The sequence below is a fragment of the Gopherus evgoodei genome, chromosome 8 (genome assembly GCF_007399415.2).
Source record: "Gopherus evgoodei ecotype Sinaloan lineage chromosome 8, rGopEvg1_v1.p, whole genome shotgun sequence".
In the NCBI taxonomy this organism is placed as follows: domain Eukaryota; kingdom Metazoa; phylum Chordata; order Testudines; family Testudinidae; genus Gopherus; species Gopherus evgoodei.
Genome location: NC_044329.1, coordinates 39,400,072 through 39,513,403, shown reverse-complemented (window position 1 = coordinate 39,513,403; position 113,332 = coordinate 39,400,072). Strand labels below are relative to the sequence as shown.

Here is a 113,332-nt window from a genome sequence, read left to right as displayed (position 1 = left end):
AAGCCAAGCGGGCGGCAAAGAGGGCCGGGTCTGTGTGACCGGCATGGCGCAGAGGCTGGCGCAGTCAGCTGGGGGGGAGCAAGGAGAGCAGGTGTGGAGGCCAGGAAAGAGGACGCAGCACCAGGACATACACAGCACATGGGGAGGGAGAGGTGGGGGGAGAGGGGTCAGTGTGAAATGGGACAGCAGCACCCCCCAAGGAGATGGCAGAGAAAGAGTGGGGTATTAGAGGGGGGAGGCAGGGGAAGATGGTGTATGGGGGGCAGGGATGGCACAGAACCCCAAGGCATGGGACCGGGAGGGAGGAGATGCTGGCGGGGCTCAGCCCCTGCTCTCGGCAGCTCACAGCGGGGTCTCCCCAGTCTTGGCCATGCTGGTGAGGCCGGGAGCACACAGAGTGCTGGAAGCACAGGGGAAGAAGGGAGCCACTGCAGGGACCCTGTGGACTGAGCGAGGGGGACCCCATTTGCGAGCGGGCTGGGGTGTGCAGAGGGCAGACCCAGGCAATGCTCCATCTTGGAAGCACTCCCCGAAGGACACACTGTCTCCCCTGTGTTATGACTTCCTCCGGCAGGGGGCACTGTGCAGGGCAGCCATGGCAGAGCCATAGAGCATCCCGCCCCTGCTCGTGGCCCAGGCGGGGGAGGAATGAGTGGCATTGATGTGCTCTCCAGGCACAGCCATGAGCCCTGCTGTACAGGCACTGCAGACACATGGCCCTGCCTTCGAATCCCAGGCTCCCAGAGGCTGTCACTGAAGCTCCGAAGTGAATGTGCAAGCAGTGACCAGGAGGGGGCACTGATAGCTCCTGCTGCCCCCTCCCCCCCCCCCATCCCTCCCACCCTGGTGAGCTGATCCCTGCACACTGGGGCCCAAAGAATTCATCATCTACTCCCCGTCATCACTGGAGCAAGGAGCCGGTTACAGGCAGAGAACAGCGGGACCAGGGATTCCTCCAAGGACTCCTGGCATCAGGTCAGGGTCAGATGGACTGGCCCAGCATGGCCTCCATCCCCAGGGCTGGACCGGCCAGGCTCCAGATTAGGTGTCAGAAACCATATTCAAAAAGAAGGAAGGACCCAAGCCCCCAACAGCCCTTCCCCTGGGCCCAGCCTGCTGAGAGCTGCCAGAGCTGTGGGGAGAAGCCCAAGGACTCAGTCGAAAATCTCCTAGATCAAAGGATGCTGCCAGCAGCAGCAGCAGCCCGGACACGCTGCAAAGTGGCAGATGCACCACAGGCGTGCTGTGAGCTTCCACTACTCACTATGGTTTTCACAGTGTCTTAACTTGCTGGCCCCCCACCCTCCCAAAACACACAGCCAGACACACACAGCCTGTGCTCCCCAGAGGTTGTGATGTCGGGATGCACCGTGCCTGGGAGACTGAGGTTGCTGTGGTCCAGGGGCAGTTAGTCTGAGCCCTGTTCTGAGGAAGAGCCTGGCGCTCTGCTGTGCGTTACAGGTGGCTGCGTGGAGTTTATGCTTTAAAGCGTTCGAGAGCAGCCAATGTTTAACCAAAGTATGGTTCACTTCAAAGTACCAGACAGACGCTGTTACAGGAAATTAGCAGCAGTTTGTTGGTATTCTGTGTGGTAAGCCAGGCCTTGACCGCTGGGAACAGAGCACTTTAACCACAGGGCTCGTGGTAGTAGGCTACTGAGTCGCCACGTTAAACTGTGTTTGAGACAATTCCATCTGAGCCCTGCTCCAGACAGACCCTGAATCTCTTGCTGCTCTGATTGCAGGTGTTCGTTCCAGCAGGACAGAGCAAGAATCCTGTGCCCACAGAGCCCACTATCGGAGTTTGACGTGTTACAGCAGCACGCCCTCTGCCCCTACCCCGGGGTATGTGCAACGCAGCTCAGCCTTACCTGGTAAGGAAAGAAGAAAGCCTAGCTTGGCTAAGAAGCAATGGCTAAGCAGGGTCACACTCCCCAGCCCCAGGGATCTGAGTGGGAGCACACCAAGGGCAGAGCAGGCAGAAGGGGGGCCAACTAGGAGCAATGGGGTGAAGTTAAGGGGAAATGTACACAGGAAAATAGCAGTGGACTTTTCACAGGGTGGACCGGGCTGGTAGCACCACTTGTTATTAAGGTTGCCCAGCGCTTCCTGTTTTGGGGTCCTGTTTTCAGTTCTCTACAGCTTTACCAAACTTATCCACTTGGGCTGAAATTGTCCACGCAGGGTGCCTGCCTCAGGTTGAACTTTTGGGGGTGAGGTGGGGGGAGGGGCAGGAGTTGCAGCCAAAATACTTCAGTCATTTGCAAGGAACTAGGGCTGGAGACCAAGATTGGACTGGCTGACGTTTCCACATCACCACCAGGAGGCCATGCTGAGCACCACAGGAAGATTGGGCACCACAGGAAGTACTGCCCAAAGGGTCCAGAGTAATAGCACCCTTCAGGCTTCTGTTTGGCCCATGCTCACTGTTTAAGCCTGGAGGGTGGCCCAGGAAGTTGTCTGGATAGAAACACAGACATCTGGCTCCAGACTGTGCCTGGCTTCCTGATCTCTGTCTCTGACCCCAGCCTGGCTACCTCAGCTCTCCACCCCTGCATGACCCTGACATTTGCCTATTGATCATGGCTCTAGTGATTAATCCAGTCCCTGCTTGCTGAGTGCTGCCTCATGGCCATCCTTGATATGTGGCCACCATCCCAGGTGTGACTGCTGGCCAGATTGCCTTCATCCCAGGCCCTTACACCTGGGTTGTTAAAGCCTTGAAAAAGCAAGCCAGGCCCAAAGAGACCAGGAACTGTAAGCCCTTCATCTAGGGCATCTGGCCTCCTAACGTTGTGGACTCTTTACCATCCTGAAAGGGGAAAGAACTAGCAACAACCTGGCCAGAGGGCTGAGGTGACATCAAAGACCCAACAAGCAACCTAGATGGCAATTGGTACATCAAAGGAATAGGGAAACTGAGTTGCTGTGTTGCCTGGTTTTGCCACAAGGGGGTGCTGAGGATTGACAGTGACCTCTGCCAGTCTGCCTACCAATGTGTGCCATTCCCAGACAGCGTCTTAGGCCTTGGCTACACTGGCGCTTTACAACGCTGCAACTTTCTCGCTCAGGGTTGTGAAAAAAACACACACCCCGAGTGCTGCAAGATACAGCGCTGTAAAGCGTCAGTGTAAACAGTGCCACAGCGCTGGGAGCACAGCTCCCAGCGCTGCAAGCTACACTCGATGAGGAGGTGGTTTACGTGCAGCACTGGGAGAACTCTCTCCCAGTGCTGGCGCTGCGACCACACTCGCACTTCAAGTTTGAAGTATAGTCATAGCCTTGGTCTGCAAAGCACATGCCAAACCTATCAAACAGAGACAAGTACTCACCACCCAGCCCTGATGCCAATGCAGAAACTACAAATCACTGAGATGCAAAGGACTCAAACCAAATTGGAAACCATTTTTGTTGTTGTTTTTCAGTTTCCAAACATCAAAATGAAACAGAAAATACTGAAATGTTTTGTCTGGAAAGTGGCATCATTTTTCCACTGAAAACTTCTAGCCAAATGGTCTCTTGGAGTTCCGATAGAATCCAGCCAGGATTTTTTTGTTCAAAACCATGTTGACCTGCTCTACTTGCTCTAGTGTTGCAGTGATTTTGGAGACCAACCTGTACAACTTAATCAGGAATGTCCCCTGGGCTCTGTGTATCCACCATGAGCTGCTGTCACCTCCTTCTCCGACAGCAGAGGTGCATTAAATCTTGATGGGCCTCCATTGTAAAAGGAAGCCCCTTGGACAAAAGGCTGGATTTTACCTTGGAGAACTGGTCTGCAGGGGAGCAGTTCTCTTGCAACAAAGTCACCTGCTGGGGCTCACCTGACTGCAGGTATAAAAAGGCAGAAGCTGGTGGGTGGGTGTGGGTGTGTGTGTGCACGCGCTCCCGGTCTCTCTCTCTGGTCATTTTTCACCAGTTTAAAAATGTGGGGGGACCCATCTACCTGAAGATGGCCTCCAAGCTGAATGGGGGGAAATGTAGATAGGGTTTATTTTGTATGGGTCTGTGTTAGGGCTGTCAAGCAATTAAAAAAATTAATCGTGATTAATTGCACAGTTAAAAAAATTAATTGCGCGATTAAACAATAATAGAACAACATTTATTTAAATATATTTTGGATGTTTTCTACATTTTCAAATATACTGATTTCAATTAAAATACAGAATACAAAATGTACAGTGCTCCCTTTATTTTTTATTACAAATATTTGCACTGTAAAAAACAAAAGACATAGTATTTTCAATTCACCTAACACAAGCACTGTAATGCAATCTCTTTATCATGAAAGTTGAACTTACAAATGTAGAATTATGTGCAAAAAATAACTGCATTCAAAAATAAAACAATGTAAAACTTTAAAGTCTACAAGTCCACTCAGTCCTATTTCTTGTTCAGCCAATCACTCAGACAAACAAGTTTGTTTACATTTGCAGGAGATGATGCTCCCTGCTTCTTGTTCACGTCACTTGAAAATGAGAACAGGTGTTTGCATGGCTCTGTTACAGACGGCGTCCCAAGATATTTATGTTCCAGGTGAGCTAAAGATTCCTATGTTCCTTCATGCTTCATCCACCATTCCAGAAGACATGCGTCCATGCTGATGACAGGTTCTGCTCGATAACAATCCCAAGCAAGGCGGACTGACGCATGTTCATTTTCATAATCTGAGTCAGATGCCACCAGCAGAAGGTTGATTTTCTTTTTTGGTGGTTCAGGTTATATAGTTTCTGCATCAGAGTGTTGATCTTTTAAGACTTCTGACAGCATGCTCCACACCTCATCCCTCTCAGATTTTGGCAGGCACTTCAGATTCTTAAACCTTGGGTTGAGGGCTGTAGCTGTCTTTAGAAATCTCATATTGGTACCTGCTTTTTGTTTTGTCAAATCTGCAGCAAAAGTGTTCTTAAAATGAACATGTGTTGAGTAATCTGAGACTACTACAACATGAAATATATGGCAGAATGTGGGTAAAACAGAGCTGGAGACATACAGTTCTCCCCCAAAGAGTTTGGTCACAAATATAATTAACGCATTATTTTTTTAATGAGCATCAGCAGCATGGAAGCATGTCCTCTGGAATGGTGGACGAAGTATGAGGGGGCATACGAATGTTTAGCATATCTGGCACATAAATACCTTGCAATGCTGGCTACAAAAGTCTCATGCGAACACCTGTTCTCACTTTCTGGTGACACTGTAAAAAAAGAAGAGGGCAGCATTCTCTCCTGTAAATGTAAACAAACTTGTTTGTCTTAGCAATTGGCTGAACAAGAAGTAGGACTGAGTGGACTTGTAGGCTCTAAAGTTTTGCACTGATTTGTTTTTGAGTGCAGTTATGTAACAAAAAAATCTACATTTGTAAAGTGCATTTTCATGATAAAGAGATTGCACTACAGTTCTTGTATGAGGTGAACTGAAAAAATACTATTTCTTTTGTTTATCATTTTAATAGTGCAAATATTTATCAAAAATAATAATATAAAGTAGTTTATACTTTGTATTCTGTGTTGTAACTGAAATCAATATATTTGAAAACATAGAAAAGCATCCAAAATATTAAATGAATTTCAATGGTATTCTATTCATTAACAGTGTGATTAAAATTGCAATTAATCACAATGAATGTTTTTTATCGCGATGAAATTTTTTTACTGTACCACGTGATTTAACGGCAATTAATCAACAACCCTAATCTGTATTTCTTGTGTGTGATTTAGTAAAAAGCATCAGTGTTATGGAGCTCTGTGCAAAGTGTCTGCGTGTTCCGCGCTACCCCGAGACAGTTAACCAAAACCCAGAAGGTTTTGCTGAGGTTCTGGGAGAGCACATGTTTATGCTCCAGGGTGAGTCCAAGGGCCAGTACTAGTTTATGGGCACCATGCCCTTCTAGAAAATATCTTCAGAATGCCTCGTGTAATGGATGGGCATTGGACAGTGAGTCTCCCGGTCCTTGATTGCAGTAGCCACCAGATCTTAACAGAGCAACAGTGCATGTATATATCGCTAGGCCTGCTTTGCATGTGGTTACTAAAACCAGTCACCAACAATGCCCATGCAGCTTCCTCTTTCTTAATGTTGTGCAGACAGCAAAGACTCAAATCTGCTGTCAGCCTAACGCTTCGTTGCTGCTGCTGCACCACACAGCCTGGAAGTGCCCTACAAGATGGGCCTGAACTCCTGCCTTAGCAACCTTCAGTGCAGAACCTGAGCAAAGTGGCTCTGCTGAATTCCTGTGTATCAGAGCCATGCCTGAGACAGATTCAACAGCATCAGTACCAAAATGAAGCCCCATGGCCCTGAAGCTCCAGCAGGATGGCTAGATGGGAAAGCCCCTGGTGCTGACAGCAGTAGGGATCGGGGAGGAAATGTGTGTGTAGCATGGGGCCACATCCAAAGGGGCAAGATTCAGCAGATGCAGAGTTCTGAGGCCTGACACTTTGGCAGGGATCCCTGCTAGCAACTGAGCCACAGACACGAGTGTCCACAATGCTTGAGAGGCGCCACCAGCGGGTGGGGGGTGGAATGGGAGCCCCTGTGAAAGGCCAAGCAAAGGCGCCACATATAACACGTGACGTGGCAACCCAAGCTTGGACCAAGTGAGAATGGCCTGAGCTGTAGCAAAATGGCCAGAACACTTGGTAAGAGCTGATGGCTGGGCTTTTGGGAGCTGAATCCTCTCGCAGACACTAACAAAGCCCCAGCTGCAAGTGACAACTGGTAATGGCACCCAAGTCACTAGTGCTGATTCTGAGCAAAGGCGTGACCTCAGGAGTGCATGACCTCAGCCACACAGCGCACAGCCTGAGTCAGCAGCCTGACCACGGCTGCTCAGAGCTTGGCGAGGAGCTGCACTGGCCAGGCAGAATACCCCAGCGGACAGCACTGACAGCAGCCCGTGTGATGGGAAACATCCAAGGGAACAGCTGACAAGGAACTGAGTGAGGAAAGAGGAACTGAGCACACAATTCACTGATTGCCAAGCCAAGATGTGACCAGAGCGTTATCTGGGCTGACACAGCGAGGAAAGCTATGTCCAATGGCCCCACTGGAAAGGGGGACCTGCACTGCGCCGACAGCCCCGGGGAGGCAGATATAGCAACATCAGAAATACAGCCACATTTCCCATGGCACTTGAGCCAACCGAGATAGCAACCTGTGTGCAGAGCAGGGAGGTGCCTGCAGCTCCCCTCATGCACAGGGGTGATTGCAACACCACCAGGATTGCAGGGCTCAGGAGAGAGAGGGAGACTCTGCAGACAGCGGTTGGGACCGTGATCTCTGTTTGCTCTTGCTAAACACAGTTTTGCCAGGATGCAGGCACTAGTGCTGACTGGATGTCTGGCAGAGAGTGCAGGTTGGATGGTTAATGCATTTGTGCATTCTTTATGCCTGTGCCAGAGGGGACGTTACAAGTTGATACATTAAGCTCAGCTGCGTGGAGCCAGCTACTTGTCTCCATGCAGCTGAGCTTAATGCATCGACTTGTAACATCCCCTCTGGCACATGGGCATAAAGAACGCATGGCATTGCAAGGTATGCACATGAGCACAACGCTGCTCACACTGTGCTCCATAAAGCTGAGCTGTCTCTCCCCCTCCAGCCTCCTTTACAGCCACTGGATTCCATGACAGCTGGCCAAGTGGCTGAGAGCACTGGACGCTGCCGCATCCAGGAAGTAGTCATGCAGGGAGCGGGAGGCCATTCATCGATCTGCTGTGGTTGTGATACTCACAATACCCTTCTGGAATATGATACTGTGGGCCCAGGGCACCAGTCCCATTTATGTCTGTAAAGCACTGTGCATCCAGCCTTGCCATTGTCCACAGCAGGGAGGATTTTACAAGTGCACAGAACAGCTGAACCCAGGAATTCAGGTGTGTCGGGCAGGAGCGGTTCCCAGGGATGGAGGTCAAGAGCTCACCTGAGTTGCAGACAGGAGGGCATAAAGCACCAGGGGAAACCAAAAACCTTCAGGCAAGATTGTCAACATGGGTGGCTTAAGGTCAGGTTCCTGGGTCCATATTTAGGTACCTAAGTGGATGGCCTGATTTTCAAAGGCAGTCAGTCCTCAGCAGCTCCTGTTGACTCCAGTGGGAGCTCAGCACCTTTGAAAATCAAACCACTCCTTTAGGTGCCTGAAGATGGACATAGGAGCCGAACAGCAGCCCCCAATGTTCCTGTCATGTTTAAGACCCAGCTGGATGGATTTCCTGCAGCCTGCGCCCAAGCCTGCCCCTTGGCTCTTGGACCAGGCAGGGAGCATTGCAGATCAGCAGGGGCATTTGGTGTTATTTCTACCCAGCTGAGGTGGAGGAAGGGTGCCCGGCCAACAAGCCCATGGCCTTTTCATTTGGAAAGTCTACCAGTTGAGAAGAAGGAAGTGCACAGCCCTCATCCCTCCTCCCTCAACCCCAGCGAAGTCTCAATCTGACTGTCTCTAAGACATGCCCTCCTGGGGGTATGCAGAGATTTTCCAGGAAGTACATCAACTCATCTAGATATTTGCCTAGTTTTACAACAGGCTACAGAAAAAGCACTAGTGAAGTCAGTACAAATTAAAATTTCATACAGACAATGACTTGTTTACACTGCTCTATATACTGTACACTGAAACGTAAGGACAATATGTATATCCCAATTGATTTATTTTATAATTATATGGTAAAAATGAGAAAGTTGTTCAGTAACAGTGTGCTGAGTCACTTTTGCATTTTTATGTCTGATTTTATAAGCAAGTAGTTTTTAAGTGAGGTGAAACTTGGGGTACACAAGATAAATCAGACTCCTGAAAGGGGTCCAGTTGTCCAGAAATTTTGAGAGCCACTGCTCTGAGATGAACAAACAGCTGCCCCAAACGCTCCCAGCTCCAGACGGGCAGGCACATCCCTGCTCCACCGCCTCAGCAATAGCAGCCCTCAGTGATAACAGAGCTCACGGGCCCGGTCCCTGACATCCTGACAGCAAACAGCGGCTGGGCCAGCTGGTCAGAGTGGGGACAGGAGGACTCAGTCCAAATGCACTACGAGCCCTGGGCTATGGGTGAGAATTCCATCACCCCATGGGGCCTTGGCCTCACTCGCCAGGCAGCTCGGCACCTAGGCAGGGAGAAGAAAGAACCCATTTGCCTTATGCAGCCTTAGGAGCAGCATGTCCAATTCTCCCCAGCCAGGGCTGAGAGAGTACCCCCCGGAATTGCTCTCTGCCCCTTGCTGCAGTGAGCCCAAGAGGGGAGACCCCCATGTGCGCTGGGATGGCTTGAGGGGGAGGGCAAACCTCCTCACTGTGTGGATCAAAGGAGCCTCACAGGACGCTTACCTGTGGTGCATTGCTCAGCCCAGCCCAGCCAGATGCAGGTGAGCAGGAGTGAAGTGCAGAGAGCTGCAGAGCATGGCCCAGACTGCAGGGACATCATGTTTGCAGCTCAGGCGGGCTTGGCTTCCTCTGAACCGGAGCGGCGAGTGAGCACATGCATGGTGCCTTGCCAGGCTCTGTAGAGTTCTGGATGACGGGACAGACTCTGAGGGAAAGTCACAGTGATGACACAGGCACTAGACGTCTCCCTCTGGTTCCTTTTCTGTCGCTTTCTCTTCCTCTTTCCTTGCAGGTGAAGGAAGCAGGTGCCTGGGGTGGCCAATAGAAAGGGGCGGCACATCCAGATCTTTGGTGGCAGGTCCTTCACTCACTCTCTTCATCTTCGGCAGCAGCTCAATCAGGTTTTTTTTTTTCTTCACCACTTGGGGTGGCAAAAAAGCTGGAGATGGCCCTGGTCTCTGTGATTCTGCATTTGAACGCCCAGGGCAGGCGCTCACACATGAGGGGCTGACAGCAGGCCTAAAACGCTCCCAGCCACAGCATGTCTCTGGGGGCATACAGCCAGGGCGGCGTAATGGCAACCAGACAGGGGGTCCGGATTTTCCTCCCCACCCCGTGCCCTTGTGGGACAGACCAACAGATTGGAATAAGGATTAAACCACTGGGTTCTCTAGCCATTTAACAGGGGCCTGTAGAAATTACTCTAGACATCTGGAGTATTTCATAGAGAACCGGGTCCTCTTCCAAGGGGAAGCCTCTGGAAACTCCTCGCTCTCCTTTACACCCGGGAGGACTTTTCCCCAAGGTGCACACACTGTAAGGTCGAGCAACACAGTGACAGATGGGTGATTCCCAGAGAGCTGTGAATTGTGGAATGACTAGGCTGGGCAGAGATCGGGCACATGGCAGGGTAGGAAAGCGTGTTGCAGGCTCCCAGAAATGCTGTGGCTGCTTGCTAAGATGTCCAGCTCTCACTGAGGCTTGCACCAAGCCAGCTGCCACTCACTCAGGCCACTACTGCGGCGTGGGAGCACCCATCATTGCTTTAGCTGCAGCAGCTGCTGCAAGGGGAACTCCCCTCCGGCATCCCACCCCAGCACCATGGTGCAGGGATGGACCAACTCATCTCCACTTGCCCCATTGCTGGATGTACTAGTGATGCACGGAGAGGAGCCAATAGAGTAGGGCCAAGCTGCAGCACTGTGTGTGAATCTTGCAGCCACTACAGCCCACCTCTACATGCAGCTTCCTGGTCTGCTCTCCAGCCCCCACCCACCTCCTGCTGCCTTTAGCTTTCTCCTGAGCTGGCCAGTGCAGGCACCGTCTTAGCAGCTGGTTGTCAAAGCAGCACAGCCACCAGCAGCCCCTGTGGCTCTCATGCTCCACTGGGGGCTGAGCACTTTGAAAAATTTGGCCATGACTCCCTTCTCTTGCCCATCCTTCTCTGGCCAGCCAATCAGGCAGCTTCCTGCAGTGAGATACTGGGGGCAGGGTGAACGAGCAATGGGAAGAAGGGAGAAGGAGCCACTGGCCCAACTCCCTGTGCACTCTTTGTCGGTCCCCTAGAGAAAGGCCAGCAGGGGTGACCGTGCACTGTGGCTCCTATCTCACTCCCATATTCCAAGCCATAACTAACAGCCCAGGCTGCTGCACTGTTGCACAGGGCCTCTCTCGCCTGCAGCCACTTACACCAATAAAGCACAAGCAAAGAGAGCAGAAATCCTGCTGCCTCCCAGCAGGACTGGGGCAGACGGGGAAGTTCAGCGTTCCTGCAGCGTGGAGCCTTCTGAACAGCAAAAAGCCCTGAGCCAGGTTCTAGCCCTCTGCAGCTGGCTGAATAATGGAGCTGGTGAATACTACTGTTATTCCGTGAATAAATTATTCAGGAATTTTCTGCATTATTCAACCAATTCTATTTTCAGAGTGTTCCGAAGAGCTGTGCTGGTGGAACAGGGCGCCGCAGGAACACTGCAGGAACCAGGCCTAGCAACATCAGAGCTAGCACCAGGCTTCAGAGAATTGGCCTGGGGTAGAGAACATGGCAGAGCTCAGAAGCACTGAAGCCTCATGACACCTTTTCCTGGAGGTCAGGCTAGGCCTGGGGCAAGACTGATAATGAGCCTGGAGCAGGGGGCCCCAGCCTCTGTCATTTAAACCACCAATAAACTCACTCAGGCCTGGTCAGATCTGTGCAGCAGGACACCACAGTAGGGCTGCCCCCTGTCCAGGTTTTCTCAGGAGCATCCATTTTTTGAGATAGCTGTCCCAGGAAAACTGGATGGGTGCTCAGTGCCCACTGCCAGCTGGCCAGTGTTATAGGCTCAGGATCAGCCCATGCGGCCCATATTTTGCACCTCAGAGTTGGGAGCCCTACCTGTGTCCTTGAGAGCCCCATTTGGCTCACCACTCTGGATCTGACTACAGGATCAGGTCCTAGCATGTCTGCTGACATGCTGGGTGTGATCATCATGGTTAATGTTACAAAACAGTTCTAATGCTAGAGCTAACTGCAAATCCCTGTTTGCCCAGCCAGAGAAGCAGCCAAAACCTGCCCCTGCAGGGAGACTAGCTAGTCTCGGATGAATTGAGATGATAAATCAGGCTATGTTTCTGGGCTAGGAGTCAGAAGTGGGATTTGCCCAGCTACAAAGTTCTGACCTTGTTTAGGTGAGAAGAGCCTGGAAGTGCCTGAGTGCTGAGGTCACTAGAGCACAGTGGGAAGAGCAGTGTTGACCCATGGATTGGTTTAAAGCAGGGGCAGGCAAACTTTTTGCCCTGAGGGCCACAGTGGGTTTCAGAAATTGTATGGAGGGCCAATTACAGGAGGGGATTGTCGCCCAGCTCCCACCTGCTATTTGCCCCTGGACTCCTGCCCCATCCAACCCCATGTTCCCTGACGGCTCCACACTGGGACCCCTGCCCCATACAGACACACCCATTCCCTGTCCCCTGACCACCCCCAGACTCCCACCACCCCATCCAACCCCTCCTCTCATTCCTGAGGGCCCCCCCGGAACCCCTGCCCTATCCAACCACCCCTTCTCCCTGTCCCCTGACTACCCCTGGAACTCCTGTCCCTGACTGCCTCCTGCCGCCCCATCCAACCCGTTCCTTCCTGACTGCCCCCTCGGGACCCCTGCCCCCATTAAACCCCCTATTCCCCCCCCAACTGCCCCAACCCCTATCCACACCCACACCCTCTGACCACCATCCCGAACTCCTCTGTCCTCTATCCAACCTCTCCTGCTCTGTGCCCCCTTACCACGCTGTCTGGAGCACCAGTGCCACCCAGCTAGGCCTCGCCGCTGCCACCATCTCCGCCACCACACATCACAGAGACCGAGTCAGGCTGGGCTCTGCAGCTGTGCTGCCCCAGGAGCTCACAACCCCATTGCCCAGAGCATTGTACCAGCAGCAGAGCAAGCGAGCTGAGGCTGTAGGGGAGGAGGGACAGCAGAGGAGGGGTCAGGGGCTAGCCTTCTGGGTCAGGGGCTGGGCAGGACGGTTCTGCGGGCCGTAGTTTGCCCACCCCTGGTTTAAAGTAACAGCAGAAAATGCTGGGGATTTAACTAATACTCACTACTAGTCACTGACCTGTGTAGCTCAGCACTATGGGCCAGATTACACTGGAGCAGCAGGTGAGGGCACAATGCTAGGGGCTGACACAGCCCAGCTCAGCCAGGGTTCCCAGGCCTTGTAACTGTGTATGGAGCAGGGACAGGCAGAAACAGCACTCAGGCCATGGGTGCTGCATGGAGCGAGTGAGCCACAACTACTCTTCAAAGCTGGCAAGGAGCCTCCCAGCCCTGGACATGCCTCAGTGACAGGTCCCCCAAAACTCCCCGACTGTGGGCTTGGAATGTTTCAGTCCCAGGACTGAGAACTGCCCTGCTCCCCAACCCTCTCCCCCAGGGCCAGGCTTACCAATAGCTCCTCGTGCCCAGTGCCCCCCAGGACATCCCCGCTCTGGAACAGACCCAAAATGGCTTTTTCAATTCACTAACAATCCCAAACCAGTTCAGATTCAGCTGGACCTGAACCCAGTATTTTTCTTCTATTTTTCAGAATTGCCACCAAAACAAAACCCTTGCTCCAGGGTTTATCTGGGTGTCTCTATGTACCACACACCTCTTCTCCAAACCCCAGACTGCCCTGTCCCATGAAGCACCCTCAGCCCCATCCCCAGTCAGATCCCTGGGAGCGAGGAAGCTCCTTGTGGGGAGAAGGTGGAGCAAAGGGAAGGGGCAGGGAGGCTTGGGCAATATTGAGTCACAGGAAATTAGGCTAACTGAGAAAGTTTTGTCCAGACTCCCGGCCCAAGGAGCCTCCCAGGAATTGGAACCACACCAGGAGCTGCAGCTCTTACCCACCCCGCAATTGGAGGGATGTCCTCTGTGTTGGTCATGCTGCCCCTCCCTTGTAACTGTATTGGCACAGATGTGCCAACCCTCACTTTTCTATGGAGTATCACAACATCAGAAGAGAGCCAGAGCCAGTCACCCCAAGGGCCCAGCTCCTGCAGGACTCAGGTATGTCTGAGTCCCACACTGTGCCCACCTCTGGGCCAGGGCAGGGTGAGGGGCTTACCTGGGGCAGAGCTCTAGCTCCAGGCAAGCACATGTTGTAGCCAAACTGGCTTTGATGGGGAGGGAAGGGTTGCTGGGGGCCCCACTGTACATTTTCCAGATGAGATCCCTCCCAACCAGGCAGAGGCCTGTCCCACCAGGTGGTCCCCAGAGCCCTTGGTGTGGGGGATCCAGTGGGATGAGATGGACAGAGAACAGATGGGTTCTGCCAGGCAGAGGCAGGAGTGGGCCAGGCAACCAGACAGGGCCGTGAGCACCTTGCATGGATATTGGGCATGCAGCTGCCCCAGGGAGACCTGGGGCTGCTTTGGCACCGAGAACTGCAACAGGGAGAGTAGAGCCACGGGCACAGAGCCCCAGGCAGAACAGACACAGGTGTAAAAGTAACACCAAGCAGTATTTCCAGGGCACCCATCTCTGGCTGGCATCCCCTCCCTGCTGGTCTGTGCCCAGGGCTCTGCCTGTGCCCAGCCCAGTGCCCCCTCCCTGCTAGTCTGTGCCCAGGGCTCCCTCTTTGCCCAGTCCAGCGCCTCCTCCCTGCCGGTCTGTACCCAGGCCTCCCTCTGTGCGCAGCCCAGCGCCCCGTCCCTGCTAGTCTGTGCCAAGGGCTCCCTCTGTGCCAAGCTCGGCGGCACCCCCTCGCCGCCGGTCCGGGCCGAGCCCCCGCCTGGGATCACTGCCCTCCATACGCTACGGCCCAGAGGCGCTGGCTGAGCCCGCAGAGCTACGCCCGGCGCCTGGGAGGAACCCGGGCCCGGCGGGGGCGGAGCCGGCAGGCGGGGGCGGATCCTAGCAGTTCCGGGCTCCCCCCAACCCCGGCCGCAGCAGGACGCGGCGCGGCGCAGCGCGTTCGGGACGATGCAGCCGCCTCCCCGCAAGGTGGGTTAGGACGCGGCTGGGGAGCGGGGCGGAGGAGTCCGGTGCCCAGACCGGCACTGTCCGGGGCGGGCTGTGGATCCAGGCGGTGGGCAGTGGCCGCGCTCGGCCCTGGCCCTGCAGCACCCTGCCCTGTCCCCTCGGCTCTCCTCGGCTCCTGTTTTTCCAGGCTAGTCCTGGGTTTCTGCTTTGCGGTGTCTGCAAGTCAGGCCACACCGTGCTCGGGTAGCGGTCTGTGGTGTGGACAGCGCCGAGCTGATCTGGGGAGGTCGCTGTTGCTGCAGAGGGTGTGAGGCCCGGGGTGCAGAGCACAAGTCCGGGCCCTGATCTAAGAACTCCTTCCTTGGCAGGTGAAATTGACCCAGGAGGTGAAAGTGCGCTTCATAGAACAGCTGTCCAGCCTGCAGAGTAAGCAGCAGCGGGAGACAGAGCTGTTGGAAGACATCAGGTACCAGAGGCCAAAACTGTCCTGGATCAGAGACTAGCAGAGAGTGGCTGTGGCTGTCCTGTGCCTTATGCCTTGCTATCAGGCCCCCAGGCTGATCCTTCTGGCTGAGACTTGCAAACTCAGGCTGTACCCCTTCCCCTGGGACATCCCTCGTTTGGGCAATGAGCTAGGTGGAGTCTTTTTCCTTCTTAACAGTAGGGGAAGGAGACGAAGCTGAGAAGCAGGAAATCTCTGGGCAGCCTGTGCTGTTCACCAGCAGCTCCTGGTTATGGTGCTGGAAGAGACCCATGGGAATGCAGGGTGGGGGACAGCAGCAGTAGTGGGGATATGTTAAAGCGACGGTGATCTAAAATGTATTTAGCAGCTACTAAGAGATCACTGACTGCCAAGGCTGGAGACAGAACCCTCAGCCCTGTATGGTGTAGGCAGTGGCAATATGCTTCCGGTGCCCCACCTTCACGCGGTGTGTCATCTGCGGGGCCCATTAGTCTCCCCTCCCCCTGGTCCACCCCGAGGTTAGCCCATTCATTTGATGCCTGTGCTGGCTGGTGCCGGTTGTGATGGTGCTTTACATGGTGAGGACATGTACCAACCAGGGACTGAGCTGGGACTCAGTCACTTGTTCCACCTGTGGGCCATTGAGTGGCCCTCACGTGGGAACAGCTTCCATTGGCTGATCACCTGGAGTGTGTTGGGATGGGCACTGTGGAGGCAAAAGGCTCCATGCCCTTCTACCAGCTCTGATGCAGTCAGTCCCCAGGACACATGGGTGTGGTGTCCCAGGGGCCGTGCAGGGTGCATGAAGAGCTGCAACGAGGCCGTGCTGACAGATGAAGGGTGAGGTGCTCTGAGCATGTCCTGGGCCGTGTGCCTGCTGCCACTTACCACTACGTGCTCTCCCTGCAGGTCCTACAGCAAGCAGAGATCTGCCATCGAGCGGGAGTATGGGCAGGTAAGGAGAGGCCACGTCTCGGCCTCTGTTCAGAGACATCACTGAGCGCATTCCGGTGCCAGTGTAAGTAATCTGAATCCCAAGGGGCTAATCACAGGCCATGGAAGGGGTGACTCAAAGGCAATTAGGGCAAGAAATCAAAACAGTTTGGCAACCAGCCTTAGCCATGGTCTGTTCATCATGGCTCGGAGCTCACAGTAACATCACGCCAAGCTGGAGGAATGGGTCTGGCCGTTTGAAGCCAGTGTTCTTCTGACGGGTGGAATGATCTCCAGAGCTGCTGCGGGGGTCTGGTGAAGGATAAGATGTGCAGCTGTCATCATCTTGTCTCCCAGGCTTTGGTTATTTGGGCACATGGGTGCCATGGAACCATCAGAATGCATGCAAGGGAGGCCCGAAGCCCAGGGACGAGTCAGGTCTGTTAGCAGGAGCTCAGTGTTTGGGTCACATGTCATAACATCTATTCCTTGGGCTGAAGTTTGGGGAAAGCCAGGCTGGGCCCTGTCCAGCAAGGAGCTGGGTCCCTCCGTCCCCATGGAACTCTGCAGGCTTGGACCCTTCCACTAGAGTCCAAAAGGGTCTATTAGCATTGGACATGGTGTTGCTGAGCGGGCGGCTCTCGCCATTCCTCCGCTGGACCGGCTGTGAGTCAGCCCTCCTTTGCCAGTGGTACCTGAGCTGGGACAATGCAGTGTCCAGGTTCCATCGCTACTTTGCCCACCAGTGATGCCTCCTCTGGTGTCAGCTGGCACCAGCACGGAGCTGTCACTGGGGAGACCATCTGGGTGATGTGTAGAGCTCTGGGCATAACAGCCACGTGGAGCAGGGATGCTCAGCACCTGGTCTCTGGTCTCTGCCAGGCTGACACGGCACACTTCTGCTCTCTCCATCCTGCTGCCTGCAGTGCTGGGTAGGAGACTGCCGGAGGGGGTGGGGGCATAGGTTTAACCCTCACGGCTCTGGTGAGTCCCACCAGCAGTGGGTGTTGCTGTCCCTCCTCTCCTCCTGCTCCCACCTGGCCCACCAGCTTCTCCTTGGGCGTAGGTCACACATGAGAACGCATCCAGGATAAATAACTCTGCACCCACCCCTAGGCAGGGGCATCCGATCCCTTCTGCTGGGCTGTTTTCTTCCGGCACTAGAGAGAGACCATGGCGGTGAGTGCGATCGAAATATCTAGAGAGGGCTTGATCCTGCAGTAATTTGCCCACATGGCCACATTGGAGCCAGCCAAGCCGTGACTGAGGCTAAGTGTTTGTAGAACTGGGCCCAAGGAGGAGTCTGTGTTCGTTCAGCAAAACCCTTATGCCTCCTGCACTCTCACAGCTCCGCCAGCTGGCTCCCCATCCCCCTTACTCTGGATTTCCTCCTTCTGATTTCCCCCACCCTGATAGCTCCCTCCCATCTGCAATAGAAACAAAGGCACTGTAATTTCTAAGCAGGTCACTGGTCTGATGTAAAATGTGAAATGCCCATCATGCTGTGTGTTGTGTGCACAGTGTTACCCCTTGGAAGCAAATTCCTCTCTGAGCCTGGCTGAGCTTCACTTTGTGCCCTGATGCTGGGGAATCCTTTTGTAAAGTTCCAGTCCAATCTCCCTCTTGCTGAGAGAGGATATGGAATGGCTAGAATCTTTCAAGGACTTGGTAATGGGGCCCACTTTTCCTGTTCTCCTTGCTAGGGCCATGGTGTGTGCTGCTCTTTTAAGTGGCGGGTTCTTCTTAAGCATTTTGCCTCAAATGTCCTGCTGCAGTGAGTTCCATAGGTTAGCAGAGAATCCTTTCCTTTGATTCATTCAGAACGTTAGCCTTTTTACTTCATGTGCCACCTGGTCCTTGGGCAATGAAAGCCTCCAACTGGCCTTCTCAGGAGTGTTTGTTATCCAGTATTACATTGTGTTTTCTTGGTACAGAGCTTCTGCTACAAAGGGCAATAAGTAAAACCAGCCCATCCAAACTGCAGCCCCCAAGGGAGAACTAAATGCTGAGACTGCAAGAGGAGGAAGGGAAGAGACCTGAAGGCACCAGGAGAGGGTTTGAAAGAGTGGAAAGAGAATGAGTGCCGCAAAGAGCTGGGGGTATTAGTGAAAGTGCGATAGACTCAGCAAGAGAAGGATTCGTGGAGACAGGAGGAGTGAAGGGAGCATCCGGCAGGCATGAAGGAATGAGGGGAGGAGTACTGGGTCAGCCTGTGGCGTTAAAGGTCGGGGTTCCCGAGTGCTCATTGCCCTTGGTGGGCCAGACTTCCCAGAGGGGCTTGAGCGTTAGCTCTCTTGAAAGAGCGCAGAGGTGGCTACGTGGGTGGCTGAGGACTGTGCCGTGAGCGGAAGGAAGACAAGATATGTTACCCACCAGCAAGTGGCAGTCCTGCTGCCGGGGCTGGTGGAGGCTCTGGCCCCATTGGCTCTGAGGTGGGGCTGTGAGATGCCTGCGAGGTTAGACACGTGGCTGCATTGAGGAGGGGCTGACTAACAAGGAAGCTGGGGCTCCTAAGGGTGACACCATGAGGCTATGGGGCCTGCCCGCGTGATGGAGGGTAGGATTGCTGCCAGGCCCTGTTCAAATTGCCTTCACTCAAGAGGAAATGAAGAAGGGCAGGTGGAGGGAGAGGAGGCTACACAGAGACTGGGAGGCCCTCTGTGTGTGCTGATGGCACCACTGGCCAGGAGCCGAGGCAGTATCCCCAAGTGGGTGAGTGCAGTGAGCAAAGCTTGAGTAGGGCACCTGGGAACACCGTAGAGAGATGCACATGCGGGCTTCTTCCAGGGAATCAGGACTAAGGGACACCCCCGAGAGGTTAGCCCGTGAAAGGGCAGGAGGTGCTGGGGACATCCCCGAGAGGGGGCTGTGTGCCCCTGTGACAGGGCAGAAGGTGCTGGGGACACCCCCGAGAGGGGGCTGGGTGCCCCTCTGACAAGGCATAGGGTGCTGGTCACATCCTCGAGAGGGGGCTGGGTGCCCCTGTGACAGGGCAGGAGGTGCTGGGGACACCCACGAGAGGGGGCTGGGTGCCCCTGTGACAAGGCATAGGGTGCTGGGGACACCCCCGAGAGGGGGCTGGGTGCCCCTGTGACAAGGCATAGGGTGCTGGGGACACCCCCGAGAGGGGGCTGTGTGCCCTGTGACAGGGCAGGAGGTGCTGGGGACACCGCCAAGAGGGGGCTGGGTGCCCCTCTGACAGGGCAGGAGGTGCTGGGGACACCGCCAAGAGGGGGCTGGGTGCCCCTCTGATAGGGCAGGAGGTGCTGGGGACACCCCCTAGAGGGGGCGGCCTCCCCCCGTGACAGGGCAGAAGGTGCTGGGTACACCCTGGAGAAGGGAGCTGCATGCCCCCGTGACAGGGCAGGAGATGCTGTGGACACCCTGGGGAGGGAGTTGTGTGTCCCTGTGACAGGGGACAGGGTGATGGGGACACCCCGGAGAGGGGGGCTGCGTGCCCGTGTGACAGGGCAGGAGGTGCTGGGGACACCCTGGAGAGGGGGGCTGCATGCCCCCATGACAGGGGGTGGGATGATGGGGACACCCCAAAGAGGGGGGCTGCGTGCCCCTTTGACTGTGGGCTGGGGCCTGTCTGTGGCCTCTTTCTTTTCCCATCTCCAAAGTGAAAGGGCCCTGATCTGTGTTGCTTCCTCTCACGGCTGCTCCGGCCGCCTGCCTCCTTGTCTTGCCTGCTCCTCTGGTGAGGTGGGTAGGCAAGCGAGTGCAGATGTGTCTTCTGTGCACACAACATCCTTCCTGTGTTATTTCCAGCCTGCCCCTGCTCCGACCTAACTTCTTCTTCTCTCTCCTGGCTGCTGCTGGGCGCTGAGCAGACGTCATCACTGCCCACGTTGATTCCTAGGCCTAGCTCGAGAGATTACTGCTAACTCCCCGCCCAGCAGTGTGTGAGTACTTGATGTGGCCCCGCTGTGTGTTGCGTTCCACCTGTCTGTGTTGATTCCATCTGCTGCCATGTCCCATTTCCTAGGTTGAATCTGTCAGCCTTGATTACCACAGAATAGATCGTTCTGTGTTGTCAGCAAGCCCCCATTTGCCAGGCTGCTACACAGTCTTCTGAACTGGCCCCTGGGGCAGCCTGGCTGGGCACCTTTTCCCATGCTACGAGCTGGTCACGACTCTCAGCCGAGCTTGAGAGATGGGGCAGAGAAGGGAACTCGCTGTCGCTCCTCAAACCCCCTAGACTCTCCTCCAGCTCTGACATGTCTTGGGTTTAGTCTGGGGTTGGAGGAAAATATTTTGGAAGGTGCAAGTGAATTGGCTGACTGGTTGAGCTGTTTCATAGCCTTGAACTCTGGCACGCCGCTGGCTCTCCAGCTTACCCAGAGGGCCCTGACCTTACTCCTTTATCTCTAGCTGCTTTCACTCTCGAAAACTGCCACTATTTGTTATTTGCTTTAATCCCAGTGCTTGTTTCCCCCCACGGTGGGTGAGCAGGCCCAGGAGCAGCAGGACCGTTCTGTTTCCAGATCACGTTATTCAGAGGCTTATTGTCCAGGTTGACATCTCGCTGTGGTCCTCTGGCAGCAGCTCTATAGTGTCCTGTTGCTAGGAGGCTCCTGAGAGCTGCTGACTCTGCCAGCTGAGCCAGCACATTCTAACGTCTAAGATCTGGGACCCTGTGGGCACTGGGGCTCACCAGGTCAGTCACCTTAGCCAAAGAGACTGTGCGATCAGCATCAGCCAGAGCTGGATTCTTCCACTCCCACCTCCTCCCTGAGGCTCTGTGCTCTCGAGCTCACTGGGAGAATGGGGCCCCTCCTGGAGGTGACATGCAGGCCGCCTAGTAGCTACAGGTGTCACTTGTGTGACGTCCATGTTCCTTGGGCTGTGACCACACAGGAAGGACATCCTGGGTTCACTTGAACTGGTTGTGAAAGTGGTGTACTTAAAGTGGTGCAGACCCTGCTGTAGACAATTTCTCTTTCCGAGCGGCTCACTTCCATGCAGGAGTGGCGCCAGGGTTTCTGGCACCCTAGGCAGAATTTGGGGGGGTGGCATTTTGTGTGCTCCCCACAGGGTGCGCGGGAGCTTCCGGTTCCACTCCCATCGCGCTGCCGAAGAAGGATCCTCCGCCGAAATGCCGCAGGCAACAGCAGCAGTCATTGAGCTGCTCAGTTGCCTGGCACTGTTTTCCGCGGCACGTCGGCAGAAGGTCCTTCTTCGGCGGCGCGACGGGAGCAGAACCGGAAGCTCCCATGCACCCCATGGGGAGTGCACAAAATGCTGCCTCCCGAATCCTGGCGCCCTAGGCGACTGCCTAGGGTCGCCCAATGGAAGCGCCAGCCCTGTTTCCATGTAGCCTGAATCTGTCCCCACTCAAGTGAACTGAAACAGACAAAGGCTGGTTAAACCAGAATAAGAGCATCCACACGAGGGTTCATGTCTTGGGTTAAACTAGTGCAACACCCCTGCATGGACAGCCCTTAGTGGATGCCACAGAAGGGATGAGCTGCGCCTGCTGCATCGGAAGGGAATGGCATTGTCTTGCCAACCAATTGCGTAATGATGCCACAGCCTCAGCAGAGTTTGCCAAGCTCCCTGCCTCGAGCAGACCTGTGTTTCTGCGTGGTGCTCAGGAGGGAGATGTGCCACCTGCTTTCTCTGAGAGTGCTCACAATGTGTAAGGTGGCTGTGCAGTCAGGCCAGTAACCCTGGGCTGGAGGGGGCTGTGCCAGGTCCTGAGCCCCCTCAGGAGCCTGTGCCAGCTGCCCACATACTTCTCCGTGCTGGAAGCAGGGCCACTGTTGGCCTCTTGCCCTCCATTGGATTCCTCGTCTCAGTGGCTGGTGCCCCTCCCTGCCCCCACCCAGTCCTGCCTCGAGGACGCAGCTGATTGTGCCATTGGCCCGTCTCTACAACAGACTTCACCGGCCTAGCCATGTCAGTCAGTAGGATTTTTATAGCCCAAATGGTGCCAGCCAGGCCCCTAGTGCAGACACAGCTGCACTGCGATGATAACACAAATCCTTGTCATACCAGCAGACTGCATCTTTGCCGGAGTGGCTTATTTCGCTGAGGGGGCTGGATTAAGCTGGGCTAGTCCAAATGCAGTTTGCCAGGCTGAGCTGCGTCTGCATGAGAAGCACGTTGCCAGTGTAGGACAGTGCTATAACCACCCTGGTGAAGCCTTCTGAGCGTAGGCCTGCTCTTGGTTTGTGACTTCATCACCCCTGCTCCGCTCAGCTGCCTTGTTTTCTGCCTCCCTTGCAGACCAGGGTTCCCTTGTAATAGATACTTGTTCTCTCGCTCTCCATCTGCCTCGTTCTGTTGCTGGCCTCCTGCCCCACTCATTCTGTCCCCTCACTTGCACTGCCCCTCCATTTCTCACTCCCATCTCATTGTTGTCGCAGGCAGCAAAGGGCCCAAAAGGGCAGAGTCCCTGGCAGAGAGCAGTGGCCAAACTTTGGCCATGGGGAGCTCTCGGCTTCTCCCAGCAGGAGGCGCTGGAAGGAGAGGTGCGTTAGTGCCAGCTCCTCGCTGCTCCATTGCTGGTCTTACCCACAGGGAGACGCCGGAGGGGGGAGGGATCATGGTTAGAGACAATGCACTTGACTCTGTATACGGCTGAATGACTGCACAGCCCTAGTCAGTGCCGTGCTCATTCCCCTGACTGTCCTGGTGTGGGAAGTTGCCCTGGGGGCATTGCTGGGACCTGTGCAGTGTGCATAGGAACAGCTGTGGTTTTGTTCTCTGAGTGGGGCATTGCTGGGAACAAACCAGCAGGCAGAGAAGCTTGGTGCCCTGGGTGCGAGCCCTGTCAGGGAGAAGCCCCCTCCCCTCATTGGCTGGGAGCCCCAGGTGCGGCCGGGAGAGGAGGCGCAGTGGTGGCTGATCTAGGGTTTGTTTGCAGGCACTGCAGAGGCTGGCGAGTCAGTTCCTGAAGAGAGACTGGCAGCGGAGCCGAAGTGAGACCAACGACTCCAGGTGGGACAGCTCGCTGGGGCCTGAGCCTGCTAGCCATGTGCTGTTTGTGCTGGGCTGGTCTGCCCTGCAGTCAGCATCTGGGGCTATGAGGGAGCTCCAGCCAGGGGCAGCTCTCTGCTACATTAGTCCTGGACTTGCCAGCAGGAGGCACTATAAAGAACAGCATAGGAACACCAGCTCTAGGGAGCTCAGAGTCCCTCCAGTCTCAGCCTTTCCCAGCAGGGGGCGCTGTAGGGAGCAGGACAGCTCTGTTCTGTTAACTTAGGTGGAATATATGAGCCCAAAGAATCAGAGTTGTTAACGTGACCCACTCACTGTCCAGCACTAACCAGGGTTACACGGGTCAGAGTTTGCTACCCAGAGACCCCAGCCTGCATCTTACCCTGGCAACACCTCTTTAAACAGCCTGTTATTGGAGATTCAGCAAAGGAGGGTAAACCGTTCAAGTGTTTGAAATGTGAAGTATTAAGTCATGCTGTCAGTGTAACCACATCCCCGGGTCCCTTCCGCTTAGCTGGAGAGTCTTTAGAAGGAAAAGCCCCTTGCTGGAGTCTCTTAGGTGGTATCAGAGACAGTAATAACTGGCCTTTTGGGGAAAAGAGAAGTTAGCGGAGCTGTGGTTAAAGCCTGATCCTGTTTTCTAAAAAACAAAACAAGCCAAACACACACCGAAGGGGAGAGATGAGAACAGCGAGGGCAGAAAATGCAGCTTCTAGCTCTGGTGTTGACTTTCACTCGCAGCCTCGCTGCTGGAACAAAACTGCTGCCTGAGACCTGGCAAATGAATACCAGTATCAGGCTGTTTAGGGCATTGCTCTGAGCTGCCTCTTTGGTGCCAGGCTCACAGAAGTGTTGCAAAATATGCTGTCTTGTCCAGTTAAGCCAGACTCGTATTAGACAGAAGGAAAAAGGAGAATGGGGAGAAAAATAGAGGATAGAGTAGAAATCAGATAGGGAAGAAAAGGACACATGGAGGGGGGAGAAGAGCAGTCTCCCATCCAGGTGTGGTTGGGATTCAGCCAGAGCTGGTGGAGGCAGCGAGGCCATGTGGGTCCCTCTCTCTGGTCTGATCTGGTCAGGACAGCTCTCAGGGTTAGGACTGAGAAGGTTGGGTCCAGGAGACAGCTGGGTAGCAGCCATGATGGCAAAGCTCACTCTTCCCTTTTCTCAGCAGTTAGTGTCTCAGTAGCCAGCTTTCCCCCTGTGCCAACTCCCCAACCCCAGACATTTCTTCTGAGACACAAGAAGCAATGATGGTGCAGACTAGCCCATCCTCTCAGTATGTTGGTCGCCAATTAGGTCTAATTGCCAGTTAGGGTTGCCAATCTTCCTGGATTGGCCGGGAGTCACCTGGAATCAGCCTCAATCTCCCAGTGGCTTTTAAATGCAATCTAGGAGATTTTAATAGGCCAAAGTCTAGGCAGCAGTGTAGCAGGGCTAAGGCAGGCTCCTTGCCTGCCCTGGCTCCGTGCAGCTCCCAGAAGCAACTGGCATATCCGGCTCCTAGGCACAGAGGTGGCAAGGGGTCTCTGTGCACTGCCCCCAGCCCGAGTGTCAGCTCTACAGCTCCCATTGGCCAGGAACCGAGGCCAATGGAAGCTGCAGGGGTGGAGCCTGCAGGCAGGGGCAGCACACAGAGCCTTCTGGCCACCCCTGAGCCTAGGAGCCAGACATGCCGGCCACTTCCAGGAGCTGCCCGAGGTAAACACACCCCAAACCCCTACCACAGGTCGGAACCGCCCCCTCACCCAAACTCCCTCCCAGAGCCTGCACACACACCCCAATACCCTGCCCCAGCCCTTAGCCCCCTTCTGCACCCAAACTCCCAGAGCCTGCACCCTGAACCCCCAGCCCAGAGCCCCCTCCTGTACCCCAGAGCCCTCACCCTCTCCTGCACCCCAACCTGCTGCCCTGGCCTGGAGCCTTCTCCCACACCCTGAACCCCTCATTTCTGGCCCCACTCCGGAGCCCACACCCCCAGCTGGAGCCCTCACCTCCTCCCGCACCCTAACGCTCTGTCCCAGTCTGGTAAAAGTGAGTGAGGGTAGGGAAGAGCGAGAGATGGAGGGACGGGGGATGGAGTGAGCAGGGGTGGGGCCATGGAGAAGGAGCGGAGCAGGGGGAGGGCCAAAGGAAGGGAAGGGACGGACGGGACCGGGCAGGGGGTGGGACAAGAGTGTTAAAGTTGGTGTGATTAGAAAGTTGGCAACCCTATTGCCAACACACCGATTTTGGTCCGTTGATTTCCAGTCCCACACTTCTCTTGTTCTCCAGGCCTGATCCTAGCCCAATCTTTGAGTTATAGCAGGAGGCCTTTTTATTTGGACTCATTCATTTTCCCTGTCTCCCTTTTGCACCTTTTCCCAATCAATCTTCATTGTTATCGGAACATTTCATAAATCTTCAGTCTCTTCCCGCAATTAGGTTCACAAACAGGATATGTTTGTAGGCCTAATTATCACAACTGCTCCCCACCTTTGCCAGCAGGGGGTGCTGTGAGGAATGGGGCAGGAACGCTGGCCGTGGGGAGCTCCCAGGTACTCCAGCCCCAGCCTCTCCCAGCAGGGGGCGTTGTGAGGAATAGGGCAGGAGCGCTGGCCGTGGGGAGCTCCCAGGTACTCCAGCCCCTGCCTCTCCCAGCAGGGGGCACTGTAAGGAATGGGGCAGGAGCACTGGCTGTGGGGAGCTCTCAGGTACACCAGCCCCTGCCTCTCCCAGCAGGGGGCGCTGTGAGAAATGGGGCAGGAGCACTGGCTGTGGGGAGCTCCCAGGTACTCCAGCCCCTGCCTCTCCCAGCAGGGGGCACTGTAAGGAATGGGGCAGGAGCGCTGGCTGTGGGGAGCTCCCAGGTACTCCGGCTCCAGCCTCTCCCAGCAGGGGGCGCTGTGAGAAATGGGGCAGGAGCGCTGGCTGTTGGGAGATCAGAGCTATTTCAAGGCAAGAATATAAACAATGGGGTCTGCAGTGAGGTTCCTGAAATCTTTGTCAGGTGCCTCCCTGCATGGCTTGGCACGTGCAAGTGCTGAACCAGCTGGAGGTTCCTGAGCTCAACACTGACAGTCTGGCTGGTTCTGTACATGGACTTGGCAGCCTCACTCTCGGGCCCCATTTTGAACGTCCCAGAGTTTCAGCCAGCAGGGAATTGTGCTGGGGGGCTCTCAGGGGGATGGAGCAGCACTCAAGCAGCGGTGGTGCTGCATCCCAGCTGCACCGGGGCAGAGACCCCCTGCCCTTCTGCGGAGACTGGCCTTGCAGTGGCAGCTGATCAGCGAGGAGTACCGAGAGTGCATGTGGGTGGGTGCAGGGGGCTAGATCCCAGTGGAACAACGCATGGGAGAGAGGCTAGATTCTTGGGGTGTCTGTTTTGGAGTGTACATCCCCCAGGATGTCAGGGCAGGGGGACATGGGGATGTCTGGGGTTCAGGGGTGTCTGTCATGGTGTAGATCCCAGAGGGGGTGTGGCTCGGTCTTGTGGGCAGGGTGGTCTCTGTATCAGGGTGTAGATCTACAGGGATGTTGGGGAAGGAGAACGGTGTAGCTGGGCCTTGGTGCGGGAGACACCTGCTAGCGAATGCTGCTAGAGTAGAACCTCAGCATTTTCCGTGCTGTTCCACACATCCTGGTTCCCCTCCCCTGGTGGGAGCAGTTGTGTAGAGTTGCCTGTGGCCATTTCATGCTTGTATAGCCATCATGGGTCCTTCTACCATTGCTAGCTGAGGCAGAGCTGGAGCAGTGCCAGGCCAACCTTGGGGAGAGAGCTGTGAATGCTTGGTGCAGACAGTCTTTGTGCCTTGGCGGTTGGAATTTCTTGGTACTGAAAGTGGGCAATTATCTTTCTGCCCCTTTGAACTGGAGAAGGGTGTCTGGAGGCTCACAACACTGAGTGCCAACTGAGGGCAGACTGTCAGAAACAGGGCAGACGCTCCAAGCTGGTGGTTTGTTCTATAATTAGATTTCACCAACTCCATAACAACTGTGAACTCCTGGATCACTGTACCAGTCTCACCATGGAGTCACAGACAGTCCCCTCAGACTCTCTAGTCTGCATTGCTACCCAGACAAAGTGGACTTAGTGATAAATGGTCACTTAAATAAAAAATCACAAAATATTCAGATTGCTTCCAGTCCCAAGAGATCAGTCACTTACCCCCAGATCAACTGGTACTGTAGGTCTTACACCAAAGACAACGCCGGTAGCCAATCCTGTAATAAACTTTCCTAGTTAATAAACCTTTAGATAAAGAAATGGGTTATTTACAGGTTGAAGCAAGCAAATGTACACACAAGTGAGTTACCATATATGATTCCTAAAGATGACAGAGATGTAGCAATCTGTCCATTCAAAATGTCTTTCTGGGCAAGCCCAGGAATAACCCTGGAGGATCTCTCACTTCAGTATAGAGTCTCTGGCCCTGGGACTGTTTGCTTCAAGAAGCAAAGAGATGGTCATTTTTCCTCATGAAGCACTTTTATATCTTTCCTCAGAAATCAAACCGATCACAGCAGTTCCCATGCAGGTCCCTTTTTCAGGGATGAGGGGAAGGAAAGCACTTGGTCTTTGAGCCTTGATCTCACACAATGGCTCCTTTGCATTTAAGGAACAGGATTTAACATTTTGTTAGAGCCTATCATTTGCATTACACAAGGCTTTTTCCCTGTGTGGTGAGTTACGCAGTCACAGAGGTTTACAATGCAGATGCTTGCTATCACTTTATAACAGGGGGCATAGCTGAGTGAGGACAATACATGCAGCATCCTACAAGTATTTTATAAAACATTAAACACATTCTTATCAACTTCACATCTAACATCTATTTTGATGATGCCAACATCCAGGGAAGCAAGACTGGTTTCTAGCTATGCAGCAAGTGTTCAGCAAGGCCTAGGACTCTGGCACAAGCTGCCTGCATCACAATGGAATTTTTCTTCGCTTCTCGTTCCCCAAACAGGCTGTGTGGCATTGCAGTGCATTGTTAAACTTTGCCATGTTTCACCCCAGAGGTGACTACATTTAGAGAACGAGTGATACTTGTGTGAGAGTCCCTTATCTGCCATGAAAATTTAGCTACTTCTGGGGTGAAACGCGGCAGAGTTTAACCATGCACTGCAGTGGCACACGTGTGTATATCGGAGTGCATGTGTGTGGTGTTCTTGAGAATTCTGGTATTCCAGGGGGAAGGTGCTCCCACTAAACACTGTCCAGAGCTATTTATTTTCTGGTATACGAGAGGGGCAGTGGAGAGCAGAGAGGTTTTCACCTGGGAGACATGAGGGCAAGAGTCAATGACATAGAGAGATGCAGGAAGCCCAGTACAGGCAGTAGGAGTTGCAGAGAGGAGAGGCGTGGAAGCCACCCCTAAACGCGTGGTGGCTGAAGCATAAAGAAAAGGGAGAGAAGACCTGTTGGCTCATGGGAGCAACCCACCAAGCAGTGACGAATTAGCTACTGAGCCAGTTGAGCCCATGCCAGTTGGGGGGCCCTGGAAAAATGGGTGCCCCCATGCCCTGCTCTGCCTGCCCACCCAGTGCTCCTGCTGGTGAATGGGGTTGGGGTGTAGGGGCCTCCCCTGCTCCCCAGCAAGAGCACCCCGGCGAGCCCCAACCTCATTTCCCCAGCAGGAATGCTGAGGGGGGATGGGGGGACTGCAGGCAAAAGAGGGGGGAGTGGCCCCCACTTGCTCTGGCCCACGGCCCCTCAAAATGCTAATCTGCCCCCGAGGGCTTTAAAATGGGAGCTCTTGTCCCCTGCATTGTGATGCCTGCTGGGAGCCCAAGTTTGAGGATTGCCTGGGTCTGAAGTGCTGGGGCTTGGGTGGGGATGAGGAGGAAAAGGTACAGGAGAGGAAGGCTCGGAGAGGGTCTCAGCACAGGGGAGGGCAGGGGTGGTGCTTCAGAGGTGGAGGTGTCCTGCCTTGCTGATGGGGAGAGGAGAAAAGTCCAGGGCCAGAGAGAAATCCAAAGCTATTGAGTGGAGGCCAGTGGGACGGGAGAGCCAGGAGCTGGAGTGGGCATGGGGGGAAGGCAGCTGGGGAGGGAGCTGTCATAGGCCATGCAGCATTAGGCTATGTCATGTTCTGCTGGGGCTGTGGAGAAGCACGTGGGGGGTACTTCGTGCTGTAATGACAGAGTTTTTCTGGGTCAGACTTTCTGGGAAGCAGTGTGAGATCCTGAGGGACAGGGCTTCCCGACCCAGCTGGACAGCAGCGATTCTGCCAAGGCCTGCGAGCATGACCAGTCGTTAGCGGGGCTGATGCAGGATGTGGCTGGGGCTCAGGCAACTCAGGCGGGTGGACAAAAGCTCAGGAAATGGGTTTGCCACTTCCAGAGGTAGGGCTGGATAATGGCCCTGAGATAGATCTGGGACTGCACATCGGCAGAAACCCAGGGAAGATCCAGCTGTGCCAGGCTGTGAACAGCACCCAGAGCTCTCCATTCAGGGTCTGGGAGCCATGGGGTCCCTGGAGCAGGTTGGCCATCCAGGTGCAATGGAACTCCTGTGGAGATGGGGGGGTGAGAGACAGGGTGCATGTACAGGGCCAGTGTGTGGGAGAGGGGCTGCTCTGCTCCATGGGTGCAGCAAGGCTTCCTCTGGTGTCCGTTCCCTGCAGGAGTGCCTTTGCTGTCTGGAAGGGGGCGATTGAAAGCACAGTGTGCGCCGGGCAGGCCCGGGTGGCAGCCTCAGAGAACTACCGCAGCCTGAGTCTGGAGGTGGCTAAAACCACCCGACTGTCTAAGGAGCACCTGCTCAAGAAGGTACAGTCTGGGTGGGGAGAGAGAGATGGGGGTACAGGCCCCAACCTTCTGCTCTTCAAAGGGGGCTTCCCAAAGCAGGGAGCAGGTGCCGGGAGGGCTGGCTGTGGAGCTCACACCGTCTCTCTGTCGCAGAGCACGGAGCAGCTGCAGAGGGTGCAGGCAGAGCTCCTGGAGACGGTAAAGGAAGTGGGCAAAGCAAAGAAGCACTACATGCATCTGCAGCGGGTCAGCGAGGTGGCCAAGGAGAAAGCAGCTGATGTGGAGGCCCGGTGAGCGAGCAGCACTTGCCCTGTGGGTAGGGGGCAGGGGGCTGTAAGGGCATCTGGTAGAGGGCACCATGGTGCCTGGGGTGTTGTTCAGAGGGTCCCAGAGTGCATGATCCCACTGTGTTCTGGGGAGGGGATCTCCTGACCACCCACTTCTGCCTTTGGCTGCAACCCAAAAGAGCAGGGTGCTCTCTGGGGCCTAGAGAGAGCTCCCACTGCAGGGTGGCTCCCTCAGTGTGGGGCCGGTGTGCCTGTCTTGGAGGGGCCTGTGGGAAGGGGAAACGACCAGAGCACTGATGGCTATGTCCCTTCTGTAGGCTCCGGAAGAGCGACCATGGCATATTCCACACAAAGGCCAGTTTGCAGAAGCTTAGCACCAAGGTCAGAGTTGTTGCAGAGCCTCTAGCTGAGGGGGCCTGGTGGGCACAGTGGGGAAAGCCTGGCTCTTCCTGTAGGTGGGTGGTGCTTTGGGTACAGGGCATGCTGGGAGGCCCCAGAACCATATGAGGGGAGGGCAGAGCCCTTTAGGGGAGGGACTGATTGTGGGGAGAGGGGAATGTCTGTGCTAATCGGGGGAAGCCCTGCAGAGGGCACTGAGCAGCCGGCCGTGCCCTGCCCTGTTATCCAGGCCATGCTCTGCCCCCTACCTGCAGTTTTCTGTGCAACTGGCCGAGTACTCGCAGCAGCTGGTGATGGCACGGAACGAATACCTGCTGACACTGGGAGCTGCCAATGCCCACCTGGGGCACTACTACCACGTCGAGCTGCCTGCCGTCATGAAGGTAGAAGAGCCTCGCACTGCAGCCAGCTAGCCAGCCCCTCTTCCAGCTGGGGCACTCATGCTCCTGCCTGCCCTAAGGAGCCAGTCTAGGGGCGGGAGGTGGGGTCCAGTGACTAGAGGGGAAACTAATAACCCCGAATCCTGAGGCTGTTCCCAGCTGTGTTGCTGTCTCGCTGGGTGTCCCGGCCCCTCTTTCTGCCAGATTCCCTAGTAGGGCAACAGCATCCTGGGGCCAGTGGAGGTTCCCTATGTAGGCCACTGAGGAGGCAGGAGCCTGTTAGGCCTGGCCCAGGAGGGTGGCAGAGCTGGGAACAGAGGCTTTGGGTGGTGGTGGTGGGCTTGAGGCCCTGGAGTTCCAGGTTTGCTTTAGAAAGCATCTGCTGTGCAGCTGGGTCTGGAGCTGGGCGAAGGCCCCTTCCTCCTGTCGGGGTTCCCCCGAGACCTGAAGCCAGGCCATATCTGCCTCGGCCCCCCAGTGTCTGGGGCAACGTGTGGTTTTTCTCCCACGTAGCTGCCCCCTGGGCTCTCTGCCTTTGAACACCAGGGGGTGGTTCTTGGCGCAGAGGGTTTGGTGCACGTACCCACCTGCTCCCAGGCTGGGGATGCAGCGCCCACTCCTCTCTTGCATGTCAGGCATGGCGGAACCGCTGTGATTCTGGGAGGGGAGGAGTCCAAGGTTGCTGCCAATGGGCAGCCCCAGCCCTGTGTCCCATAGGCAGGGAGGAACATGTTCGTCATTTGGTGCGAGACTGCAGGTGGGCTGAAAGAGATTCCCCAGCACTACAGAAGCCTCACTGGCAGAGGCTGGGATGGTGAGCTCCCCTCAGCCAGCACTCCTGCCCTGCTTCCCACAGTGCGCCCTGGGGAGTCAGGCTGGGGCTGGAGTAGCCTGGAACTCCCCCTGCAGCCAGAACGCCTGCCCTGCTTCCCACAGCGACCCCTTCTGGGGAAGAGCAGGGGCTGGGAAATCCACACAGGCTCATGCTGTGTTGGGACAGTAGCGTAGAGGCAAGCCCTGTGTTCCCCAAGTGCAGCCCTGTCCAGATAGCCAAGTAGCCGTCCCTTCAGTTCTTTCCAGAATGTCCCTCAGGGCTGGCTCAGGAGCTGCAAACCACAGATCAGCCTGAACCCACCCGAACCCCCGAGCACCTCTGACCCGTTTCTCCCCAGCTCCAGCTGGCCTGCTTGCCCCTTCCCTGAGCAGACCTCACTCCAGCTGATCCCATTGCCACTCACTGGCTGCCTTCTCCACTAGCAGTAGGGAGCTCTCTTGTCCTTTGAGGAGCCGTCCGTTTTCCTCTGGTCTGTGTGATGAGGGCAGCAGAGCTCAGAGGAGGACTCTTTTCTCCCGGGGGCGGACAAGGGCATTCTGGGGAGTCCCGCCAACCCTGTCCTTCCCCCAATAACTGGCCTGATTGTGCTTTTCCAGACCCTGGATGGTGACCTGTACAAGCGGCTCCGGGACCACCTGACCCTAGTCAGCCAGACAGAACTAGAGGCCTGTCACGCCACGCAGGAGCAGTTTCGGGGGATCCTGGAGGCTTCCACACAGGTAACGGGATCTACCCTGCTTTTCAAGGAGGGGCCAGTCCCATCCCATATCCACACCTTGTGTAGTGCTGGCTGTGCCCACACACCCACCTCTTGCCATGGTGCCATCCCTCAGGCATGCCTGTGCCCCTGCACCCAGCTTGGATTTGGCTGCTATGGGTCATGGGTTCCTAGTGACCAAGCAGTGCTTGGCCCTGGCTGCCCCTACCCCAATCCCCTCCCAGGGCCCGTGTGCCGGCCTGCTCACCCTTCCCCTGTTGCTCCTGCAGGTGTGCAGGGAGCAGAGTCTCCTCCTGTTCCTGCAGGATAACACTGCCTTCACCCAGACTCCTGAGCAGCAGTTCCAGCCATCAGGCGCTGACCAGGTAAGGCAGGAGGCCGGGCTCGTGCAGCACTGGGGACAAGGGATTCCCTGTGCGGAGCTCCCCTAGGGTGGCACCAGGCAGCCAGAGAAGCACACCAGAGCCCTGTCTGAGGGCGGGCAGCAGGGTGCGCTCTGACTTGTGATACTCTGTCCTAGGTGCGCCTCCTGGAGGCAAGGAGTGGCAGCGCTGGGGAGAGCGGGCTGGAGAAGGAGGCACGGCGCTGGGCCACCCGGGCAGCCAGAGACTACAAAATAAAGACTCATGGCAAGCAGGTGAGTGCCCAGGGCTGCCCAGCTCAGCCCCAGCCCCGGGTTCATCCCAGAGCAGAAGGAGTATCTTCACTGCAAGGCTTGTCCTGTGCTTCCGGGGGGGATGCATCCACTTCTCCCTGCCCCCAAACATGGGGCATGGACAGGGTGTCTCTGGCCTCGTTGGGGGGAGGTGAGGACAGGCCCCAACCCAGTGGCTCTGGTCTCTCTCTGGGGTGGGGGTCTGAGGCCAGCGGAGTCGTAGTGGAGCTGCAGCTCCTGGTGGCAGTGGGGCTCAGTCTGGCCTGGGCTTGTGTAGGTTCTGCAGAGGATGGAAGCCAGGAGGCAGCAGGCCCCTGAAGCGGAGACACCTGGCATGGAGAGGAGGATGGAAGAAGTCAGCGAGAACATCCGGAAAGCAGAGGTGGGTCTGGCAGGTGGGGGACAGGTCGGTAGGGCTGCACGTCCCACTGGCTTTGTTCTGTGTGCACCCTGTGTGCACCCCCCGTATTGTGTTCACCAATTACCCACTCTCCACTCCTGTGCTGCTGGCCAGTGCGCCCAGCACTGCTGCTGCTGTATGCAGCTTGTTCTGCCAGGATTTGTGCCAGCAGAGCCCTCCCTGCAGATGGAGTGGGAAGGACTGGCAGGAAGTGAATCCCAGCAGCAAGGAGGGGCAAGCAGGCTGGGTAACACAAGTTCCCAACACGTCATACCCCTATGGCAGAAACATCAAGGCCCTACAATGCACAGACAACTCTGTTGATAATGCTGCAGCATAAAAACGCCATGGACAGAATGTGCTGCTCGCCACATGTGTTGCTCAGAATCAGCAAGGTTGCCCTGGCCTTCCCTCTGCCCCTTAGCAGATGCGCTGGTCTGGGATTACCCGTCCGTGAGCTGTTCTCAAGCCAACAGAGCAGCCGTGGGCTCTATCCTCCAGTCTCTGCTCCACATGCAGCATTGCACAGTATTTGAATTGCTTTTTCTTACTCATGAGTAGGACCTTACCAAATTCACACCCATGAAAAACGCATCATGGACCGTGAAATCTCGTCTCCCCCCATGAAATCTGGTCTTGTGTGTGCTTTTACTCTATACTATACAGATTTCACGGGGAAAACCAGCGTTTCTCAAATTGGGAGTCCCGACCCAAAAGGGAGTTGCAGGGGGGTCACAAGGTTATTTTACAGGGGTCTTGGTATTGCCACCCTTACTTCTGCACTGCTGCCTTCAGAGCTGGGTGGCCAGAGTGGTGGCTGCTGACAGGGTCCAGCACTGCAGGCAGCAGCACTGAAGTAAGGGTGGCAATACCATACCATAACATCCTTAGCTCTGCGCTGCTGCTGGCTCTGCCTTCAGAGCTGGGCTCCCTGCCAGCAGCCGCTGCTCTCCAGCTGCCCAGCTCTGAAGGCAGCACCACTGCCAGCAGTAGCGCAGAATTAAGGGTAGCAGTACCACAATAACCTTGCAACTCCCCCACATAGGTGCAGGAACTAGGAGTGCATGGGGTGCTGCAACTCAGGGCTCCGGTGGCCGGTCCCGCACCCGGGGCTTTGCTCCCAGCCTCAGGTGGGCGGGTGGACAGGGGTAAGTGGCGGCTGGCTTTCAGCACCTCCACTTTTTAAAATGTTCCAGCGCCACTGCTCCCCCACAACTCCTTTTTGGGTCAAGACCCCTACAATTACAACACTGAAGTTTCAGATTTAAATAGCTGAAATTATGAAATTTACTCTTTTTAAAATCCTATGACCGTGAAATTGACCAACATGGATTGTGAATTTGGTAGGGCCCTACTCATGTCACTAGCAACAGCCTGGCCCGGCGTCTCTAGCTCCTGCTGTGTATGCAGCATGCATCTGAATGACTGCCAGCACCTGCGTGTTCTGCAGACTCTTAGCCCTCTGCGCAGCCTGCTCTGGCCACAGTGAACGATGATGCTCATGTAGAGGCAAATCTGGTACGCCTAGTCCCCTATTATTCTGTTATACTTCTAGTCTGGGTCAAATAGGGTCCAGGGTGTATTCCACCCGCACGCATAGATTCCAAGGCCAGACGGGATCATTGGAATCATCCACCCTAGCCTCCTGTATAGCACAGGCCAGAGACCTGCCCCTCAAATCGTTCGTAGAGCAGAACTCTTGGAAAATACATCCAAGAGGGTTTGGAGGGGCAGGGAGGGGGACTGGATGCGGGGGGCTGGAGGGGCAGGGATCTGGTGGGATGGGGGACTCGAGGGGAGGGGGGAGGAGCAGAGACAGGACTATTCCTTGGAGACACAAGTAGAGTTGAATAAAAACGTGATTCCAACTTGAACAAGACTAAAGCCCTCCCTACCCCTACCCCATTAGGGTTGCCAACCCTCGTGGATTGGCCGGGAGTCTACTGGAATAGGCCTCGATCTCCTGATGGCTATTGAAAGCAATCCAGGAGATTTTAATAAGCCACTAAAAGTCCAGTCGGTTTGTTGTGATTAGAAAGTTGGCAACCCTATGCCCTGTGGCTCTGGCACCAGCTAATAGCCCCTGGCCCAGCCCCGCTGCTGGGGCAGGAGGGATTCCTCATACTGGCTGGCTGGGTGCCCAGGCCCATGGAAGGTGCTGAGGCCTGGGCTGACTTGGGGCTTGCTCTCCCTGTGTCCCTAAGGTCAGCAGAGTGAAGGCCGATGCCCGGCTGGTATTGCTGCGCCAGGCTGGGCTAGACGTGGACACTTGGCTGGCGGGGGCCATGGGGCAAGTCCTGGAGGAGCTGGAGCAGGAGCGACGGCTGAGTGAGGCCCGCAAGTCGGACAAGGAGTCGACCCCCACGGTGAGAGTTGCCCCTCCGCTCTTGGCTTCCCATCCGCCCCTGAGAGCCCAGAGCACCCCTCCTGTGGGGCGGAGCCCTCTGTGCAGGTGACGGGGGTGTGGGGGCATCTGCCGCTGGGGTGGCCTGGGCCAGGAGTGTCGCCTTGGTCCTATGGTGGCCCCTTGTGCCCAGAGAGTGGCAGGGCGACTGGGTGCGGGGTGCTCTCTCATGCTGGGTTTGTCCCCAGGCAGAAGAGTTCGATCTGGCAGAGTTTGATGATTATGACGACAATGAGGAGCTCTTTGAGGATGCCAGTCCCTGCCCTGGCACTGCCCGCATCTACCCATCCACTTGCAGGGTGTTCTTCGGGTATCAGGTAAGGCCCCCACCCCAGGGACACAAGCCCATCACCCAGGAGCCCTCTGAACCATGCAATGCTCTTTCGGGGTGCTCTCGGTGCTGAGTGAAGGGCCCTGTGACCCAGGCTGGGGCAGTGCCTGCTGGCAGCAAGTTCTATGCTCCCTCCCTCCCCCCTTAGGCTGGGGCACTATATTCGTCCAGGGGCTTGGCAGCCGGGGCTGGCTGCAGGGAGCACTGCTTCCAACTTGTCCCATGGCTTTTGTCTCTTGTGCAGGCCTGCCAGTCTGACGAGCTGTCAATCCACCAGGGCGAAGAGCTGGAGGTCATTGAAGATGGCGATGTGGAAGAATGGGTCAAGGTGGGTGTGGGGCAGTGGGGATGTGTCTATGATGAGGAAGGGGAAGAAATGAAGTGGGAACGTCCCCTTCCAGCACAGCAGCTGGCTAGTCTCCTCCCTCGCTGGAGGCAGCGCCGGAGAGGGCTGGGGAATGGGCTGTGGATGCTGGCTCCCTCGGGCCTCCCTCTCTCCCAGGCACTGGCTCCCTGAGGCCTCCATCCCACTCAGGAGCTGGCCCATGGCCTGGGCCGGGTTGAGGGAGCCTGGGGGTGGCTGCCCTGGGTTCTCGTGCAGGAGTTCAGTTGGCTCAGGGCTGAGTCCTTGCTGCCTGGCCCCGGGAGCTGGCTGGGTTCTTCTAACTTGGCTTCTCCTTCCCTCGGCGGCTGTCTGCAGGCTCGGAACCAGACGGGGCAGGTGGGTTATGTCCCTGAGAAGTACCTGCTGTTCCTGGATGCTGTGGGGAGTGAGCGCAGGGCGCTGACCGGGAGCTGCCAGGAAGGCCCCTCTGAGACCGCCTTGGAAAGGGAGCTCACTAGCATTATGACCATGGACTTGGTGCTGGAGCCAGGAAGTATGTGGCAAGCCCTGGGGCTGCATGTGGTGCACTGGGACAATGGGGCTGTGTCCACATGTGGGAAGAGGGGTGCCCTGGGCACATATGCCTGGGGAAGGAATTCAGTTCCCAGGGACCGTCCCTGGGTGACTGGGGACCAGCAGGTCTGCCTGCAGCATGGCTGAGGGGGGCTGGCTGCTGGCTTGGCCACAGGACTGGGACCATGAGCTCGCTCCTGCCTGACTCCCCTGGGACCTTTGCCAGCGCGCTTCCAAGAGTGGCCCCTGGCATAACAGGCCTGCCATGGGGCATGCCCAGGGCCTGGTTCACGGGGTGATCCGTACCCACAGCTCCCTCTGACCTGCAGAGCCAATGGGGGCTCCCAGCACCTCTGAAAACCCCAGTGCCTCCAGCTGGGATCGGCATTTGCCTAGTGTACTGAGCCTTGGCACCTCTGCCTCAGTGTCCCTCAGTGTCAGCAGAATGGGCTCAGCCCCTCCCATGCCGGGTAGAGGCTCTCAATGTCTGTATGTGGTGAGCAGCTGTGTGCTCTCTCTGGCTGCCTGCAGCATGGCTGGTGCGAGCCCTCTACGATTACGAGGGGCAGAGTGTGGAGGAGCTGACCTTCCCTGAGGGAGCCATAATCCGAGTGCTCCCCAGAGAGGAGGGGGAAGTGGACGATGGCTTCTGGAAAGGTGACTTCAACGGGCGTGTTGGGGTCTTCCCTTCACTGGTGGTGGAAGAAATAACTGGAGTCATAGGAGTGGCTGGGCAGGTTGGTTTCCACTTCCCCCTTCGCCGTGCTCGGGCTTGACTGTCTGTCCCCCCTTCTCCAGGATAGATTGACAGAGACACGGGCCCCAATTCCCAGCATCGTGCCAGTGGCCTAGAGCAGTTGTAAGGGCAAACAAGGGCTCCCTGTCCCCAGCCCTCCTCAGCTAACATGGCTGCGGGCAGCTGGCTTCAGAAGTACTGAAGTTCCCTAGTGTAGACACACCTGTGTTCCCTGTTCTTCCCAGGACCAAACCAGGGTGTGGATTGAGTTCCCCTGTACACCTAGGAGGGGGCACTGCCTTGAATAAAGATTCCTTTCCAGGCTCTGCTCCAGGCTCATGGTCACTGAATTCCCATGGGGATACTCTTCCCCTAGCCCGGGGACTCTGTCTGCGCGATGCTGTGGGTGTGGGGGGCAAGTGATGAAAGAGCCACTCTAGCCTGAGATGGGAATGGATTGCTGAGCCAGTGGGGGGGGGGGGAAGAGGACCAGTAAATGGCCAGGAAGGTCCTGGGAGAAGTAGGTGTGGACAAGTTGTTGGTGGGCTATGGGGAGTGTGGAGGGAACTGTGGAGTGAGGTTGGGGGCTGCGGCGATTGGGACGTATGGCTGGGATGTTGGGGGTCTGGTGGAGGCTTCGTGGGGCACACCGGGGCACTGGAAGTAAGGGTGCTGAGTGTGCAGCAGCTTGAAGTAATAGCAAGTGAATGCCTGGCTTCCGTCATGTACAGCGTTACAGTTCCATGGCTTTCAGCACCTCCTCTCAAGAAATTGTCACAGCGCCCCAGGTGGGTGGGAGGGGTCTCTGTGAGTGGGGGCACTCTAAGGAAGGTGTGTGTGTGAGGGGCAATTTCTGTAGTGTGAAAGCCCCAAAATTCTTCAATCGCAGCCTGCCTGTGCTTATATTTCCAGGAGCTCCCATCACCATCTCCTCCGGCCTTCTCCCCTCCAGTCCTTGCGCCCGGTGCTGGGCTGGGTTCCCACCCCCTTCCAGAAGTGCTGCTGGGAGGTGAGTGCTTCATGGGGTGCTGGTCTCCCAGATGGCTCCAGGGCATTGGCATAAACAGGATGCTCAGAAGGGGGCAAGACTAGAGTTGCCAGCTCTCCCGAATTGTCCTGGAATCTCCCAAAATTAAAGATTGTCATGTGATGAAATCTCCAGGAGTATGTCCCCTCAGCGAGACAGCAGGCGTTTCCTCTGTGCAGGAGCCCCCGATGGCAGCCATGGATGGAAAGAGGGTTCCTGGTGGGACGGGTATTGCTAGGGCAGCTTGGGGTGTCTGTGTTGTGGGAGGGAACTGGTGAGGGTGGAAAGAGGCTGGGCCAAGCATCTGGGGAGTCCCTGCTGGGCTGGTGTGGAGAGCAGCCCGGTGTCCTGCCATTAACGCCGGTCTGTGTTCCCAGCCTGCAGGCAGGATGGCGGAGTCAGTGGCCCCAGCTCTCCAGACCTGGGAGCAGCACGCATCCGCCCGGTAAGCGTTTGCAGGCACAGGATGAATCACGTCTGCCCCAGGCTGGTGCTCACAAAGTGGTGTGTGAGGACAAAGGCTTCCTCGGGAGGGGTCATGAGCCTACCTCAGCTCACAGCAGTGTCCACCCCGTTACCTCCCCCTCAATGTCCAACTCTCCTCACCCTGCTCTATGCTAGCACCATAGCCATCATCCATCCCTAGTCACCCCAGCCTGTCCTCTCTCCCCTAGTCTCCCCCTGCGAGTCCCCCCTTGCCCCCTGCCTCTCCATTGTGGCTGCGTGGTTTGAGGGCCTGCAACCAGGGATCTCTGCTGAGCTTGGAACGTAACACCCAGCCCTCCCGCAGGGACCACAGACGTTGCTGTCCCTCGGCCTGGAAGCTGGGGAGGGGCCCCCGTAATTACACCTTTGCCTGAAGCAGCTTCTCCTCTCTGAAGGGTGTGTTCCTGCTCCCCATGTGCCTCATGCATGGGGAGGGAGGGTGGGGAGATGGCACGGAGCAGAAATGCCTGGGTGCAGAGTAGGGGCCTTGGCCCCTTGTAATCAGTCTCTCTTTCGCTCTCTCTCTGCAGCTGCGAGCACCACCTCCACCCCCTGCCAAAGCCCCAGAACCCGAGCCTGAACCCCGGATCAGCTGAAGCTACCCAGCTGGGAGCGCAGTGTGTCACCCAAGCAAAACTGCTGCCACTGACTTCGCCACCCAGTGGGTGCACTGGTTTCCTGCTTCTTCAGAGCCTTCCCACTCCTTCCCGGCCAGCAGCAGAAATCCAGGGACAGTCCCACGGCGGGGGTGGGGGTGCTGGAGCTCACCTCTAGTGTGGCAGAGAACCTGATCAGCAGCCCAAGCTGCCTCTCTGCACCCAAAAGCTGATCATTCTTTTGGGGGTTCCTGGGGGAGCATAGTCCCAGGGGAGTGCAGAGCGCTACCGAATGCATGTTCCTCACTCCCCTAGCACTGAGGGGACTGGACAGTGGGTCCCCCATCCCAGGAGACCTGCAGCAGAGGGATGGAGAAGCACATCTGCAGCCACTTCCCCTCCAGGCAGCTGCCAGCAGGGTGAGAGCACCCCTAGGCTTGAAGTGGGAAACGCATCTGCCAGGACGCTGGAGGCCTGTAGCCAGCGCTGTCTCCCTCCTCCTTTCACTGCCCACTTTCAGCTGCCAGACCCCCTGCCCCTGTCAAGTGCTGAGCCCAGGGGCCCCTCCCAGCTGTGGGCATGTGAGAGTTAATTTGGCTCTCACACCCATCCTGCCCCTCCCTGGCTCACTTGCTGCTAGCTGGCATTTCTGCACATTCCCCGTGAAAGGTACAGAGAGACCTGCCCCGTCCTCAGAGCAGGGCTGCCGGTGAGCATGGGGCAGGGCGGGAAGAACTGCACTGGGTGCCAGCGCACTGTGCCCCTCTTACTGCTGGGCCCAGCAGCGGCTGGTTCTGCTGAGACGCTGTGTGTGTTCAGGCTGGTCCCTGGCTGCCTCAGCTGCCCTCGGCTTCTGGGGATGGCCTGGTCACTGGGCCCCAATAAACAGATTTCATTCTGCACATGTGCTCAGCAGCTTTAATGGTTTCAGCTTGTCTATTTGCAGTGGGGTTAAACACCAAAGCCAGCCCCCAGCAGCTGGGCCACGTGCTGCTCTGGTCACCACTAACACACTAGGCTACAATACACACCAATGTAGCTACAGGGAAGCTGCTTCCATCCTGCTCTGGCCCTTCTTTCTAGCTAGTCTCCTGCCCCTCTGCTACAGGGCTGGGTGAAAGCCACTTCCACATGGTCTGCCCCAGGCCATGGCCCATGTCCCCTGCCATGGGATCACAGAGCAGAGCTGGCCCAGGCAGCTCCCATCTGTTCATTGGGCAGCAGCTGTGCAAGGAGCTGCGCAGAACAGGAGATGGTGCTGTTTGTGGCTCTGTCCTCGCAGAGAGACTGCAGTACCAGCTCTGCCAGTCCTTGGCTGGTAGTGGGCTGGGCAGTGCCCGCTGCTGGAGGTGGTGATGACTGTCTCAGCTTGCTCTGGTGGGGCCACACACAGACAGACCCTGCCTGAGCTGCACCATATGCCGTGCTCTGCATGACACTTAGCTCTCCATGCAGCGGCTGGTGCAGACATACTGCTGCTGCCACGCTGGGCTTGGCTTGTTGGGGCTGCTCACAGCAGCCGGTGCTGGTCAGTGTGTGAATCCTTGCCCTGTGCTTGGCATAGGCTGCGCTGTCCCAGCTCTGGCCCCTTTGCACTCACTAGAATGGCGATTTCTAGGGGGGCACCCGGCCCTGAGCTGCTGGAGACAAGAAGGGTTATGCTTGGAATGGCAGAAGCTAGGAGAGGGCAGAGCGGTCCTCCAGGGGGTGAGCTCAGAACTCAGCACCACAAATGACAGAAGCACTGGGCCCCGGGTCACCCCTTGGGAGGGCATCGCTGAAGCACCACAGCTGCGATGTGGAGCTGGGACTGGAGCCCAGTGTCTATGGCTCTGATTGTCCCTCAAGCCCCAGGGTGAAGCGCAGGGCTGAGCCACTCTAAGTGCCCCAGCCAGGCAGGCTCACAGAGCGGGAGTCCTGCCCAGTCAGCTGGTGGAGCTGGGAAGATCTGTATAGCAGCAGGGTGCACGTTGTGGAGCTGGGCCTGCCCAGTGCACCAATGCCAGGCCCATGGGCCTGGTGGTTTCCTACCAGTGCCAGTCTGGCTGGGGAAGTGAAAGGGTTCCCCAGAGGGCCAAATGTGGGGTGTCCCAGCGCACGGGGCAGCCTGTACTCTGAGGGAGAGCTGATGGGGGCTGGGAGCTGATGGGTATGAGTCGGTTACCAAGTAGAGTCATTTGTTTAATGAAGCCACGCATCCATGCGTCACTCTGGCCATGCCAAGCGCAGTTTAGCTCTTCTAGGCCAGGGCTCGCCTCTACTGTCCCCACTAGGGCCCTGCTGGCTCCTCGCGCTGAGCCCGCCTTGGGGTGGTTGTGTCTGCGTGGAAGCAGAGAAAGCTGCGAGAGGAAAGAATGAACAGAAACATGTCAGATGTTGGCTTCAGATGGACCCCTCTCCTCCCCAGGGCTGCCAGCTTGGCACTGCCACTGGCCCTTCACAAGCTGGAGTCTCACGTGCTGCTGCTCTGGCTGGTGCTGGTTAAAGCTGGCACCTGAGAAACCCCCGGAGAGGCAGGATGGTCCTGGGCCATGTCTTGCAAGTCAGTAGGGAATTCCCAGCTGTAAACCTGGATTCAAGCCCCCTCCTATCCTGGCCATCGCTCCCACCTATCCTGCTGCCTCTTGCTACTGGCACTGGGCCACCCATGCCAGCCTTCATCTGGCTCCTGTCTTGCCCTGTGGTTGGCAGGGCCCCTGCTCTATCAAAGAGAACAGGGGTGAGCAAAGCTGGGCTAGTGTCTGGCCCTTGCTGACCCAGGTCCGGGTACTTCTCCCCCAGGCAACACCCTTCAGGAGCATTGACTCTTTCCCAAGAAGGCCTAGAGCCAACTGAACCCTCGCCTTGCAAATCACAGCAAGTTTCTGTAGGCCAGGATGTGGGGAGGAGGAATTCAATGCCCCCACCCCTCGTAGTTCTCCGGCCTACCTTTCTCAGTGCCGCAAACACCAGTACCTCTGCTGGTTCCACAGGCGCCCATGGGCAGGGTTGGGGGAAAAGGCCTAAGGGCATGGCATGCCATGCACAGCAGAGTTAGGAATCTGTGAGCACAGAGTGCCTGCAATAGGAGGAAATCTGTGGAGACAGGGATCTAGGAGAACAGGGCCCCTACAAGAGGAAGGGCCGGCAGGCACAGGGGCCCAGAGCTTGAGAGGTATTTAGGCTCCTAACTTCTATGGATTTCTCCATAAAGTTGTGTCTCCTGGCAACAGAGGTTCCTGTCTGCTAAGTATTTTCTTTTAGCTTTGACCGTCCCACTCGCCATGCTGGTATGCCCAGTGCCTGTGCTCTGCCTGGGCCCTGCCATGCACAGGCCTATGCTGGGTTTCTAAGCCAACACAGCTGTAAGGCTGCTCTGGGGAAGGCACATGGGAATGGTGAGGTCGGGGATTGATAGTGTGAAGGCAGAGAAGCCCCTTGTCTGCCTTGGCAATCTCAGCCCAACAAACACGCTCCCCCGCTATCACCACCCCACCCCCCTGTGACGTAGCTCGGGTTTCTTGTTCAGGACACCCCGCCCCAGCTAGGCCTGGCCTGAGCCACTGAGATGGTTCCTGCTGCCTTTATGTCATGGTTCAGCTGCCTCAACAGCAAAGAGAACACAGGGATGTTAGAGGGACAGAGACATGCAGCCCACTGCTGGCACCTCGCCTGCATCCAGCCTGCACTAAGCCTCTGTCTCTACAGTGCGCAGCTCTGATGGCTTCCAGCCAGAGGGATCCCAGGAACTTTGGTTATGGCTTCCTCCTGTCCCCAACACTTCACTTGCCACTGAACTGCAGCTGCTTCTGCAATGGCAGACAGCAGCCTTGCACGGGCATGGAGAATGTTGTGTCTGGCTGAAAATGCAGTGGCAGGTCTAGAGAAACAGAATGTAACTACACAAGCTGGAATTGGGCCAGGAGGATGCAGCTGATTTTCCTACTCCTTAGAAAAGTACAAGGACATCTTGAACCACCACAAGAGCGTTACACCACCCCACTTCAGCTATCCGAGGACACTGGGGGTCAGTGCTGCCTGAGGGAGGTGTGTACCTACTGCATCAGCAGTTCCATGTCTTGCCGCACCCGGGAAACAGGTGTTTGCAAGGCCAGCGCCTGCTCAGCATGTGACAGTAGTGAGACTCACATCCTGAGAGAGTGTGGCTGCCCATCAGAGTTACATCCTGCCTCATTGACACATGTCCATACACAAACATGCGCGCGCACACACACGGACATACGCACACACTCTGCTCTGGTCCCTGCTGCCAGTAGCTAGAAGGTGGCACTTACGTCACACAGTCACTCCTGGGTCCTGCGCTGCAAAGTTCTGCTCCTGAGGGAAAGGCAGACAGAAACGTGAGAGACCAGAGAGTATTTTGTAGCTCATGCTACACAAAGGAGATGGGGACTGCTGCAGGTTAGGATGGGGGACACTAACAGAGCTGTGCAGAGGACCCCTTGCAGTGAACAAGCTGTGTCGAGTCAGGTGCAGTGGTGGCACTGCGTGAGGACTGGTGTGATAAATTTGCCAACCAATGTACATGTAAGCAGGGTCTGAATGAATGCTTCTCTGACAGCTAGCTGGGAGGGGAAGAGAATTGGGTGTGTTTATGTAAATACAGTTTGCTCCGACTCTGTTTATGTATTCAGAAGAATACTGTGCTGTCAAATTGGTGTTGAGTACACATCACCTTAGTACTGAATGCAGGGGTAGTGAAATATGGTTACCAATGTTGTAATTGTTGTAGGAATACAGGAAAGCAGGACTGTGCATAACCTGTCCCAAAGTGGGGGGGGGTACCCTCACTTGAAATAACCTTGTGAAAGCAGGAGTTTGAATGTCTGAGGCTTGGGACAGGGGTGGGGGCTGTACAATAAGAATGGCTGCACTGGGTCAGACTAAAGATCCATCTAGCCCAATATCTGTCTACTGACAGTGGCCAATACCAGGTGCCACTCGTCCTCCCTGTTAGCTGTCAGGGAAACATTCATTCAGACCCTGCTTATGTACAAGGTCACCTGTGACCAGTGAGTGAAAGTGTGTAAAGTGTAACACTAACCTATTATCAGAAGGGTAGCCATGTTAGTCTGTATCCACTAAAACAACAACTAACATTTATTTGGACATAAGCTTTTGTGGGTAAAACCCCACTTCTTCAGATGCAATTAACCTCTAACAATCACTGTTGTTGGGGAAAAGGCACAAACGTGAGACATAAAAAAACTGAAGTCCAAACAAAATGTCCTCCTAGCACTAGTGCTGTGCAAGGGTCAGGCCTGGTGAACAAGCCAAGCATGGGACCAGAAATCAATAAATCAGAACTGGTGTCTTGGCACTTAGGCCTAATTGATGAACAAAATACTGAGAGGATGGGCTATTCCTCCCACCCCTCCTCTTTGGGGGGTCTCACAAGGAAGGCCGTCTGTGGGGGGGAAAGGCAGAAGAAGCTATCTGACAACAACTGCTGGCTGTGAGGAAGGAAAGGCGTGAACTTTATCCTCATGGTTGCCACCCCCACACACACACACCCCATCTCCTGGGACCCTGGAATCGACCCTAACACTGCTGGGCCTTTGTCCTGCCTAGACTGGGCCAGTAAGAGGGACCCAGATTAAGTCATCCACCCACACATCCTTTTCCTTCCCCAACTTCATGGGTGGCAGGCAGCGGCATAGTCAGGTTCTAAGTGCAGGGGGAGCAAACATAAAAACGGCACCCCCCTTGGCTCCTCCTCTGGCCACGCCCCCCCTTGGCTCCTCCTCTGGCCGCTCCACGCCCCCCCCAGCTCCTCCGGCTGCGCCGCGTCCCCCCCACTTGGCTCCTCCAGCCACGCTGTGGCCATGCTGTGCCCCCACCCAGACACCCCGCTCATTGGGTCCGTGCTTACCTGGCTGCCCAGGTGCCTCTGATGAGCTACCTCCTCCTCCCCCACAGCACCAGGGTGCCCAGCTCCTGCTGGTTCCCGCTGAGTCCGGTGCGACCTAGGAGCCACGGGGAATGGAGACCAAGCCCCACCCACTTGCCAGGGGCAGAATGCAGCGCCCCGCTGTCACGGAGTCACCGGGCGATGCTCTGGAACTGCTCCCCACCAAGCCAGTCAAGACTTTGGGGAACCTCCTCTCCCTTGGAGCAGACTTGTTCAGGGCAAGAAGCTCACACAGCTTCACCTCCTGGGTCTCTCCTTGGAGCATTCAGCATCCTCTGCCCCTCCGTGCACTTCCCACAGCAAGTCCACCCCAGCGGGGTCCTGGGGAAGCCACCGGGTTCTGCACCCCCACTTTGCAGTCAGACGTGACTCTCAGCCAGCCAGTAAAACAGAGGTTTATTCGATGACAGGAACAGGGTCTAAAACAGAGCTTGTAGATACAGCGAACCGGACCCCTCGGCTGGGTCCATTCTGGGGGGCAGTGAACCAGACCCCCCAGGTCTGCACTTCACTCGACCCCAGGCAGCTCCAGACTAACAACCCCTCCCTCAGCCCCTCCTCTCTGCTCAGCCCCTTTCCCGGGCCAGGAGGTCACCTGATCCCTTTGTCTCCAACACCTTCAGCTGGCACCTTTGCAGGGGAGGGGCCCAGGCCATCAGTTGCTAGGAGACAGAGTGTCAGGCATTTAGGTGCACTGGCCCTTTGCTCTGCCAGATACTTAAGAACTGCCATGGGGACACTGAGGCACCAATACAGTATTCAGAGAAAACATTAAGAACTTTCCCAGTTCGTCACACGCATGCCGCCCATTTACAAGGGCGGCAAACAACACCAAAGCACATCTTTACCTTGAGGTGCCCACGCTCTGGCCATCCAGCGCTGGTGGGAGAGCGGGAACGGGGAGGAGAGGGAGGCAGCGGCAGCTAATCCCCTGTTTGTGGCCAGGCTTCCCGCAGCAGCCGTGCGGGGCACGTGTGCCCCGCATGGCAGCGCGCAGCGCTCCTGGCCAGGCATGGGCGGCTGCACTGGAGTCCTGCAACGTGCGGCTCTGGCTGCGCCCGTGAAGAGGAGCTTGGAGGGAGACTCGCTGCTCGCACACCTCCACCTGTGTGTGCACATTAGTGCTGCTGGAGAGAGGGGGAGGAGGCTGGAGCCCTGCACTCCCTCGCCCACCCACCACAGTGGTTGCTGCAGCCCTCACTGCTGCTGGCCCCTGCACCCGCAAAGCAGCCAGTATATCCCCCTGCGGGCGGCGCTGCTCGGGGGCACTTTGCACCCCACCGCCCGGAGAGCTGGAGTAGCAGCAGCTCCTGTGCCCGGGCAGCGTCAGCGCCTCCTCCCATCCCTCACTTTCTTCTCCCATGCTCTGAGCCGGGCACCCTGCTGCAGCTCCTTCACGCCGCGAAGTCGCTGGCACTCTGCGTAGTGCCGGAATGTCTTGAGCTGCCGCCACAGCAGCTTCCCCGCTCCCGCCACCGAGCCGAGACGCACCGCGCTGTACTGTGCAGGGACCCAGAGCTCCAGCAGCTCCCAGACACCCCGCTCAGGCACCGCTTTTGAAAAATGTGCTGAGAGGAAGCGGCTACTTCCCCTGAACCCCGCTAGCTACGCTACTGGCAGGTGACACCCCCCTCTTCATGGAGGCTAGCCCTGCGACCCTGCCTGTTCCGCGCAAGACCCCCCCGTGACCAGAGCCCTGAGACACTCCCCACACACACAACTTCTGTGACCAGAGAAGCCCTGGGACAGCCAAAACCCTGAGCCCCTTCACTCCCCCTCACCCTCCACCAGAGTTCTGGGCCAGCCCTAGCCAGCCAACCAACCCGAGCCCTGGCCCGAGCAGCATGGGCCGGCCTGGGGCCAAAGCAGCCTCAGCAGCGTGGGCCAGCCCAGGGCCAGAGCAGCCCCAGCTGCGTCAGTGGGCCTGGGGCTGGAGCAGCCTCAGCCCAGCATCCTGCAGCAGCAGCTACAGCCAGGGAAGGCAGAGCCTCCCCTGGCCTATTATGCCCACTGCCTATATGCAGCTTATTGCTTCACTTTCCTCTCTCTCTCTCTCTCTCTCTCTCTCTCTCTCTCTCTCCTTTTGCCTTCTGTTTAATCAAAGCCAGCCAAGGCTGTATATTTTGCAATGCTGCTGAGAGGCTGTGACCAGAAAGAAGCAGCTCAAAGCAATGCCATAAACAGCCTGATGCTGGTACAAGTTTGGCAGGTCTCAGAGGTGCTGATCACGGCCTGTGTTTTTCTAGCAGTAAGTTTGCAAGTGAAAGTAAACTCCAGAGCCAGAAACTGCATTTTTCAGTCTTTGCTGGTCTTGTCTCTCCCCTTTTGTGTGTGTTTGTGTGACAGAATACACCCTTGCGTTCACACACTAGGGTACTAGGCTTTGTACAAGGTGCCTTGTATCCTTTGAAAACTCATAATTTGCTGGTCAATACAGTCCTGGTAAAATATGTGTGGCAACACTGTATGAGAAGTTACAAGATTCCCCTGTGTGATGTTATGAACACCTGTTCCAAACCACACAGCTCTGCGCAAATGGAAGCTGGCAAACAGCGCTGTCCTAAACAAAGGAATGTGTGCTTTGCTTAATTTGCATGTGAGCAGTAAACAGAGTCATCAAGCAGGGAGGGGAAACAAAGGAAGTACAAACAGGTGAAAAAACCAGCAGGGAACACCCTTCCACATGGACTCTTTGGCTCCTGGATCTCAGCTGGAAATGTTTGCAAGAGGGGGACTGAAGCTATAAAAAGGAGGGAAAAACACCTCAAGGCACCTTCCTCCCGCCTCCTCCAATTGTATTCTCTGCACCTGAAGGGAAGGAAAAAAAACAAAAAAAAAGGAAGCAGCTGATAAACTCTGGGGGAAAGCTTGTGACCTACGGCGTTTGATCAGTAACACAGTTGACAACATGGAGTGAGAAAATTTGCTTTGAATCTAAAGCAGCTTGTTAAGTTGGGCATCAGGAAGTATTTTATCTTTATTTGTCTTGAAAGCATATCTGACTTTTATGCCTCATGACATGTATGCACTTAAATCTCTCTCTTTGTAGTTAGTAAACTTGTTTTATTGTCTGATCTAATCCAGTGTGCTCAAGCTACAGTGCTTGGGTACCAAAATTTGGGGTAACAAGTTGTGTGTACTTTGGTTTCTCTTCAGATTGTATAAATCTTTTGCCTTGTCCTTTCATGGAATAGTGGACTGGCTATATTTGCATTTGCAGGAGTGGATGGGGTAGTACAGGACATGTTTCTGGGGGAGGAATTTGAGACTGCGAGTGTGCTGGGCTCACTCTGTGGAGTCTTTAAGGCTGGTTGGCTGCAGCACACAGAAACATGGCTGGGAGTGACTAGCAGGCTGGAGTCAGTTTGTGAGCAAGCAGGCTGTGTAAAGCGCAGGCCAGGTTAGAGGGTGGGGTGACCCAGTTGCTCATTGGGCTGGATTGTGCCCAGGGAGGTCACAGTTTGGCTTGTCTTGTCTTCTAGACTTTACCAATGCCAGCTCCAGCCCCAGAGATTTCCCTATACTGCCCCTAGATGGGGGTGTACACCCCCTTGAATTTCCCCAACCCCTTCTCCCACCCCACCCCACCCCAGTTTTGTGAACTAGTTTCATGCAATGTTGCCAATTTAGTGATTGTTTGGAAATCTGAATTGAAATTGAAACATTAATACACACTTTAAAAGCATATACACATTTTATCATACACCGTATCTGAAAAAAGTATAATAGATTTGAAAAGTAAGAACATGGACTAGCTTCCTTATACAGCTATTGTTTTATGACAATGTCAGTGCATTCATTTCGGTGGCGTTGGCCAACCTAATAATTTGAAATTATGTTTTTTGTAAGCCAAGTCTAAATGAGCGCTCCCTGACAGCTAGTGATGAGCTGGGAATCGGGGGAAAGGCTTCAGGACAAGATTGTATTTACATTCACACCTAATTTACCTAGGTATCCAGCAAACAGAGCTGCATTGCCAAAGTGATAGATTTTGGCTGGGGTTGGGTTCCAAATCACTTGAACGTGGGGAGAAGGTAATGAAATGCTGTTGTTGTTTTTATTGTATGACTAAAGGGCAGTAGAACTGAATTTAGCTTGTGCTGATTGAGGGCATCAAGAGAGAGGGTGGGGACAGGTGTTTTGCTTGATAGTCTGCCTGAGTCACAAGTGCTATCTGACCTGCCCCTCTCCACCGTTTAAAGACAGAGCTGATGTTAAGTGATCACTACAGCTGAAATCACTGATAAGCAGGTCTAAGTGCTTAGTCCTGCTGTGGGGCCAGTGTTTCTGTGGAAGAGACGGCCCAGACTGCACCAGCAGCAAGGTTCCCCCACTGAGAGCTCAGCTGAAATCACTGAGAGCTGGGTGGAACCTCAAGAGACCAACTCACAGAGGTCACAGTGGCAGGTGGCAGCAGAAGGTGAGTGCGCAGGGCCACTGGCAACAGAGTAATGGAGTGAATGGTGGCACAATGAACAACAGTGGCCAGAGTTAACAGTGAACAGCTGAAGGAACGATCAAGGTGCCTTCTTGCTCCTCACCTGGGAGGTGAACTCCTGTGAAAGCAGGTCTGAACTGAGTCTCTCCTGACCAAGGACAACACCAATGAGTGTTTAATGAGGCTGTTAAGAATACTGGAGACACAATACAGTTCATGTGAACACACATGGCTGTGGCATCATACTTTCTATTTAAGCAAGAAATACCACACACTACAAACTGGAGGCCAATGTAAAGTGCATTGTCACTTGCTCATCCTGAAGTTGAACAGTGGTTCCAAACAAGACCAGCAAATGCTCACTATCTTTCTGCAAGAAACTCAACTGACTGGCTAAAAGCATGTGGTGCAACAGTGAAAGACTCAACAGTTGAAAAAATGAAGAATTCTCTCACCACATTCAAAAAAATTGCATACATGGCTGATGAATGGGCAAGTATTAAGTCATTGTGTATATTATCTTGATGTCAGTGGTAGGCCAATAGATGCAGCTGATGTGTCTTCTATAACTTGAACATCTAGAAATACATTTGTGACAACCCACATCTTAGAAGAGTTAAATGCTTGTCAATTGGACCCCAAACAGATGGCTGCTTGTGCATTTGATGGAGCTGCAAACTTCTCTGGAAGACATGATGGAGTACAAGCTTTGCTCAGAGAAAAGTGTAACCCTAATCTCTCCTATACACACTGCAGAGGCCATCTACTCCAACTAGTACGAGCTGCAGACTCTTCAAAAGACATTAAAAAGCTATGCATTTAATGTCTTCATTATGTTCTTTTTTCAGCAAGAATCCAAAAAGACTGAATATCTTGGAAAATATAGACGATACACTGGGACTGAAGTTCAAATTAGTCCAACCTGGGAAAACTCTCTGGCTTTCTCATGAGTGATCCTTGGCTTTTGTCTTGAAATTACTCCAGCCGTTATTACTGGCTTTGGAAAGTATCTATCTACCAAAATGGGATGAATATAAGTAGTGAGGCTGATGGATTACGTTTGCTACTAAGTTCGGAGAAGACTATTGCCATTCTCTTTCTTGAAAGTCTACAGTTGAAACCACTTGGGTCATTAAACAATGCTACAACAGTAGTAGATCTTTGTCCAGCAATAGAAGCTACATTTGGACCAATCAGAGAGCTATCCATTGAAAAAGTACTGGAAGAAGCAAAGACTTCAGTCCAGAAGTTGACTAATCATAGAATATTAGGGTTGGAAGAGACCTCAGGAGGTCATCTAGTCCAACCCCCTGCTCAAAGCAGGACCAATTCCCAACTAAATCACCCCAGCCAGGGCTTTGTTAAGCCTGACCTTAAAAACCTCTAAGGAAGGAGATTCCACCGCCTCCCGAGGTAACCCATTCCAGTGCTTCACCACTCTCTGAGTGAAAAAGTTTTCCTAATATCTAACCTAAACCTCCCCCACAGCAACTTGAGACCATTACTCCTTGTTCTGTCATCTGCTACCACTGAGAACAGTCTAGATCCATCCTGCTTAGAACCACCTTTCCGGTAGTTGAGAGCAGCTATCAAATCCCCCCTCATTCTTCTCTTCTGCAGACTAAACAATCCCAGTTCCCTCAGCCTCTCCTCATAATTCATGTGTTCCAGTCCCCTAATCATTTTTGTTGCCCTCCACTGGACTCTTTCCAATTTTTCCACATCCTTCTTGTAGTGTGGGGCCCAAAACTGGACACAATACTCTAGATGAGGCCGCACCAATGTCGAACAGAGGGGAATGATCATATCCCTCAATCTGCTGGCAATGCCCCTACTTATACAGCCCAAAATGCCGTTAGCCTTCTTGGCAACAAGGGCACACTGTTGACTCATATCCAGCTTCTCGTCCACTGTAACCCCTAAGTCCTTTTCTGCAGAACTGCTTCCTAGCCATTCGGTCCCTAGTCTGTAACAGTATATGAGATTCTTCTATCCGAAGTGCAGGACTCTGCACTTGTCCTTGTTGAACTTCATCAGGTTTCTTTTGGCCCAGTCCTCTAATTTGTCTAGGTCCCTCTGTATCCTATCCCTACCCTCCAGCGTATCTACCACTCCTCCCAGTTTAGTGTCATCTACAAACTTGCTGAGGGTGTAGTCCATGCCAGCCTCCAGATCATTAATGAAGATATTGAACAAAACCGATCCCAGGACCGACCCTTGGGGCACTCCACTTGAAACTGGCTGCCAACTAGACATGGAGCCGTTGATCACTACCCATTGAGCCTGATGATCTAGTCAGCTTTCTATCCACCTTAGAGTCCAATCATCCAGCCCATACTTCTTTAACTTGCTGGCAAGAATACTGTGGGAGTCCGTATCAAAAGCTTTGCTAAAGTCAAGGAATAACACATCCATTGCTTTCCCCTCATCCACAGAGCCAGTTATCCCGTCATAGAAGGCAATTAGGTTAGTCAGACATGACTTGCCCTTGGTGAACCCATGCTGAGAAGGCATTTATATTGAATTCTTAAGTGAAGATGATAAGAAGAGTTTAAGACAACTGAAAGTACACAGACTTGATTCTTAAAAATCTATAACAGCGACTTCTAGATTCTACTCAACCTCTATGTAGCTTTTACAGATCCCTGTCCTATAGAACACTGACAGTTGAGTGGAGTGAGGCACTCCCAGCAATGGGGCTGCCATGTGCTCAGCACAGAATAGAGAATTTGAACACAGAAAGAAGTAGGAATTCATCTCTTGCTACTCCTAGTCACAACAGCTACAGTTGAGTGTTCTTTTTTCATCACTGAATAGAATTTTGTGTTCTGAAAGAAGTTGGCTTCTGCCTGATCCCGTGAATGAACTAATGAGTGTATCAATCAAAGGAATGGAAGTACCGGACACACGAGAAGCCACCAAAGATGAATGCATTGCATTCAAGAAGCTCATTAACAGAGTTGCAACATTATAACAAGAAACCAAGAAAGTTGTAGACGTAGTGTTTCATAGAAGGCTTGAGTAGCCAACTTTAATTTGTGTGATTTTTAAAAACCATGAATTAAATCTAATTAAATGGTCATGAAGCATCTTTCAGTTTTTACTATGGTGCCATACAGCCCACCTTCACCCTCACGCTCTCAGCCCTTATCGGCCCTGACCCCACCCTCTGTAAATTCGAACGCCTCCCCCAGTTTCAATTCCTGGGGAAAACACTGTCCAGCCCATTTCCATGTCCTTTTCGGGGGACAAGAAAAAGGACACATCACTTTAAAAGGCTGTCACATGGGGGGAGTCAACACCAGAGCCAGAAGCTGCATTTTCTGCCCTTGGCGTTCTCGTATCTCGTCTTTGGTGTGTGTTCAGCTTGTTTTGTTTTCTAGAAAGCAGGATCAGGCTTTAACAAAAGCTCTAGCTAACTTCTCTTTTCTCTGAAAGGCCAGTTATTACCATCTCTGATACCACCTAAGAGACTCCAGCAAGGGGCTTTTCCTTCTAAAGACTCTCCAGCTAAGCGGAAGGGACCCAGGGATGTGGTTACACTGACAGCCTGACTTAATACTTCACATTTCAAACACTTGAACTGTTTTCTCCTCCTTTGCTGAATCTTCAATAACAGGCTGTTTAAAGGAGTGTTGCCAGGGTAAGATGCAGGCTGGGGTCTCTGGGTAGCAGACCCCGACCCCTGTGTAACCCTGGTTAGTGTTGGACAGTGACTGGGTCAAATTAACACCTCTCACTCTTTGGGCCCATGAATTAACATGAGCACTGCCCTAGTTGCGAGGGCTATCGGTTGCGATGAGGAGCACTGGAAAAGCTGGAGGGGCAGGCCTGGGATAACAAATAAACAATAGAGCTTTAACCTTCCATCAGAAAATCTCAGTGTTTACCAAACAGCATCTAATTAATCCTCCCAGCACCCCGGTGAGGTAGGTAAGGGACTGGGGAGTCACAGCAGCGCCTTAACCGTCTGTTTGGAGAGAGCATCTAGGCTTGACTCAAGCTCTGGCTCCTTCCCAGTGTCCCTGGAGCCTGAGGTTGTGGGCGCTTATCCACAGCAAAGCACAAGGGGAATGTGACAAAAGGGTGGGAGCCATGTGATTGAAAACTCTCACCAGGCATTGAACAGCCATTCAGATATGGGTGCCCTCTATTTGAAAACTGGTTTGGGCTAACATTGGCAAATTCATCTCACACGCCCCGGGGGGCCTAGCACAGAGGTCAAGCTGAATAGTTTCATCCAGTGCCTAATTTGTATAGGGCCATATTCCCCTCTCTGCAGGGAATGTTGCATGTTTGCACCCACGGATTTTCCTTTGCTCTTCCTTGAGGTCTGTGGGAGCTCCAGGCCATCTGCACAGCAGCACTGTGCCTCTCTTCCCACCTCCCTGGGCACCTCCTGCTGGAGCCCCTGCACCCAGCATTCCCCCTGTGGGACAGCGGGTGAGCTAAGGCTGATGGAGGTCAGCACATTAGGCCTCCTTTTAAAATCCCAGATTCCCCAAAGACATTTAGGCTCTTAACTTCCACTGACAGCGACAGGGCCGGCTTTAGGAAGTGCGGGGCCCAATTCGAACATTTTCAGAGGGGCCCTGGCAGGGATGACTTGAAAAAAAAAAGTTTAAAAAAAAAAAAAAAGCCTTTCATTTCTTCCATGTATTATTTACTTTCCATAACTATATAAATAATACAATTATATATTATGTACATTGCATTATATATGCTGTTGACTGGTTATTAATGACCGCCATTTCACATGTGTGGGTCCTCGCCACTCCCTGAGGATATGCACATGTGTGGGTCCCAGCTGCTCCCTGCCCCCCCTTATTGAATCAGGTGTGCAGGGTTACTGCCCTGGGAACTGCAGGGCAGCAGTCGACATTGGGCTGGTTGAAGGCAGGGCAGGGGCTGACTGGAGGTAGGGTCTGGCTGCAGGCAGGGCAAGGGGTGCGGGGCTGGCTGGAGACATGGGGGTCTGGGGCGGGCTGGCATCAGGCAGGGCTGCAGGGGGGTGCAGCAGGGGTTGGCAGGGCTGGAGACAGAGGAGTTCAGGACTGGCTGGCTTCAGGCAGGGGTTGGCTGGAGACAGGGCAGCGGGTGCAGGGCTGGGTGCGGGCAGGGCAGGGTGTACAGGGCTGGTGAGGGCAGGGATGTGTGTGCGGCTGGCTTTGGGCAGGGCCATAGGGGGGTGTGGCAGAGGTTGACTGAAGACAGGACAGGGGGTTTGGCAGGGGCTGGCTGTGGGAACAGGGTGCAGAGCTGGCTGCAGGCAGGGGGGGCGGGGCTGGTAGGGGGTGCAGCAGAGGCAGCTGGAGCCCCGGCCTTTTAAGTAGCCCCCAAGCCCCCCGCTGCCCCAGGGCTCTGGGAGCTATTTAAAAGGCCCAGAGCTCCAGCCGGGAGAACGGGGCTGCAGGGTAGGGCTTGCCACGCTCCGGCCGGAGCTCCAGCTGGGAGAGTGGGGCTGTGGCGCAACTGCACTCCCGCCGACGCTTTGGTCAGGGGAGCGGGACCATGGAAGACCCCGGAGCAGCCGGCAGCCGGGGTAAGTAAAAAAAAAAAAAAAAAAAAAGGCGTCAAAGGCGTGGGGCCCGATTCCTGGGAATTGGGCGAATTGGCCTAAAGCTGGCCCTGGACAGCAAAGGAAGCTAGAAGCCAAAATACCTTTGGGGATCTGGCCCTAAGTTACTACACCTGCTTGGAGTTGTCACGGAGTCCCCTGGCAATGCTCTGGAACTGCTCCCCACCAAGCCAATCAGGACTCTGGGGACCTCCTCTCCCTCGGAGCAGACTGTCTCCAGGGCATAAAGCTCACACGGCTTCACCTCCTGGGTCTCTCTTTGGAGCATTCAGCATCCTCTGCCCCTCCGTGCACTTCTCACAGTGAGTCCACCCAGGAGAGGTCCTGGGGAAGCCACTGGGTCCTGCACCCCCACTTTGCAGTCAGATGTGACTCTCAGCCAGCCAGTAAAACAGAGGTTTATTTGCTGACAGGAACCTGGTCTAAAACAGAGTTTGTAACTACAGACAACAGGACCCCCTTTAGTTAGGTCCATCTGGGGGGCAGTGAGCCAGACACCCACGTCTGCACTTCACTCCTCGTCCCCAGCCAGCTCCAGATTGAAACTCTCCAGCCCCTCCTTCCTGGCCTTTGTCTCTTTCCTGGGCCAGGAGGTCACCTGATCTTTGTCTCCAACACCTTCAGTTGGCATCTTTGCAGAGGAGGAGCCCAGGCTATCAGCTGCTAGGAGACAGAGTGTCAGGCATTTATGTACACTGGCCCTTTGCTCTGCAGCAACCATACACCTTATCCCACCACCTAGATACTTAAGATCTGCATAGGGGACACTGAGGCACCAACACGGTATTCAGAGAAAACATTAAGAACATTCCCAGTTCATCACAGGAGTCCTCCCCAGTATTTCAGGGCATGGAAGGAAAGCTCAAGTCTCAAGTCCCTCACTCCTGAGCCTTTCCAGCTCAGAAATCCTTGCACAGCAAATGTCTAGCCAGTGTTCTTGTGTGTGGAGAGCTGTCTATGGAAGACTGTTTGTGGATGCTGTTCTAGGCATTACTACAAAACTTTGGGTATAGAAATCCTTTGCAGAGAAACATTTCCCCATGGAAATCTAGCAGGTGGGACAATTCCTCACAAACCAATTGCTCTGAGAGGGATTAATAGACCCTATGCTTGCAGCACATGAGGAAGGAAGCAGAGTCTTGTTGCTGCCACCCTGAGAGCGAAAAAGAGCCACTGTCTCCTCCTACAGTGTCTCCTCAGGGAGTGACATCACCAGTGCTTCTGCTCCTTAAGTCTCCTAACAAGTGAAATGGAGCCCTGTTGCTGCCATGTCCCAGATCTCCTGGGAGGCGACAAGCAGCCCCCACTAATTCTGGTTCAATGCCTTCCAGGGTTTGATACACAGGGAAATTCTCTACGAGTTGTCTGTATTCTTCACTATGCGTTTTCCAGGACAGTTACTGCATTAAAACAGTGTCAGAAAGAACCACACACAACTCTGGGAAATGTTTAGAATCTAAATCAACTCCCTTAAAAATAAAATCAGGAAATTCTTAGACCCTTGTTGAGTCAGTAAGATGGTGGACAAGGCTGATCAGAAAAAGGCAAAAACTAGAAAACCAAACATGAAATTCCCAAAAATATTCAAGGCTGGGGTTAGGTCATTAGTTGACCTTTGGTCCTGCCCATCACCAGCCAGTGGGGACACCAGGATGTTGCAGACAGTGCTGACTGACTAGCAAGAACAATATCACATTGTCTGTGGTTATGTGGGTTCTTTCTCCCTCTCTGAGGAAGATCTCACAGCCCAGGGCAGTGAGCAGCGTAGAGGCCAGAGGGGGCCTGTCTCTGCATGCAGGAGTGAGGCTGAGGAGCCCTCCCTTCATTCAGCCCTGCTCAGAGGTCAGCTGCAATGTGTCTCAGGAGCACAGCCATGCTAGCAGCACTGCTAGCTCGGGGTGATACATGCTGCATTTGCTAAAGAGAGGTGGAGCTGCCACGTCAGCCAGCATTTCTCTCAGCACACCCCTGCAACAGGGCACATCCTGTTATCCTCCCACACTAAAATGGGGCTGTGCCTACAGGGCACAAGGTAGTTCTACAGGAGGTGGGTGCCCATAGATCCCCACCTGCATGTGACAGGTGGGGCCGGGAATGAGATGGGTTTTTTGCTACTTCCAGTCTGCATAAGAAAAGCACCAGAGATAGGGTAATAAGTTGTTGGGCTCCTAGGGGACAGTAGGGGAAGGAGGGTGATGTCTGAAGAGTGCACATAGAGGGTAAGGTGAGAGAAACTCTGATTCTGAGACTGCAGTTGGAAGCAGAGTTGTGGGAGAGTGAGGCTGTCTATGTCCTTTGTGTGCACCCAAGAGGTAAGATTCAGGTTCTTTAGAGCCTACCGAGGGAGATGAGTAGAGGCCAAATCTGGCCAGGATTGGCTGGGCCCAGCTCCTTAGAGATACATAAGCACCAGACTCCCATTGGAATCAGTGGAAGCTATGATCCTAAATACCTTCACAGAGCTGGGCTGTGGCCACTGACTAGATGTGTGAGAAGACCACAGCACTGAGAGGGCTCTCCTGGAAACCAAAGTGCAGTAAAGAGCGATCCCAGGCAGATGTAGACAGCGGGTGGGGACATGCAGGCAGCATTAAAGAAGGAACCAGGTTTTCCCATGGAGGGACCAAGACTAGCCAGCCCGGGAAGATCATCCTGCTGAATCCTGCCTGTGATTTCCAGATCCCAGGTATATGCAGCACAGAGAGGAGGAGGCGGGTGTGTGCATGTGCCCGGGCACCCATAGGATGCAGACTCGAGTGAGAGCTGCAGAAAGAGGAAGAGGAGGCTAGAATGGCTCTACCATGACAGTGGAGGAGAAGGGGGCATGAGTGAGCTCTCCTGCCTCCTCTTAGAAAGCCTAGAGCAAGCGGTGACGTCCCCAGGGCACATGGCCCAGGTGCATCCCCTGCACTGGATCCACATGGGGCAGGAGCCCCAGGTCACACTCCGAGAGCCACAGCCTGAACCTTGAGAGAGAGTGAGAGACTGGCCACTGCTGGAGCTGCAATGTCTGCAGGGGAGCTGGATGGGCAGAGCTCCTTGTAATGAGCAGCGGGGCAGCAGCCTCTCAGTCTCTGATCGATCCAGGCCAAACCCCCTACAATATTGCCAAGGCAAGAGTTCCCTTCAGGATTGATTGGTGGCTGGAGAGTTGGGGGAGGAATTTACTGCAAAAAAGAGTTAAAAACAAACTGAAAATGAAATGACCTGCACATAAACAATCATACAATGTTATATGTACCCATTTACTCCTGGCCCTGTTCTCCTGCCTCTGTCTGTAGTTATCACTCATTGCAGTTTGTCCATCTAGATTGGAAGCTCTTTGGAAAAGTGCTGCTGTTCTCCTATGCATTTGTGCAGGACCCAGCACAACGCGGCCCCAGCAAATATTAATAAGAATAACAAGAGCAACAACAGCTTTAAATTTCCAGACAATGGCTTCGTGGGGGAGGGTCATATCTATGTCCTGGGATTGAGATGGTTCTGGAGCAGGAGGAAACGCATGAAATCAGAACATTATCTCTGTAATTGACAGAACATGGCAGAAGGCTGAAATCCTACCTTGAGCAAGAGGCCAGATTACTTGGAGGTGAAGCAGATAGTGCTAAATGAAGGGAAAAGAGGATCTGATGGAAAACCTCTCCCACCTCATAGAGCAAAGACTTTGGGTAGGCAACCTCAGCCCAGGCTGGTCAACCAGCCAGCAGCCAGGCTCAGACTCAGGGATTTGGGACTGGGTGCAGAGTCCAGCTTCACCTCTGGGACAGGAAATCCAGCAGATTAGGTAGTGGGGACTATAAAGCAGGGCAAAGAGCAGCACTTTGGCTCTGTCCTGCCCAGCCGTTGCCAGGACCCTGGGAATGAAAGGAATTAGAGGAAAGTCCTAGAGAAGCAACAGGCTCCAGTCCTGAAGCAGTGAATGCGTTGCAGACCCTGGGCTCTTGGAGCAGAAATGGCCTGGTATTTGGTATGGTATTCTATGGCTGGCTCTCTGCCTCAGGAACAGTGCTGGTTACTGACTCCTCCTCCTTGTGATGGGCAGCTTCCTGTCAAGGCTGTTCTGTCTCTGGAGGAAGGAGAGCTGTGGGTGCAATGTGATTAACACACCAGCACCAAAACATGGCAGCCCTCTGAGCCAGAGGTCACAGATAGGCTTCACCCTGCTGGCCGCTATAGCACAAAGCAATATTATATTTTTCTCTAGCTGCTAGAAACAGATGCCTTTTGGGCAAGGCAGGGATGACTGGCAGCCTCGATAGACTGTTCTCAGTTCCAGGTTATTAGGTGAAGTTTGGTCATGTGTGTCCAGAGGCACTGGATTGTGACTTTACTTTGGTGATCTAGTCTAATCCTGAAGTATTGTCGCCAGCACAGCAGATGGTAGAGATGGATTGACAGGGCACTTTTGCAAACATGATCTCCCTTGATCTTCAGAGATCACAGCTTTAACCACATTCACAGCCTGTTCAGACAGTTGGTCTAATATTAGAGCCCTGAAGCCCTATTTTAGCTAGTTTAAAGTCTGCATTTGCAAAATGTTGCCAAATATGTCCTCCTAGGAGATTTTCCCACACTGTTTCTCTATCTCTTGGAGTCATCTGGGGAGGACTGGATTATCTTGACCTCTCCTGAGCTGCAGATACACCTAGAGGACTAGAGACTGAATGGGTCTGGAAGTAGTTAAGACCCAATAACAGCAATCGGCAACCTTAGTTGTAGGGGGCATGGAGGCTGCCAGGCTGCTATGTCTGAAGAAAGTCTACAAGAGAGTGCGACGACCCCAGATCCAGGGCTTCAACCAGGGTGTGAGAGCTCTTGGAAATTGATGATGTAATCTGATGGGATGGCTGATGGTTTACGTGTTTGTTTAGATTTATCAGACCACAAGAGCAGCCTGTTTCACCCTCCAGGTGCTCCTGACAACTGATTTAATAGATTATAGATTTTCAGAAAGCCTTTGACAAGGTCCCTCACCAAAGGCTCTTATGCAAAGTAAGCTGCCATGGGATAAGTGGGAAGGTTCTCTCATAGATCGGTAACTGGTTAAAAGATAGGAAACAAAGGGTAGGTATAAATGGTCAGTTTTCTGAATGGAGAGAGGTAAATAGTGGTCCCCCCAGGTGTCTGTTCTAGGACCACTCCTATTCAATATATTCATAAATGATCCAGAAAAAGGGGTAAACAGTGAGATGGCAAAATTTGCAGATGAAACAAAATTACTAAAGATAATTAAGACCCAGGCAGACTGTGTAGAGCTACAAAAGAATCTCTCAAAACTGGGTGATGGGGCAACAAAATGGCAGATTAAATTTAATGTCGATAAACGCAAAGTAATGCACATTGGAAAGCATAATCCCAGCTATACCTATAAAATCTAAATTAGCTGTTACCACTCAAAGATATCTTGGAGTCGTTATGGATAGTTCTCTGAAAACATCCACTCAGTGTGCAGTGGCAGTCAAAAAAGCAAACAGAATGCTGAGAATAATTAAGAAAGAGATAGGTAATAGGACAGAAAATATCATGTTGCCTCTATAAATCTATAGTATGCCCACATCTTGAATACTGTTTGCAGATGTGGTCACCCCATCTCAAAAAAGTTATACTGGAAATGGAAAAGGTTCAGAAAATGGCAACAAAAATGTTGGGGTATGGAACGGCTTCTGTATGAGGAGAGAGTAATAAGACTGGGACTTTTCAGCTTGGAAAAGAGATGGCTACGGGGAGATATGATTGAGGTCTATATAATCATGACTGGTGTAGAGAAAGTAGATAAGGAAGTGTTGTTTACTACTTCTCACAACACAAGAATTAGGGGTCACCAAATGAAATTAATAGGCAGCTAGTTTAAAACAAATAAAAGGAAGTATTTCTTCACACAATGCACAGTCAACCTGTGGAACTCCTTGCCAGAGGATGTTGTGAAGGCCAAGACCATAATAGTCAGGATGGGCAGGAATGGAGTCCCTAGCCTCTGTTTTCCAAAAGCTGGGAATGAGCGACAGGGGATGGATCACTTGATCATATCCTGTTCTGTTCATTCCCTCTGGGGCACCTGGTACTGGCCACTATCGGAAGACAGGATACAGGGCTAGATGGACCTTTGGTCTGACCCAGTAGGGCCATTTTTATATTCACAATCATTATACACAGGGAGACAGCAATGAAATATAATGGCTAAAGAAACGGCATAGTACTAATGAAAAAGAGCTACCTGCCCCCACCTGAGCAGCACCCTTGACAGCTAATGAGAGGAATCCAGCAGCATGCCCTGAAGATCAACAGAGTGAGGCCAGCATGGACCAGCGGGGGAAATACTTCCCCAAGGAAAGGGCCCTTACCAGAACATCTTGTCCCGTAAACACCTGAAGATCAGAAGGCAGTCATGAGCCCTCTGGAGCAGGGCACTGGGGGTCTCTTTGCTTCCCAGTCGTCCCAAGACAATGAAGGCCAAGGAGAAGACAAATGTTGGGAATACTGATAGAAGGCATCTTGTAAAAGGAGATGACGTGGGACTCCCTAGCCCTTCTTGCAGAGCAGCGGCTGGCTTCCTAGGTCTCGGGCGACTGAGCCCACATACTCCAAAAGGACCAAGTGCTAGTGTCCCCTAAGGGCAAGGTGGATTCATCCCCAGAAGAACCCACAAACCAGGGGGATATTCAAGCTGAAGCACGTAGGTAGGCTCCTGGAGTGCAACTTGGGCACCATCCCAGAAGGCAGTGAGGTCATCAACAGCCACAGGACTGACCCCTTCAGGATACGGTATGGGGAGATACAAACAAAGGAAGCAGGGAAAGGTTCCCAGCTCACAGCAGTAAAAGTCAATAACAGAGCCTACAGAAACCATGGCTCAGGCAGGACTGATACTGAGGGAACCAGATCTGTGACCGGGATCTCAATCAAAGTAGCAGATGGTGCCAAAATAACTGATAACCTAGACTGACTGTCCCACTGCTCAGGATCCCTAACCAAAATACTGAGCACCAGAGAAGAGAGGTTGATGCATGCAGTGCTAAAAGGCTTCTCACCAAGGCAATTGAGCCCAGGGCAGCCATCACCAGAAAGCTCTGGCCCAATGCAGCAGAGACCCTCGGGTCTGTGGCTCCAGAGGCAGGTCCTCATCATTCTGGGCAGCAAAGCTGGTATAGTGCCATGCAGTCATGATGTCAAGACAAGGTGTGTGACTCATGGCTAGGCTTCTCCTTCTCCTCAGCTCAGAGGATGAAACATCTGAGCCTTCCCAAAACTGGTGCCTGGCACATAGACTCTTCATTCAAGTCAGTGAGTGCTTGTGGTGGAGTCAGCCTCTTCCTACTCTTGTTGCTAGATTCTGGGAACATGACAAAAAGGCCAGAGTGTTCCTTGCAGGCTCTTCAGATTGACTTTCAGACCTGATGCTTAGTGTCTGGGATGACATCACTGAGTGCTGGCTATTGCATTTAACCCAGGCAGAGAACCCATCTGGCTGCCTGTTCCTGATTCAATGAGCCAGAATGTGGGTGGTGACTCCCCTGGACAGTTGGAACTAGAAAGAGTTGCACCATCCCAGCAGCTGGAGCTCAGGGCAACTCTTTTGAGCTCTGTATGTGCATTAAGTAAAAGCATGGCACAAAGAGCTCAGCTGGGAACATGCTCCTCCTCTAGGCAGAGAAGACATTGATCATGCACCTCTGTCATGGCTCTGGCACCATCACAGAAAGGACATGGCTTGAGGCCAGAGGACTTGGCCTCAATTAGAAAGGAAAGGCCTGAAAACACGAAGAAAAAACAATGGCCCAATGGGTCCCAAAAGTGTGTAAAATGCCTGCCCCTAACGCTAACTCCTCCAGCCGCATGGGAGGATTCCCAAAGTGTTTGCCTAATGTGGCTTCCACTGGACTCAGGGAAGAGTTAGGCTAGTCGGGAGCCCTGCTGAAAATCCCACTCTACAATTAAAATGCCGGCTCTGTCCTGAAAGGGCCCAACAGGGCAGCAGTGCACACTGCTGATCTCCTGCTCACAGCCTACAGTAGCTGTGCATGAGTCTGGGGGCTCTGACCCCGCAATGCTTGGTGATGCCATAGGAGGTGGGTTGTGCAGCCTCAGTGCAGACTGCCCTCCAGAAGGCTTGGGGCAGGGGTGGAGCGAGTTGTCACTAGAGAGCAGACCTATGCAGGCAGTGCTCAGGAACAAAAGAACAGCTGTCACAATCTCCTCTGCCATCTCCTAGCCTGCCTGCCCGGTAGGGCCTGTGGGCATCAGTGATGGGTATTTGCCTGGATAGGACCATGGCATCAGCACACGGAAATACTAACAGATGATCACACAGGGTCCCCAGAGGCCGAAGGTTGTCACCAGCAATGGGGGCATTTCCTTGGGGGGCCGGTTTCTCACTGGGGAGGAGGCTTCTGGGATCTCATTAGGAGAATGTTTTAGTGAATATTAAATGCTCTATTTGCCATCAGAGGTGTGGGCTGCGCACAGCCCCAGGACAGCCTGTCACAGCTGTATTACCTAGCAGCTCTGTGTTCTTGAGGAATCAGGGAGCAGTACCCAGCCTGCCTGACTCAAGAAAGACACTCCCCTCCCTTATAAGTGGTTTCTTTTTAAAATCTAGCAAGCAGTCTGATGATTAAGCTAGTTGCTTCTCTCTCTCTCTCTTTCTCCCCCCCGCCCCGAAAGTGCGTTTTGGTTTCCTCATTTGCTCTGCAGCAACGCTCCCTGTACCTAAGCTAAAAGATCCCTGCAGTGCCCAAAAATCCTGTGGGGTTTACTAATCATGTGGGTTACTACCAGAACAATTGTAACGTGAAAGTGGGGACAGAGATGTGTGAACCTGGGACATATGAGGGTGGAAGCTTGGAAGTGCTGCTCAACTCAGCCTGCTCAGGTGTGCTCTATTCCACTGCGGTACCAATGGCATACCAGGGTGACAGCTTAGAGGTGCTGTTCGACCCAGCCTACTGAGTCCAAGGGCCTATGAGGGTGACAGCTTGGGAGTGCTAATAATCCTGGTCCTCTCAGACACGCTCTGTTAGTGTGTGTGTGTGTTAGTCTGATTCTGGGGCTGGAAGAACCCAGCCCTGGGGATCCTAGGTCCTGCAGGCTAGCTCCATTGGAGGAACTTGCAGCAGGGCTCCGTATGAGAACACAAGTGACACAAGCAGTACATTGATAGAAGTACAGAAACACTCCCCTCCCCCAAAGAATAACTGTAATAAATGAGTATACCCAGGGCCAGTGCCACCACTAGGTGAACTAGGTGGCCGCCTAGGGCGCCTAGTGGTTGAAGGTGCCTAAAAGCCCACTCAGGCGAGGAGGTGGAGTGGAGGTGAGCTGAGGCAGGGGGGCGCGGGAAGGGCCACCCACAGTAACGGGTGGGGGGGGTGCACAGAGGAACCACTCCCCGCACCAGATCACCTCCACTCTGCTGAGCACACAGCCCCCACTCTAATTCTCCTTCAATCAGCGCCGCAAGCCTGGGAGGGGAGGAGAATTAGAGTGACACTGGCATGCTCAGTGGAGTAGGTGGAGCGGAGGTGAGCTGGGGTGGGCTCCCTGGGCGGGGTTAGCTGCTGTGGTGGGGGGGCCTCTGAGGGCGGGGTTAGCTGCAGAGTAGGGGGGTAGCTCAGGAAGGGTTCATTTGTCTTGTTAAAAGTGGTAAGCGTTGTGTGTATAGTGTGTGCATTCTGTTTTGGTGATTGATAAGTGGAGATTGAGTGGGATATTGCTGTGTGGGGCTCTTCCGCTGGTGGGAGACCCCGTAAACATGCAAAGGATTAAGCCCTGAGTCCACAGGGAAAGGGTGTTTGCCTCAAGACCACAAAGCAGTAGAGTTCGGAGACCACAGAGGGATAAAGTTGGGTGCCTTTTGCCTTGAGCCCTAGGAACTGGGTAAAGGTGCGTGCCTCTCAAGCGTAAGTAACAAAGAATTTTGTGCGGGTAACAATTAGGCCAACTAGTAATGTACAGAAAGTTTTCAGCGAAGGAGCACTCTTTGACATACACACCTGGGATGGCCCCTGCTTTACTCTGAATCAGGCCAGCCCCAGGGTTGATCAAGTAGAAATCCTGAATGGAAAAAATGGGAAACCCTGGTGGAAATGGTTTCATTCCTCATGGCTCACAGAGTGGAAAGGTAAATCACCTGACCCACAAGGAATAGTATAATTGTCTTCTCCATTCTGCCAGCCACCCTTCTTGAGGCCATTGGAATATATGCCTCAGGTGGGCTTATCAGTGCCTACTCCAATGTTGAGGCAGGAAAAGGCCAGAGAAGTCCTTGACTTATTATGGCCACCCTCACATAGGTCACTGCTTCATGTTCACCCTGCAATATTGGTCCCAGACTCTCCCAGTATATACAGGGAGAGTGGGAATTTGTTCTCTCTTCTCTGCCCCATCACAGAACCCAAACACAAGCCATGACATCCCATCGTTGCACCAGAACTCTGCTGTTCACAAATGTCTGGAGTCTGATGCTGTCCAGGCTCTATGCTGTACCTGTGATCCCTCTGAGCCTCTGGAGGTGCTTGCCAGCTGGAGCCCAGGAAGTAAAATTGCTGTGCCACATGCATAGATTCTATGGGAATGGAAGCAACCCCCTGCCCTGCAGCGTCACTACCAGTTCTACGCTGTTGGCAACTCCTTGGATTGCCCCTGGAAAAGCATTGCCAATTGCACACAGAGTGCCACCGGGGAGTCACTCAAGTTTTGCTAACTAAGACCACACCAAAGTCCGTCCCATTCTTCTGTAAGCCATTGTGGTCTCAAAAGGGACATACACTATCAGATGCAACCAGTAACCACCTCAGAGGTGGCGGAAGGTGCAGGATAGTCCTGGTTTCCTCTGCTGTTTGGAGAGCAACCATGCCCCTACGTGTCATCATTGTTGTCGGAACCCAGATACCTCTGTTACCCGGAGATGAACTGCAGCTGTCTCTGATCATACCAGCAGGCAGGAAGATCACATGGTTCCTTGCGAACTGGACTTTAGCTGGACATGACTTGATTCAGCAAGGTACCCCAGACTGGGTAGTTCCAGTAAAGGGCACACATTGTGACAAGCTCATGCCAACAATTTGGTTTAAATTCTATGGGCACGTTGTCATTTTGGAGGGCTTTCATGAGCCCAGATTGTACAGAATGGAATTGGGCCAACAGCAAAAAGCCATTTTAAATGTTGACCCTCTGATCATAGACCTCCCTCCCCTCTGACATTTAAGAGCCCCGATTTCAGTACCCCATCTGTTGAAACTGGATCAACAAGAACATTTGGTTCTTCAACCTCAGACTTCTCTGAAGGAGGTTCAAATCCACTTAGAAGGCATGAATATCTCTCACATAGCACCTGTATGCGCTCCCTTGATTGGTCCTAGCCATAAGGGTTGGGATGAACGGATAAGAATGTGGCAAGGGGCTGACCATGTAAAAAGCGATTGGATTGCACCTGTAGGAACAGGAAGCTCTTTAGCTGACATCGCAAACATAGAAGTTCTGGCTAATAAATTGTTATATGCTACTGAAAATATAGAAAAGATGGTGTGATAAATGAAAGGGGGAGGGAGGGTAGCTCCCTCTTATGGACACCCAGCCAGCCAGTTAGCTATAAAATCCCTTAGAAGCTGTTCTCTACTTGCTTTACCTGTAAAGGGTTAAAAAGTCCCCCTGCTATGCATAAGTAAAAGAAAGGGAGTGGGCACCTGACCAAAAGAGCCAATGGAAAGGCTAGAACTTTTTAAAATGGGAGAAAACTTCCCCTTTGTCTGTCTGTGGTTGCTGTCAGGGAGAGCAGACAGGGAGCATCTATGCTGTAAGAAGCTTGAGGCCAGGTATGAAAAATCATTGGTATCATGCCTAGAAACAACTCAGTTGAAATCCTAGATATGGGATCAGGAAATGTCTAGGAAGACACAATTAGGTTTATCCTTTTTATTTCTTTGTGGCTTGTGGACTCCTCTGTGCTAGACCCAAGTGCTTTTGTTTTGCTTATAAGCTTAAAGCTGGACCTCAAGAAACTATTCTTGATGCTTAATCATTGTAGTTGCTCTCTTTAAAACTAGCAATAGCCTAAATTCCCAAAAGTATTTTCTTCCTTTACATTTTTAATAGAATTTACCTTTTTTTTAAAGAACAGAATTGAATTTTTGTGTCCTAAGAGGTTTGTGCACATTGTTTTAATTAGCTGGTGTTTTTCTTTCTCAGCTCTACCTGGTGAAAGGGCTTGAGGGTACCCCACTGGAAGGAATTCACAAGTGCGCCTTCCTGGGCTCTCAAAGGGGTTCTGCACTTGGGTGGTGGCAGCATCTACCTATCCAAGGTCAGAGAAAAGCTGTAACCTTGGGAGTTTAATATAAGCCTGGAGTGGTCAGTATTAAATATTAGAATCCTTGAGGGCCCCCACCTTCTGCCCTCGAAGTGCCAGAGTGAGGAATCAACCTTGATAGATGGGAACCCCATTAACAGCATCTTTGAAACAGTTAAGTGAGGAACAGCAGTTAATAAGTAAGGTATTTCCTGGGTGGGAAAGACTCCTAGAAAAAATGTAGAGTTAATGATGTCTGGTGTACAGTCCCTCCAGAATAATGTCCCGTTGACCTCCAGCATGTGAGCAAGCTCAGGCTCTCACTCAGAATGTAATCATGGGAATGATTCAGCAAGCCATAGCAGGACAAATTCCCATGGAGGCAATCAGCTTGATTTGGCTCATTGTAACAGAGGAAGAATTAGTCCTCTGGCCCTGGTGGAGACTAGTTAACACTTCGTACAATCACCACCAGCAAAGCTTGCGGTTATTCTTGATAACAGTGGCAGGCAAAGAAATTAGAGTAATCCACCCAGTAGTCCCACTGGGATTACAGATTAATGATAACTCAGTAATGTACTCCAGAGATCCTAACACTTGGGCCTGGCAGAAAGATAATGTGTGGAACACAGTAAATGTAAAGGGGTGTAGGAGAAAAGAAGGTTTGGGCTAGATTTCTGAAGATCAAGCATTTGAGGAACATGATGAATGCTTCTTCCCACAACCTGGGAAGTCTCACCATTCCTTCAATGTTATCCAGGAAAAGGGGTCTGGTTTTAATCTATGTTGGTAAAGCATGTGCGTGTGTAAGTACGAGATGTAATATTGTATTGATTAATGGACATTGGATTCAACTCACAGTGCCCTATGTTAATCGCTGTTTCTGTAATGTAACCATTATTGTTAGTTGTAATAATAAGTTTACAGTGCCTATATGGACTATACAACATTTAAAAGCCTATCCTGAGTTCTACAAGGAGGTTTTCCCTCACTTAACTGGGAATGGGTCTCACTGCCATTAAGGGACTATTAACTCATCCCTCCTTATAAACTGAGCTGCAGAACTTTGGTGGGAGAATGGCAAACTCAAAATTCAATATCACAACCAGGAGATCTAGCAGCAACAGTTAAAAACACAGGCCATCACTCTTGGTGGGAGACTTTGCTTGGGTGGAACCCCAGTGCAACATGTCTTTTGAATATGATGCTTCAGCCCATTGTAGTGATCATCGCTTTCCAAATTATACTAGCAATTGGTCTGGCTCGACTGGTATGCTGAATCCAGCAACTGATGCGTTGGCTGCAATGGATTGAAGGTCAAACCCGGTACCACAGAGTAAGGATGTGACAGGGATACTCACTCATCACAAGCACCTCATCAACGGGGGGACTTGTTACCTAGCACTCTGTGTTCTTGGGGAACCAGGGCACAGTACCTAGCCCATCTGACTCACGAAAAACACCCTCCCCCCCCAACCTCTGCTTGAACCAAATCTGCATCAGAAGAAAGACTTACAAAGAGCAATGAAAAGACAGTGAGAGACACACTTACATCCCTGGGATAAACGTGACAGGATTAAGGAAACTCCCCTAGCCCAGTGGTGAGCTGGAGTCGGTTCGCAGGAACCGGTTGTTAAATTTAGAAGCCCTTTTAGAACCCGTTGTTCCGGGACAACTGGTTCTATAAGAGCTTTATTTAACAAAAGCTTCATCAGCTATCCACTCCACTCCGGCCCCAGCTCACTTCCCCCTCCTCCCCTGAATGCTCCACCCCCCCCTTTTCCTCCCCCTCCCAGATGTTCGGGGGAAGCCTGAAACAAGCAGCAGGCCCGCAGAGAAGCTGGAGGGTGGGGGTGGTGGGAGGGAAGGCGGAGGTGCAGCCAGTCCAGCCCAGCCCAGCCCAGCCCAGCCCAGCTGAGCGGCTCCCTCTGCCCTGGCTCCTGATCCCAGCCGAGTGGCTCCCCCCACCAAGCACCCCCAGCCCTAGCTGGGTCCTGGCCCCAGCTCCGGCCCCATGGCTCCCTCTGGCCCGGCTTCTGGTCCCGGCCAAGCAGCACCATCCCAGTCCCAGCCAAGCGTCTCCAGTCCCAGCCTGTTCCAGCCCCAGCCAAGCGCCCCCAGCTCTAGCCCCGCGGCACTGGCCCGGCCCGGCTCAGGCCCCGCGGTGCTGGTCCCGGTCTCAGTCCCGGACCCGGCCGAGTGGCTTTGGGCCGGAGCTGGACCTGGTCCCAGCCGAGTGCCCCTGGACCTGGACTCAGCCTCGGTCCCGGCCCAGCGACTCCAGGCAGCGCAGTAAGGGGGCAAGGAGGAGGTGTTGGAAGAGGGCAGGGGAGATTGGAGGGTTGTGGGGGCGCGGTCAGAGGGTAGGGAACAGGGGGATTTAATGCGGGCAAGGGTCTCAGGAGGGGGCAGTCAGGAAGGAGCAAGGGTTGGAAGGGGCAGTGGGGGACAGTCAGGGGCAGGGGTTCTGGGATAGTCGGGAACAGAGAGAAGGGGTGGTTGCATGGGGCAGAGGTCCTGGGGGGACATCAGGAATGAGAGGAGGGGTTGGATGGGATGGCAGGGGGCTGTCAGGGGACAGGGAAGGGGGGGTGGATGGGGCACGGGTTCTGGGGGGGGGAGGCATCAAGGAACATGGGGGAGTTGATGGGCCACGACCCCCAGGAAGCGGCCAAGACCACCGGGAGGCAGCCACGACCCCCTCGTGGGGTGAGGAGGAGGGAATCTGTTTTTAATATTTTGGCAGCTCATCACTGCCCTAGCCTCATTTGCATCGAAGATGGGAGAAGGAGGTATCTCTATTAGCATACAGAATGGAGAATAGAGATTCCAAGGCAAGAACCACATGGAACTCTGGGACCAGAAAACAGGGCCGCCTAGAGGATTCAGAGGGCCTGGGGTCTTTGGCGGTGCGGGGCTCCCACCGCTGAATTGCCGCCGAAGACCAGGCACTTCGGCGGTGGGTCTTGGAGCGGAAGGACCCCCAGCCGCTGAATTGCCACCGAAGATCTGGAGCAGAAGAAGCTCCCGGGGCCCGTGAGAGTTTTCTGGGGCCCCCGGAGCGAGTGAAAGACCCTGCTCCAGGGGCCCCAAAAAAACTCTCATGGGAACCCCTGTGGGGCCCGGGGCCTGGGGCAAATTGCCCCACTTGCCCCCCCCAGGTGGCCCTGCCAGAAAAGGAGGGAAGCACTGCATCATGGGGGATCTCTGCTCCAGATGTTAATGAACCCATGCCTGCACACACCCAGCTCAGTAGTTATCAGACCAATTCTAGTAATAAATCCTTAACTGGTATCCAAAATAGTGAAGCTCCCTAACTGCATTGTGAGCTCCCTCCAATGAACACTGCCCAAAACCAGGAACGATCAGCTCCCATGTCTAGCCTGAACAAAACAACTTCGGTATTCTCCCTTGTTCACACATAAACAAATCTAGTGTTCTCTCTTGAACCATTTATACTTCTCTACAAAAACCCCTACCCATGCTCAAGTAAGTGTTCTGATGCCTGAATCCAAAAGCTGTGTCAGTTCCATTGGGACTTCATCTTCTCCTGACCGATCATGCTGGGGGCTCTGCCCGTCTCCGGCACTCCAGACCTGCAACTGCCCCACCATCTGGGACCCCCAATTGATTTCAAGCTTCATGGAGTGGTGAGAACCCAGCTCTCGCTCCTCTCTCTCAGGCCTTGGCTACACTGGCGCTTTACAGCGCTGCAACTTTCTCGCTCAGGGGTGTGAAAAAAAACAACCCCTGAGCACTGCAAGACACAGTGCCGTAAAGCGCCAGTGTAAACAGTGCCCCAGCGGTGGGAGCGCAGCTTCCAGTGCTGCAAGCTAATCCCCATGGGGAGGTGGAGTACCTGCTGCACTGGGAGAGGTCCTGGGAGCTCACTGGCACTGCGACCACACTCGCTCTTCAAAGCGCTGCCGCGGGAGAGCTCCCACAGCAGCGCTTTGAAGTTTCTAGTGTAGCCAAGCCCGTATAGCCTTCTAAACCTGACTTTAATAATCAAGTTTAAGTTATAATATTAAATCTAACTATTTTGTTTGTTTGGCTTCCCTATGGTTATTACCTGGCAATACATAACTTTCATGATTAAGCTGGTTGCTTCTCTCTCTCTTTCTCTCCTTCTTCCCCTTGTGGGTGTTTTTGATTCCTCATTTGCTCTGCAGCGATGCTCCTGGTACCTAAGCTAAAAGATCCCTGCAGCGCCCAAAAGTCCTGTGGGGTTTGCTAATCATGTGGGTTACTACCAGAACAATTGTAACGTGAAAGGGGATAGGGACGTGCTGAACCTGGGACATATGAGGGTGGCAGCTTGGAAGTGCTGCTCAACCCAGCCTGCTGAGTCCAGGGACATATAAGGAGTCAGCTTGTGAGTGCTGACTAGCCCAGTCCTCTCAGAGATAGAGAAAGAGAGAGATTCTGGGGCTGGAAGAACCCAGCCCTGGGGAGCCTAGGTCCTGCAGGCTAGCTCCATTGGGAGGGGACTTGCAGCAGGGGGAAGTAGAGCTCCTTATGAGAACACAAGTGACACAAGCAGTACATTGATGGTACAGACCCTCCCCCCACAGAAGAGTAACCCTAATAAATGAGGAGGATACCCCAAAGTAACGGGCAAAGCTAGTAACAGCCGCCCCATGCAGGGAGCCCAGCCCTCCCTGAGAACATATTTGGCCTTTCCCCTGCCCCTCCCAGAAAAGGGCCATTTTCTCCCATCAGGGCCTGTGCTCAGGGAAGGAGACAGTTTCACATTACCAATGTCTGGGCAATTTCTACCTCAAGAAGCTGAGGCCCATCACACTAATGGGCAGAAGTCTGTGGGGCCTTTGCAGGCCTGGTGCTGAGGGAGCTGCTCTCAGAGAGCCCTTCCAATGGGCAGTTAAGCGGGAGTGGGCAGATCTGCTCCCTGTCTCCAGAACCCAAGTCTAAAGGAAACCTGAACAATGATTCACAGCATAACACTTTGTCTGCTTGTCCTGCACTGTGCCCACTGTGCTGACTTCACATTGCACTAACTCAGTGGATCCGGGAACTCATGGTACCTGGTCTGCTCAGCAGCACCAAACACTTCCAGGCTTTGGATACGCTGTGCAGGCTTTGATATCTGCCTGAACTTTCTTATCCTCTTGTAGTTTTACACCCCTCAGTCACAACTCCCTGCAGTGACTGCTCAGGAAGCCCCAGGCGGACTTTGCATACCCTGCACTGGGTATGAGGAAGGAGTGGAGGGACCCTTACCTGTTGCCCTATGTCTTCCACTCTGGATTCTTTCCTGTTGGCATCCTTGTTTCCCACCATGGCAGCTCGAATTCCTTCTTGCACACCTTGGCTCCTTTTAACTTCTGCTGTTTCATTAGCTGCCCCTGGCACAGCCTCCTCCTGCAGGGCATTGCGTGGCTCAGCCCATTTCACCTCCTCCTGCAAGTCTGCAGGGGCTCCAGCACTCTGCATTCCTGGGCCCTGAAGCCCCTCCCCCTTGTTTTGGTCATGTCCATTCCTTGGGGCAAGGTCTTGGAGATCAAAGTCCTGCAGCGAGCCTGTCTTACCAAACCTCTTCCCCACTGGCCCATTGGTGAGAGCATTTGCCTTGACTGGTGCATTGGGAGAATCCTCCCCTTGGCCTGTTCCATTTGGACAACCCTCTATCTGGATGGTTCCATTTTGCAGATCTTCCTGATGGACCTGTTCGTTGCTGTGGGCTGCTGGGTCTTTGTCTCCAGCTTCCTTGCTGCCATCAGGAAGCGACACATCCTGCTGCTCTGGGAAAATGGGCTTCTTCTCAATGTGGGTCACATGAAACCTACAAGGGCAAAAGAGTCTGGTCACAAGTGGTGATGGCTGCCTCCTACAATCTCACCCAGCCCTTCAGTGTGCTGGCACTGCCCTCCAGCTTCGGACATCTTGTTCCCATCCTATCGCCATGCCAATGCCGCCCTCAGACATTGGACCCCTCGTTCCCATTCTGTCTCTATGCTGGTGCTGCACTACAGCCTCTGACCTCTTGTTCCTATTTTATTGCTGTACCAGTGCCACTTTCCAGCCTTGGACCCGTCATTTCCATCTGTGATAGGGTATGCATACCCCGAACTAGGCAGGAAAGGGTTAATCCCACACAATTGACAGAGGAAGTCCTGCCCTTCAAACCCTGCAGGGCTTGTTCCAACTGCTGTGCTAGTATAAAGGAGAGCAGCCCAACTCAGTCTGTGCTGACCGCCAAGGAGGAAGGACCTGTGGCGGAGACTCCAGCCCAGAAGCTGTTACAGCCCTTGTCTGCGGGAGCTGGAGATCTAGAGACCCAGACTGGAGACCTGTTGCCTGCAGCTGACCAGCTGGAGTCAAAGTCCCAGAGAGTTACCTGTGCCAAGGAGCCCAGAGAGCCTGACATCACATAGACTTCAGGAAGCCTGGTAGGAAGTGACCCAGGGAGATGGAGTGAGTGGTATCTCCCACCCATATAAGGTCAGTGTGTTGCGGTTGAATTCCTCATTGACCCAGTGGTGGGCTATTCCGCCATTGTTATGGCCCTGGGTCGGGACCTGGTGTTGTTGGGTGGGCCTGGCTCCCCAACCCTGGCTGCCACACCCTTTGATGACAGCCCCCAGATTTGACCATTAGGTTGTGCATCCCTGCACTCAAGGGCCACTAGGTCACTCCACCTTGCACTCAAGGGTCGCTATATTGACTGTGGCGGCTAGGCCGCATTACCCTGCACTCAAGGGTCGATACATTGACTCCGGCCACTAGGCCACATCGCCTTATGCTCATGGGCCACCACATTGTCTCGGGCCATTAGGCCATGCTGTAAGAATAAGGCCTTTTTCTGTAGCCATATTATAAGGCCAAAAGCCTTTGTCTGCAGCCATCTTAGGAGAGCAGCAACCATTAGCTAAGAAGCAGGAAGTCACATCCTCACATTCCACCTAAATTACATTAAAACAATGTAATATCAGGCTGTTAAGAAGGTGGTCCTGTCCTAATAGCACCCACAATCACCAGATAAAGAAACAGAGCTTAAGATGGTTAAAGAAAAGTTAGTTTGATGTATCTTGTCAAGCAAGAACTCACTTATTAATAATCGTGGTTCTGAAATCCTCATTTCTTTATTGTTTTATCTTTATGGTCCCCACTTCTCTATTGTTTGTCTATATGCTCCGTCTGGTTCTTTGATTGTTTCTGTCTGTTACATAATTAATTTTGCTAGGTGTAAATTAATTAAGGTGGTAGGGTATGATTAGGTTAGTGAATTTTATTATATGTTGGGATTGGTTAGTAAAATTTTAGTAAAATGTTTGGTTAAGGTATAGCTAAGCAGGACTCAAGTTTCACTATATAAACCGGGATCCAGGAATGAGACCAAGAGAAGGAACAGAAGAATAATAAGAAGGAAAGACCTGGGAGAAGATGAACTCACCTCTAATACACAGCCTAAGATCAAAGCTGTTAAGAATCCTCTGACCGACCATGACGTGCAGCAAACAGAATCCAGATGAGACTGACCTTGCCTGGTCATCAGGGAAAGTCTACCTGCCTGATCAGGATTGGTGAGTATAGCATTATATGCTTAGCACGTGTGTTCTGCTTGGTAATTGTTAATAAATAGAGGATGAGGATAAGGATATTACTGTGTAAGGCTCTTTCACTGGTAAAAGGTCCTGCAGACCCATAAAGAGTACGCCCCGAGCCCTAGGAATTGGGTAATGGGGGTTGTCTAAATTAAGATGATTACACCTTGAGCCCTATGAACTGGGTAAAGGACGGTGCTCCCTAGTGTGTGTGAGTAACAGAGAATTTTGTGCGGGTAACAATGCAGCCCAGAACCAAAGGGCCACTGCTTTGACTCTGGCCATTGTCTGTTGAGGCCCAGGACAGTTGGGTAGACTAATTGCGGTGTCAGCATACTCACAATCACCCCCCAGAGGGGGACGGGGTGTGCATACACCACCACACCATCCTATCTCCATCATGGTGCCGCCCTCTAGCCTTCTACCCCTCTTTCTCATCCTATCGCTGTGCCAGCACCCCCTCCAGTCTCTGACCCCTAGCTCCTTTTATATTTTCTTTCAACATATTGTAATTGAATCCTGAACTCTCATTCTGACTCTTCCTTCATGCTGGTACTCACGTCTGATCCCACCAGACCAACCCCTTCAGATGTCACTAATGATCTCTGACTTCCACTGGCCCTCCGCACCACTTCAGCATGTTGACAACTGACCTCTGACCCTCCTCATGCAAACATCTTCATTATACACATCCTGAACCCCTCACACCTTGCTCCTGCCCCTTGGCCAAACTCCTCCTGACCCCAATTTCCTTGCTCCTGCCCCTTGGACATGCTGCTCTCCCTGACCCTGATCCTCCTCTTTGTACACATTTCCCTTCATGCTTTGCAGAATGGCTGATGCTGTCATATTTGTCCTGCTAGCTGGACACAAAGCTCTGAAAGACGCTGACAGACAGCAGCCGCCCATTTTAACCTCCTGGTGTAAGATGAGACCAGCCTGAAATCATCCTCTAAAGAGGGTACCATTTCAGTTGGGAATACCCTCTCAAGGGAGAAGACATGTGTGTTTCCATTTGTTTATACCTCACACTAGTTGGTATGAAGATCATCCAGTTTACTTTCCTACTGACATGCACAGGACAGTCCCACATGATTTCCAAATGGTGCATTGCCCTGTCTGGCTCGGCTTCTGGAGAGAAGACATTTCCTCTGGTAAATGGAGCATTAGATCTTTCTCCCCTCCCCAGTGCCCAGTGGCCCTGCAAGCCATGAACTCTGAATGGAGCTTCCCCATGTGGCTTAGCCAGCCTCTGACGGAAGAGGGATCCAGCATTGCCCTTCCTTGACACATTCAGCCATGTATTAGTGCTGCTCCACTTTGCCGTTTGCAAGAGTCACTGGAGGCTGCTGGCAGCTTGTCCTCAGGCCCTGCCTTAGGTCCCTTCGCCCCCAACCCCAGAAGACCCCGGGCACCAACAGTGGTGTCAGGGGTCTCCTGCGGCTGCCCCTGCATGGCAGGAGAGCATAAGTCACCTGCTGCTGGTGTAGAACTGATGAATTAAATTGTTTTTAATTGTTCACTTTATTAATATAACTACATAAGTAACGTTTTATGAATGAAACAACATTCATTCATAAAACCAGTTACCCCAATAACTAGCTAATTGACAATTAAGATGCTTGTTAAGAGCCATAGCTGTTTAGCCATTTGCTCTTGTAAGTCTCACTGTCAATCAAATTCCTGTTTAAATCACTGAGACTTGCACTGTTTCAGCATTGTATCTTTTGTTCACCATTCATTACACTTGTCTACATAGTAATTTCTGTTCACTGCTTGCCATCCACTACACTTGTCTATATTGTAACTTCTGTTCACTGTTTGCCATATTGTAATTCAAACCTGTCATAAACAGATGGTTAAGGGTTAATGTCTCTTTTACCTGTAAAGGGTTAAAACGCTCAGTAAACCTGGCTGACACCTGACCAGAGGACCAATAGGGGGACAAGATATGTTAAATCTTGGTGGAGGGAAGTCTTTTGTTTGTGCCTTTTTTTTTTTTGTTGTTCATTGGTTCGCTCTTGGGACTAAGAGGGACCAGACGTACACCTAGGCTCTCCAAATCTTTCTGAATCAGTCTTTCATGTTTCAAAATTGTAAGTAATAGCCAGGCAAGGCAGATTAGTCTTATTTTTGTTTTCTCAACTTGTAAATGTTTCTTTTGCTGGAAGTATCTTTACCTCTGTCTGCTGTAACTCTGAACCTGAGGCTAGAGGGGGTTTCCTCTGGGCTATATAAATCTAAGTACCCTGTAAAGCATTTTCCATCCTGATTTTACAGGGATAATTTTTACCTTTTCTTTCTTTAATTAAAAGCTTTCTTTTTAAGAATCTGATTGATTGATTGATTGATTGATTGATTTTCCTTGTTTTAAGATCCAAGGGGATTGGGTCTGAACTCACCAGGGATTGGGGGGGGGGAAAGGATGGAGGATGGTTAATTCCTCCTTGTTTTAAGATCCAAGGAGTATGGTTCTGTGTGAAGCCTCTCAAGGCAACCCAGGGAGGGGAAAGTCTGGGGGAAAGGAGGGGGGATGGTTAATTTCTCCTTGTTTTAAGATCCAAGGGGTTTGGATCTGTGTTCCCCAGGGAAGGTTTTAGGGGAACAGAAAGTGTGCCAGACACTAAATTCTGGCTGGTGGCAGCGTACCAGATCTAAGCTAGTAATTAAGCTTAGAAGTGTTCATGTAGGTCCCCACTTTTGCACTCTAAAGTTCAAAGTGGGGAAAGACACCTTGACAAAACCCCATTTTAAAACACTCCATTTTGTAAAAGTTTGCTGCTGCAAACCCTGGTGTAATCTTATTAGTTTAGATTAGATGTGTGAATGAGGTATGTATGGATGATAGAATCAACCTCCCGCATCAGCCTGTCCTGATGAAACAGAGTTTAAACACCAATGGCTGAAGATGCAGACAACAGCCCTAACAAAGTAAGAAGTGCATCTGACGAAGTGGGTATTCACCCACCAAAGCTCATGCTCCAATACATCTGTTAGTCTATAAGGTGCCACAGGACTCTTCATTGCTTTTAAAGTAAGAAGAGTCCACCCTAAAAAGAAAAGAACAAAAGGTACAATAGAAGGAAGATCAAAGCCACGTCTGAGACTGAAAGTCACGTCTGCAACCAACAGGTGATCAATCACCAAACCCAGAGGCAGCATGACACAGCAAGACCTATAGACTCTGGATTCAAACTAAAGCCTACAAAAAGAATGAGTGAGATGGAAGACCTTGAAGGGTAACATTCTGCTGCCAACATGGAAGGGCATCGGTGCATGCCCAACAGAGACCCAGCCCTTCCTTGTGCCCGGCTTTCCTGGCCAGTTAGCCACCACAAGCTACAAACCCAAGCTGCAAAATCAAGCCATGAACTCAAGCTACATTCAGGACTGGTAACTATGCAGCAGCTGCAGAATATTGTGTGTGTGTGTATAGGTATTAGTTATTGGTCATAAATCAAATTGTGTTATAATAAATGTGGCATCTTTGTCCTGCCCCCTGAAAAGATCCTGTGTAGTTTTGTCGGCATAACACTGGGTCACTGGGCCTGTGAGCAAAGGGCACTGTGCTGACTATCGGCGAACATGCATCACTCAGCCAGCAGAGCCAAGCCAGGGAAGTGGGAATTGCCTACTTTCCCTAGGGGGAGAGGACACTGGGATCGGCTTCCCTTTGGCTTTTTATGGAAGGCAAGTAGTCACCTGGCACTGGGCAGAGGAGAAGCTGTCTCTCTCTCTGCCAATATGGACTGTAAAGAGGCATGGGGTAGGGGCACTTGCCTGGGAGCAAGGAGACCTGGGCTCTGATCTTGCTCTGTTACTGGCTCATGGGGTGACTTTGGGTGAGACCCTGTCCTCTCTCTTTCCTCAAATTGATATTAATGTAAGAGGCCAGTGTTGCCATGGGTGGACACCCCTCTCTCTGCATAGACACAGTGCTGTGGTGTGGAACCATAAAGTGGGGGGGCCCCTAATGCTCATGTTGCCAGGAACCTGTTGGGCTGCATTAACTAAGAGGGGAGGAGTAAGGGGTCAGGAGACAGACTCCCCAAGACTTCTCCTTTCCACTGTGAACCCTATGAGCCCCTTTACTCCAACTGCCACGGGACATAAACCCTTGTATCCAAACAGTACCGCCTATGGTATCGTGTAAAATTGCATGACCTGCTGGTGCCGGCACTCAGTGCGTGATGCATGGCCAGGCGGCGGATAAAGAGCTGTGTATGTGGACTGGAAATAGCTTCTTAAAATATGTCCTGGAGGCAGCTGCTAAACAAGCCTGCCCTTGGGAAAGGGAGGTAGATTTACCTGCGTGGCATGACTTGATTACAAGCAAAGGGCAATGGAAATACATTGATGGCTCAGAGAAACAAAGTGATTGAGCCAATCAGAAAAACAAATTGGGCAGGGGATGAGGAGGACAGCATGGCGTCTGCATGCCAGCGGGGGAGAAGCACTCTGTCTGGGCTGTGCACTTGGAAGGAATATATTGCAAAGGTTTTGGATGATAAAAAGCAGTGGAGAGAAGCCATTAGTTACCCATCACTTAGAGCAGCGGTTCTCAAACTTTAGCAACCCAAGGACCCCCATTTTGATTTAAAGTTTTTTGAGAACCCTCAGATCCCCCCACTCAGCCCCAGGTCCTGCCTTCACTCCACCCCTTTCCCCAAGACCACACCCTGTCTCTTCCTGCCCCCGCTCCTTCCCTGCCCCTCCTCTTCCCTGCCTCTTTCTCCCCTTTCCCTGATGGCACCCCTCCCCCGAGTGCATCTCATCCCCACTCCTCCACCTCCGTCCCAGTGCCTCCTACACGCCACAGAATAGCTGTTTCCTGGTCTGCAAGGGGCACTGAGAGGGACGGGGAGAAGTTGATTAGCGGGGCCCGCGGACCCCCTGGAGTACCAGTTTGAGAAAGAGAACAAAGGGGTCAGACCCCTCTGATCCTGTGAACGGTGGAGCATCCTGCCTTAGAGCCAGGCGATGCTGACAGTTTGATGGAAATGAGAAACCTGCTTAGGAAAAGATTATAGCTTGCTAAAGTTAAGCTGCAGTCACTAGAAAGACTGTTTTTTGTTTGTAACCAGACCTGTCTTTTTCTCTTGCTTAGTATCACTTAAATCTCTGCTCTTTATTAATAAACTTATTCTTAGTTTTACTATAAACTGCCTCCGTGCTGTGGACTAAGCTGAAGTGGGTGTCCGTGGCTGGGCTAACGGGCTAGTGGGGTGTACTGTCTCTTTGGAGGCAGTGAAGCTTATCATTTCTGTGAGTGTCCAGTGAGAGGGACTGGTCGCTGCTTCGGACGTCACTGGGGAACTCAGGAGCTGGGGTTCACTGACTGATACTGCAAGGCGAGGCTTCAACTAGCAGAGTCGCAAGGAGCCGGTGGTAAGGCAGGCTGGCATGGCCGGGGGCTGACACACAGTTTAAGCACCAGCAAAGCTCTCCCTTGCTAAGGCAGAGAAGTAATACAGATGCTTATGGTTCTGGGCTCCCTGAGGAGAGCATCACAAACAATAACTGCTAAGGCTGACAGAAATGTGGTAGAGACACAGTGCAGGAGGGAACATCTTTTGTTGGATCAGCTTCTATTGGCTGAAGGAACAAGCTTTCGAGTTACATACCTTCCACCTACAGAAGTTGGTCCAATAAAACATATTACCTCACCCTCCTTGTCTCTTTCAGAATCTAGGGCCAACCTGGCTACAGCACCAGTGCAGACAGACATGTGGTGGTCAGTCTCGCCAAGTACCTGCCCACGGAGAAGACCGTGGTCTCTCTAGGGTGCATCTTGCCTTTGCCATCCTTGGATCTGCCTTGGCGGTGCAGTGGGGGCCTCTTCCTCTTGCTGCAGTGAATGCATGGTGCCTGCGTGGAGCCCAGGTGCACCGTGTGGTGATGTGGCAGGCCCCCATCCTGGCTGTTACGATGTGGACAAAGGCTGCAGTAAGAGCAAAGAAAGAGACAGTCAGTTCCTTTCACATGGGGGACTCCACCCCTCACGTCAGCCTGGCTTGAGGTCATTGTACTCTGAGAGGCAGTAGCTCTTGAGGAAATGCCCCTTTATCTCACAGCATAAGGGTAACAGGACAGAGGCAGGGAAGGCATGCGCCAGCCTGCTGGCAAGGCAGCATCCACATGGAGTCAAAGAAATGAGGCCCCCATATACTGGAGGATCTGGCTCCTCCATGGCTAAGCCATAAGGCCTCAAGCTCTCCTCATCCTCATCAGTGGCAAGATATTTTCCAGTCAGGCACTGAGTCTGAGTGGGACTAGCCAAGGAGCTGGAGCGAACTCAGAGGGCCTCAGAATGGAGTGCCTCCCATGGCACTGCTGATCCCTAGAATCTTTGTGTGATGAGCTCGGAAAGAGTTAACTGGAGCTGGAAAGGCCAATTGGCTCATCAGGTTACACCAGGAGGGAACACCAGGCTCAGTTAAGGATGATTCTCAGTGGGAGGAGCCGGCTGCTAAGCTTAAAGAGACAAATTCTGGGGCAGAAAGGGGCTTCAGAGAGAAACTCCGTAGTCCCTCTCTGGGCAGTAGAGAGACCAGAGACTGGCGTGGACCAGAAGGAAGCCTGGGGAAGAACTGGCCCAGGGATCCTGTCCTTAGTGGAGAAGTCTGGCAAGAGGCCAGGAGAGACATGGAGCAGCCAGCAGGGTGGAGCAGGCTGTGGCAGTAAATCCTGGTAAAAGGGCAGGGTCTAGGGGAGAGAGCCCTGGGAGGTGTTTAGTGGAGGAGCAGTGCAAGGGAAGGAGAAGGATGAAAGGTGAAGCTCGTAGAGGGCAGAGGTTGGTTTTCGTTTGGGATTTATTGGTGGATTCCAGGGGAGGGCCTTGTAAGTCCTGGCCCTGAAAGAAAGGTGAACATAGAGAGGTTGATGGAGCAGATCTGGACTGCTGGTTATAGGTCCCTGGACTGGAATCCAGCATACAGAGCAGGCCTGGGTTCCCTGCCAGTCACCAGGGAAGGTGGTGTGAAGCCCCATGACATAAGAGAATAAGGACTTTTGAGAGACCTCAGATAAGAGGACGTAAGGAGCGTGGGGCCCAGAATTGGAGTGAAAGACCTGATGTAAGGGCATTGGACTTCTGTGGTGTGGGACTTCCTGCTACACCGGAGGGTGGGGCTACTCATAACCAGGCCGGAGGGCCAAGGCATGAGAAGAGGCAGATCACCACAGCACTGGAGTGGCTGCCAGCAGGGGCTGCTAGAGCAGAAAAAGCTTCTATGCCGCACTCAGTCGACTCCTGCACACCTTACAAGAGTCACAGAATGGTGGATGCACGCCTCACCTGAGCATGGGCACTGGCACATCCCCTTCACCATCCCCCAGCATCTCCTTCAGGGCCTCCACATTTGCTGGCAAAGAGAAGAAACAGAAAATGCATGAGGGAGCCAGGTGCTTGGGAAAGCCCCCCGAGCTCGAGCCAGGAAACACCCACCTTCATTCTGAATGATACATCTCACTATCTTCTCCACTGTGTCCTCATTCAGCTCCTCCTCTTCGTCTGGAAGGAGAGAAAGTGGCAGCAGGTGAAGGGATTCAGGCAGTCGCCTGGTGAGGAGGCCATCCACAGCCCGCCCCAGCTCTGAAGTACAGCAGAGTAAAGGCCAGTGCTCCTCAGCTACATATTGAGAGCCCTGAAAGCAGAGCTCCCCTGCCACAGTGCCCTGGGGCTGACACCCCAAGTGTCTGGGCCTTCTCTTCCACCTTCCAGCCTCAATGCTACAGGAATCCCCTAGCAGGGCCACCCAGAGGGGGGGGCAAGTGGGACAATTTGCCCCAGGCCCCGGGCCCTGCAAGGGCCCCCACGAGAGTTTTTGGGGCCCCTGGAGCGGGGTCCTTCACTTGCTCTGGGGACCCCAGAAAACTCAAGGGGCATGGGCTCCCAGAGCTTCTTCCGCTCCTGGTCTTTGGCAGCAATTCAGCGGCAGGGAGTCCTTCTGCCCCGGGCCCCACCGCCGAAGTGCCCCGAAGACCCACGGTGGGGGATTCTTCCACCCCGGGACCTGCTGCCAAAGTGCCGGATCTTCGGCAGCAATTCGACAGCAGAAGGCCCCCACTGCCGAAGACCCCAGGTCCCCTAGCAGTAGCAGTAGCAGCCCTTCCCCCTAGCAGTAGCAGGAACTAGATGTTCATAGACTCATAGACTTTAAGATCAGAAGGGACCATTATGATCATCTAGTCTGACCTCCTGCACAATGCAGGCCACAGAATCTCACCCATCCACTTCTATAACAAACCCCTAACCTATGTCTGAGTTATTGAAGTCCTCAAATTGTGGTTTGAAGACCTCAAGCTGCAGAGAATCCTCCAGCAAGTGGCCCGTGCCCCATACTGCGGAGGAAGGCGAAAAATTCCAGGGCCTTTGCCAATCTGCCCTGGAGGAAATTTCCTTCCAGACCCCAAATATGGTGATTCGTTAAACCCTGAGCATGTGGGCAAGACTCACCAGCCAGCACCCAGGAAAGAATTCTCTTTAGTAACTCAGATCCCAACCCATCTAACATTCCATCACAGACCACTGGGCTTACTTACCTGCTGATAATCAAAGATCAATTTCCAAATTAATTGCCAAAATTAGGCTATCCCATCACACCACCCCCTCTATAAACTTATCAAGCTTAGTCTTAAAGCCAGATATGTCTTTTGCCTCCACTACTCCCCTTGGAAGGCTGTTCCAGAACTTCACTCCTCGAATGGTTAGAAAGCTTTTCTAATTTCAAGTCTAAACTTCCTAGTGTCCAGTTTATATCCATTTGTTCTTGAGTTCACATTGGTACTAAGCTTAAATAATTCCTCACCCTCCCTAATATTAACCCCTCTGATATATTTATAAAGAGCAATCATATGCCCCCTCAACCTTCTTTTGGTTAGGCTAAACAAGGCAAGCTCTTTGAGTCTCCTTTCATATGACAGGTTTTCCATTCCTCGAATCATCCTAGTAGCCTGTCTCTGAACCTGTTCCAGTTTGAATTCATTCTTCTTAAACATGGGAGACCAGAACTGCACACAGTATTCCAGATGAGGTCTCACCAGTGCCTTATATAACGGTACTAACACCTCCTTATCTTTGCTGGAAATACCTCGCCTGATGCATCCTAAAACTGCAATAGCTTTTTTAATGGCCATATCACATTGGCGGCTCATAGTCATCCTGTGATCAACCAATACTCCAAGGTCCTTCTCCTCCTCTGCTCTGGTACTTTGTTCTCCTCACAACTTCAGATACAATCCCAGAAGCTAGTCCCCCCGCGACATGCACACTTCACTGTCAATCACGCTCCTGGCTTTGCAGTGTGCTGGGGACCAGGCAGGCAGCTGCAGGGCATCACTGAAGCCCAGCACAGGAAGCTGGACTTCTGCTTCCTGAAGTCAAGGGAAACATGGTGTGAGATGCTTTGCCCTTAGGCCCAGCCTGCCCCATCTTCCCCACCAAGAGCGAGGAAGGGGTGTTATGTTCCCCCACACACATACACACACCCTACCTACCTACCTGCTGGGTGGTTGCAATCTAACCCTCCTTTATTACTTAAAATTCAGAACAAGAGCACACCAGAACTCCAAAAACCAGAGACAAAGCAGGCTGCTCCCTAAACCAGCTGCACAGCTCCCCCTGCATGACTGTAGCTGACTGGCTGCTGAATTGACTGTTGCTCACACATGGCCCTCAGAACCCCCTCGGCTGCCAGCAGGACTGGGAAACCCCAGAACATTTAAAATCCTAGCTCTGTAATTTTAGTTCAGTTTTCCATACACCATATGATTTATTTTGATTTAAGACCTGGTTTGAACGAACCGCCCCAAGCAGTCTGTCGTCAGAAATCACAAACATTTTCTGGGATGCATTCCCCAAGGCCATGCTCATTTAGAGGTGCCAGGTTTGCCTGTCCACTCTCAGAGCCTCATGTGTTCTGCTTTCAATGAGCAGAGTGAAATGTCAAGGAGGAGCCTCCTCAGCAGTTCCCATAGGGGCCCTGGATTCTAAGCCTTGTGAAAACTTTTCTAGTTATTTAAAAGCTGAGCGGCACCATGAAGTGCAGAACCTCTGAGTACTATGCCAGCAGAGCTTGTAACTTTAGGGAGGCCTGAAATGAAGCATTCCTCACGGCTGCAATCTCTGGGCCCAATCCAGCAAAGGAGAGACTCCCACTGATTTCAATGGGCTTTGGATTGAGCCCTCTAGTGGCTGAGCGTACAAAGCTCATGATTTCAGGGAAGCCCAGATATGTTTCCATTAAGCCAAGCTACTCAAACCCGGGTCTGGGGCTTCCTGGAAGATCCACCAGTGCAGCTGGGGGAGGGGGTTTGATGGTGAGGAGAGCCACATGTGCTCCATGGAAGGTGTAAACACTGCCAGCTAGAGATGCTGTGTGCAGTTCGAGCCTGCAGCTCTTCCAAACCCACTGCTGAAATGCAGGACTCACTGCAGTTATGCAAGAACTGCTCAGCCAGTCTGAGTTATGAAAGAAGCATGAAAAACACATTTTTTCGGCTTCATTAAAAGCTAAGGAAATTACCAAACAATCCTGGCTAAGGCTGAGCTCTGGCTGATAATACATCCCCCCTTAGAACAGCACTAACAGAATGGCTCAGTGCCTGACTAAACACAATTAATACAGAAGATTTTCAGTGAAACTTCCATACTTCCAAACTAACCTTAACACTATCCTCTCCTCCACCTCCAAACCAGAGCCACTTAATGCTGCCCCCTCATCCGTCCCCACTGGCAGCATGGATCTTTTCCCAATGCCATGCCTACCCTCCCTCTGCACCTGCTCCCCCCAGACAGGCCAGAGGTTCATCAGTCACCCTCCAACCCACCCTCCTGCTCCCAGCCAGAGACTGCATCATCTTGCATTTAACCCACACCTGCGATCTGGAGACCATCTCCTCCCTCAGCTGTTGTCCCACTTGGGGCTAGAGAGCAGACTACACGCCCCAGAAATGTACTAGCAGCCCTATTACACCTGACCTGATCACCCTGCTCGTAGGGATGGGAGACACCATCTTTCACATTCCAGACAGAAATCCAACTTTACCTCACCCACTCTACATACACAGGAGCATATCCAGAGCACTTCATATACCAAGCAGGGGTTTTACTTCTACTCCTCTCCCCATGGCTGGAGACAGGAGCTGCTGTCTGTAGGGCTCTGCTTGCAGGGCCAGTGCAACTCATTAGGCAACCTAGGCGATCGCTTAGGGTGCTAAAATTTAGGATGGCGACCGCAGCAGCCAGATCTTCGGCTGCCCCGGTTGTCAGTGGTATTTCAGAGGCGGGACCTTCTGCCGTTTCTGTCAGGAGCAGCATTTCAGGGGCGGCACCTTCCACTGCCTAGGGCTCCAAAAAAGCTGGTGGTGCTCCTGTCTGCTTGGCAGCACCTGATTCTGCCCTAAATCCCCTTCACTCAGCTCTCACACCAAGTCACCAGGGGGATGGCAAGCCACCTTGTAGCTCCCTCGCGTGCTCTTCTGCCCACTCATTCTGAGTCCTGCTTGGTACATGGCAGCAGGGATGGGCTCTCTAGCAGCCTTCAGGTCTGCACTGCCAGATCTGGGGACCCTTTCCAGCCTGGGGTCCAGATTTCACAGATAGACCGCTTTGACAGCCTCCTGAACCACAGTAGAAATGCCCCTACTCATGATCTAGGCCGAAGGGTACATGTAGGCTATAGAAACATACAGCTGAAGAACACACCCAACAACACAGACTGGCATTTTGTGTCACAGCTGGTGAGGGTCTCCTGCTTGTAGATTAAAAACTAGATGGGGAAGTGAGTCAGAAACGAGGTGTTGGAACCTTAACTGAGTTTCCAGCTTCCATTAAGAACCATCTGTGATATTAACACTGCTACAGAGCAACACACTCTGCAGCAGCTCTGCCTTTACAAAGCATGTGTGGGATTATATTATGAAAGGAACCTTGTGCTGTCATCCTGACCCAGCGCCTAGCAGGCTCTAGATCAGGGGTAGGCAACCTCTGGCATGCGTGCTGAAGGCGGCACATGAGCTGATTTTCAGTGTCATTCACATTGCCTGGGTCCTGGCCACTGGCCCAGGGGGCTCTGCATTTTAATTTAATTTTAAATGAAGCTTCTTAAACATTTTAAAAATCTTATTTACTTTACATACAACAATCATTTAGTTATATATTATAGATGTATAGAAAGAGACCTTATAAAAACATTAAAATATATTACTGGCATGCAAAACCTTAGAGTGAATAAATGAAGACTCGGCACACCACTTCTGAAAGGTTGCCAACCCCTGCTCTAGATGCAGGCACTCATTTGTTACCAGTGCTGGTGGCCTCAGATATGCTGAGAGATCTCTCTCAGCTAAGGCAGTCGAGGTGTGTGGCTCTCCTTTTCCTGTGGCAGGGTTGGAATGGTCAAACAGAGACGGGCCCATAGGCAATGCACCCTTGCTTTTCGTTCCCTCGTGATCTTGGCCCTGTTAATCCCCCAGGCGTGTCAGTGCTGCAAATCTGAGCCAGGCACAATCAAAGAGAGTTCTACTCTCAGGGCCAAATTCAGTGGTGACATAATGCTGGTGTAAGCTACAAGGCTGCTGTGAACGTTAGGTGGACCTGCCACCGATCTGGCAGTCAGTATGAGTGGAAAAGGAATGTAAATTACACATTCAGCCCTTAGCGAAAGCAGGCGTGATTAAATCAGTAGGACTCATACTCAGTTACACCAGAGCTGAACTTACTCTACTGGTGACATGTTAAAATGAGGGCCCTTTATCTTCCACCCTGATATTGGCTGCTGATTCTGCTCCCCTGGTCCCTCCCACTCATGTGACATGTACAGTGCACATGCTGCTTGCCATTTACTATACTGCCATTTATGCACTATGACCCCCTCACACTCGCTGTATAGCTTATCCCACCAGTGGCGTCCATAGGCTCCCCAGGTTCAGCACGCCAGTCTGTCAGTAAGCTGGGGCTGCTAAGACATGCAGAACGGGTCCAGCTGAAGGCCCCTCCCCTACCCTGCTGCCCCATTACTCACTGGCCTGCAGCTCCGTCAGCACCTCCTTGTGCTCCAGGTCTAGCTCATCACGAAAGGTCCGGCAGCGATAGCCTTTTTTCTTCAGGACATGGCAGATCAGGAACCCCACAAGTCCCATGGTGAAGAAGACCAGCACAAGTAGCAAGAGCATAGACATGCTGTGATGGGGATCCGCATCCCCATCACTGGTGCTGTTCTGCTCCGACATAGGGATCTAGAAGAAAGCAGGGAAGATGACTCGGAGCCCTGACATTCACTCTTTGGCATACTCCCCTCTGCCATGCCATACCACTCCGCCGTACCGCTACCGGCATACTCCCTCTGCCATTCTATCTCAGCATACCTCTACCGGCACACTGCCCTTAGCCATGCCATACCACCTTGCTGTACTGCTACCGACACACTGCCCTCTGCCACTCCATAGTGCCTCGCCATATCGTTACAGGCACACTCCCCTCTGCCATTCCAGTCCCCCTCACCGTACCACTACTGGCACACTGCCATACTGCCTAGCCATACAGCTACAGGCAAACTGCCCTCTGCCATTCCATATTGCCTCACAGTACCGCTACCAACACACTGCCCACTGCCATGCCATACAGCCTTGCCATACTGCTGGTGACACACTGCCCTCTACTGTGTCATACTGCCACGCTGTACCGCTACTGAGACACCCCCTGTGCCATTCCATACTGCCTTGCAGTACCACTACGGGCACACTGCTCCCTGCCATGCCATACTACCTCTCCGTGTTGCTACCATCACACTCCCTTCTACCATTCAATTCCGCCTTGCCATACCCCTACCAGCACACTGCACTCTGCCATGCCATACCGCCTCGCTGTACTGCTACCAGCACACTGCCATGCAATACCGCCCTCCCGTACCACTACAAGCACACTCCCCTCTTCCGTGCCATACTTCCTCACCATACCACTACCAGCACTACCCTCTGCCATGCCACACCTCCTCACCGTTACTGTTACAGGAACATTGCCCTCTGCTGATCCATACTGCCTTCCCATACCACTACTGGAACACTGCCCTCTGCCGTGCCATACCACCTCGCCACACCGCGACCGGCACTACCCTCTGCCACACCACACCGCCTCGCCATACCGTTACTGGAACACTGCCCTCTGCTAATCCATACCACCTTCCCATAATGCTACCAGAACACCGCCCTGTGTCATTCCATAGCACCTCACCGTACTACTACCAGCACACTGCTTTCTGCCATTCCATAATGCCCCACTATACAGACACCAGTACCGCCCTCTGCCATTCCATACTGCCTCACCATGCCGCTACTGGCACTACCCTCTTCCATGCCATACTGCCTTGCCATATCATTACTGGAACACTGCCATCTGCCAATCCATACTACCTTCCCATTACACTACTGGAATACTGCCCTCTGTCATGCCATACCACCTCACCATACCACGCCCTCTTCCATTCCATACTGCCTCACCATACCGCTACCTGCATACACCCCTCTGCCATTCCATTCTGCCTCACCATACTGCTACTGGCATGCTGCCATCTGCCATGCCATTCCACTTAGCCATACAGCTATGGGCAAACTGTCCCCTGCCATTCTATACCACCTTGCCCTACCACTACTGGCACACTGACCTCTGCCATGCCACATCACTTCACCGTACCACAACTGGCACTGCTCTCCACCATTCCACATCACCTCACCATACCTCTAGCAGCACAATGCCCTCTGCATTTAGGTGCCATGTCCCTGTATCGCAACGGGCAAACTACCCTCTGCCATTCAATAAGAACTCGCCACACCACCACCCTACCCTCACCAATGTGGTACCACCTCTCCATACCACTACCAGCACACTGCCCTCTGCCATTCCATACCACCTAGCTATATCATAACTGGCAAACCACCCTCTTCCATTCCATAGTGCATCACCTTACCACTACCAGCACACTGCACTCTGCCATCCCTTACCACCTAGCTGTACCACTACTGACACACTGCCCTCTGCCATGCCATACTGCCTAGCCATACCGCTACTGACACACTGCTCTCTGCCATGCCATACCTCATAGCCATACCGCTACCGGCACACTGCCTTCTGCTGTGCCATACCACATTGCTATACCGCTGCTGACACACTCCCGTCTGCCCTGCCATCCTGCCCTCTGCCATGCCATGCCACCTCACAGTACCACTACCAGCATACTGCCCTTGCCAATGCAGTACTGCCTCCCTATACTGCACCCGGCACACTGCCTCTGCCATTCCATACCACCTAGCCATACCGCTATTGGCATACTGCCATCTACCATGCCATACTGCCTAGCCATACAGCTATGGGCAAACTGTCCTCTGCCATTCCAAACCACCTCGCCGTACCACTACCAGCATAGTCCCCTCTTCCATGCCATACCATCTAGCCATACCGAAACTGGTAAACTGCCCTCTGCCATTCCATACTGACGTGCCTTATCGCTACTGGCACACAGCCCTCTGCCATGCCATACTACCTTGCCATACAGCCATTGGCACTGCCATCTGTCATTCCATAACGCCGCACCATACAGCCACCAGCACTGCCCTCCACCATTGCATACCACCTCACCGTACAACCACCGGGACTGCCCTCTGTCAATGCATACCACCTCACTGTGCCGCTACTGGCACACTGCCCTCTGCTGTGCCATACCAACATGCTGTATCACTACCAGCACACTACCTTCTGCCATTCCTTACCAACGTGCCATACTGCCACCTTGCCCTCACCCATCCCATACTGCCTCACTGTACCGCAACTGGCACTCCCCTATGCCATTCCATATGACCTCACCGTACAGCTTCTGGCACACTGTCCTCTGCCGTGCCATACCACCTTGTTATACCGCTACCTGCACTGCCCTCTGCCATTCCACACCATATCGCCATACCCTTACTGGAACACTGCCCTCTGTCATTCCATGACACCTCACTGTACTGCTACCAGCACACTGCCCTCTACCATTCCATACTGTCTGGCCATACCGCTTCCGGTACACTGCCCTCTGCCATTCCATACCTCCTCGCCTTACTGCTACCATCACACTGCCCTCTGCCATTCCATATTGACTTGCCATACCGCTTCTGGCACACTGCCCTCTGCCATTCCATACCTCCTCACCTTACTGCTACCATCGCACTGCCCTCTGTCATTCCATACCTCCTCACCTTACTGCTACCATCGCACTGCCCTCTGCCATTCCATACCACCTCACCTTACTGCTACCATCGCACTGCCCTCTGTCATTCCATACCTCCTCATCTTACTGCTACCATCACACTGCCCTCTGCCATTCCATACCTCCTCACCTTACTGCTACCATCGCACTGCCCTCTGCCATTCCATACCTCCTCATCTTACTGCTACCATCACACTGCCCTCTGCCATTCCATACCGCCTCACCTTACTGCTACCATCACATTGCCCTCTGGCATTCCATACTGCCTCACCGTACTGCTATTGGCACACTGCCCTCTGCCATGCCATACTGGCTCGCTGCACAGGTACTGGCGTGGGACAGCCTTTCCTTTTTCCCACTTGGTTTGCAGTTCTCCTGCCTGGTGCCACCATCAGTGCAGAGTCCCCTCCTGAGAAGCAGCTTGGCATTTCCCAGGGTTCAGCAGCGACAGTAACTGGCCAGGGGTGGAAGCCGCAGTCTAGAACCTCCCCCACCTCCAGTACCTCACGGTCTCCTGAACACGGGGCGCCTCTCCCGGCTGCTCTGGGAAGGGTCAGGCACAAGGGCAGGAGCAAGAGGAACCCCGGGGAGCTCCTGCCTCTTGTTTTGTTTACCTGTCCGCCTCTCTCTGCATGTCCTCGCTCCCTGCGCTGCTGCCGGTTTCCCAAGGACACCGCGAGCCCTGTACGCCTCGCTCCATCCCCCCTCCGAGCAGCCGCAGGATCCGTCCCTCGGGCTCGAGCAGCCCCGCACTCAGCCCTCCCAGGTGTGTCTCTCCCTTGGGGCCCTGCTGCGGCTTTCCTGGCGGGTTCGTCCCCCACCCCCCACTCCGGCTGCCCTCCCCGGCCGCAGCTGCGGGGCCCCAAGGGCACCGGTTCGGCGCTCGGGCTCTGCAGCTGGGAGAGCAGCGCTCGCTGTGCCTCGCTCCCCCGCAGCCCTGCAGCAGCCGCCCGGGCGCTCCCAGCGCGGGCCGCGGCAGGTACTTACAGCGGCGGGGCTCAGAGGGGATGGTCAGCCCTGGGGAGCGGGGTTAGCGCCGGCAAAGGGAGCCGGCAACTCCAGCATCGTCTGCCTGCCCCAGAGTCTCCCGCAGCCTGGCGGGGCTCTGCTTGGGCTTCAGCATCCGCCGCAGCTCCCCACCCCGGGCCTGTCCGGGAATCCCGGTCCTGCAGCCGGCTGCTTTCGGGCTCCAGGCCGCCTCAGCAGCCCGGTCGCAGCGGCCACTGTCCCTCCTGCCATTCCTGGGCAGCGTTTGCCGGAGGGCAGCAGGTACCTGAGCTTCCCGCCTCTGCACATCGGTCCTCTCTCTTCACCTGTCTCCTAGCAACCCAGCATCCCCGCCGCTGGCTACAGCCTGGAGCGTCCTTCTCCTTCTCGGGAAGGAACAAACCAAGGGCTCCGGGCTGCTTCTGTCCCTCTGAGCAGCCTTCTGCTGCCTGTCCCAGGGGACAGCTGCCTGTTCCCGGACACCCAGAAAATCACTGAAGTTCAGGGGGTGGGGAGTCAGGGAGCTCCCCCAGGACAAAGCCAACAGCAGCTGGCAGGAGCATACAAGAGAGAGCCTGGATTTGCAAGCTGCACACATCTGTGGGATGGGGGAGGCCAGGTCGGCGCTGTAACATCACGGAAACAATAGCGATCGCCTCCATTGCTACAGCTCCTGTCCTTCCACAGCAGCACTTCTCCGTCTAGAAAGCAAGGAGACATTTTGAAAGGACAGTGCTGCAAATACTAGTTAGCAAGAGGGTGGCAGTACCTGCAGCTGGGTGGGGAGGGGATTGAGGAGACACATGAGTTTATCTGCACTAGCAGGTATATTTATGACAGCAAATAGCACCAGATTGTGTCTGTGTCAGTGCATGTGTGCACGCCCATGTGTGTGTGTGTGTGTGTGTGCAGGATTATGACAGCACTAATGTGCTCTTTTGATGGCAGAGATTTCGCAAACTACTGTCTGGTGTCTAGCTTAATAAAAAACAACTTCTTAGCGGTGCGAATCCTGGTTCCCTCTCAGCCAGGCCTTAAGCCAAAGCCCAATACAGAGATGACTCTCACTGCCCCTAGACAAGGGAACTCCAGCCACAGACTCACCCAGCTGAACTCTCAGCAGCTTGTGATACTGTTGGTCACCAAACACTCTTGTCCCATCTGCCAAGGCTGCACTCGGGATTGGGAACATTCTGAAGCAGGTCTGGGTCCTTTCAGACCAAACCCAGAAGGTTGTCCTGGGAACTGGTCCTGAAATGTGCAAGAATTAGCACTTTTCTGTTAAAGTTCTTCATTTGCATTACCCAAGGTTTCTTTCTCATTTGATGGGTTGTTTAGTTACAGGATATATGCAATGCAAATGTTTGCTATTGCATTATAACGGGATACAGATAAGGAAAAACAATGCATGCAGCATCCGTTAATTTTCATGATGTTTAAACACCAAATACATTCTCATACATTTAACAATCCCTTTGAGCTATACTAATACAGAAGGGAATTGGCATGGCTTCCAGCCATGCATTTGTAAGTGTTCAGTGAGACCTTGGGCTTTGGCACCTGGTCCGCCAGCATCACACCTGGCCTCCTTTCAAACATTCCCCACTATCAAAGCCATCTGCCTGTTTGTTGTTGTGTGATTTTTTTCGCCTTGGGATCCTTTGGGACTTAATGCTATTAGTACCAAATAGCACAATGGCAAAAGTGCCCATTCCCATCTGCAACGGACCAGAAGAATGTGCCTCATCCTATCAGGTACACAACTGGCCATGATAACCCATGAATTCATGATCTCCAGACTTGATTACTGCAGCTCATTCTACCTTGGAATGAAGCCTCACACTCTGAAATGGCTCCAACTAGTACAGAACACAGCAGCACAGGCTGCCAGGAGTATATCTCCCCAGCACTCCACTCTGTGCACTGGCTCCCTATGGAATACAGAGTCCAGCTCAGGATTTCTGCTGTCATGGTCAAAGCCCTCCATGAATGTGCTCTCACTACCTAAGAAACCTCCCCACCCTCACTACAGCTGCATTCCAGCCAAACAATGCAAGTGTCAGCCAGTAGATCTGTGAGTATTGGGGAGTCTAAGAGAGACTTGTGAGTGACAGGACAGAACTTTCACAGGTGTTGGACCTGAAATTCACCCCACAAGTGAGAAGAATGACCATAGGCCACATTACACTCAAAATGAATGCAAAACTCATTTCTTCTACTTAGCTTCTCATGAATAAGTTGTTCACATGAGGCAAACACACCCATGCACTCCCAGCAGCAAGCATGAACACTCCCTAATTAAGCTATTTGTCATACAGACCTGGAAGATAGAGAAAAATGTGTCATCATGTCTGTTTTTTAAATACTTGGGAAGCACTCAGATACTATGATGACAGGGTCCCTAGAAGCACTCAGACACCAAACACACACACAGTCTCTGTATGTGTATGTATCAGCTCTGCAAAACTAGCATGAGAATTTCCAGCCCCATTCAGGGTGAGCAGAATTTTGCAAGACTGATGTATAGTTGGTTTGTGACAGTGCCAGTTCGTGTATATGACATAGGCACAGTCAGCATTGTTTCCTGGGTTTAGAAGAGCCTCTGTGTGTGTGTGCATATGTGCATCTGTGAGGCATGCAATGCATGAGTTGGAAATGCCCATATCTGCACCTAGGCTGATGGTGTTGTTTGAGTGTGCAGTCTGTTACACACAGAGCTGGGTCTGCTGGATGTGAAAATAACACAACCACAGCAACACTGGAGTCACAAAATTATGGCTTTCTAAACCCTATGCCTTGTTGGGGTCTTTTACCAGGCAGGATTGGGAGTGACGGCTGCATTAGAGAGTTCTGTCAGGCAGGCAAGAGGCCTCAGCCAGCACTTACATCATATCCCATTGTATCCCAAGCTGGTCACAGCAGCCATTAAATGATCTCTGTTTATAGAGTGGGTATGTGGTGAATTCAGGGTAACATGTACCAAAAGCCAAGAGATACTCACAAGAACTGCAGGAGCCAGGCCAGGCAGGGAGTGGGTTCTCTGGGGGCGGGGAGGTCTGACAGGAGAAAGCTGCAGCAAGAAGGAGCAGGATGGGGGTCACAGTTGGGGCTCGAGCAGCTGAGAATACAGAGAACGTAGGAGCAGATGGCAAGAGTGAGGCTGATTCCCTGACACAAGGTTAGCTGTGCAGGAAGGATAACACGCTGGGAAGGAGCAGGTGTGGGGGATGAGCACTGGGGCCAAGGATACAAGCTGAGGGTGGGGTGGGTGGAGCTGTTGTGCTGGAAGGTGCTGGTGGCTGCCATCACAGAATCATAGAAATGAAGGATTGGCAGGAACCTCAAGCAGTCATGAAGTCCAGTCCCCTGCGCTGAGATGGGACCGAGGAAACCCAGATTATCCCTGGAAGGTGTTTGTCTGACCTGTTTGTAAAAATCTCCAGTGGCAGGGATTCCACAACCTTCCTTGGAGCCTGGTCCAGAGCTCAACTCCCCTCGGAGTTAAAAAGTTTTTCCTAATAACTAACCTAAATCTCCCTTGCTGCAGATTAAGCCCATTGCTTCTTGTCCTACCTTCAAAGAACATTGATAATTGTCCTCTTTATAACAGCCCCTATCAGGTCCCCCCCTCAGTCTTCTTTTCTCAAGACTAAATATCCCCAGTTCATAGTTCTTTGTTTTTTTAGCCTTTCCTCATAGGTCAAGTTTTCTAAACTTTTTATCATTTTTGTTGTTCTCCTATGGACTGTCTCCAATTTAGCCACATTTTTCTTAAAGTGCGATTCCCAGAATTGGGCATAGTATTCCAGCTGAGGCCTAACCAGTGCTGAGTAGAGAGGTACAATTACCTCCTGTGTTTTACATACAACGCTCCTGTTAATGCACCCCAGAATATTAGCTTTTTTCACAACTGCGTCACTCTGCTGATTCATACTCAATTTGTGTTCCATGATAACCCCCAGCTCTTTTTCAGCAGTGCTACCACCTAGCCAGTTATTCCCCATTTTGTAGTTGTGCATTTGATTTTTCCTTCCTAAGTGAAGTACCTTACACTTGTTTTTGTTGAATTTCATCTTGTTGAATTCAGACCAATTCCCCAATTTGTCAAGGTCATTTTGAATTCTAATCCTGTCCTCCAAAGTGCTTGCAATCCCTCAGAGCTTGGTGTCATTAAATTTTATAAGCATACTCTCCACTCCATTATCCAACTCATTAATGAAAATATTGACTAGTTCTAGACCCAGGACTGACCTCTGTGGGACCCCACTAGATACACCCTCCCAGTTTGACAGCAAACCATTGATAACTGCTCTTTGAGTGCACTCTTTCAACCAGTTGTGCACCCCGCCTTATAATAAATTCATCCAGATCATATTTCCACACTTTGCTTATGAGAATCTCATGTGAAACTGTATCAAAAGTCTTACTAAAATCAAGCTATATCACATCTACTGCATCCCCCATCCACTCAGCAACCCTGTCAAAGAAGGAAATTAGATTGGTTTGGCATGATTTGTTCTTGATAAATCCATGTTGGCTATTCTCATAAACCTAATATCCTCCAGGTGCTTACAGACTGAGTGTTTAATAATTTGTTCCAGTATCTTTCCAGGTATTGAAATTAGGCTGACTGATCTAGAACTTTGGTGGTCCTCGCTGTTTTCCTTTCTAAAGATAAGTACTATGGGTATGGCTACATTTGGAATTTCAAAGCGCTGCCCTGGCAGCGCTGCGGGAGCGCTGCCGCGGCAGCGCTTTGAAGTGTGAGTGTAGTCTGAGCGGCAGCGCTGGGAGAGAGCTCTCCCAGCTCTGCATATAAACCACATCCTTTACGGGTGTAGCATGCAGTGCTGGGAGCCGTGCTCCCAGCGCTGCTGCCCTGATTACACTGACGCTTTACAGCGCTGTATCTTGCAGCGCTCAGGGGGGTGTTTTTTCACACCCCAGTTGCAGCGCTGTAAAGTGTGAGTGTAGCCAAGGCCTATGTTTGCCCTTCTCCAATTCTCTGGGACCTCACCCATCCTCCAGGAGTTCTCAAAGATAAATGCTAACAATTCTGAGATTGCTTCAGCTTGTTCCCTGAGTACACTAGGATGAATTTCAGGAGACCCTGCCAACTTGAATACATCTTGAATACACCTGGGGTACTTGAATACCTACTCTTTCCTTATTTTCACTTGAGTTCCTTCTCCCTTGTTAATATTAATTGTGTTGAGTATCTGGTTACCATTAACCTTTTTAGCGAAAACTGAAGCAAAATAGGCATTAAACACATCAGCCTTCTTGATATCATCAATTATTAGCTCTCCTCTGCTAAGAAGAGGACCTCCACTTTCCTTTACCTTTCTCTTGCTCCTAATGTATGTAAAGTACATCTTTTTTCCGTTTATGCTTCTTGTCAAGTATAACTCATTTTGTGCCTTAGCATTTCTGACTTTGTCCCTATGTGCTTGCGCTAGTCTGTTGTACTCCTCCTTAGCAATTCATCCAAGTTTACACTTTTTGTAGGATTCCTTTTGGATCGGGGAGGGGAGTGTCTTTGTTCCAAAGATATTCCAGGCCTTCTTAAAGCTAATGTGTGCCTGTCATAGGGTGTACAAACCCCATACTATCCTGACTGCTAAAGGGTTAACAGAGAAACCCGCTGCCTACTCATCTGGGGCTGATTGGTGGCTCTGCAATAGATGGGAAGATAAAAAGGCTGCAGGGCAGAAAGAGCTGCAAGAGAGGTGGAGGAACTACTAAGAGCAGGGTCACTGCTGGGAAGCCACTTGGGTATTTGGACATCCAGAGTAAGAGGATCACATAGTGTGAGTCTGAGAGATAGCCTACAAGAGCAGCATGGTAGGAAGTAATAAGGGAATGGGAAGAAAGTGATTCTAGTTGCTTCACACAGGGTCCCTGGACTAGAACCCAGAGAAATGGGTGAGACTAGATTCCCCTCCCAATCCCAGAAGAGGGGTCTGAACTGCAAGATACCTGAGGTGTTGACTCTTTACTAGGGTTATTGGCTTGCTGACTCAGCAGATATGTTACCCCTGAAGAGGGGAAAGGCTACTAATGAGCTGGCTAGAAGGCTGGAGTCACAACAAGGAACTACCAGAGATGGGGCTAAATGTTGATGAGCTGAACAAAGGGAAACTGAGGCAGACTCACCATAACACCTTCTCAACTGTGGGAGGAGGGATACCAGTAGCTGAAAGCAAGCCTGGGCAGTGACAAACCCTCTCCTTTAGGCACCATAGAAGGAGTAATGAAGCATTTTCTTTAGTGAAACTGGCAGAAACTAATTTACTTTGGTCAAATTGGGTATTGAGATGAAATTAACCTTTGGAATGTTATTATGGAAGCAACATTGTAGGAGAGGTGACTAGTGAGGGGCTTGACAGGGGAGTGTGGCAGATCACTGGGAGGTCAGCTGCTGAGTGTACAAAACTAGTGGTGACTCAAGAAAGCTTCTGAGAATTTTGTTTGGTCACTAGCATCACCAACCAGACACAAATAATTGGATTTTACTTAATTAATGAAATGGCTGTGGACAGTGGAGACTCCCACCTGAGCCACAAGGCAAGACCTTAGCAGAGCTAACCCAGGTAAATCAAAAGAGATTTCCCTGGCTGCAAATCTAGGAGCTAAGATATTGGTTTCAGGGTGTGTGTTGGAAGGAGAAAACCAGAGAATTAGTTGTGAATATTCTGACCCTGAAAGAAAGAAGAGAGACATGGCTTCTTGGGTACCCAGCTCACTGGAGGGGCAGACTTCAGTGGGAGGGGTCTGAGCAAGAAAACTGCCTGCTACTGTTGGTTTCTAGTGTGTTCAGGGAAGCAGAACTTTTTGGATATCCTTGGTAAATAAAATAGGATAGTATTAATATATCTGTGTCACTGACTTCTAACAAAACAATCCTGCATGCCCCTTTACAGCAGCTGTTCAGGCCAAAAGGATCTACTTTGTGTCTCTGCTGGGGACCAGGGGTTGAATGTTTACCTCCCTCAGGATGGTAAATCTGTTCTCCCTGACCTCAAATTGCAGCCCCGGCCTCAGCTACTGGCGACCTACCACTTCTCCATTCACAAGTGTCAGTTGATCATAGACCTGGCTTAGCATCCAATCAGCTTGCTGCTCTTGGATTAAATGGGTATCAGGCTAGAATGTAGGCCTCCAGCAGCATGTAGTTCCTGGACCATCAGAGGTATAGGAAGTTGAAGATCCCCTGACCTGGTCAGAAGTCCCCTAGCCAGGGTCCTCTTCTTTCCTATCTCTGTCATGTTTGCAGCTTCTGAGAGCTCTTCTGTTTAACCAAGGGCTGTTCCATCAGGTAGCCAGCCTCCCCATTCTTTCTGAACCTGTGCCAGGTGTTCCCAGTCTCTCCCCAGAATGATTGGACAGGCCAGAGGTGAGGCTAGCTGCACACAGAGAGCCCTAGTGTGTTTTCCCCATAGATAGTTGTACCTCCTAGTAGGGCAGGGACTCACATCTCTGTGTATGCACTGCAGAAGAATAATTTCCCCTGTGTTGCCCCCATGATCAACTAACTGCTCTGACTAGGGCCTGGCTGCCCCCTGAGTGTGTGAGGGCTGTGATGTCCTACCCAGACTGTACAACCAGCTTGGCAAGGCTTCTTTCCCATGCCTGAGTTTCTGCCATCCGTGTTTACAGCCCACAGAGAGCCAATATCACCATAGATGTCCTGACAGTCCATGTGAAAACAGACCCCTGGGGTTGGATGAGAGGTCTGTCTCATGTCCTGAGTGAAGCTTTCCCAATTGCGTGTCTTCCTCCCCCACCAGTGGAGTTGGATTTGCTTATGATCTGACCTTATGGGTTCAGCCCTAGGTTGTCCCAACTTTTTGGTCATCTCTGTTCAGTGTCTGGGACCTTAATGTACCTCTTGCAGGCTGTCATAAACAGATAGCTAAGGGTTAATGTCTCTTTCACCTGAAGCACCTGACCAGAGGACCAATCAGGAAACCAGATTTTTTCAACTTTGGGTGGAGGGAATTTTGTGTCTGAGGTTTTTGTTTTCTGTCTGCCTGCCTTCTCTGAGCTTTGGAGAAGTAGTTTCTGCTTTCTAATCTTCTGTTTCTAAGTGTAAGGACAAAGAGATCAGATAGTAAGTTATATGGTTTCTTTTCTTTGGTATTTGCATGAATATAAGTGCTGGAGTGCTTTGATTTGTATTCTTTTTGAATAAGGCTGTTTATTCAATATTCTTTTAAGCCATCGACCCTGTATTTTGTCACCTTAATACAGAGAGACCATTTGTATGTATTTTTCTTCCTTTTTATATAAAGCTTTCTTTTTGAGACCTGTTGGAGTTTTCTTTCTGACTTCAGGGAAATTGAGTCTGTACTCACCAGGGAATTGGTGGGAGGAAGAAATCAGGGGGAGATCTGTGTGTGTTGGATTTGCTAGCCTGATTCTGCATTCCCTCTGGGTGAATAGGAAAGTGCTTTTGTTTCCATGACTGGGAACGGAGAGGGGGAGTCACTCTGTTTGGATTCACAGAGCTTGTGTCTGTGTATCTCTCCAGGAGCACATGGAGGGGGGAAGGGAAAAAGGATTATTTCCCTTTGTTGTGAGACTCAAGGGATTTGGGTCTTGGGGTCCCCAGGGAAGGGTTTTCAGGGGGACCAGAGTGCCCCAAAACACTCTAATTTTTTGGGTGGTGGCAGCAAGTACCAGGTCCAAGCTGGTAACTAAGCTTGGAGGTTTTCATGCTAACCCCCATATTTTGGACGCTAAGGTCCAAATCTGGGACTAAAGTTATGACATGGTGTGCAGCGGTTACGGGATAGACAAAATCCAGAAGCCAGTAGGAATATTATATTTTTCTTTTCTCTGCTAAGGCCTTTTTAGCAGAGAGAAACAGTGTGGTTTTAAAAGGGAACCAGAGAGAATTTTTTTTTCTGCTCTCTCTGGCAGTTTGTGGCTTGCATAATAAGCAAGAAACCATTAAGGTGCTATTAAGAGTCTTTTGTCACACAATAGCACTCCCATTGAGAGTCATTACCAGCACTATATACATGCAAATAAAGTGGTTTTTCTGGTTTGCTTTACATTGAAAACAAAGGGCAAAACCCCGGTTGCTAGGCAGACCCCAGGAGGCAACAGAGCCTGCAGTTCAGAAGATAAACACTGGAGGGCACCCCAACACAAGAAAACAGGAACCATGACTTCTAAGGCAAAAATTGAGGCCGAAGTTCAAGTCAGAGAAGGTGAACACAGGCAACAACTGGAAATAAAACAAACAGAGATGGAAATAAGAGAGAGAGAAAGAGAGGCAGCCTACCAAAGAGAACAGGCAGCCAAAGAGGCAGCACACAAAAGAAAACTAGAAGAAAAAGAGGTGGCCCACCACCGAGACATGGAAAAACAACAAAAAGAAATGGAAAAAACAATAAAAAGAGTATGAAGAGAAGGAAAAACAGAGAAAACATGAACTGGACTTGGCAAAAGCTGGGCTGCATGTGCCAGCCAACCCTAACAACCCGGCGCCAATTATTGCTCCACAGCACAGGAAATTTCCCACCTACAAGGCAGGTGATGACACCCAGGCCTTCTTGGAAAATTTTGAAAGAGCCTGTCTTGGGTACAGCATCCCCGAAGACCAGTACATGGTAGAATTGAGGTCACAGCTCAGTGGACCTTTAGCAGAGGTGGCAGCTGAAATGTCTAAGCAGCAAATGAATGACTATAAACTTTTTCAAACCAAGGCCAAATACAGAATGGGGATAACCCCAGATCATGCCCGTCGGCGCTTCAGAACCCAAAAGTGGAAACCAGATGTGTCATTTCCCAAACACGCCTACTACGTTGCAAAAAACTATGAGGCCTGGATAACAGGACACAACGTTCAAACCTTGGAAGAACTGCACCTCCTCATACAAATGGAGCAGTTCTTGGATGTTGTTCCTGAAGACATCACACGGTACATACAACATGGAAAACCCAAAGATCTCGCTGAGGCGGGGAAGATTGGAGCCAAATGGATGGAAGTGGCAGAAAGCAAGAAAGCTACTGTCAAGGGGAACGAATACCCCAGGGGGCACACCGACCATAAACCCTACAACCGAGGACAGCCAAAGACCCCACATACAACCCAAATAAAGCCACAGACGCCCTACTCTTCCACCTCACCAGTCTCCAGTAACTCACCTCGGCCCAGTGACCCATCCGATGGAAGATGCTTTAAGTGTAATGAACTGGGACATATCAAGGCCAACTGTCCAAAAAACACCATGCGAGTGCAATTCATTACACCACCATCACACCAAAGATCCCCAAGCCCAGATGCCTCTCAAATACCCTTGGAGCGAAGGGAAAAGTTGAGAGTGGGCGGAAAGAAGGTTACTGCGTCGAGAGACATGGGGGCACAAGTGTCAGCTATCCACCAATCCTTCGTTGACCCCAAATTCATCAACCCAAAGGCCAAAGTTACGATTTACCCCTTCATGTCACAAGCTGTAGACTTGCCTACAGCTCAACTGCCTGTCCAGTACAAAGGCTGGTCAGGAATGTGGACTTTTGCAGTCTATGACAATTATCCTATCCCCATGCTACTGGGGGAAGACTTGGCCAACCAGGTGAGGTGGGCCAAGAGAGTGGGAATGGTTACATGTAGCCAAACCAGGCAAGCTTCCAGACCTATTCCTGTTCCTGAGCCATCCACAGAGGCCCCGTCTGTGTTACCAGAGACCCAGACAGAGGTAGTGGACCCGGATTCCAGGCCAACCACTGAAACAGCCACAGCACCTCCAGTCCCAGGCCCGGAACTGGAACAGCAACCAGCACCAGCAATTGCAACCCCATCTTCAAACTCAATGCCAGAAGGGGCCAGCGAGCCAAAACTGGCAGAAACAACAGACAGCCATACCCAAAAGGCTCAGCCAGAGCCTGAAATACCCTCAGGTGCACCAGCGGAGAGCGATTCACCAGCAACGGAAACAACCCCATCACCTACATCGCTTCCAGAGGGACCAAGCCCATGTCCAGAGTCTGAGGAAGAACTGGTAACCCCAGCCTCAAGGGAACAGTTCCAGCCTGAGCAGGAAGCAGATGACAGCCTTCAGAAAGCTTGGGCGGTGGCACGGAGCACCCCACCGCCTCTCAGCTCTTCTAATCGATCCCGGTTTGTTATAGACCAAGGACTTTTATACAAGGAAATTCTTTCTGATGGACACCGGGAAGAATGGCAGCCGCAAAAACAGTTGGTGGTTCCAACTAAGTACTGGGGGAAGCTCTTAAGCTTAGCCCATGATCATCCCAGTGGCCATGCTGGGGTGAACAGAACCAAGGACCGGTTGGGGAAGTCCTTCCACTGGGAGGGGATGGGCAAGAACGTTGCCAAGTATGTCCGGTCTTGTGAGGTATGCCAAAAAGTGGGAAAGCCTCAAGACCAGGTCAAGGCCCCTCTCCAGCCACTCCCCATAATTGAGGTCCCATTTCAGCGAGTAGCTGTGGATATTCTGGGTCCTTTCCCAAAAAAAAAAACACCCAGAGGAAAGCAGTACGTACTGACTTTAGTGGACTTTGCTACCCGATGGCCGGAAGCAGTAGCTCTAGGCAACACCAGGGCTAACACTGTGTGCCTGGCCCTAACAGACATCTTTGCCAGGGTAGATTGGCCCTCCGACATCCTTACAGATTCAGGGTCTAATTTCCTGGCAGGGACCATGGAAAAACTGTGGGAAACTCATGGGGTGAATCACTTGGTTGCCACCCCGTACCACCATCAAACCAATGGCCTGGTGGAAAGGTTCAATGGAACTTTGGGGGCCATGATACAAAAATTCATCAACAAATTCTCCAATAATTGGGACCTAGTGTTGCAGCAGTTGCTGTTTGCCTACAGGGCTGTACCACGTCCCAGTTTAGGGTTTTCGCCATTTCAACTTGTGTATGGACACGAGGTTAAGGGACCATTACAGTTGGTAAAGCAGCAATGGGAGGGGTTTACGCCTTCTCCAGGAACTAACATTCTGGACTTTGTAAGCAACCTTCAAAGCACCCTCCAACACTCTTTAGCCCTTGCTAAAGAAAACCTAAAGGATGCTCAAGAAAAGCAAAAGGCCTGGTATGACAGACATGCCAGAGAACGTTCCTTCAAGGTAGGAGACCAGGTTATGGTCTTGAAGGCGCAACAGGCCCATAAGATGGAAGCATCATGGGAAGGGCCATTCACGGTCCAAGAGCGCCTGGGAACTGTAAACTACCTCATAGCATTTCCCAATTCCTCACTAAAGCCTAAAGTGTACCATGTTAATTCTCTCAAGCCTTTCTATTCCAGAGATTTACAGGTTTGTCAGTTTACAGTCCAGGAAGATGATACTCAGTGGCCTAACGGTGTCTACTACGACAGGAAAAAAGACGGTGGCGTGGAAGAGGTGAACCTCTCAACCACCCTGGAACGTCTGCAGCGGCGACAAATCAAGGAGCTGTGCACTAGCTTCGGCCCATTGTTCTCAGCCACCCCAGGACGGACTGAACGGGCATACCACTCCATTAATACAGGTAATGCTCACCCAATCAGAACCCCACCCTACTGGGTGTCTCCTCATGCCCAAGCTGCTATAGAACGGAAAATCCAGAACATGCTACAGATGGGTATAATCCGCTCATCTACCAGTGCATGGGCATCTCCAGTGGTTCTGGTACCCAAACCAGATGGGAAAATACGCTTTTGCGTGGACTACCGTAAGCTAAATGCTGTAACTCGTCCGAACAACTATCCAATGCCACGCACCGATGAGCTATTGAAGAAGTTTGGACGTGCCCAGTTCATCTCTACAATAGACTTAACCAAGGGGTACTGGCAAGTACCACTAGATGAACCTGCCAAGAAGAGGTCAGCATTCGTCACCCATGCGGGGGTGTATGAATTCAATGTCCTTCCTTTCGGCCTTCGAAATGCACCCGCCACCTTCCAGAGGCTGGTAGATGGTCTACTAGCTGGACTGGAAGAATTTGCAGTTGCCTACCTCAATGATGTGGCCATTTTTTCAGACTCCTGGCCCGAACACCTACTACATCTGGAAAAGGTCTTTCAGCGCATCAGGCAGGCCGGACTAACTGTTAAGGCCAAAAAGTGTCAAATAGGCCAAAAGAGAGTGACTTACCTGAGGCACCAGGTGGGTCAAGAAACCATAAACCCCCTACAGGCCAAGGTGAATGCTATCCAAAAGTGGCCTGTCCCAAGGTCAAAAAAACAGGTCCAATCCTTCTTAGGCTTGGCCGGATACTACAGGCGATTTGTACCACACTACAGCCAAATCGCTGCCCCACTGACCGACCTGACCAAAAAGACCCAGCCAAATGCAGTTAAGTAAACTGATGAGTGTCAAAAGGCCTTTACTCAACTTAAGGCAACGCTCATGTCTCACCCTGTGCTCAGGGCCCCGAATTTTAACAAACCATTCCTAGTAACCACGAATGCATCAAAGCGTGGTATAAAAGCACTGCTCATGCAAAAAGCAACAGATCACAACTTCCATCCTGTCGTGTTTCTCAGCAAAAAACTGTCTAAAAAAAAAAGTCACTGGTCAGTCAGTAAAAAGCAATGCTATGCCATTGTGTACACCCTAAAAAAGCTACGCCCATATGTTTAAAAATGGCGGTTCCAACTACAAACTAACCATGCTGCGCTAAAGTGGCTTCATACTGCCAAGAAAAACAACAAAAAACTTCTTCGTTAAAGTTTAGCTCTCCAAAATTTTAATTTTAAAATTCAACACATCACAAAAGCTTCTAACAAAGTTGCTAATGCTCTCTCCCATAAAAGTTTCCCAAAATTCAGTAGTTAAAAAGTGTTCTTAAAATGTAAAAGTCTGTTAGTTATATACTTAGTAGTATATGTAAAGGTGCATGTGTTGTAGTAATCTTAAATTAAATTTTAAAGTTCTAGAAGAAAATCGCCGCCAGTAAGCTTCCCCACTGTCTGCAATTTGGGGGGCGTGTCATAAACAAATAGCTAAGAGTTAATGTCTCTTTCACCTGAAGCACCTGACCAAAGGACCAATCAGGAAACCAAATTTTTTTCAACTCTGGGTGGAGGGAAGTTTGTGTCTGAGTCTTTGTTTTCTGTCTGCCTGCTTTCACTGAGCTTTGGAGAAGTAGTTTCTGCTTTCTAGTCTTCTGTTTCTAAGTGTAAGAACAAAGAGATCAGATAGTAAGTTATATGGTTTCTTTTCTTTGGTATTTGCGTGAATATAAGTGCTGGAGTGCTTTGATTTGTATTCTTTTGAATAAGGCTGTTTATTCAATATTCTTTAAGCCATCGACCCTGTATTTTGTCACCTTAATACAGAGAGACCATTTGTATGTATTTTTCTTCCTTTTTATATAAAGCTTTCTTTTGAGACCTGTTGGAGTTTTCTTTCTGGGAAATTTCAGGGAAATTGAGTCTGTACTCACCAGGGAATTGGTGGGAGGAAGAAATCAGGGGAGATCGTGTGTGTTGGATTTGCTAGCCTGATTTTGCATTCCCTCTGGGTGAAGAGGAAAGGCTTTTGTTTCCAGGACTGGGAACGGAGAGGGGGAGTCACTCTGTTTGGATTCACAGAGCTTGTGTCTGTGTATCTCTCCAGGAGCACCCTGGAGGGGGGAAGGGAAAAAGGATTATTTCCCTTTGTTGTGAGACTCAAGGGATTTGGGTCTTGGGGTCCCCAGGGAAGGTTTTTCAGGGGGACCAGAGTGCCCCAAAACACTCTAATTTTTTGGGTGGTGGCAGCAAGTACCAGGTCCAAGCTGGTTACTAAGCTTGGAGGTTTTCATGCTAACCCCCATATTTTGGACGCTAAGGTCCAAATCTGGGACTAAAGTTATGACACAGGCCTTGGCGGAAAAGCTTGGGGAGGCTCCTTCATCTCATCTGGCCCTAAATTCAGACTATTCCAGAACTCTGGCTGGTTACCTCCTGGCATCTCTGGAGGACAATCAGCAGCCATATAGGTCTCAGTTAGGCAGATTGCTTCCACCAATGTCTCGGGTTGATGCTTCAGCACCCAACCCCTGCTCCCAACAGGGAGCATATGGATAGTTCAACTAGGATGAGTTCTGCTACCTGCACATGAGTCTGGGTCTCTGGTTTTAGCCAGCACCAGAAATGGCTCCTTAACCTCTGAGCTGGGGCTGGCCTCCTCGGGGATACTATTCTTCATGAAAGCAGCAGCGATGAGTTTCCTACATGACTGCCTTGACCCAAAGTTTATCTTGAATGGTTGTAGAGTCAAGCCCCTGCTAGGTGGCCTGGGCTGGTCCAGACTGGTCAAATGTGGGGCTAGCAATATGGCTTAGTGTTCAGGGGGCCATTGTGCTACCCACTTAAACATGATAAGGAATGCTTTGGAGTTATCACAGAAGTGGGCTTGGATGAGCTCTATTAGTATTATGAGGCCTGTGGGGCAGGACTTAGGGTCCCAGCCCCTGGATTCCCCATTGATTTCTCCCTCCTCCCCAAGACTGAAAAAAAAAGCCAACATCACATGAGGCTGCAGATCTTCTTGTTAGGCTGATAGAAGTAGTATATCCCTTGATAGTATTCATCACCATTCATTTTTGACAGGTTTCCATGGCCAATTTGGGGCTTTTGTCCCGTCCTCCCACCCTGTTTCTGTTGGCTCCGAAGTTTGGTGTCACTGGCCATTTTGAAATGTGTGTGTGTGTGTGTGTTTGAATAGGGGAATTGGGGTGTGTATGTGTGTGTGTGTGCTTGGATACATTTAGAGGAAAAGATTGAATGACTAGAGTGAGAGAGTTTGGGTAAGGTTTAGAGAAAAAAGGGAAAGAGAGGTTATTTTGATGTGATTGAGTAAGGAGAGCTCTTGGTAAAGGGCAGGTTATTCAAGAAAAGAGTGTTTGTGTTGCTGAACACATGCAGAGCAAAACATCCTACCCGACCACTGCTGATAGTGAAATGATAGCTGGCTTGGGCCACGCTCCTGGAGAGCTAGCCTCGCCTTTTGGTGGACCAATCAGAGGCTGTTTTACAGCTAGGTCACAGAATGCATATGTTTAAAATCTCGAACTACAGGATTGGTTCAACAAAAGCCTTTTAGAAATGGACTATTGTGGGGTGAGTTATTTGAAAAACTCTAACCAACGAGCATTTGGCCAGGTGCATAAACCATTATTTTTGTGAGCGGAGTTTTAAAACCGAGATCCCAGACACAAAGACATGTGCATGTACAAGACACCTACAGACGCCAAAAACCTGGCACTATCTCTGAGTGCACCAGAGCGTGTTCAGAAGAGAAGACCCGTTTGCACTTATTTTGCTAATGAGACGGGACCGTTACTGACCCCATATTTCATCCTGAAAGTGAACCAAAGAAACAAGAAGACTTTATGGAGCCACAGCCCTTGGTAAAAGAAAAAAAAGATAAAGTGCGAAAAAAAATGTTGCCAGCTTTGGAGGAAGCAGGCTCGAAGGCAGAGGTAAGACCCTTTTTATAAAAGATTAATGAAAAATTACAAATGTTTTAAAAATATTGATGGTTAAATATTGTTGTTTATAATAGGTAGGAATGGAAGAAGAACCTTCATATGAGGACATGCCAACCGAGGGACCATCGGTGGATAGCGATGTTGAGAACCAATCGATAGACCCTGAGTCCTGGAAAGATGGCAACGTTGCTACTGGCAAAGCAACAGAAGCGCATGATGAGGTAAAAGCTGCTTATATTTAAAAGAAAAGAAAATAGATCTATGTAAGCCACTGGTTAAGCGTCACTATACATTTGTGCTTAATAGGTTGCTGAAACGATGACCGACAGCCCCTGCGTGTGCTGATTCAGAATCAAATGACACAGCCAGTGATTGTCAAATGTAGACCCAAAAGAACATGAGGTAAAAGCTACTTAGAGAATCTTGAAAGAAATATAAATATAAGCATATATAAGGGGGTTAATATGGCTATATGTTTGTGTTTAATAACAGGAAGGTGCCACTGGGGCCAACGGTTCGTTGGGGATGATGATTCAGAATCAGATGAGGGTACAACTGAGGTAGCACAAGTAAACAGGAGGCCTTTTTTATTTTTAAATGATTGCAACAAAGAAGTTACATTGTTTTTCTCTGTTTTTGACAGACCTCTTCAGAGGATAAAGAGGATAAAGAGAGGCGTCCTTTGAGAAGAATAACCGTGATATGCACCTGTTTTTGCATGAAGCAAGATTTAAAGAAAGTCTGTAAAAAGTAAGGAGGATGACCAGCAGAACTGCGAAAATGATGTTATGGCCAATATTATTAGGGCCATTGTAGTAAAAACCATTTACCACTGCTTGAAAAAAACAACTTTTGGAAAACTGTGCAGCCTGCGTGGTAAATGAACCCACCCCATTTAGTCACCCCTGTATTTTTTGGGGTCGCTCAGAAGTATTTCACCAGATTAGACATATTTCTTCTAAACTGAATGTGATCCTGCTTCTAAATATAATTATAGCCAAAGGCTAGAAACTGAAAAAGCATAATATGACCACTGAAACTGTAACTGATGTTAAAATGATCAGGGAGGTTGCAGAGACATCTGACACAGTGGCCTTGCTGGTAAACCTGTCAAATGAGGTGGCAGCCAAAATTGGCCCATCAGTGCGTAGCAGGGTTCATAACATGGATTATAAAACTTTTTTTTTACATGCCAGCTCCTTACCCTAAAGGGTCCAAAAAATTAAGATGCATTGTAAAATAAAGTCTGTGTAACCATTTCCTATATTTTGCTCATGCATTAAATAAATGTGTATAATCTTATCATATATTACTTTGCTGCGGCATTAAAAGCTTGTCTTTTAAAAAAAAGTGTGGTGTGTACAGATGCTTCTGTATTAAATAAAAACAAAAGCAAAAACTGGATTTTGTGTATACATGTGTTTTTAAAGTAAGATGAGTTAGACATGGCAAGGTTGCCATGATGTTAGGATGATCTGGGAATGGAAAACCTGTCTTATGAAAGGAGACTCAAAGAGCTCGGCTTGTTTAGCCTAACCAAAAGAAGTCTGAGGGGAGATATGATTGCTCCCTATAAATATATCAGAGGGATAAATACCAGGGAAGGAGAGGAATTATTTAAGCTCAGCACCAATGTGGACACAAGAACGAATGGATATAAACTGGCCATCAGGAAGTTTAGACTTGAAATTCAACAAAGGTTTCTAACCATCAGAGGAGTAAAGTTCTGGAACAACCTTCCAAGAGGAGCACAAAAGACATATCTGGCTTCAAGACTAAGCTTGATAAGTTTATGGAAAGAATGGTATGATAGGATAGCCTAATTTTGGCAATTAATTGATCTTTGACCTATTAGCAGTAAATATACCCAAAGGCCTGTCATGGGATGTTAGATGGGGTGGGATCTGAATTACTACAGAGAATTCTTTCCTGGGTGTCTGGCTGGTGAGTCTTGCCCATATGCTCAGGGTTTAGCTGCTTGCCATATTTGGGGTCAGGAAGGTATTTTCCTCCAGGGCAGATTGTCAGAGACCCTGGCGGTTTTTTTTTTTTGGCTTCCTCTGCAGCATGGGGCACAGGTCACTTGCTGGAGGATGTGAACATGTTGTGATATTTTTTTTTAAATATATATGCAACCATTTGTTTCCATTAATTATATCTGCTTCTTCTTGAAACTCTGTTCTTTGTTAAATGAACTTCTTGTTTTTACCACAAATGTATCTATGGGCTTGGCTACACTGGAGAGTTGCAGCGCTGGTGGTGACTTTACAGCACTGCTACTCACTCACCATCCACACTTGCTAGGTACATATAGTGCTGTATCTCCCTGGCTACAGTGCTGGCTGTATTCCACCTCGACCTGAGAAATAATGACTATGGCGCTGCTGATGCAGTGCTGCTCCGCCAGTGTGGCCACCAAAAGTACTCTTATTGGCCTCCAGAGGTATTCGGAGGTATCCCAGAATGCCTGTTCAGCCACTCTGCTCATCATTTAACACTCTACTGCCCTGGCCTCAGGTGACCAACTGTCAGACCCGCCCTTTAAATGCCCCGGGAATTTAAAAAATCCCCTTCCTGTTTACTCAGCCAGGTGTGGAGTGCAATCAGTGAATCTTTCCAGGTGACCGTGCCTCCATGTGGCAAATGAGCCCCAGCATGGAGCAATGGCGAGTTGCTGGACGTCATCAGTGTTTGGGGGGAGGAAGCTGTGCAGTCCCAGCTGCGCTCCAGCCGTGGGAATTACAATACCTTTTGGCAGGTATCAAAGGCCATGATGGAAAGGGACCATGACCGGGACACGCTGCAGTGCAGGGTTAAAGTGAAGGACCTGCGGAGTCCTACTGCAAAGCACGTGAGGGAAACCGCCTCTCCAGCACTGCCCCCATGACCTGCCTTTTTTACAAAGAGCTGGATGCAATACTTGGGGGTGACCCCACCTCCACTCCGAGGACCACCATGGACACTTCAGAGCGGGGGGGGGGAGGAGGAGGAGGAGAAAAGCGAGAATGAGGGTACTGGGGTGGGGGGAGACACCCCGAAGTCCCAGGAGGCATGCAGCCAGGAGCTCTTCTCAAGCCAGGAGGAAGGTAGCCATTCGCAGCAGCCGGTACTTGGTGGAGGACAAACAGAGGAACGGGTTCCTGGTAAGCAGCTTTTATTTTCAGGATGGAAATGTTTCAGGAGAGGAGGGAGGGTTAGGGCTGCATGCATGCATGCCTAGATGCAGAACAGCACATTGATATGGTCTATCATGTTGCGGTAATCGGCCTCGGTAATCTCTTCAGAAGTTTCAGCCAGAGCGTGGGCAATGCGCTTGCGCAAGTTTATTGGGAGAGCAACTGTGATCCTTGTTCCAGTTAGGCTAACGCAGCCACGCCACTGTGCCGTGAGGGATGGGGGGACCATTGCAAGACACAGGCAAGCTGCATAAAGGCCAGGGCAGGATTCGCATTACAGTAGAAGACCCTCTCATGCTTCCCAGGTGACCCGCAGCAGTGAGATATCTTCCAGGATAACCTCCTGTGGAAAATGTTGGGATAGTGTTCAGTGTACATGTCCCCTGCGACTGTTTGCTTTCCCCAACATGCAGAAACCCCAGTACAATCCTGAACCAGTCCCCCTTACTCACCATTTCGGGGCTCCCGTGGGTTGTGTGTGCTCTCTTTGGTATGGGAAAATTATGCTATTGTGAAGACTGTTACTGTGAGGGAATAACTCTGTCTGGTATAAACAATGCTGCCTTTGTTAAGTGTTGCATTTTGCCTTTACAGATGCAACCTTGAGATCTCGGCTGTCCGTGTTATCACTGGCTGAGAGACTACAAAACCTTCGGAAGAAGCTGCGAAAAAGCAAAGAAGACATGCTGCAAGAAGTTATGCAGCAATCTCTAGCAAAGAATCA

The 113,332-nt window shown here is 52.1% G+C and overlaps 2 protein-coding genes and 1 long non-coding RNA gene across 6 annotated transcripts; 1 reads left to right on the top strand and 2 right to left on the bottom strand.

Moving 5' to 3' along the window:
- The first annotated feature begins 14,701 nt into the window (after positions 1–14,701).
- Positions 14,702–40,885, top strand: FCHSD1 (FCH and double SH3 domains 1). Its single transcript, XM_030571782.1, has 20 exons — positions 14,702–14,779; positions 15,127–15,224; positions 16,131–16,176; positions 23,026–23,099; positions 29,708–29,852; positions 29,985–30,121; positions 30,436–30,499; positions 30,772–30,900; positions 32,329–32,451; positions 32,720–32,815; positions 32,971–33,087; positions 33,383–33,487; positions 35,710–35,871; positions 36,098–36,226; positions 36,485–36,568; positions 36,941–37,118; positions 37,670–37,875; positions 38,787–38,883; positions 39,279–39,346; positions 39,918–40,885. Exons 1-20 carry the CDS (start codon positions 14,759–14,761, stop codon positions 39,981–39,983), a joined length of 2,145 nt encoding a protein of 714 aa, XP_030427642.1. The 5' UTR covers positions 14,702–14,758; the 3' UTR covers positions 39,984–40,885.
- LOC115655852 lies at positions 20,477–24,652 on the bottom strand. The gene is made up of 3 exons (XR_004001521.1): positions 23,344–24,652; positions 22,738–22,739; positions 20,477–20,489 (listed from the first exon to the last, which is right to left on the bottom strand). It is a non-coding gene; the product is annotated as an uncharacterized LOC115655852 (long non-coding RNA).
- Positions 40,886–40,887: 2 nt separating the features above from the next.
- On the bottom strand, positions 40,888–93,552 carry RELL2 (RELT like 2). 4 transcript variants are annotated; one of them, XR_004001520.1, is made up of 9 exons: positions 92,990–93,262; positions 88,784–88,997; positions 83,206–83,271; positions 83,056–83,122; positions 81,511–81,699; positions 73,435–73,996; positions 44,258–44,300; positions 42,912–43,041; positions 40,888–42,322 (listed from the first exon to the last, which is right to left on the bottom strand). XR_004001520.1 is itself a non-coding variant. In XM_030571784.1 (8 exons), the coding sequence occupies exons 2-7, from the start codon at positions 88,989–88,991 to the stop codon at positions 44,259–44,261; spliced, it is 1,134 nt and encodes a 377-aa protein (XP_030427644.1). In that variant the 5' UTR covers positions 88,992–88,997; positions 93,276–93,552; the 3' UTR covers positions 40,888–42,322; position 44,258. The 4 variants fall into 4 exon arrangements, 3 of the variants coding, with proteins under 3 accessions (XP_030427644.1, XP_030427643.1, XP_030427645.1); XM_030571784.1 differs by lacking the exons at positions 42,912–43,041; positions 92,990–93,262 and adding an exon at positions 93,276–93,552; XM_030571783.1 differs by lacking the exon at positions 42,912–43,041.
- Between the last annotated feature and the right edge of the window lie 19,780 nt (positions 93,553–113,332).

Bases quoted from the DNA above. Each gene is read 5' to 3' on its own strand.
- FCHSD1 (XM_030571782.1), top strand. From the start codon at position 14,759: ATGCAGCCGCCTCCCCGCAAG. The intron at 30,901-32,328 runs GTAGAAGAGCCT...GTGCTTTTCCAG, and splicing joins AGCTGCCTGCCGTCATGAAG to ACCCTGGATGGTGACCTGTA. The intron at 36,227-36,484 runs GTAAGGCCCCCA...TCTCTTGTGCAG, and splicing joins GGGTGTTCTTCGGGTATCAG to GCCTGCCAGTCTGACGAGCT.
- RELL2 (XM_030571784.1), bottom strand. From the start codon at position 88,991: ATGTCGGAGCAGAACAGCACCAGTGATGGGGATGCGGATCCCCATCAC. The intron at 83,272-88,783 runs GTGAGTAATGGG...CTCTCCTTCCAG, and splicing joins GCTGACGGAGCTGCAGGCCA to ACGAAGAGGAGGAGCTGAAT. The intron at 83,123-83,205 runs GTGGGTGTTTCC...TCTCTTTGCCAG, and splicing joins ATGTATCATTCAGAATGAAG to CAAATGTGGAGGCCCTGAAG.